Raw genomic sequence first — 106,272 nt, 5'->3', positions numbered from 1 at the left:
TTTTTTAAAGAGTATCCATAACATTTCTCTTATTACTTATTACAATAACTTAAAGGAATTATTATTGACACTCTAAAAATCTCATTTTACACTCCAAACTTTCTATAATTAGAAAGAAAAATACATTTATGAGAAGTATAAAATGAGATTTTTAAAGTGCTAATAACATTTTCTTAACTTAAAAATGTTTAAGTTTCACTCGAAGGCAAATGAGTATAGCGTAAAATCCCAATTTTATTTGTAACACTAAAACAAGATAGCCCATAATTACATGTATTTTACGTTACTTAATTAAAGTTATTAGCATGTTAAGTTTGAAATTTATCACACATAAAAGGTGAGAATGTGAAGTTAAAGTCACACATTATTGAAATAAGAAACGTTGCATGTACATATAATGATTTTGATTACTCATCTTTTGCTGATTAATAGAGTGAAACCTTTAACTCTTTTCAATAGCAATATAAGTTTCCTTTTTGAAAAAAAAGAAATTAATTAAAGCACAAAGCCATTAGGACAACCATTACAAATATAATCCACAAGCAATGCATTCCTTGCACGTTAACGAATAACAAACAACCAAATACAATGAGAATTTTGTGTATTCCCGAAATTGGCTAGAACATCCGCTACAAATTTTGCTTGTCTAAAAACAAGTATGAGCAATGAGTTTTGATCCTCCAAGAAACTCCATTCCTTCCAAGCACACAATGAACCAGTAATTTACGCCTGCCGCCAAAATGTGAGTCAAGCAAAGCTCCATATTTTCTGGCTATCTGTTCGGGAAAGTAATTGCAGTAATTCATTGCCAACCATTTTCATTTCTGTCAATAAGGAGGAATGATGGTGGTTTGATGATGGGTGTGAACATTCTCACTTGTCTTGGCCCTTTTCTTTTCTTTTTAATTTGTCTAGTTGCCCCAACGTTCTAATTTTTTAAGGTCACCCGTGATATCCTCTGAGTCTGAAGAGAGAGAGAGAGAGAGAGAGAGAGAGAGAGAGAGAGAGAGGTTTTTGGCCCTTTTGGTGTTAGTCTCATGGGTGGGAGGTCTTGTGGGACGGTCATGTATTGAGTACCAGTGATGAGTGCGCATGTGAATGCCAAGAAAGGCCAAATTTCAGTCCTATGAAATTAGAGAGCCACTTATACATAAGATTAAGATAGGTTCATTGTTATTGTGACGTTCTGATTCAATAATACATTATTATAGAAAGAAAAACTTGCATATGATAACAAGTACACATGAATCGAAACGTCACTTGACGATAAATTACTTCTACGTAAGTCCTTATTCTTAGAATTGGCTTTACATCTCCTTTGTAACAACCGAAACTTCTTCGTAGTGACACAGTTCCACGCCTCATTTCATAGGGAGTCAGTAATATTGGATCTAATCTGGTCACTAGAAGAGAACCCCTTCTTCCCAGAAGCGTCAAGAAGCGATCTTCTCAATATATTTTGGAAAATATACACAAATAGAACATGATAACACTTCCAACCAAAAATACAATTGAACGATACTAAACCTACAATGAAACATATTCGTAACAAGTTTTATTCTATTTATGATAGTGTCTTTCCCGTTCAAATTTTTATTAAAAATTTGTAACCAGTTCGATTTATGGATATTTCACTTATTATTCCATATATTTATCCATACCCCATATGGTAGGCCAAACTATGATGCTAATGCAATGCATTCATAGTGCACTTTAGGAAGTATGATTTATTTAATAGTCGTTGGGAGGGTTCTTGGTAATATGCTCTATAGTGCTAAAAGGAGCCTGATTCGTACAATCATTTGGATCACTCTTTTCCGAGTCTAATTGATGGCCTCCTCCATGTGACAACATCAAAAGGAAAAGGGAAAGGAAAAAGAGAAAAATAACATATCTACCGTTGGTGCTTGATTGATTCCATCCGTTTGGAACAAAAAAGGTGATCGTGTTTGGAATTTGTTTTCCTTCTATGTATACCGTATACACATTCAGCGAAAAACTTGGCAGAAACAGTTCAAACTTGCATTCCTGCAATAATTTATAGGTTGGTTATTGGAAGGTAGGGTTCAATGTTGGAAGAATAATGCAAGTGGAAGTAGGAAGAATAATGCAAGTGGAAGTAGGGTTCAATGTTAGAAGAATAATGCAACCCTTTGTTTAAGTTTTTGATGGATAAGAGCTCAGCTCAATGCTAGTGTTAGCTGGTTGTTATTCCCTCATCATTGTAAAGCTAATTAGTGGTTTAAGTTAGAGATAGTGGAGGTCACATCGATTGCAAGTCCACCACTGGTTACTGTACCTTTGTTGGTGGAAACTTGGTCACGTGGAAGAGCAAAAAACAAACTGTCATCGCAAGATCAAGTGTCGAAGCTGAATATCGTGCAATGGCCTCAACCGCGTGTGAGCTGATATGACTAAAAGAACTTTTATGTGGCTTAGGTGTGTTCACGGCTCAACCAATGACCTTATTGTGTGACAACCAGGCTGCCATGCACATAGCATCAAACCCTGTCTTTCACTAGAGGACGAAGCATATTGAAGTCGACTACCACTATCTCCGTGAACAAGTACAGTCGCAGGTGATTCAGACGCATTATGTAAAAAGCTCTGATCAACTGGCTAATATATTCACCAAACCTATGGCTTCTCATCAGTTTCAAAGGCTCCTCTCCAAGCTTGGATCCATCAACCTTTTGGATCCAGCTTGAGGGGGAGTATTGGAAGGTAGGGTTCAATGTTGGAAGAATAATGCAAGTGGAAGTAGGAAGAATAATGCAAGTGGAAGTAGGGTTCAATATTGGAAGAATAATGCAACCCTTTGTTTAAGTTTTTGATGGATAGCAACTCAACTCAGTGCTAGTGTTAGCTGGTTGTTATTCCCTCATCATTGTAAAGCTAATTAGTGGTTTAAGTTAGAGATAGTGGAGGTCACAATGATGCTTCCTTAGCTGCCATTATCCTCTACCTTTTGATCTCCACTCTCCTTCCCGTTTCTTATCCTATATATGTTTAATCTTGTAGCTATTTCAATCATAAAATATACATCAAAATTCAATATGGTATCAGAGCAGGAAAAATAACTTGCTGCTGCATTCCTACCATCTCTGATATGGCGGAAGAAAATTCTTCTTCGTCTGAAGCTGAAAATTCCCAGATATTTTCCTCCTCAACCTTGTCTGAGGTGGATGTCAACCCAAATCAAAGATTAAGCTCGGTCGTGTTAAATGAGTTTAATTACTTGCCTTGGTCGAGAGCAGTGAGTCTTGCCTTAGGTGGAAGGTCCAAGCTAGGGTTCAAATATGGAAGCATCGAAGTTCCTAATACGCCCTCACCAACATATGAATCCTGGCTTTGCAAAGATCAGCTAGTTATGTCATGGCTCCTAAATTCCATGGAACGTAAACTAGCTGAAATATTCAGTTATTCTGAATCATCATTCAAGCCATGGGAAACAGTCAAGGAGATGTATAGCAATCAGAACAATGTTGCACGTGTGTTTCAATTGAAGAAGGACATTTCCAACCTACAACAATATGGAAAACCCTTTGTTCAACTTCTAGGCAGCATGAAGAGCATGTGGAATGAGTTGGAAATGTATCGGCCTTATACAACTGAAGCATCCGTACTACTGAAAAGGGCAGAAGAAGATAAGATATTCCAACTCTTGTCAAGCCTCGATTCAGGATACGAAGACCTGTGAAGCCACATACTCATGAACCCCGAACTACCTTCCTTCACCAGTGTATGTACAGCAATCCAACGTGAAGAAGTACGAAGGAAAGTCATGAACATTGGCACAAAGACCAGTGTAACTGAAGCAAGGGCTTACCTAACCAACGAAAGAAAATACAAAGTAAAGAATCCACACTTGAGGTGCCAACACTGCAACTATACTGGTCACGTTAAGGAGACATGCTGGATCTTACATCCAGAATTACCGGAGTTCATGAAGGATAACAATGGCTCACAAAGACAAAATCGTGCACCACACAGAGCCTACAATGCATCTGCCTCAACCTCACATGGGTCTGATGCACTCAAGAGCTTCACAGCAAATCCGACTGCACTTATAAATGATTTTGCAGCATATCTTCAAAGCAAAAAAGAAGGGATTAAGAGTGATCAAACGATTGGTTTTGAAGATGGAAACTCAACAGCTTTGCTAGGCAAGTTCACTGGTTTCTTAACAGACACACAACACTTGCCCCGAGATGACATGCTAGGTATCATGATTGTTTTCAAAACTGCTCTTAATATAAATATGATGCATGATTTTTGGATTGTTGATTCGGGTGCCACAGATCATATGACCAATCATGTTTCTAAGTTTCACAAGTTTGAAAAATTTTCACAACCTTCTCAAGTTTCAACTGCCAATGGTGAGAGTTCTAAGGTTTTGGGCAAGGGAAATATCAACTTAATGTCGGACAAAATTGAGTCAGTAGCCTTATATGTTCCTTCTTTTCCATTTCAACTTCTATCTGTGGGAAAAATCACCAAAACCTTAAATTGTTTAGCCATCTTCTCTCCTCACAATGTCATTTTTCAGGATTGTCTCACCAAGAAGACGATTGGTGAAGGGTTTTACCTAGATGGTCTCTATTACATATCAAAGAGCAGTCCTAGAGGATTTCAAGCCAAGTCCAATCCATCCCAGGATAGTCAATTGTGGCATCAACGTTTAGCTCATCCTTCCCAACCTGTTCTGTCATCTTTGTTTCCAAACTTAGGGAATGATTTAATTCAGTGTGAAACATGTCATCTGTCTAAGGCCACTAGATTGCCTTTTAACTCATCCTTATCTAGGACTAGTAAAGTTTTCGAACTAGTTCACTCAGATGTATGGGGACCAACGTTTGAATCTTTTGATGGTTATAAGTATTATGTAATCTTTGTTGATGATTTCTCTAGAGCCACATGGTTGTACCTTTTAAAGTCTAAGAGTGAAGTGATAGAAGTTTTTAAGGATTTTCACAACCTTGTTAAGAACCATTTTTCCTCTCAAATTCAAACCTTAAGATCTGACAATGGCACCGAATATATGTCCCATATCATGTCACAATATTTGAGCAAGCATGGTATCATGCATCAAACAAGTTGTGTTGGCACACCTCAACAAAATGGTGTAGCCGAAAGAAAAAATCGTGAAATACTGGAAAAAACGAGAGCATTAATGTTACAAATGAATGTACCAAAGAGATTTTGGTCCCAATGAGTCATGGCGGCTGTGTACATCATCAATAGACTTCCTAGCCAAGTCTTGGAGTTTAAATCTCCCCTTGAAGTTATGAAAGGAAGAAAAATCGACCTTTCACATCTTAGAGTCTTTGGTTGTGTCTGTTTTGTTCATGTTCAGCCATACCATCGAGTATCTAAATTGGACCTTAGAGCTCTCAAATGTGTTTTTCTTGGTTATTCATCAACACAAAAAGGATAAAAGTGCTATGATCCTCAACTGAGAAAAATAATTGTATCCCAAGATGTTCGATTCCATGAAGCTAACCCTTTTTTCAACAAATCACATAAAGCCACAAGTCAGGGGGCGTATATCTTAGACCTGCTTCCTTTACCAAGAATCAGCACTCCAGATGTTTTAAATGGTAGAGTTTATAACCATGACAACATCGAAGAATCTCCTACACCTCTCACTAAAGTCAACAATGAAGGCACTCATCCTGATGGTTCTATGCATGATGATGACAGCGGCAATCAAGGAAATCTTCAAATTGTGGCTGATAACTTGAACGAGGATGAGACAACTCCCCCAATACCTCGACGCAATCCTCAGCGTGATAGACAACCTCCCACAAGGTTTCAAGATTTTGTCACATATAAACCGAGGCATCCAATCTCTAATTGCGTGTCGTATCAAAAGGTAACTCCATCTCATGCTGCCTTTCTTAACACCATTTCAAGTCACAGTGAGCCTCAAAACTTTCATGAGGCTAATAAACAAGCTGTGTGGAAAGAAGCAATGCAAGATGAACTCAAAGCACTAGACCAACACAACACCTGGAGCATCACCAAACTTCCAAAAGGAAAAAGGGCAGTGGTCTGCAAATGGATCTATAAGATCAAGTTTAATTCTGATGGTTCAATTGAGAGGCATAAAGCCAGGCTGGTGGCTCGAGGATTCACTCAAACATTTGAGGTGGATTACAATGAAACATTTGCTCCTGTTGCAAAAATGAACTCAGTTAGGGTCCTATTGTCTGTTGCCGTCAATAAGGGTTGGTCCATGTACCAAATGGACGTGAAGAACGCCTTTCTACATGGTGATCTTAAAGAAGAGGTCTATATGAGATTGCCACCAGGACACTCTCAAAGCCAGGAACCTGATTTGGTGTGTAAGTTGCATAAGTCGATTTATGGATTGAAGCAATCGCCTCGTGCTTGGTATGCAAAACTAAGTTCCATTCTTCATAGTGTTGGTTTCAAAAGGAGTAATGTAGATTCATCATTATTTGTTCGCACGGGAGCTGTGAGCAAATTAATTGTGTTGATATACGTGGATGACTTAATAATCACAGGTGATAATGCTGCAGAAATCTCCACACTCAAACAGTCACTTCAACAAAGATTTGCTGTTAAAGATCTCGGGGTGTTGAAGTATTTTCTTGGAATCGAAATGGCATCTTCACACAAGGGACTATTTCTTAATCAACGAAAATACGTCATGGACCTACTCAAGGAAGCTAATATGAGTGAGGCTAAGCTTGCACTTACCCTTCTCGATAACAAGCTCAAACTTGACTTGGGAGGCACGCCACTCTCGGATATCAGCTTCTATTAGAGGCTTGTCGGCAAGCTGATCTACCTAACAATCACCAGACCGGACATCTCATATTCAGTGAGTATCGCCAGTCAGTTCATGCACTCCCCTACCATCGAGCATCTAAACCTTGTCAAAAGAATCTTACGTTACTTAAAAGGGTCCGTTGGTCGTGGCATCCTCATGGCGAAGAATGACAACACTCAAATAATGGGGTACTACGATGCAGATTGGGCAGGAAACGCCATCGATCGCAAGTCCACCACTGGTTACTATACCTTTGTTGGTGGAAACTTGGTCACGTGGAAGAGCAAAAAACAAACTGTCATTGCAAGATCAAGTGCCGAAGCTGAATATCGTGCAATGGCCTCAACCACGTGTGAGCTGATATGGCTAAAAGAACTTTTATCTGACTTAGGTGTGTTCACGGCTCAACCAATGACCTTATTGTGTGACAACCAGGCTGCCATGCACATAGCATCAAACCCCGTCTTTCACGAGAGGACGAAGCATATTGAAGTCGACTGCCACTATCTCCGTGAACAAGTACAGTCGCAGGTGATTCAGACGCATTATGTAAAAAGCTCCGATCAACTGGCTGATATATTCACCAAACCTATGGTTTCTCATCAGTTTCAAAGGCTCCTCTCTAAGCTTGGATCCATCAACCTTCTGGATCCAGCTTGAGGGGGAATATTGGAAGGTAGGGTTCAATGTTGGAAGAATAATGCAAGTGGAAGTAGGAAGAATAATGCAAGTGGAAGTAGGGTTCAATGTTGGAAGAATAATGCAACCTTTTGTTTAAGTTTTTGATGGATAAGAGCTCAGCTCAGTGCTAGTGTTAGCTGGTTGTTATTCCCTCATCATTGTAAAGCTAATTAGTGGTTTAAGTTAGAGATAGTGGAGGTCACAATGATGCTTCCTTAGCTGCCATTATCCTCTACCTTTTGATCTCCACTCTTCTTCCCGTTTCTTATCCTATATATGTTTGATCTTGTAGCTGTTTCAATCATAAAATATACATCAAAATTCAATATTGGTGCACTGTAAAATTTTGAGGGTTTTTGTCGCAAAATATAAAAGAAACTGTGTCCAACTTAAAAGTAGAAAAGTAATTCAAAGGGATTTAAAAAGTCTTGTTCATCGCCCTCAGATAGATGTTCTTACCAGCAACTGGTTCTAGCGTATCCCATTCCGAAAGAAAGGTTCCAATTCACGCATTACATATCACAAAAAGGGTTCCATGTTTAATCCTCTAAATTGGGCAAACTATTTGATAAAATGTCTCAAAACGGTAGATTGAGCTTGGCCTTGGTCCAATGGTCTTTTAGACTGATCTTGGACTCTCATTCATTCATTTGCCCAAAGCCCAACATACCAAATGGGCTCGGTCCCGCATATTTTTCAGTGGTTCAGCCTCAAGATTTAATGGTAGTTTGAGGTTGAAGTCTTGAACAGGTGACATAATCCTAAACTGCTTTAGAATTTAGAGCACCCATTCAAAGTTTGTAACTTTATCCGTTATAGTTGAGACTATCAGCGGAAGTGTGAGAGAGGATGGCATTGGCAGCCATAGCCATAGCTTCATCAAATCCCCTGCATTCTTCTTCTCTAGCTTTCACAACTTCCACAGGAAGAGGAAGAGGAGGCAGCTGCTGCACAAGGACAAGGAGGAGGAGCCATTGCCTAAAGATTACTGGGTCCAATCCAGCTCATGACTCTGCTCTTTTCCAAGCAGCCCACCACACTGTATATCTGTATCTGAATTTGAATTGTTTATGTGGTTATATTTTCTTTGTGAGGAGATTTCTGTTTGCTGAATAAATGCTCAAGAAATTGGACCTTCAAGCTTAATTTAATTTTGGTTGGTTTTCATCATAATTTATTTTGCTGCACTTGGTTTTCTTAGCAACTTGGTGGAGGGCATGATGTTGGAAAAAATTGCTTGGTTGAAAAGAACCATATAAGATGAAGGTTGAAGAAAGGGTGGCTTTTTTCACATATAAGTCATTGATAATGTTACACTTCAAAGAAAAATAATTCGAACTAAATACTTTAGGGAAAACCCCAGTTGACTTTGTAATGAGAGAAGGGCACCAAAATCAATTAGAGCATAGCAAGTGGATAGACGAGGCTCTTGAAGTATTTTGTATAAAGATTATAGTTGTCGGGGTTTTTGCTAATTTGCTGGAAAGAGGGAGTCATTAGGTGAGTGAGCTTATGCTTTATAGAGAAGAATGAAGCTTGCTTTCTTTCTTGCTTTGATAGTTTGTATGATTGTTATATGTAGGAAGGAACTAATGGAAGGAAGATTCATATTTGAGTTTGTAGGTGGATACGTACATTAAAAGTGGTATGGTAATTGGATTGGGGTCTGGCCAAGCTTCTGGTATGGCCATACAGTATATAGGTCTGCAACTTGGCGCAGGTGCTTTGAAAGACATAGTTGGGATACCAACGTAAGTATGCATTCTTTCGCCTGATTTAGAATTCATGCTTCTTTTTCCAGGCTCCTTCTAAAGTTCTTAAGATCACTGAAGTATGGAAATACGTGATGTCTTCGAGTCGTATATTTCTCCTAAACTCCATCAACAGCTGAAACTGAGAGAACTTGGAAAAACCTTTCGTTTTCTTTCCTTTTTAAGAATTCAAAAAGGAATGTTGCTTTGGATTTATGCAGGTCCGTAGCATGCGCAAGCCAGGCAGCAAGGGCAGGAATTCCATTGGGTCACTACGAGTATTGTTCTCAAGTGTGCACAAATTCTAACATAAGAAATTTCCTTTCCATCTGTAACGATATTTCAAGAAACTTTCTTGACCAATGTGCAGTGCACTACTCTTAATGTGCAATCGTTGCAAGATTCTCTGAAAAATAAACCTTAGTAAAATGTATCATTTTAACTTGCTCCTTTGTAGATTGACTTTGCATTTGATGATGCTGATATATTAGAAGAAAGGACACTTATTGCTGTCATTGGACGATCTAGGTTGCAGGCCGAGGAGTCCATAATCCAAGAGAAGGTGAGTCCTGATACCGTTGTCTGTCCTGCGTATATGAATTGTTAGAACTCAAGCAATCCAATGGAAAATCTCTCACCCAGTCTGCAATGATGTCTTTTAGGTTTTCGGAACTATCCAATTTGTATGATGTGGTTTGTTAAAATCATGTTTTGTAATATGAAATGCTTACTGGAAATTTTCCTTTTGTCATTTCCCCTGCAGGCGATAGTAAACGCAGCAGATAAACTTGTGTTCATGACCACAGAAAAACAGTACAAAAGTGGTCCGGATGGTTCTATTCCAGTTTTGGTGAATCCTGTAAGCAACTCTATTCGTTTATCTGTATTAAACGAACCGTGAAGCCATGGTAAGAGAAAAATTGTCTGAACACTCGAACTAAATTTCAGCTCAACTGGTTGCAAGCTGCTGAAGAAATTGATGACCTTTTTTTAGGCGATGCTGAGGTATGGTCTCTCTTCATACCATTCTCTCTTCTGTTTATAGCTAATCTTCATACATTATTATCTTGTTCATCAGAAGAAAGTAAGCATATGTCACTAGTTTCTTTCATTAAACAAGAGTTTGCACCTTTTTTTTTTGTAAGAAGAAACCAAAACTTTAGAATTGAAAATCGTTATGAGACGGAAGGAACTGTTAAATAATTAACTGATATTACTTAAACAGTTGTCTTTCCTAATGATACTTCGCTTCTTCACCTTCTGAAGGTATGGAGAAGACCATCAGTTGGACTGGCAGGTCCTAATGGGGGTGACTTCCCACTAGTCACCAACGAAGGCCATAATGTTCTTGATATCATATTTACGTCTCCAATCCTAAGCCTCGGTAGGTCTTACAGTACGATCTTTTCTTGTTTTAATACATGCTTCCACGCTTGTAGATAAGTTTGCATGTCTTTGTGAACTTCAATTGCAGCTGAAGTATCGAACAGCCTTGATGAAGTTGATGGGGTCGTAGACCATGGAATCATTTCCAAGTTCCCGTTAAGTTTCTGATCTCCCCTGTGAACTGTTACTAGATCAAGTACCAAAGATCTTATACCTACCTTCAAAAAAATCGTTCTCATGGCTTTCCATGAGTTTCATTTCTGAGAATGTTGATTAGGTAACATGCACAACTAATACGTGTTCTCTTACTTGTGGCGAAGTACAGATGCACGGCAGTAATCGCTTCGGAAAGTGGACTGTCTGTTGTTGATAATCTGCCTAAGAATGCTGTGAAGGAACCTTAAGAGCAAGATCCTGCATCACAAACTTACACCGCGGTTCGGTATTGTTTCTGCATATAAGCTTGCATCATATACAAAACACATCATTTTGTGTAATGTGGCGTGCATATCGCTTCGGACGCTTATCACTTTTATCCATTCGACGCGTGTGTGTATATATATATATTGCTTCTGTATATATAATGCAGTGAAAGGGCGGAACTTGGGTTGGACCAACCTTACCAACCCGAATTTTAGACAACCCAATGGTTGATGAGTTGAGCAAATGCAATCAGAGGAATCTCCTGCCTGATAAATCAATGTATGAATATTCAAATATATAGTATATACTCATGTATCTAAATTTTTCCGCTTATATATATCAAGAAAGTTGAGGTTCTACCATAAAATCAATTAGCAATATGGGAAGTACTCCATTCTCTTATAAGCTCTTGTAAAGTTCCTCTTTTCACCAATGTGGACTTTTTTATCTTCACATCCTCACATGCCCTCTCACATGTGTCGAATTTTCAAGCCAAATACATGGACTACAAGAATTGGGTGACGTAGAGCACGCATGGCCGTTGAGCTTCACATGTGGGCCAACCTACTTTGACACCATAAAAAAAGTTAAGGTTTCATCCTAAAACCAATTAGCAATATAGTGAGTAGCTCAACCTCTTATAAGCCTTATAAGGTTTTTCTTTTCATTGATTTAAGACTCTTTTATTTTAACATCCTCACAATATTTGACAAAAAAAAAAATCCGCTTATATAATGGCAATTGTTAGCCACTTAGTACTACGGTCTAGTGGTATTCCTCTTCACTTGTAAGTGAGAGGTATTAGATTCGATTCTTACCAAAAGCGAATTTGAACCACATTATTGCTAGCTCATTTCCAACCCTTGGGCAAAAACCTAAAATTTTTAACTCATAAAATTTAGGTTTTAACCCAGAAACAATTTTTTTTGCTCCAACCCTTTGGATTAAAATTTTAGCCCCAAATCATTAAAGAATGAATTTAGGCTAATTTATTTTCTTAAAGTAACTTTTTTAAAAGAAAAAAATTTATTTAGACTATCCTAATTTAATTTTATGAACATTTTAACCTAAAAATATGTAGATTCCAACAAATATTGAAAAAGCACTAACCAACACCATGAAACTTGAAACACTATAAAAGAATATGAAACTCATAAAAGAAATTTTTTTTAATTACTTTAGCCGTTGGATTTAAATTTGGACCTTTAGATATTTTTTTAACCGTTGGATTTCATCAAATTATATCTTAACCGTTATATTTAATGAATTTATAAATATAAAACTAAAAAAATATATACATATATAATGGACCAACCCTACTAACCTAGGGGGAAATCCTGGTCTAAATTTGGCCCATAAATGAATTTTGAGTTTTAACTCATGTGTGCCCCAGGGTTGGAGCAAATTGGGTTAAGTTTATAACCTAAAATTTAAGTTTTACTCCAATGGTTAAAATAAGTCTTAGTGTAGATAATATCGTTTGTTTAAAAAAAAAATGGCAATTGTTCATTGTGCAATACTTTTTTGCTTGAAAGGTGTTTGTGTAATTATGTATTACTTAAAGGATTTCCATTGCAAATTTTTGTATGGTTTTTCCCAGAAGTTACTTACTGAAAGATGCGAAATTGGATTTTCTAACAACCGAATCTTTACAATCGATATGTGTAATGATATGTGTTTTATTTTTTGGGACCACAAATTAACAAACAATTGATAATTACCAATGCGTTTTGCGTGCGCATAAAAGATTAAAGAGAATGATACTCATTTAGTTAAATCTCAACTATTCTTTCGTAAAAAATATGTGTCGAGGTAAATTTTCATGGACAAGGATTGTCTGCCCTCCCTTTTTTCATGCCCTCCTGTTTGTGTGGTCACGGTTAAATCACGTCAACATTTTATATTACTATTTATTTTTATCTTATTATCTTTATAAAATAATAATATAAAATGTTAACATGACTTAACCGTGACCACACAAAACAGAAAGGCATGAAAGAGCATGAAAAAAAGGAGAACAGACAATCCTTGTCCAATTTTCATTACCTAACCTATCTGTTTTGTAGAATGGTTCCTTGAAACTATACAATGGGAACAAGTGAGTCAGCAAGGTTTGACAATGTCACCCATCAACTTCTCCTCTTTGGGTCAACATCTGTAAGCTTCATACAGTGATGCAATTTCCAGGGCTTTGCTAGTTCCTTCTCTTTCATTTTCTCTGATTTCATTTTTGTCATTATGTAGTGTTGTTTGGTAATCGAAATCAATTATTTTATAGATGTCCCTTTTGGATTTGGTGTTCGTTTTTGTTTCATGCAATCAACGAATTGTAAAATACATAGATAATCCAATGTCAATGCTAAATTACCACAGGGCTTTGCTAGTTCCTTCTCTTTCATTTTCTCTCATTTTGTTTTTGTCATTATGTAGTGTTGTTTGATAATCGAAATCAATTATTTTATAGATGTCCCTTTTGGATTTGACGTTCATTTTTGTTTCATGCAATCAACTAATTGTAAAATACATAGATAATCCAATGTCAATGCTAAATTACCACAATATTTTAATTTATTAGCAAAATGATTTTTAGATTTATTGATTTTTGCAAGGAGGAAGGCACCTTTGTTTTATGTCTCGTTTAATAAATAATTTTGGTCACATAATATATAATGTATAATTACCATAATATATAATTAATCACAATATGCGGTTTATATTATTTTATGCCAGAGGGCACGCCAAGGTTGACAACTGCACACTGCAGAATGTGCAAGCACATTGCATAATGTTGTCTAGTCTCCCTCTGGTGCGCCCAAAATCCTTCAAACCAGACAATCATTTGGCTTTCTTTTTAAATAACTTTAATGAAAAGTTTCTGGTACTGTTCATTTTAATTAAAAATCATATTTTTACACTAAAAAACCAATTTTGATACTATTCACTTTACCCTTTATTTTGTTCTTATCGTTAAAACTTAAAGTTTTCAAGTTATTTTCATTAGTTTTTCTTTCTTTTTATCTGTTTGGTTTTTTATGGAATTTTTATTTATTTATTTATTTTATTATACGATTCAGCTATAAGGCTATGAGTGTTTTAGCTATTAGAATCAATTTTCACAACTATTATATATTTTGTTTTTAATCTTAATCATCCATTATATGCATCATTCAATACTACGTACCATTGCTTTTGTTATGAACGATGCTGAATGGAGTTTGAACTCAAAAAATAGCTAAATTGATTACCTCACGAGTGGCGGCATTTCAATAATCCCAGGTCTACAAAACTTCGGTCATTTAGTTGGTTGTGTGTGACATATGTGATCATGCAATTAGATTATGACCAATTTCTATTTTAAACTTAGTAGATTTAGTCCACAGTACAATATTTGTTCGATTGAAATATTGATGAGTACACGTTTCCAATACCAAATGAATTCTCTATCAATAAATTCTTCAAGTTGTAATTTTTATTTGTTATCACTTCTTATACATATAAGAAACAATTTTTTTGCAAAATAATGTACGATAGACGTTTTCTCCGAATCTTGTTAGCTTAAAATCGTTTTTTTCTTACTTCTTACATATATAATATTTCCTCAGTTATATTAAGTTCATAAATTTCTGCCAATTCGAACTCATGTTTACATTAATAAAATTCAACCAACGGATACGTAATACGTATATAAACTCTAAAATCACATTAATGGTGGTTAACACTTAACAATTATACATAACGTTAACGTTTATGTCAAACACAAAGGAAGAGGAATTCTCAGCATTTGCATGGCGAAAAACCGAGCTATATATGGCCTGGCTAGCTAGATAGGACTTAGGAGAAAAACAGTCATTTGTTCACAGTGATTATAAAGTGTATAAGTATTCCGTGCATAAATTGGAGAAATTTTTAGGTGTTCCCGTCATCCCACATCACTATGGACACTTGGTGTACCCATCCAATCAGGGGATGACACGTTTCCCATTAAAGAATCTTTCTGATTTATTTTTTAAGAAAATCAATTAAACAAACACTTTAATGGGAAACGTGGCATCCCCTAATTGGATGGGTACACCAAGTGTGATGGTGATGTGGGGTGACGGGAACACCTACAAATTTATCCATAAATTGATAACCAAGTGATAAATGTTTAGGTTAGAACATTAGCAAAAAAGATTAAATAAATAAATAAATTCATCATCTAATGATAATTCAAAGTCAAACTATTTATATATAAAGTTTATGATTGGGAACATGAATCTTCGTGATTTTTTATTTTATTTTGAGAAAGTATCTGAAAATATAATATCTGATTAATTACAATGTAAGCAATTCCTAATTAATATTATGTTAAAGGATAAAATTAAACAAACTGAAGCCTGATCTGGGGAAGGCGAATTAAGATTTGATGACATGTTACCAGCAATGCCCGTTCTAATTCTACTTTGACTTTAATTAGCTAAAATTAAATTAATTGCACATGCATTTGATATAATTAGAAAGTCACCATAAAATTAACTGACAATATAGAGAGTAATTCAACTTATTTATAAGTTCATGCGAAGTTTCTCTTTCCAATAATGTGGAACTCATTCTGATGTGCAACGAATTTTCAAGTTTAACATATAGACAATACAAATGGAATAACGTGGGACATGTGTAGCCATTGAGATTTATATGCGAAACAACCTATTCTAATATCATAAAAAAGTTAAAATTTCACCGTAATTGAACTAATAACAATATAGGCAGTAACCTAACTTATTTGTATGTCCATACAAAATCTCTCCTCCCATAATGTAGAATTCCTTCTCAATATAACGTAATATCAGCATCTACCGCATCACAATTGTACAATATGTACAATTTATAAGCTTTCTCTTTAAATTGAAAATATAATTTCAAGCATAAATAAGGCTGGAAAAAAAAAGGACGTTACGTGATCGAAAATGTTGTTTAATTTAGTCAATCATACAAGTTCAGTTCGCACACTAACGTAGCAACATGCACTCAAGTTTGTTGTGTAATGGCCTGTGTTACGAAACCGGAATGGAGGTAGAAGAAAGGGAATTGAATTATTCCCCAACTGATTCCGACGTTTACTAAATTTTGAGAATGAAAATAGGGAATTTTAACGAAAAGCACCCGATACTATTCACTTTAACGAAAAACCACATTTTTACACTAAAAAGTCAATCCTGGTACTATTTACTTTACCCTTTATTTTGTCCTTATCATTAAAACTCAAAGTTTTCAAGCCCTTTTCATTAGTTTTCCTATGAAAATATTTGTGGGCTCCACCCAAAATCAGTAATCAGATTCCTAATATTGCCGGAATCTAATTACCAACTTGGAGGAGGTATTTGAATTTCGGAAGAAAGCCAACTTCCGGTATCAGACTTCTCTGCCGAAATTACCATGCCCCTTTCATCATGATTCAACCACGAAAAGCACACTCATCCCCACCCCTTAATCAACTCACACCGCAGCACCACCTCCTAGACTGCCAAGACCCACCACCAACCGAACCCCAACAGTTCTACCAACAAACTCTTGACGGTCGCAGATCCAATTCCAGTTGTGGAGAGACAGATGCAGAGGAGTATATAGATAAAACCAAACCTTATGATTTGCACACTGAGATATGGAATTGGAAAAATGGGAACTTGACTTACAGTTTGGTTTTTTTTTTAGGAAAACTAATGAAAATGGTTTGAAAAGTTTGAGTTTTAATGATAAGGACAAAATAAAATGTAAAGTGAATAGTACCAGGATTGACTTTTTAGTGTAAAAATGTGGTTTTTCGTTAAAGTGAACAATACCGGATGTTTTTCGTTAAAGTTCCCTTTTTTTTTCCCAATTCGATTGCAGACATTTTTATAGATAGCATTGACGGCTGACAACTCCCGTTAAAGAAGATGATCGCAAAAACTAATTGAGGATGCAGAGGGGGGGTAGAGTAAAGAAGGTTGTGGTGGAAGTGGAACCGTGAAGGTTCCAGAACCTCTGCCAACTCCCGTTAATTTTGTTGTTGGGTTTTTTAACTTTTTTTGTCGATTGAGTTTTTTACTCATTAAAGAGTAAAAAGTGAAGAAAAAAAAAAGTAAAAAAGAATTGAAGTTTTATTAAAAATAACAAAAATGGGAATTGTTAAAATTTTAAATAAAAAAAGTATATAAAATATTATATTTGGGACAAGGGCATTTTAGTAATCATACTGATTTATATTCCGATTTTGCTAAATTAGTAAACAGCTTTATGTAATTAGTGTCATTTCTATTCCGATTCCAGAATATTTAAGTAAACAGCTTCAATAAGAATCCGATTCTGACTCAATCTCATTCTAATTCCTCCTTAATCCAATTTCTCATCAATTCAATTCCTCTCAATTTGATTATGTTTTCATGACTAATGTATGTCACCTAATGCTTTAATTTAATCAATTCAGAAATTAATTTCCGACGACTATGATGTATATGTTTGGCATGTATAAATCAGAATTTCATTAGCTTTAATGCCGAACCTTTCGGTTTGAATGAGATTCTTAGTTTTTTATAAACAACCATTTGATATTTTTATTATCTATAAGTATGTTACTTTCAGCCACTTAATACTACAGTCTAGTGATATTTCTCTTAACTTATAGGTGAGTTTATGTTCAATTCTTAATAAATACGAATTTGAACCACATTATTACTAACATATTATTAAGTTAAATTCACCCTCTCCTCTCCGTTTGTTAAAAAAGAAAAAAAAAAGTATGCTACTTTCTTTCAACTCTTATGCGGTGAAGGTGGAATCTGTAATAATGTTGATATTTTCTGTTGTACCATAATTTCTTTATCTGTTTTACGACAGGTGTTCACTTGTCCACACAAAAATAAGTGGCTCTCTTTTGGGATGCAAAATAAGAACTCTGTGTTGATATTTTTATTGCTTCCAATAGTTGAAGACCACCGTTCACCAAATTAAAATAAGGATAATCTCAATTATGCACTGTTTGACCAACTCCCAACAGATTACAGGTGATTAATTTTTCAATTATTTACTACCTCAGTTCGGGTTTGATGTTAAGATCCCTGTTTTAAGGGTGTTACCTTTAAATAAAGATTAAACCCTTGCATTTCTGCTCGTTAATCATGCGATCAGGGATGGAAATGGCTTTGGAAAGTTTGTAACTTGACTTTAGGTAGGGAATCCGGATCCTCTTTGTGAGGATCCTGAGGATCCGTCAATCATGTCTGTTCATAGTACATCGTGCGGTAAAAAATTATTTTAAATATTTTTATTTAAAATTGAATACAAACAAGATTTGACAAAAACTGAGTTATGCAATTTGCTTCACTTTATCTCATCCATGTTGGATTTATCCAATATAAATCAACATTAAGTGGTCTACTACATATAATAGGAATGTAATATTAGAGAATAATGTTAATTGTGATTTAATCTCTTAAAGATATTAATTCTATATAAGGTGTCTTGTATTGGAAATAGGATTCATGGAATCCTTAATAATATATGATTATGATATTTTACTTGAGAGCCAAGAAATGAGAGTTTTAGTTTTCCCTTATGGACGGAATCTAAGACTTTTTGGCTAGTATATAAACACCGGTCCCTGCTAACCCTAGACACGACAATTAAGGCTTCCCATAGAGCATTGTCATAAAGTTAGGAGTTTACAGAAGAGTTGGTGTTTCTATTTGTCACAGCAAACATAAAGATTGGAGTTTTATCGATCACGTCTTGCTTGCATGGCTGCTGCATCTTTGATAACTACTATTGGAATCAGGTCAGTCACTCCTTCGTTTGTGTTTTAATTGTATAACCTTATAAGACTAACAATCCAACCTTATTTTAACTTTACTCTTTGTACAGCAGGCTGCAAAAACTCAATCTTCTCAGGGATTTGTGTTTGTCCAAATCCTTTTACTTGACAAGAGGAGGGAGAGGGAATCATGCAATATTGAGTCATACTTCTTGCTGATTTGATATATATAATTGGTAATAATAATAGTTTCCAAAAAAAAAATTGGTAATAATAATTAAAACCAACTTTTCTTTGTTAGAAAAATAAAACCCTAAGTTCTTTTGTCCAAATATAAAGAGAGTGTGCAATCCACATACCTACTTTTACGTCACTAGCTTATTTTTACTTCCCACACATTCCTTGTTAATTTCTGTCTTTTAATATCCTTCAATTCATTTAATCTGACGGTCAAAAATTAAAAGGAATGTAAAAAATAAAAAACGATATGTAGATAGCACCACCTTGTAACAAATATCAGAAGTGACACAAGATTGGGTATCAGAAGTGACATTGACTTCTGTGATTCCAAAAAAGAGCCAATTTTTTTCTCTTATCCAGTGCAAACAAACAAACACCGCAAAGTTTCCTTTAGCTAACTTTTTGTTGTTTTCCTTCGTACAAAAAAAATTTGTTGTTTTTCTTTTAGAAAAAGGATGAATAAAAGTAGACTTATAAATTTGTAAGTTTGTAGTACTAATATAAATAAATTTGGTGACTATAATTTTAAGGATTAAATACTTAAAACCCTCAAATATTTTAGTGTCATTCTAAATTAGTCTCAACCTTTCATCCAAAAAAAAAATTGTCTCAACCTTTTTAAACATTTCAAACAAATACCCAACTTATTGAAAATGTCACATCCGCTAAGCCCCAGTTAATTTTTTAAACATAGATTATGTTCAAAACCCACCAACTGGGAATATCATGGTCAACATTAATATTAGTTGCTTCAAAATCTAAATTTCAAACATAAACTATACAATATGGAACCAAATGATTAAACAAGTATTGAATTGAATAAAAAAATGGACCCAAATTTAAATTACATCAGGCGGACAATCTCCTAACAAAGAATTGGGTTAAGAATTTAGATAGGGTTTCAAGAAGCTTGTTTCTCCTAATATGATTTCCTCATTTGCCGATTCTCAGCTCGTAAACCTTCTAGTTCTTGTTTGTGGGCGATGAAGATGGTGGTGGCCACATCATAGCAGTCCATACCATTTCAGCAACCTTCATGACCTTCTTCTCAATGTTGGCAGTTTGAGTTGTAGGGTAGAGTTGGTGGTTTTGCGTTGGGTTTGGAGGTGAAAGCCTGATGAGGGTGGTGGTGACTCATAGTTGGTGGAAACTATGCTTCTTATGACCTTCTATTGATTTTGGAGACAAATTTAGCCTAGTTAATTTAATAGATTTTTAACTGGAGCTTAACGGATGTGACATTTTTAATAGATTGTGACTAATTTAGAATGATACTAAAAGGTTGGGGGTTTTAAGTAGTTAATCCTAATTTTAACCATGGGCTAAGGTTCTTTTTGCAACTTGTGCTTATCAATTAAATAAGAAATTTTATTTAAACCCATCTAACATATTTCTACACCCAGCTTACTTTTTGCACCCATTTGATTTTTAATATCTCTTTAAACCTAAATTTAATACCTAATATACCCCCATAAACCCAATTCAATATGTGGATTTATTTTTACACCAATTTGATTTTTAGAAGCTAAATTTGATGTGTTTAGACCTAAGTTCTTTGCATGGTTTTCTACAACATAAAAGCTAATAATTCAATTGTTACCTGCAGAATATGCATGCATGCTAAAAATCACTGCGAAAAGCGATGTGTATAGTTATGGGGTTGTCCTTTTGGAGATCATAACTGGGAAAAGGCCAAAGAGGGCTACCACCCCAGTGGGGAAAGCTAGTACACACATAAACAAAACCTGGAGAAGGCTACCTGTTGGGAGTGGTGACGGGTTGCGTTCGGGTAAGTGCTTACCTGATTTTCTAACGAAGAAGAGTGCTGCTCTTATAGCGTGGAAGCTACTACCAAGATAACTTCTACCATAATTAATGATTAGACTTGTGGTATTGAGTTTACGTGGTTTGCTTCTAGTGATAAAGGCTTTTAAGTGCTTTAATAGGAATTCAACTGGTGTCTCGTCTAACGGGTTTTAAGTGCACTTAGACTTGTTGAGAATGTGTCAACTCGCACAATTTTCACCTCACTAACATAAGCCCTATAACGTACCAGTGAAAATGCTCAATTAACAATTTCATTCATGCATCAGTAGTGTGCTGGATTCGAGCATATTTTAACATTACAAATGCCATAAGAAACTGAACTTTCAATTAAAACAATCAGTATAAAAGTCGCGAACGAGGAGTCCACTTATGGGCAATTCAACTAGTTACTGGGTCCTTTCACACCAGACATTTTTCATCGTTGGATGCTTTCGTTGTTGTTTTAGCCGGAAGGTAGGATGCTTTCGTTGTATTTGTTGAAAAAAATTACAGCAAAGTAACTTCTACACTAAAAAATTGAAATCAAACGAACAAAAAATTCATAAATTGAGTCATACCTTGGTTGGAGGATTCAAAACTTCAAAATCACCATCCATCAATATAAAAAATACTTATTTTTCTCTATGAGAGCTATTAGGGTTTTAGCCAGAATGAACGTAGAATAAACAAAGAGTGATTGTAGTGTTTAATTACAGTGTTTGGGTTTATTGATAAATTTGAGTTTTATTATTAATTTCATTTTGTACTTAATAGTAATTATGCAATAGGATAAATAGACCATTAACATTTAAAATTTAAGTTGGTGTAAAAATAAGGTTAAATAGGTTTAAATAAAATTTCCCCAATTAAATTTACTTTCTATTTTTGTAAATCGGCTATTCAATGAATTGAAGATGAGCTTCTCCTCAATCTTAAGGAGCCAGGCTTTGCTCTTTATTTAATAAGCATGAGAGAGGAAATCAATTATGAAATCTCTTCTTCTCAAGATTTCCAAATAACGTATATTCAATGTTACAATTTCATAACAGGAACTGTTCAATCTCTTCATTTTCATTTGAGATCATCTTTACAAAAAATCATTTGAATCAACAATCATTTAGTCATCCAACTGTATCTAATAAATAAACGGTTCATCATGAATATGTTATTTAGTACCTACATTGTTGATTTATTTGATACATTTGGATTACTAAACGATCACCGATTCAAATTATTATTATTATTTTTTTTTGTAGGGAAGATTTTCAACTAAATATTAAGATATTAAACGGCTCCAATTATGAAATTTCTATGTTGAAAATATATTATTTGTAAGTGGGAGAATGAGCTTATTCTCGAGAGGGGAATGCAAGTATTATCCTAGTTAGGGAGTGAATATAGTTACAATATAAAGTTTTTAAACTTTGATTAGTTTTAAATGTTTCCCCCTAATAAGAGTCTCATTTGGCAAAACCCTTAATTCGCCACTTTAAAAAGCTAGTGACCTTGGCAGTTGGCACCGTGTATTTGGAGAAAGTCCACTTTTTTCTATGAAATGATGACCGGCGCGAGTGCCATCTTGGTTGGTAAGCAATACGCATACGAGTGGACTAATATGAAGACAAGACTTGGCAAATAGACGACCAAGTAATGGAGAAATTTTTATTGTAACGAGAATACAGATATTACACCACGTGTTTTTATGTAAGTGGTGAAAAATTGTATTTTTTTAAGTTATTAACTTTTTAACACACATATCATACTATTTGTACAGTGACACATAATATGTCACCTTGTATTCCGATTACATTATAAAATTTCTCATAAAGAGCCAGAAAAAATGTACAAAAATTAACAAAACAAAAACTCAGAAAAATTAAATCGCAAGATTACAATTTGCCAAGCCTTGGCATCTATGCACAGAAGAATCTGTGGATAAAAACTTATGTGAAACACATTTTTATGGTTGAACGTTCAACCTTGGCGTGCTAATTAATCATGGTGGTCACATTAAGATTAATAATCCAGTTTATTAGACTTAACACAGTATAAACCCAACTTTCCAAGCTCCCGAAACATCACTACTGCTTTTGCCAAGTGCAACCAAACTCTTCATACAGTTTGAGACTTGGGTTTGAAGATTTGAGCCAAAACCATGGAAACCCTGTACCTTGTTTTATCTTTGGGAGCTGCTTTATTAGCTTTTACCATCTTTGCATTCAAGGGCAAATCAGACGATGGCAAAAACCTTCCACCAGGGAGCATGGGGTGGCCTATTGTGGGTGAATCAATCGAGTTTTTGTTCGGGAAGCCGGAAAATTTTGTGTTCAAGAGGATGAGAAGGTACTCTCCTGAAATCTTCAAGACCTATATTCTTGGAGAGAAAACTGCAGTTATTTGTGGTCCTAGTGGACACAAATTCCTGTTCTCCAATGAACAAAAGTACTTCACAGCTTTTCGACCACATTCGATGCAAAAGATGTTTCGATCATACAAGGCTGCGGCCCCCACTGCTCCTGCTGTGGCACAACCTTCTCGTGATGAAGAAGCGAAAGTAATAAGATCTCCAGGGTTTCTGAAGCCGGAAGCATTGGTGAGGTACTTGGGGAGAATGGACTCTATCACTCAGGAACAGATGAAGGTCTATTGGGAAGGAAAAGATGAGGTCCAGGTCTACCCCTTGGCCAAGACCCTCACTCTAGGTCTTGCTTGCAGATTCTTCCTGGGTATCGACGAACCCGAGCGAATTGCAAGGCTTGTGAGCAATTTTGACGATGTTACCGTTGGGATGCATTCACTTATTATCAACTTCCCAGGAACAACATTCTACAAGGCAACTAAAGCGGCCGATGCGCTGCGAAAGGAGTTGAGGATTGTGATTCAGGAGAAGAAGGCTGCAATGGCCGCAGGAGGTCCCATGCATGATATATTGTCACACATGATTGCGGCTAGTGACCCATCTGGCAAACTCATGCCTGAGGCTGAGGTTGCAGATAAGATCATGGGTTTGCTCACAGCGGGATATAGCACTGTGGCTACTGCCATGACTTTCTTCATGAAATATGTTGGAGAGAGGCCAGACATCTATGCCAAGGTTCTAGCTGGTAAATACTAATCACTTCACCTTAATTTCTATATAATTTTTGTGATTACCAAATTGGATTTGGAGATTTGGGGTTTATTTTTTTATGTTAAAATTAATTGTCTTGTGGAATTACAGAGCAAATGGAGATTGCAAACTCCAAGAAGCCAGGAGACTTTTTGGAATGGGAAGACATCAACAAAATGAAGTACTCATGGAACGTGTTGTATGAAGTGATGAGATTCACTCCACCACTTCAGGGGACATTCAGAGAAGCCTTGACTGATTTCACCTATGCTGGTTACACCATCCCAAAGGGCTGGAAGGTGTGTCACACATTTTTTACTGCCCTGAAAACATGATAATACTTGGATCCTTACATGTAATTATTTACAGCGCTTAAACAAAACATAACTTGACGTACGCCCAAACACTTTTCTTTTTGTAGTTTTTATAAGTAGTCACTTTAGTATACGGGTCAGCAACTAATTTGCAGCCAAGTAGTGTCAAAAAATTATTCAGCTTAATTTGGTGACCTAATAGCTTCTTTGATTGAAATTAAGTTATTATTTATATTATTTTGCAGGTCTATTGGACTGTTAGCACAACAAACATGAACCCAGAGTACTTTCCCAACCCAGAAAAGTTTGACCCATCAAGATACGATGACCTAAATGCATTCCCAGCATTCACATTCGTTCCATTTGGAGGAGGGCCAAGAATGTGCCCAGGCAAAGAGTACGCTCGCCTAGCAATTCTCACTTTCGTTCACAACGTGGTCAAGAGGTTCAAATGGGAAGTGTTATTTCCTAAGGAGAAGATCACCGGTGACATGATGCCAACACCGGAGAAAGGACTTCCAGTTCGCCTTACCCGTCACTAGGCATCTCATATTGTTTTTAATTTTTTTTTTTCTCAGCTTGGAAATACTTGGCTCTTTTTTTTACCTGCATGTAGTGAGAAAGTGCAATACCATGCTATCCATTACCTGTTTTCTATTTGTATATTTGAAGTTGAATTAGAAGAGATAATAAACATATATTTCGAGTCATTTAGTACTATGATCTGGTAACATTCCTCTTCACTTGGAAGTGAAAGGTTTTAGATTCGAATATCGTAGATGACGAATTCGATACCAAATTAAGCTGCCTACTGTATGACTTAGCCGAACTTCTCATCTCTTTACAATAAAAATATCAATGTAGTAAAAAAAAAAATCATATATTTCGAGACTCTTTGGTGTTAATTATATTTGGGGACTTGGGCAGGGCATCACTTTCAGCACAGCCTGGGCATCACTTTCACAGAGGTGGGAAATGAATTGAACAAAGACAAAAATCAATAACATTCTACTATCTTCAAACTAGACAAGTCATGTGATCTTTAAATTAACGAAGTTGTCGACATCGGATCTAGTCAAGTAATTAAAGTATATGCTCTAGCTTCAGCGTTCAAGTTATGTAATTTGATTAAATTTTTAGGATAAGGTATCAGTTGTATCAAATTAAGAAAGTTATTTCTTCTTTCCTCAGTTAAATAGCAATCCATAAAATACCATTTACTTTTTTTTTAGATTGGTATGTCATTCGTCATCTCAAACAGTACATAGATGCTAATTGGGTATAATACTCAAGTGACCAAACAATGATCGGAAAGTGAATTTGCTCAAGTAAGATAACAACAATAAAATTCCTGAACGGGTACCACATGTGTCCATTTACTGACATGCTTGTAGTGGGTTTAATCCCCTGTTGATTGTTGTAGATCATGGGATCCCTTGGCCAACTAAAGTTGACTTTCAATTGAATGTTGACCAAATATAAAATTTCCCTGCTAAAGAATGGGCAATTTTTAACGTATGCGGGCTGGGTAGTCCTCACTGCGTACTTTGATTTCTACTTCTTTTGTTTGGGTCGAAAACTTCTCAATTGCCGGGGGACTGTTTTTCAGGAGGTGCATGTAACACCCAAAGATTCAATTTCGGTAGGCTAAATGTAGAAATTATAGAAAGATATATAAATATTGATGGAAATATTAGTATAAAAATATTAAAAACTAGATATAAAACATATAAATTATGTTTGGAAATGGTAATCTCTTAGACAGATATTGCTTCTAATTTTGCCCGATATTGCACCAAATTATCAAAATATTATCGAAACAGTCAATCAATATTATCAAAATGTCTCTGAAATTTCTGAAAAAAGATCTTAGAAAAATATTGCTTCACATCCTTTCGGGTATGGACAACCTAATTTTATGGATATTTCGATAATGTATGAGATATTTAGTACCTTGGCAATTCAATATTAATATTTATAATTATATAACTGGGTTTCACACATGCACTCTAGAGAAAAATTCCATAACCCATGTGTACTCTTTTAGTAGAAGGGAGTCGAAGAATTTCACACCTAAATCATGAGATGTGGATAAATGATAGTTAATTTCTCCACTGTTTAGTATAAATTATAAATATATCATTGTATCTTTAAAGAGTCCTAAGTTTTGTCGGTGAAAGATTTTAGGTTCGAATATCTTGAATGACAAATTCAAAACTAATTTATTTATTCACCTAGTGCAAACATATCGTTGCATAAAAAATAAAAATAAAACCTATGTTTTATCTTTTTTTGCCAAAACCCTATAAGACTATTTGGAAAAAAAGAAACAAAAACAAAAAAAACAAAAACCTAAAGACTATTACAGTTTAAGTGTTACACCTATGGGTGATTTTCAATCAGACCAGATTAGAAACAAGCATTCCAATGCCAATCCAAAAAAGTTTTAGAATAAGATATTAATTCTAATTTCAGAATTTGGGATTATTGAAATTACAGAATTGATTTTATCTCAGAATTTTCAGAACATAATTTGAATTTCCTACATTTTGCAAGACTTTGAAAATTTTCAAACATTTATATATCCACCATTTTTACTATATTTGTAGGTAGTTACATGTGTATATGACATAAAATCATATTAGACATAATAAATAGTGCGTATGATTATTCTTTTTTTTAATATAAAATAAATATAATTAAATATACAAAATACAAAATAAAGCATAATTTTTTTATGTACTAAGCTTTGAGAAATTTCGAAATTTTAGATCGAATAGGTACATTTCAATTGCCATCTAAATTTTTTGGAAATTTTCGAAATTGGAAATGTTTAGACTCAGAATGGAAATTTTCAATTCGGATTGGAATCTCCAATCAAAACGAGCTTCCAAGCAAACATGAGGTCTTGAAGAAAGATGAGGTTATAGAGAGTAGCCCAATTAAGTATAACTAAGTGCATGTGAGATTGATACTCAACAATCTTAAGCTAACACTTAGATGAATAACGAAGATACAGATGAGTAGATGTGTAATCGAAAGTCCCTGAAGATCTTTTATAAAACCAATTATGGAAGATCTTTTATAAAGCCAATTTAGTAATGCAGTAGTTAAGTAGAGAATTCCAGCAAAAGGTTTCAGCTGTGGCCATAAACCCTTTCATGAACACTTAACTGCTAACATCTGCAAATTCCTTCCCACCACTTTTTCAGCATTTCTTGATGCAGTTATGCATTTTGGGGATGAAGATGTTTGGAACAGGAACCAGGAGTAGTCAGTTTACAATGAGAAAAAGAAAATTGAAGGACCACCTAGCAATAAATTTTGGGAGAGGCCTCTTTAGAAGGGCAATTTACACTTGTGGATTGGAGAACATGATACCTGTTGTTTTTTTATTATTTATCCCCCATCCCCAAAGATTCTAATATGTGTCCCATTTCATATTGGTGGTATTAACTAATCAGTTTATTAGGCAACCAAATTTGGCAATATATGTTTGGACTATTTGGGAGAAACACAAAATTTCGGGTGAAAAGGTGAATGCTCTTAGTCACTTATTGACTTAGTTACTGGTTGATTCCATGTAAGTGGAATAAAAATGCTAGGCATCAATTGTTTGAGCAAGACATGTTTGCTTTAATAAAAAGTAAGTCACTTAGTACTACGGTTTAGTGGTATTCTTCTTCATTTGTAAGTGAGAGGTTTTAAGTTTGATTATCGTCAAAAGGTGAATTTGAACCACATTGTTGCTAGCCCATTATGAGATTAAGCTCACCTCCTTCTTTTTAGTGTAGATAATATCGTTTGTTAAAAAAAAAGTAAAAAAAAAAAGAGTAAAACTCTATTAATTAATTGATTAATTAATTAAACATGTTACACAAAGAAAACCAAACAGACTGCATGTATCAGAATAAATTGCATTTACAATAAACCAAGGGTTGGTATCTATACATTCAATGGAGCAAGTAACTATGCGTTTTTGTATGAATATATACCGCATGTGAAGTTTGAATATTTTATTTATGTCAAACCAAGCCATCCTTTCTGAATAATATTTTAAGCTTGTCACCTTTGGTGTGCTACGGCTAAATCAAAGTGTTGACACCGCCGGATCTTTCCCTATAAAACCCCTAACTTTCCAAGCTTCCTACACACCACTCCTCTTGCTAACTTCAATCAGTCTCTGATAAGAAATTTGAGCCTTGATCAGCACCAAATTCCAGCCATGGAGACCCTTTACCTTATATTTTCTGTGGGTGCTGCTTTCTTAGCCTTTACCATCTTTGCACTCAAGGGCAAATCAGATGATGGAAAAAATCTTCCACCAGGGAGCATGGGGTGGCCTATTGTGGGTGAATCAATCGAGTTCTTGTTCGGGAAGCCGGAAAATTTTGTGTTCAAGAGGATGAGGAAGTACTCTCCTGACATCTTCAAGACCTATATTCTTGGAGAGAAAACTGCAGTGATCTGTGGTCCTAGTGGACACAAATTTCTGTTCTCCAATGAACAAAAGTACTTCACAGCTTTTCGACCACATTCGATGCAAAAGATGTTTCGATCATACAAGGCTGCCGCCCCCACTGCTTCTGCTGCCCCCGCTGTGGCACAACCTTCTCGCGATGAAGAATCGAAAGTTATAAGATCGCCGGGGTTTTTGAAGCCGGAAGCATTGGTGAGGTACTTGGGGAAAATGGACTCTATCACTCAGGAGCAGATGAAGGCCTATTGGGAAGGCAAAGATGAGGTCAAGGTCTACCCTTTGGCCAAGACACTCACTCTAAGTCTTGCCTGCAGATTCTTCTTGGGGATCGACGATTCCGAGCGAATTGCAAGGCTGGTGAGCAATTTTGATGATGTTACTGTTGGGATGCATTCACTTATTATCAACTTCCCAGGAACAACATTCTATAAGGCAACCAAAGCAGCCGACGCGCTGCGAAAGGAGTTGAGGATTGTGATTCAGGAGAAGAAGGCTGCAATGGCCGCAGGAGGTCCCATGCATGATATATTGTCACATATGATCGTGGCTAGTGATCCATCCGGTAAACACATGCCCGAGGCTGAGGTTGCAGACAAGATCATGGGTTTATTGACTGCAGGATATAGCACTGTGGCCACTGCTATGACTTTCTTCATGAAATATGTTGGAGAGAGGCCAGACATTTATGCCAAGGTCCTAGCTGGTAATTACCAACCACTCCAACTTAACATTTCTACTTCATTTCATTAATTTTGGTCTTGCCTATTGAACTTGGGGAATATTGGTCACATTTTTTTGGTGCTAAAATTTGATTTTTCTTGTTGAATTCAGAGCACAAGGAGATTGCAGACTCGAAGAAGCCAGGAGACTTTTTGGAGTGGGAAGACATCAACAAAATGAAGTACTCGTGGAATGTGTTGTATGAAGTGATGAGATTCACACCGCCACTTCAGGGGACATTTAGAGAGGCCTTGACAGATTTTACCTACGCAGGTTACACCATCCCGAAGGGCTGGAAGGTATATTGGACAGTGAGTACAACAAACATGAACCCACAGTACTTCCCCAACCCCGAAAAGTTTGATCCATCAAGATATGAGGACCTAAACGCATTCCCGGCTTTCACACTTGTTCCATTTGGAGGAGGGCCAAGAATGTGCCCCGGGAAAGAGTACGCTCGTCTAGCGATACTCACTTTCGTTCACAACGTGGTGAAGAGGTTCGAATGGGAAGTTCTGTTTCCCAAGGAGAAGATCACAGGTGATATGATGCCAACACCAGAGAAAGGGCTTCCAGTTCGCCTTCGACGTCACTAGACAAGCAATCAAACCGTGAACTGTGTTCTCTGCTTTCAAATATCATATTCCTTTTTTCCCCTTAATGTAATGAGGAATCGCAATATCATGTCTTCATCAATAACCCCTTTTCAATTTTGTAAATTTCATGTTGAAGTAGGAGAGCTAATGTAAAAATTAGCGCTCCTTCCGATTAATATAGAGCTTATTTGGATGTGTTTTTAAAATGACTGAAAAAGTTTTTGGTGAAATATTTTTAAAAACAATCCTTGGTAAGAATACTAGTAAATCCTGAAAAAAAAAGCACTTAAAAGTGCTTCCTGAAAGCACTTAAAGTGCTTTTAAAACCCAAAAAATATTTTCTCTAAAAACGCTTTCAATCATTTAAAAAGCACAACAAAATGAGCTCATACTTAGTTGCCAAGGTTGGCCACCTTAATTAGCCCTCTATTTAGTCTAGCTTAGATAACTAATATCACTCGTAATTAAAAAAAAAAAGAAAAAAGATGGGACTGTTCAAACAAGCCATTTGATGTTAATCGCACGTTAGTTAATGGCTTCCTAGCAATTTCTACCCAAAATTGACATACCACAGTAGTTTGCCATGGTTGGCCTACCAAAGTTTAAATATTGACCACCTGCTACAAATTTTTGTTCAAGTTTTCAGAAAAATAAAATAAAATAGAAAGAAAGCAAATATGGTAACATGATCACAGTGACAACAAATGTTTAGAACAGAGAGAGTGTGAAAGAAAGCAAATATGTTTGGCACCACCGTGTCATGAAAACTAACAACTTCGTTATATGGTAGAAGGCGTCTCCATCCAATCCAAATAGTTGCTGAAACAAATATGTCATCCAGGGAATCCTACTATTATTACAATATATTCTTCTTTTATATGGTTTTGCTTTGTAATTTGATTAAATTTACACGAACAGATGTACTATGATTATGATGATCGGGATCTGCGCACCGCATGCTTAACAGGATCACAAACGTCGCAGAGAGGCCAACCTCTTCTCAAGATCCTCAACGTCAGATGATTCAGAACTGCATACAGTTAAGATAGAATGTTAGATATTATATGGAAACCACATGAAAACGGACCAGAATGGTTTTGATCATGTGAGCATATATTATTCTTCTACTTACGACTCAAACTCAATCAATACTAGTTTATCATGGCAAGTTGGCAACAGTTTGTCGTAGAAATCTAATGATACCTTTGAAGGTATGCATTAGTCATGAAGGAATCCCGTCCAATCCTACTAACTTGTGGAAACTGAAAGAAATAAGTTTTCTTCATGACTCAATATCCTTTCCAGTTGCACATAATTTGAAAGTTGGGATTCATTTCTTACTTCAACATACATTGAATCTAATAAAATATCCAATCCAAACGTGATTTCAAAACAAAACCAAAACGAATGAAAATCAATAATTTCAAAACATGGGCTTTTTGATCAATTTCCTGGCACCAAATCAGCTTTCAAAGCATCTACCCAAATATGAAAGGAAGTCAATAATTTCAAACTTCAGTGATACCATCAGATATGCTTAACCCCCTCAATGGTATCGACTATGTGAGATATGCTTAACCCCCTCAATGGTATCGACTATGTGAGATATGCTTAACCCCCTCAATGGTATCGACTATGTGAACAATCATTCTTCAAGTTACGACTCAAACTCGAGCAATGATAATTAATCATGGAAAGTTGGCAGAAGACTCTCACAGAAATCTGATGATGCCTTTTGTTTATAAAAATCAACCTGTTGTGTCCACCTACTTCATGCTAGCATTTTACTACAACAATCTATCAAAATAAGGAAAAAAGTCAACTGTAGGTAACCTTTCAATATGATACAATGCACCAACTCTATGAAAACCACGCCAAAACGGTCGTGAACTATAGACATGCTTAAGCCCTCTCAAAGGTACTGATGATGTGAGCAATCTTCTGAATTTGACTCAAGCAATACTGGTTTATTAAGGCAAGTTAGCAACAGTTTAGTGTAAATATCTGATGATGCCTTTAATTTAAAAAAAAAGTCAACCTGTTGGCAACAGTTTCGTGTAAAAATATGATGATGCCTTCTATGTAGAAAAGTAATGTCAACCTGTTATGTCCATCTACTTTCTTACGCGCTTATGAATCATTTTCAGTACAGGTGCTTTTCACTTCGAAAAATCAAACAATTCAGTCCACTGCTAAATACAAAATATAAACTTCTGAAATCCTAATCATGACACAAATTACTGAGTTCTAAAGAAGGAAAAATCATTTGGTGTTTCTAATAGTCAATGAACATACCTGTTAACAACATTTGCAGCATTCTTTGGAGCTACATTTTCAGCATTCCTTGAAGCTACATTTTCAGCAGCATTCCTTGAAGCGACATTTTCAGCATTCCTCGGAGCTACATTTACAGTAGTTCTCGATGCAATTCTGCCTTTTGGAGCTGAAGATAACTGTAAGGAACGAGAACAAGAATCAAAAAGCAGTAGTTGGTTTAAAACAAAAAAGAAAAACAAGCAAACTCATGTGAGCTATCAATCTCAAAGCACCAACCTGCGATGCAATATCAACACCAATCTCATCGAGCACCTGAAAAATGAAATATTTGAGTTCTGGATTAATAAGATAATGCTGATATACCTGTACAAGAAAAACAAAACTACTATAAGGATGCCGATACTCCACCTGGTTGGTGAGCTCCTCTGTTTCCTCTTCAGCCTCATCTTTGTCCAAGGTTTCATCAATAGACTCTGACATCATTTCTATCTGCATAGATGACAATAGGATGTCATATTTTACACATATGCGCATAGATGACAATAGGATGTCATATTTTACACATGTGCATTCTCGAACATGACAGTAGAACAATCAGGGAGGAAAATGGCGAGCGTAATTTCCTTCGGACATGGTAGGTTCAAGTTGTGTGTTCATTTGATTAAAACCAACATTGAATTAACCAAGAAATTATTACCAGAAACTATAAGTATTACCGTCATATCCATTTGTGCTGCCTGCTTCTGGAATTCTCTGATCACTTTAACTTGTTTTGCAGGTTCCATTTGCTGAAAAGAGAAATAGATAATGACAACAATACTTGGTTAATTCCAAGAGCTGGTCTAGATGATTCCAAATAAGAAAATCAATTAATAATAATAAAGTTTAAAGGACTATTACATGGTAATAACTAGTAAATCTGCAAATTTTTAATCATCTGAAATTCTCTTGATATCTATACCTTGTTCATTGCCACCATTGCTTTAGTTGCACCTTTCATGCCTGTGGAAATAGAAGTGCTTGCATACAATGCCTGCAAACATATTGCAAGGATACCGACACTCAGACAGTTGCTCGCCTATCATAATCTTTTAACTTAATTCAAAGCATACAATGCTGACCTGTGTATGGGTAGCTACACCTCTTATTTGGGCACGACTTCCTTGCAAGTTAGTAATCTGTTGACGTAGTCTAACGAGTTGACGAGCAAGGATTTTGGTGGCAGCCTGGATAAAACTTGTTGATAATTCAATGTTAAAAATGAATGATTAGGTCCAACAACATGACTGACAGGGTTTTGCCAGCTTACTGCACAAGCTAACCTGCAGAACATTCATCCATCTACATATAGTATGCGGTATGCAGTATCTATTCGTGTAAAGGATCATCCTCTCATAGTTTGTCAAATTCCACAGAGTAACATTGGAAAACAAGTCAGCTCAGTTTGGTAATGTATCGGTAATGGAGCAAATTTATGTAGGTTAGTTTTCTCCTAATATAGTTTTGGATGGCTACTCCGGCATCAATCTACGTGCATGAAATTGTCTTAAAAGTCAAATGGTTGAAATAAAAGAACTAGATTCAAAAGACGTGGTAAGGTAATACTAATCAACACATCCAAATCATATTGTGAAAAATATGTTGAGCTGCATACTTTTGATCTTCAAGGTTGCAAACCTATACGATGAGGCCGATCGCCCCTTGGAAGTGAATACAGCTAATTCCCATATTAACTAGTACGAGGAAAGAGTAACTTAAACGGAATAGTAAACTTGCCTCGTTACCAGTTTTAGCCGTTTTCTTGATCTCCGCCACTAATTTCCTCTCCTGAAATGCAGAAACAATGAGGACGCTGAGGGAAGCATCAGAAAACATAATCAATCAGAAGGTTCAGGGTAATTGTAACATGTACCTCCAACTGAAGAGATGCGATCTCACGTTCAATACCTGTAAGAGAAAATGGGAGCAGGGTAGAAAAACAAGTTAAACCACTAAATGTTGTAGTTTCAATTTGTTGCCTCCAACCAAGAGTAATACATAATTTTAGCTGCAGTACACTGAAAAAGTTTGGAACTTTGTGATTGAAGAAATTGTAGATTCTGAGCTCCTCCGATTCCCGACAAATAACGGAGCAAACCATGAAAAGCATGGAAATTAAAAGGAACAATTGATAGCATGTTTTTTCGTTTTTATACACAAATCCAAGGAAATGACAGGAAACTAAATTTGCAGAGATTCAATAGACAAAATAAAACAAGCATTTCATATCATCAGCAATTTTGAAGCAAATTCAAACAATATAAAGAGAAGAAAACACACCTCTTGTAGCAACACTCATTTCTCTTTTGCTTTCCCTGAGAGCCTCTGTTCAAATACACAACCAATTTAACAAATGCATTCACAAATTTAACCAAACAGACAACCAGCAATAATAAGTCTGCAAAAACTAGAAAACCCCACAAAAACTCTGAGAATCAAAAATAAGAAGAACCCATTTCTTCTTCCACATTTCCTCACCCACCAAACACAGTGGCAATGCAAAAACCCTAATCAGTGAAAAGAACTAATGAAACCCTAGAGAGAGAGGAAACCTTTGGGGGAGGTCTTCTTCTTGAAGATGTTCATGGTGGACTGAGTGAGTGAGAACCCAGCAGAGTTGAGAACTTGGGAACTTTTGGGGAGTTGAGAAAGTTTGGCAACAAAGTCCAAACAAACCAAAACAACAGGGCAAAATCTTCTGAATCTGCTTTATAGGAGAGCGTGCTTTTTGTTCCCGGTTCTCACGTATCCACATCCAACGGCAACTTTTCCAACTAGCCGTTACTATTCGTCCCATTTCTTTCTGACTATATTGCCCTTCCACAATAAATAAGTTTGATGCCCTTTTGAGCTGTCATTGGTAATTTCCAATTTGGTACAACACATATTTTATGTCTACTAAGCTTATCCTCAAACTTTCTTTTTCTTTTAATTTATTTATTTTGTTTTATGAATATTTTCATTACTTTCCATCATAATATTCAAAGCAAGAAAATTAAAAGAAAATAAGTAATAAATCATAATGTTATGATATTTATTACCATTATTTTAATTCTTAATTTTCTCAAACAAGTGATACTATATACACTCAATTTAAGCACCAAATGATGTGACACATTTTACGCTATATAAATTTTTGTTACAATTACTAATCAAAGTCTAACTTAAAGTAAAAAATTGATTGGCAACACATTATTTGATTAAAAAATTGGGTGTGTCTAGCATTATTATTTTTATTATAAACAATATTTCTATACTAAATTACACACTAGAGTTTGAATTTAGAATATAATGAATAAAAAAAAAATTCTAACCACCAGAACAATGCACAACTTTCAACCTATATTTCTATTTGAAAGGCAAAGTCAAAGGACTGTTGTCAATAGTCCTTATGTAATTTTGTCTTTAGTTTCAAATGTTTTGTTCTAATATTCTTACTGTATGGTCACTTAGTATTATGATCTAGGGGTATTCACTTTCACTTGTAAGTAAGAGGTCTTATGTTCGATTCTTGCCAAAGTCAAATTTGAACCACATTATTACTAGCACATTGTGAGACTAAGCCCACCCTCTTCCCTTAGAGTAGATAATATCGTTTGTTCAAAAATTAAAAAAAAAATCACTCAGTATTACGGTCTGGTAGTATTCATCTTCACTTGCAAGTGAGAGATCTTAGGTTCGAATCTCGTGGATGGCAAAATCGATACCAAATTAGGCTGCTCATTGTTAGCTTAACCGAACTCTTACTGTCCTTAATGTAAAAATATAAATGTACTTAAAAAAATAAAAAATAAATAAAAAAATTATTGCTGTGTGTTCTTTTAATAGTTGGCTTTAAACGTCGGGCCTCATCGCTTGATCCTTCTTGTTGCCATGTGAGCCTTTTTTGTTGGCCTTGACCTTTATTAGTTCATATGATGATATCCTAAACTTTAAACTTCTTCCATATAACTTAATGAAAATTAGCCTCACGATGTACGATGAATAGACACGGTTGATTTATTCTCCGGATCCTCACAAAGAGGACCTGAAGAGGGAAAATGATCCTTGCCAAATTCTTTTCTTGAGGATCCTAGGGATTCCTTGATCGTAACCGTTCATCGTATATCGTGTGATCAGAAATCATTTCAAAGTTTAAAATTTAAAATTAAATATAAATATTACCTAACGAAAATTGATCCCATGATGTAGGATGAACGTTCATGATCACAGGATCCCTAAGATCTTCAGAAAAAAGATCCGGCTAGGATCCTTTTCCTCCGGAGAGGATCCTTGTCTATTGCCCTCTCATCCACCTAAATTCCTCTTTCCAACCTTATCCTTATGCTATTTTATAATTTATCGATGAAACCTCTTAGATGTGCGCAGTAGAAAATAATAAAAAAAGAAATTTTTTTCTTATCACTAGCTTATGAAATGGCCCACCAACTAAAAAAAGAATTTTCAAAAGACATGCTTGACTAAGGTAAGTGGGGATTATTGCCGGATCCTCTTTGCGAGGATGGGACTAAAGATAACTCTCACAATTAATAATAATGATTAAGAACAAAATTACCAAAGAACACAGGAAAAACCCATACAAATGATGTGGAGACTCGCTACGCGTGCGTGGGGTTACGTATGAAAGCTATACATACCGCACACATGTAATGCAAAATGAAAAGTAAATAATTATTCATCAAAAAGTCTCGACTCCACAGAAGACCAACTAGTAGAAGAACGCAAGAGTTATGAAAACAAAGAGATCATCGAATCCACCAAAGCCAATGTATCATCATCTGCATCTGCCATTCTTCTTCTTCTTCTCGTCTATTTTCTGTCTTATATCATCTGCAAAGGCAATTGCAGAAGCAGAAGCAGAAGCAGCAGTTGGGTATGGATACAAAATTCAATCCGTCCACTATGATTCCTCCGGAAACTCATTGACTGCTGATCTTGGCCTCATCAAGTCCTCCTCCCTCTACGGGCCTGACATCCCAAATCTCAATCTTCACGCCAGGTACCCCTACTCACTAATTTAACTAGATCGATTAATCTTATCTTACTTATATTAGCTGTTGTAGTTGCTTTCCAAGATAACCTTTTTTTTTGTTTTTTTTATGCTCAATTATTTTTTTGGGGTTGACCAGGAGATCAGGATAACAAGACATCTTAACCGTCATCGTAGATGCTAAGATAATATTCCAATGAAATTTTTTATTTAAACTCATTTAATCTATTTTTACACCCAATTTAAATTTTAAATGTTAATTATCTATTTTACCCTATTGCATAATTATTATTATGTACAACATAAAATTAATAATAAAACTCAAATTTATAAATAAACTCAAACACTATAATTAAACCATACGATCACTTTTTGTTTATTTTACATTTATTCTGGCTAAAACCCTAATAGCTCTCATAAAGAAAAATAAGTTTTTTATTTATTGATGGATGATGATTTTAAAGTTTTGAATCATCCAACCAAGGTAAGACTCAATTTGTGAATTTTTTGTTCGTTTGATTTCAAATTTTTAGAGTGTAGAAGTTACTTTACTGTAATTTTTTTCAACAAATACAACGAAAGCATCCTACCTTCCAGCTAAAACAACAACGAAAGCATCCAACGATGAAAAATGTTTGGTGTGGAAGGACCTAGTAACTGGTTGAATTGCCCATAAGTGGACTCCTCGTTCGCTACTTTTATACTGATTGTTTTAATTGAAAGTTCAGTTTCTTATGGCATTTGTAATGTTAAAATATGCTCGAATCCAGCACACTACTGATGCATGAATGAAATCGTTAATTGAGCAAACACAAGAAATCAACAAGCTTTTCTATTTTAGAAGTTTCATTTGTATACAATTTTCACTGGTTGCTATAGGGCTTGTGTTAGTGAGGTGAAAATTGTGCTAGTTGACACATTCTTAATATGTCTAAGTGCACTTAAAACCCATTAGACGAGACACCAGTTGAATTCCTCTTAAAGCACTTAAAGCCTCTGTCACTAGAAGCAAACCAAGTAAACTAACTCAATACCACAAGTCTAACTGTTAATTATGGTAGAAGTTATCTATGTAGTAGCTTCCACGCTATAAGAGCGGTACTCTTCTCCGTTAGAAAATCAGGTAAGCATTTACCCGAACACAACCTGTCACCACTCCCAACAGGTAGCCTTCTCCAGTTTTTGTGTATGTGTGTACTAGCTTTCCCCACTGGGGTGGTAGCCCTCTTTGGCCTTTTCCCAGTTATGATCTCCAAAAGGACAACCCCATAACTATACACATCGCTTTTCACAGTGATTTTTAGCATGCATGCATATTCTACAAGTAATAATTGAATTATCAACTTTTTTGTTGTGGAAAACCATGCAAACTTAGGTCTAAACACATCAAATTTAGCTTCTAAAAATCAAATGGGTGTAAAAATAAATTCACATATTGAATTGGGTTTATGGGGGTATATTAGCTATTAATTTAGGTTTAAAGAGATATTAATAGTTTAGTTAAAAATCAAATGAGTGCAAAGAATAAGCTGGATATAGAAATAAGTTAGATATGTTTAAATAAAATTTCTCTATTCCAATTTAAAGTCACTTGCCCATCAATGCCTTTTTTTTTCCTTTTTTTTTTTTTTGGAAATTACCAATGCCTTTTCATAAGTTTGGCCAAAACCTGCCCTTTTTACATTTTTTTGGGGTAAATTATATAGTAACCCCTCAGGTTTGAGGTCTATTACAACCACATACAACATCTTTAAAACATTTCACTTTCATACCTCACGTACTATTTTATTTCAAAATAATACCTTTGTTAGATTTTCCATCAATTTATCCGTTAAGTGCTGATGTGGTTGCCACATTTGTGCCATGTGGCAAAAAAAATCAAAACATGAAAGAAAACTCACACCCCCTCCCCTTAAACCAGATACCAACCCCCCCCCCCGCGCACGCGCCCCCCCGGAAACCCTCCCTCCCCCATGACCCACCTTACCCAGAAACCCACATCCCTCCCTCCACACCCACCCTCTTCCCTCATCTACACACCGCCCACTCCTTAAATCCATACCTATTCCTCCCACCCCACGAACCCGGCGAAGGTGGCGTAGACGGGATCTGGGTTTTTTTTTTTTTTTTTGGGTTGCAGGTAGGGGGTCGGGGGAAGAAGATGAAGATGGGGGAGAAGAGAGGGGAAGAGGAGGGGGAAAGACGAACTGAAGGATTTTTTTTTTCTGCGTTGTAGGGGGAAGAAGATGAATATGGGGGAGAAGAGAGGAAGAGGGGGGATAAGGCTTGTGGGTTTGGGGGTTGCGGGGAGAAGAGAGGAGGAAGAGGGGGGGGATAAGGTTTCAGCTTTTTTTTTAAATTTTTTTATAAGATTTAGGTTTTTTTTAAAAAAAAATTGCCACGTGGCACAAATGTGGTAGCCATGTCAGCGCTTAACAAATCAATTGATGGAAAATCTAACGGATGTATTATTTTGAAATAAAATAGTATATGAGGTATGAAAGTGAAATGTTTTAAAGATGTTGTATGAGGTTGTAATAAACCTCAAACCTGAGAGGTTACTATGTAATTTACCCCTTTTTTTATGCATACAAGCATGATGCTTTAGTTTAAACAAAATAAGAGTGGTTTAAATTCGGGTGAATAGAGAATAGCACATTGATTTGTACGAATGAGCTTTTAAAATAACTTAAAGTCTTTTTGATGAAAATGTTTTTAGAACAAATCCTTAGTAAAAATGTAAGTAAATTCTGAAAAAATAAACACTTTACTTACTGGAAGAAGCACATAAAATGCTTTAGAAACCCAAAAACATTTTTTTCTAAAAACGGTTCCAACTATTTTAAAATCACATCCAAACGAGCTCCCATTTTTGCAAACTGCTATGAAAGTTAAATAATTCAGATTTTTATAGCGAGAAAACATTTTCACGACATAATCTTAATCATGCATGCAGCTATGAAACCAAAGATCGTCTAAGAATTCGAATAACGGACTCAAAGAAGCAAAGATGGGAAATCCCACAAGACATGATCCCCCGCCAAACCAAACCCCCTACCCCCCACCAGCACTGCATCTCCCACGACCTTGTCTTCACTCTCCGCAACACCACCCCATTCGGCTTCACCGTCACCCGCTGCTCCTCCAACGACGTCATCTTCGACACCTCCCCCCACTCGTCAGACCCCAACACCTTCTTGGTCTTCAAGGACCAATACATCCAACTCTCCTCTTCTCTCCCCCATAACAGATCCTCCATTTTCGGCCTCGGCGAGCACACCAAGTCCTCCTTCAAGATCATTCCCAATCAGACATTGACTCTCTGGAATGCCGACATTGGTAGCGTCAATCCCGACCTCAACCTTTACGGGTCCCACCCCTTCTACCTGGACGTCAGGTCGGCGTCTCAAGATGGCGGCAAGACCGGTGCAGGAACATCTCATGGAGTGCTGCTGCTGAATAGCAATGGCATGGACATAACATACAGCGGTGATAGGATTACTTATAAGGTCATCGGTGGAATTGTGGACTTGTACTTCTTTGCCGGGCCGACACCTGAGTTGGTAGTGGAGCAGTATACAGAACTAATCGGCCGCCCTGCCCCTATGCCCTACTGGTCTTTTGGTAAGTTTGCTGCTTTAAATTGTATATTTAACTTTGTTAGCTATGTATCCTACCAAAGTAGTGCTAGTCTGCTAGAGCAGTAACATTTTCGTGTCTCATATTGGTTGTGCGACATGTACGTAACAGTGAGTCCACTTGTTACGTCAATTATTACGACTAAAAATACTTTTATCTATACCATGTCAACTGACGATGTGGTTTCATTTTGATTGTCCGTCCTACTAAAATAGTATGCTTTTTAGTTTCATATGTACTTACCCTTCGTACTAAGTTGTTTTCATTCCCTGCCGAAGGATTCCACCAGTGTCGATATGGTTATAAGAATGTTTCCGATCTTGAGGGCGTGGTTGCTGGTTATGCAAAAGCCGGTATCCCTCTGGAAGTTATGTGGACGGACATTGATTACATGGATGCTTACAAGGACTTCACTCTCGATCCCGTCAACTTTCCATTGGATAAGATGAAGAAATTTGTAAGCACTCTTCACCAAAATGGTCAGAAATATGTCCTCATCTTGGATCCTGGTACGCGGCCTAAACCCTAAGCACTACTAAGTGCATATTCAAATTATCGAAACAGAATAGCAGGAAATGATCATATCCTTTCTTTGACAGGTATCAGTAATAAAGACAACTATGAAACCTACATCAGAGGGAAGGAAGCAGATATTTTCATCAAACGCGACGGAATTCCTTACCTGGGAAATGTATGGCCCGGCGATGTGTACTACCCAGACTTTGCACATCCAGAAAGTGAAAAATATTGGGCTAATGAGATACAAATATTTCAAGATGCTCTACCTTTTGACGGTCTTTGGCTCGATATGAATGAGCTGTCCAATTTCATAACCTCTCCTCCCACTCCATCTTCTACATTTGATGACCCTCCTTACAAGGTTAACAATTCTGGAGTCCTGCGTCCGATCAATGAGAAGACTGTTCCGGCATCAGCGCTGCACTTTGGTAACATTACAGAATATAATGCACATAACTTGTACGGACTCTTGGAAGCCAAGGCAACAAGCAACGCCTTAATCAATGTAACTGGTAAAAGACCGTTTATACTTTCTAGATCGACTTTTGTAAGCTCCGGTAAGTACACAGCACACTGGACTGGAGACAATTCTGCACAATGGAGTGATCTGGCATATACAATTCCAGGCATTTTAAATTTTGGACTTTTCGGAGTTCCAATGGTTGGAGCTGATATATGTGGATTCTCTGGAAATACCACCGAAGAACTCTGCCGGCGATGGATTCAGGTAACTAATGAACCTAGAAAATTCCCATACATATTAGACTACGTTATATATCTTGATTTGTATTCGACTTTATTGACATCTAATGTGACTAAATTAGCTATGTCTACATGTAGCTTGGGGCCTTTTACCCCTTTTCAAGAGATCACTCCGAAAAGTTTACAATCCGTCAAGAGCTCTATCTATGGGACTCAGTGGCAGCAACGTCCAGGAAGGTGCTTGGACTGCGCTACCGGTTGCTCCCCTTATTTTACACATCAATGTATGAGGCACACAAAAAGGGAACCCCAATTGCAAGACCCCTTTTCTTCTCATTTCCTCAAGATATCACAACTTACGAGATCAATACGCAGTTTCTAATTGGTCGAGGCGTAATGGTCTCACCTGTGCTGAAACCGGGAGTCAATTCAGTTGATGCATATTTTCCTGCTGGAAACTGGTTTGATCTCTTCAACTACTCAAAATCTGTGAGTGTAAGTTCAGGACAGCACGTTAGGTTGGATGCGCCGCCTGATCATATCAATGTGCATGTTTGTGAAGGAAATATTTTGGCATTGCAAGGAGAGGCCTTGACAACACAAGCAGCCCGAAAGAATGCTTTCGAGCTTTTGGTGGTCGTTAGCAGTAACAGACAAAGTACAGGAGAAGTTTTCTTGGACGACGGAGAGGAAATTGAAATGGGAGGAGAGGGAGGCAAGTGGAGTTTAGTGAGATTTTATAGTGGAACTGAAAATGGAACTGTATTTGTAAGCTCAGAGGTTGTAAATGGAGGATTCGCTTTAAGTGAAAAATGGATCATTGATAAAGTTACCTTCATTGGGTTGGAAAAGGTTGGTCATGGATTGGAAGGGTATGCATTCAACGTTACTAAGGGAGCAAATTTGAACGCAAACTCGGATATCAGAGCCAGCTTTGACAGCAGTAAGCAGTTTGTCACAGTAGTGATTTCCGACATATCGATTCTTATAGGATCAGAGTTTAAGTTGGAGCTGAAGCCGAAGCACGCTACCGAAAGCACTTTGTAGAGAAGAAACTGAACACAAGCAATTGAAAAAACAGTTTCTGTTGTAATAAATCAGAAAATACACTAATATACACATTTATATTCTGCAATTATTTGTGTATTACATTGTCGTTTATCCAGCCTTGACAGTAGCCAGCGGTTTGTTATGGTACAGAGTTCCGGAGTAGAAGCATGGAAATGCTGTGAACAGCTCTGGAAACAAGAGAGTTTACAGTAAAATTTGAATATCCAGTATTCGTTTGACCATTAGCCTTTCAAAGTCCCACCAAATTCTTCTAAAAGGCGCTCAATGGTCTTTCTTGATGTGACCTTGTCAATCTCAAATACTTGCATCACCTCTCCGAGAACTGCAAGAGCACCATGGGGAAGTTTAATACCGTCATCAAACGATAATGCAATTTAACCATCTTTTGAATCCCCGCATGATGTGTAGCAATTAAAAGAAATAGATACGCAGCTTATTAGCAAGAACAATAAAGGAACCAAATATTTCAGGTAGGAGTAATTCCCAATTTTTTCGACCACTCAAACTGAAGTGAATGGCTTGTATTAGCTTGAAGTGATTCTTTACCTGGCTGATGGATTGCTTTGAGAGGCAGTTGGGAAGCATCTGAATTGAAGAAAAACAGCAGATTCTTCAAGAGCTCCACTGACTCTGCTGACACTAGGATCTCTCTCTGTATTACACCAAATGTATGGGCAATGTCAAAGCCTCTACCATAAGATAGTAAAACGCTAGCGCTACACAACCCTTTTTCTAGATTACATATTCAGTTTGTTCTGAAAAAAAACCAGAGACTGTAAGTGCAGCAAAATATGTATGGATACTTGAGAGTCGGTGGATTACTTTTTAATTGAGCGCATACTTTGGCTCAATTTGTTTACAGTACTCCCCGTCCCATGACCAAAGAAATGCCAAAATGCCCTTAGATGAGCACTTGGCAGTCCAAAACTAGGATACAAAATATTTCAATCACATTAAACACAGAAGTTTGAGTTGTTCGAACATGGAAGTTACAATTGTCTCTCAAACTTTAACCCACTCGAAGCTTTGGCTTTATTAATCATGACTCACAAAGGAAAGATTCAAACCCTCTTTGAAATAGGTTCATTTTAAATTAATCCCCAGGGCCTACCAGATCATTAACGGGTAGAACACGCATTAACAATAAGAGAAAATGTCGAAGATGACTTATATAAGCATGTCTCTAACCTTGAAGTTCTTTTTCGAATCATAATACCCAGAAACAACCACGAGAAGCTGAAGTTTCTCCATCTCTGAAATTCACGATAAAAAACAATGAAATTCATCAATTTAGTTTGGAACAGGGAAAACAAGATTAAAAGACGTGTAAGTGAGTGGCAATAAAAAACTATATATAATATCTTCAGCATTATAGTATGTTACTAACATTATTAGCGGCATAAAAAGAACATAAATAACTGAAGTGAGCTTGGATTAAAGGTCGACCTATACTATCTCAAATCAGTAAACAAACTGACTAGTAAAGGCTTCAAGACTTCTGTTTCTAGCGATATGATAGATGTTTATGGATCAACTTCCTAACGAGAATTTAATGAAAGAAAATTATATACTTACGTTGGAAATTTTTAATTTCACGCACTGAGGTGTTCTCATGTTCAAGAAGCTGTGCAATTGGCATTCCGGTGGAACTCATCCCGATTTGTGATGTTCTAGCACCAAGACCCTCCAGTTTACCTGTTTCAACAACTATTAAGTTAGTGGAAGGATATTCCATTATGTTGAAGGGCAAAAACAAATCCCATGACAAGCTTAAAAGGACTGAGGTTAGTTCAAGTCCAGACCTACTCTTGTCCACTTTTTGAAATCCTTGCGCAATATATCACTAATCTTGAGATTAGATACATCGTACATTTTGTATCTCACTGAAATAAAACAATTATATTTAGAGGAAGAAGTTTTGAGGAAATAAAGTAAATTAAAAAGATGGACAGGCACGTAGTGGACGTTACATACATAACTGGTAAAGGCCATTGCATCCAAAGCGACCAGCACCATGGATTAACAGTGCAGACATGTACTTATCCTTGGTTGAACAATGAGAACTACACAAGTTTGTGGAGTCTAAAAGGATGGCAGCTAACTGCAAGAAAAAGGAATTCCAGAGGAAAAGTAATGTAATAAGGCAATGGAGGGAAAAGTAAAAGTCCAAACTTAAGAGCAATTCATGGCAAACCATGCTTCCAACTACTGATCCTCCCACCCAGGAACTCAAAGGGCTAGCTACTATAAGTGGTAAGGATCTGACTACCTATCTTATGCTACGAGTCGAACCTAAGGAAAGAAACGGGGAATAGGTACGTACCATCATGATACACATCTGCTGAAAGGAAAGATGAAAGAAATAAAAAGGATAAGGAGTAAAAGAAAATCAAAAGGCCAAGAAAAATTTCTTAAAATCATGGGAATGGTTTATATCGTTGCTGCACAAGTACATGGCCTATACATATAGGCCCATGAGAGCAAGAGATATGTCTTTTAAATTTCGAAATAAGTTGTTCACATTTTAGAGCATGGAACAGGAAAAAGGAAGCTACCAAAAGTCTACTGAATCCTTGTCCAGCCAAAATCTCAGGTGAAATCAGAGAAAACTTCTCAGCAACAACTGTACAGCATGAGCTATCCTGTTTATAACACAATAATCAGCACATTCATTCATGTTATGAACAATTGGGACAAAATAATGAAGCTGCCAAGGTTATAATGAATAAGTTTCAATCATACCTCTGCCACAGTAACACTCTTAACCCAGGGATATACAGATTCTCCCTGTTAAACAAAACAAAACCTTAACCATATTGAACGTCTCAACAAGTAGCAGGGTAAGCTTAAACATATCCACATTGAGTTCATCAAAGCACCTGTTTGCAATTGAAATTTTCCACTACAGCCTCTTTCAATGCCTGTTATAGGAAGACAAGAGTATGAATCATTTACCATGGTTAAAAATTCAAGTGCATCGAAATTTTCAAATCTGACTTACCTCTTGCTTGGCTGGGAGCTTGTGGCCATTTAATAGAACTACTTTAAGACTCCCAAATAGATCATAATATGACAGATCAATCTGCTCCAAATTTCACATGAAAGATAAACTCATAAGTTGAACAGACATGTCGTAATTGAAAAGTTATGAGTCAGGCCCCAGCTAGTCACAGACTCACAGGTAAAGGCGTTTAAAATGAGAGAGAAAAGAATCCGGATTAGTCAACTGTAAAACCGAATGATTCACATATGATTCAACGATATGGTTGTTCCACATAGGGGAGAGGCAGGGAGCGGTGAATGATTGGGGGTAGTAAGGGAGCCAACATGGGGGACAGTAAACTGAGGATTAAGGCTGTGTTCTAGAGCGCTTGAATGGATAATGTAAATCTTGTATTTAGTTTCACCAAGAAAATCACGACAGGGATTAAAACTTTTACTGAATGATAAAATAAAAGGAGTTGGACTATCTTTGGTCATCAGCACTGACCTATCTAAGTGGAAGCTAATAGAAGAACACCATAAAACATTAAAAATTCCAGTAGTCAATGGAACGTACCTATCTTTGGTCATCAGCACTGACCTAACTAAAGTGAAAGCTAATAGAAGAACAACATAAAACATTATAAATTCCAGCAGTCAATGGAACGTACCTCATCCACGAATATTAAGGATGACTGATCAATTTGACAAGAATCAAGTAACCATTTGAGTTCAGCTTTAGAATTTATGTCCGACCTCTTCATGTTGATGACAGGCACTGTGCAGAACTGGTCAGATTTTTGTGTTTCATTCAGGTAGAAGGCATAACTGACGGTTGAAGCAACAGATCCAACATCTGCAAATTGTCAAAGAGAGGCAAAAATGTATACTGACATAAATTCACAAATTTGGCTGAAAGATAGAGAAATCTCAACGACCATTCTGAAACACATTATGAGCATCAAAATACAGGTGTTTCTTATATTTATTTTTCAATTCGTATTGATAAAATTTATGGACATATTAAGTTTACTTTTTTAATTCGTATTGATAAAGTTTATGGACATATTGAGTTCAGCAAAACATCTATATAGTATTAGACAGGATAACAACTCAAATGTTTTTTATCTTTTCAGGGTATACAGGCATATTAAGTTTGTTTTGAAACTCATACTGTAGCACAATGAGGTTACTTACATATAGATGTAAATTTAAAAAAAAAATACGATACAGAAATCACAAAAGTACAAGTAAAGAAATGTTGGAAAGGAGAATTAAAGGCAGGCATTACCAGCAACATCTTGAGCCATTACAACATGTAAGAATTTTCCCGGGACACCGGCCTTAACTTCATCCTTTGTGGCTTTAAGAAACAAATTAAGCTTGTAAATGCTTGGACACGATGCAACAATTTCAAATTGCGGCGAGTCCCCATTATAAAACGATGCAGCAGACTGAGGAAGTGAAACTGTGGACAGGTTTTCTTTCCTTCTATTCACCCTGAATGATTTCCCACTTGTGACACTTGCTAGACCATTTACTCTACCATGCTTATGATCATTTGCTTCAATGGCGGGCTCATTTAATTTCCCCAAATCAAAGCTAGAAACTGGCTGAACATTAGCGAATGCTAATGAAGCAGTTTTACCAAGTTTCGCCCTTTCAAAGGGCTCAAGAACACTATCATCAGAGAATGGAAGCTGCCCTTTTCTTGTGAGAGTGTTACCAATATCCGACATGGTACGAGAAATGTTCCGCCTTCCGGGGATTGCCGGAAAATCAACAGTAGGAGGGCTAGGATTCTGATCATCAAGCCTCAACAGGCCATCGAAAAACGGGTCCTTTCTGGAACGGTTGTATGGCTCCTTCACCTACAAAACAACATCAATAGGCACAATTTCAGTACAATTTCAACGAAAAGAGGCTTCCTCTTTTACTCGCTGCGTCCCGAATTCAAACCCTGCTTCTCTTAGTCTAGCTTAGAGGAGTAATATCGGTCGTAACACAAAAAATAGCAAAACGAAAAGGTTAAGAATCAAATGAGCTTCAGACTGACCTGATTGAGTTGCCCAACTGCTTCGGGACTGGAACTCCTGGACCTCATGATTCTGAATAGCAATATAAGAAAGCGCCGGGAGAATGCTGTGGCAGTTTAGAATGCGTGAGAGGACGTCAAAAACCGTGACTAAAACAAGAGCACAAGACGCCATGGGAAGCCTTGTGAAATCCGCCATAATCTTAGCAGAGCTCAATAGCTAAGGAAACAAACTTTCAATCTTTCCATCTTCCCTTTCCCTATAATTTCACTGCGTGTTGTAAATTAACAGATACGTTAAACAATATTTAAAAAGTTAACCCAATAAAAACGGCCTTTGACGAGAAAACTTTTTCTCAGTTGGCAATCACATCTCATCCCAGCCAGCTGCCAGCCTACCGCTTCTATCGAACCCATCGAGCGGGAACCCAGTTCGTGTCTGAGCTTCAGTTCCACCGCCCCGACTCCTTGACCGTCATCGTCGAGAGGACCGGCTCCAAGCGGCGCGAAAAGAACCGACCTTTAAGTCATCGATTCTCGAAAGGGTACTCATATTTTTCAAACTATTTTCCAATTTTCTAATCTGGTTTGGCTTATTCTCCAATTTTATAATCTTGGTGTGGCTTGTTTGCCAGCGCTTTGACCTTGGGTTTTCTTGTTTTGTTGTATCCTTGTGAGTGGTTTTTTATTATCTGTTTGGCTGCTAGGAAAACGTACGAAAATGGAGGGAAATGGGTTTTTCATAATCGTCGAAAATTTCTGATGTCAGCTCTTTCTGTGAATTCTATGAAAAGCAACAATTTTTTAATCCGGGAATCAGTTAATGTCATTACAAATTTTGTGATAGGACTAGGGGTCATTACAAAGGAAAAGCTGCTATTTTTTCCAAGTTAGGGTCATTACAAAGCTGCTATTTTCAGCTTCTGATTTTCAGCTTTGACTGACCCCTAACTTTGAAAAAAAGCAGGTTTGGCTTTGTTTTCCAAAGACATAAAACACCCCAGCTTTTTTCCACACCTGCTTTTGAAAAAATTTAAGCAATGCCAAACCAGTACCAATTTGGTTCTTTTACTTTTTTCAGCTGCGATGGACATCCCTCTGCCTGTTCATAAATTAGCTCTGCATTTGGTTAATCACGATGACAAGTAAGTTCACTTTATCAGTTTTATTTATTGATGTTTTTGCTTGTATTTGTATCGTTTGAGATACCGAACATGTCTGGCTTTCGAAGATTGAATTTTGCTTCAACTTTAGCAGGATGATAGAAGGAACTGGAAGGAATACATAAACGTATAGCTTAAAGACATTAGATTTTAGCTTGCAGTAGAAATTGCATTACCTTTTAGTTTTCGGAGAATTGCATTTGTTTGTTAAATTTCCAGCATGGATGTTATTATGTTAATGTTGACAAAGTTCGTACCATAAGGTGTAATGTTTTTGTAAATACGTTAGCTCACTCTTTCTCTCTCTAAACTAGGGACAAGAAGTACGTAGTTCTAGTAGCAACTGGAAGTTTCAATCCTCCTACCTATATGCATTTACGAATGTTGGGTAAGTTGCAGCACAAACTAAGGGCTTGTTTGGAAGTTCTTTTAAAATGACTGAAAGCACTTTTAGCGAAAATGTTTTTGGGTTCTAAAGTGCTTTTTCAGGATTCAATTGCATTTTTACGAAGGATGTTCCACAAACATTTTCACCAGAAGCGCTTTCAACTGCTTTAAAAGCACTTTCAAACAAGTTCTAAATTTATTTCTCATTTGACAGCTAAATTAGGAATTTACATATATGCAAAATGCACTCTCTTTTTTGGACCGGGTCATTGCCTCGTGGGTTTCATTTTCTAATTGTGACTTTGGATCTTTTACTTAGTTTTCAGTGGAAATTACAGTTTATAATTTATATTTCGACCAATTTTGTTCTTGTCAACAGAGCTGGCAAGAGATGCACTAAATTCAGAAGGCTTTTGTGTAATTGGAGCTTATATTTCGCCTGTTAATGATGCATACAACAAGAAGGTTTGTAACCTTAATAGCATCTCTGTAGGCATCGTAGTAGAAAAAGCTTTTATATGCTCAATGTTAAGTGCACAATATGCACAGCGGTACCGACCAAAGTTCTGAGATGAGGCTACATTTCTGAGATGAGGCTACATTAGGAAGTTGGTCATATACCTCAAGTTCTTCCATGACCCTTTTAACCGGCGTTGTAGAAGCAACACGATTAAAGTTATAACAAAAGTTACTTTAATGAGTTTGTCTCAGTTATGAGGTTTTTTTTGTTAGTTTATAAGTGTATTTGCTGAAATATAATAAGAAGTCAGTTTTAAATATCAGCCCTTGGATCATAGTCCAAGTGTGCAGCTAAGATGTAATCTTAGATTAATTAATATTTCCTCTTGCTACATGTGCTAAGTGTGTGTGAATGAATGAAACAGTGTGCAGAGTTTGTTTCTTCTTCCCAAGCAGAATTCTCTCACTCTCTCTCTAGATTTCTTACTCTCTTCCTTTCTTCAATATATATAAATTGATTGAAACACTCATACAAGATCATAGTCTGTATGCTAACATGGCCTCAGAGCTGTGTTCGATCAATTGATACTGGGCGTTTGGATCTGTGAAGAGAGCTACCCAGCAACTCAAAGCTGCGATCGAGTTGATTGCGATCTGAGTCTAACATGGCAGGATCGGGTAGTGGTGAGGTGAGAGCACCAATTTTCAATGGTGAAAATTATGAGTTCTGGAGTATTAAGATGAAGACCATTTTCAAGTCCTACGGATTGTGGAATTTGGTTGAAAAGGGTTTCGATGAATCAGATATGAAGAAGATTGATGAATCTGAGGCGAAGAAGAAAGACAAAGAAGAGTCTAGTGGTGCTGGGAGGATGACGCTTGTTGAGGTGCTCATGAAGGATGCTAAAGCTCTGGGTCTGATTCAGGGCGCTGTTTCAGATGAGATATTTCCCAGAATCTCTCATGAAGAAACTTCAAAAGGCGCATGGGACATTCTGCAGCAAGAATACCACGGTGATAAACAGGTTAGAAGTGTTAAATTGCAAGGTCTTCGTAGGGAATTTGAATATACCCGAATGCGAGATGATGAATCACTTTCTGTTTATCTTACAAAACTATTTGATCTGATAAATCAAATGCAGAGCTATGGAGAGGAATTATCTCGAGAGAGAGTTGTTCAGAAATTATTAATCAGTTTGCCATCAGCTTATGACTCTATCTGTTCTGTTATTGAGCATTCGAAAGATTTGGATGTGATTGAGGTACAAGAAGTGGTTGCTTCCTTGAAGAGTTTTGAGCTACGTCTAGATAGACATTCTGAGCACAAAACTGAGAAAGCATTTGCTAGTCTCAATGTAAATCCCAAACCAGCTAAATTCACAGGAAATCAAAGTGCAAGGTATCATAAGAATTGGAAAGAAAAAGGGAAGAGGTGGGATAACAAACCCACTGATGGTGCTAGAAATCCTTGTAAACATTGTGATAAGCTACATTTTGGTGAATGCCGATTCAAGGGTAAACCAAAATGTTATAACTGTGATAAGTTTGGTCATATTGCAAGGGATTGTAATAGCAAGAAACCAGTGCAACAGCTCAATTATGCAAACAAGGTAGAATCTACACCCACCATGTTTTATGCTAGTAATCAAACTTTTACTAGTGTAAAGGACTGTGATGATGTATGGTATGTAGATAGTGGGTGTAGCAATCATATGACTGGAAGGGAGGATTTACTTGTGGATATTGATAGGAATGTAACTGCAAAAGTTGAAATGGGTACTGGACAGCTTGTTGATGTAACTGGTAAAGGGAGTCTTGTAGTTGAAACTAAACTAGGCAAGAGATATATCAAGGAGGTTATGCTTGTGCCTGGACTGAAGGAAAATTTGCTCAGTGTGGGTCAAATGATGGAGCACGGTTATTATTTAGTGTTTGGAGGTCACAAGGTGGAAATCTATGATGACAGTTCATATTCCAACATGGTTGCTAAAGTTCCAATGAAGGGAAATCGAAGTTTTCCAATGAAATTACAGACTGGAATACATATTGCTTTCAAGGCAAATGTATGTGCTTCTACTACTATGTGGCATAAAAGGTTGGGACACCTAAACCTGAGCAGTTTGAAATTGATGCAGGAACAAGAAATGGTAGTAGGATTACCAGAAATCAAAGTAGCTAAAGGAGTATGTGAAGGTTGTGTTCTCGGCAAACAATGTAGAGAAGCATTTCCAAAGGAAGCTAATACTAGAGCTGCAATTCCTCTAGAGCTTGTGCATAGTGACATTTGTGGTCCAATGCAGAAAACTACAAAAGCTGGAAATAGATATTTTCTTACTTTCATAGATGATTGTACCCGAATGTGTTGGGTGTATTTTTTAAGGCATAAATCTGAAGTTCTCAGTGTGTTTAAAAAGTTCAAAGTCACTGTGGAATTACAGAGTGGTTATAATCTGAAAAAGCTTAGGAGTGATCGAGGAGGTGAATACACTTCAATGGAGTTTAACAAGTTTGTTGAAGATGTAGGCATGGAAAGACAACTTACCACTCCATACACACCACAGCAAAACGGTGTGGCAGAGCGAAAGAACAGAACCATCGTGGAAATGGCTAAGTGTCTTATGTTGGAGAAGAAGGTTCCACTTGAATTCTGGGCTGAGGCAGTCAATACCTCTGTGTACATTCTGAATCGATGCCCAACCAAAGCCTTACATAAGAAGACACCTTTTGAAGCTTACAGTGGGAGAAAACCAGGAATTAAGCATCTAAAAGTGTTTGGTTCTTTGTGTTATGCTCATGTACCAAGTCAACAGAGACAAAAACTCGATTTGGCAAGCAAGAGGTGTGTTTTCTTGGGATATGGTAGTTGTGAAAAGGGATATAGACTGTATAACATTGAATCTGGAAAGGTGACTATTTCCAGAGATGTTGTGTTTAATGAAGAAGCATGTTGGGATTGGAATGCACAGAAGGAAAGAAGGGAGAGTATCCAGATCTTTGAAATGTCTGCAGGAGAACAAAACTGTGAAGGAAGTGCTTGTGATTCTGAAACACAATGTGAAGTCAGTGAAGAGAATGTTGGGTCAGATTTAGTTACTGAGCTATCTGATCAAGAAAGAGTGACAGGTCCACAGGATTTTGATCACACTCCTCTCAAGTATAGAAACATTGCAGAAATATATGAAAAGTGTAATCTGTGCATAATAGAACCCGAATGTTTTGAAGAGGCTGCCAAGGATGAATCATGGCAGAAGGCTATGGAAGATGAAATCCCTATGATTGAGAAGAATCATACTTGGGATCTTGTTGATAGACCATTTGATAAACCAATCATTGGAGTCAAATGGGTTTATAAAACAAAACTAAATCTGGATGGTTCAGTGCAGAAAAACAAAGCACGGTTGGTTGCAAAGGGGTACTCTCAGAAGCCTGGAATCGATTTCAATGAAACTTTTGCACCTGTGGCAAGACTTGATACTGTGAGAACCTTGGTGGCCCTTGCTGCACAGAAAGGATGGAAATTATTTCAGTTAGATGTAAAGTCTGCATTTCTAAATGGAGTGTTGAATGAAGAGGTGTATGTGGATCAACCATCTGGTTTTGTTATACAGGGCAAGGAAGACAAAGTGTACAGGCTCAGGAAAGCTTTATATGGTTTGAAACAAGCTCCAAGAGCTTGGTATGAAGAAATAAATTCCTATTTTGCAAAGGCTGGATTCCACAGAAGTCCGAGTGAAGCTACTCTTTATATCAAGACATCTTACAGTGGCATTCTTATTGTGTCACTGTATGTAGATGATATTATTTACACAGGGAGTTCAAAAGAGATGATAGCTGAGTTTAAAGGTGAGATGATGAGACAATATGAAATGACTGATCTAGGATTACTTCATCATTTCCTTGGTCTTGGGGTATTGCAAACAGATAATTACATCTTCTTGCATCAAAAGAAATATGCAAAGACTTTGCTTGAGAAATTTGGACTTAGGGATTGTAAGCCGGTTGCAACACCATTAGCTATGAATGAAAAACTTACAAAAATAGATGGAAGTGATCTGGCAGATGAGACTTTATATAGACAAATGGTGGGAAGTTTGCTATATTTGACAGCAACAAGGCCAGATATTATGTTTGCAGCAGGCTTATTGGCTAGGTTTATGCACAATCCTACCAAGAAGCATATGGGGACAGCTAAGAGAGTTCTGAGATACATACAAGGCACTGTGAACTATGGAGTGGTCTATGAAAAGGGAAAAGGAGCAGTGTTGGTTGGTTATTGTGATAGTGATTGGAGTGGAAGTGAAGATGATATGAGGAGTACATCTGGCTATGCATTCAATCTTGGTTCTGGTGTGTTTTCTTGGGCCTCAATCAAACAAAGCAGTGTTGCTCTTTCAACTGCAGAGGCAGAATACATCAGTGCAGCAGAAGCTACTGCACAGGCCATTTGGCTAAGATTTGTACTCTCTGATTTTGGGGAAGAACAAGCAGAACCAACTAAGTTGCTGTGTGATAATACTTCAGCAATTGCCATATCAAAGAATCCAGTCCATCATCACAAAACCAGGCACATTAATCGGAAATTTCATTTCATCCGAGATGCACTTCAAGATGGTGAGATTGATCTGGTATACTGCAAGACTGAGGAGCAGGTTGCAGATATATTCACTAAAACTTTGGCAAGGGATCGATTTGAAGTACTGAGGACAGCTTTGGGAGTGATTTCAGCACATCACTTAGAAGGGAGTGTTAGTTTATAAGTGTATTTGCTGAAATATAATAAGAAGTCAGTTTTAAATATCAGCCCTTGGATCATAGTCCAAGTGTGCAGCTAAGATGTAATCTTAGATTAATTAATATTTCCTCTTGCTACATGTGCTAAGTGTGTGTGAATGAATGAAACAGTGTGTAGAGTTTGTTTCTTCTTCCCAAGCAGAATTCTCTCACTCTCTCTCTAGATTTCTTACTCTCTTCCTTTCTTCAATATATATAAATTGATTGAAACACTCATACAAGATCATAGTCTGTATGCTAACATTTTTACCACTTTATGCTAGTGAAGTGCTATAACTAAATTACATAATCAGGTATCACATCCCTCTGTTGCCACATACTGAGATGGTCACTTGGTTGGCTATGTAGGGACTTATATCTGCTGAACATCGTGTACAGATGTGTCATCTAGCTTGCAAGAGTTCAGAATTTATAATGGTTGATCCGTGGGAGGTATGTCCCTCCTTCTCCACCACAAAAATTCTTTAGAATCTTAGATGATGATTCTGTATGTGGTTCTGTGTCTTATTTATTTACTACCGCTAGGGTTCTGTGTACTTATGCATAGAAGTTATAAATTGATTTTACAGGCAAGACAAAGTAGCTTCCAGCGCACCTTAACTGTTCTATCTAGAGTCAAGGGTTTCTTGTCTGAGGCTGGTATGATACCAAGTGGTAAGATTTGCAAACTGTTATCCCTTATTTTCCGTTTGAGCAATTAAGCTGCACCGGCAGCTTTTTTTTTTTTAGTAAGTTATATGTATGCATGGAGAAGGTATAGATGCAAAGCACACATGCACTGTGCACATGTTCTTTCCCAAAACTGTATGGCTGTAACATCATAGGAAGTTTGTCAGGAAGGCTTTGTCATATTGGTGTTTGAGGCTCTTAGTCCATCGAATCCATCCATAAGCAGCAGTGCTGACACTCAACACAAATTTCGTTTTACGGACTTTGTGTAATCAATTTGATGCATGATAATTCTGGAGCTGGTTTCAGTTCTACATCATCATTGTTAATTTTGGATGGCAATACGATTGACTTTTGTGTCTTGCTCGTGATAGAATCCCTCAAGTGCATGCTTGTATGTGGTTCTGATCTACTCCAGTCTTTTGTCATTCCTGGATTTTGGATTCCTGAGCAGGTCTGTCTATAATTCAATATTACGGTGGTCATATATAGTCGATTCATGCAAGATAATCATCTCATTGTCCAGATTCTTGCTCTTATTTATCAGGTGAGAAGCATACGTGGAGATTATGGTGTGGTTTCCATTCGCAGGGATGGACAAGATGTTGACAAAATTATCTCAAATGATGAAATTTTGAAAGAGAACAAAGTAAGTTGATTTACCATTGCTTTCGGGCTCGTGAATTGTAATGATCAATCAAATCTCATTCAGCGTTATAACACTGGGTTTTTTAGCTATACCTATATTAGACTGGTTAGTTTAACTAGCGTCCACAATGGTGTTATTCTCATGTAGTTTTCAAATCTGAATATAAGTTAACCAAATTATTCGGATTGTGCTGTAAAAGGGTAGAATTTGGTCTAAATTGAAAAGCAAAAAATTTCGTAGTGATTCGAAGTTTGCAAAGTGTAAAACCTTTTGTTGCCTGAATAGTTTTGGTTTGAAACTTCTTACAGTCCACTGCTTGTGGCCTCATTGATGCTATTAAACCTTTTTCTTCTTTTGTAGGGTAACATAAAAGTTGTGGATGAACTTGTACCGAACCAAATAAGTTCAACGAGAGTAAGGTAAAGACAATCTGATTCATTGACAGAAATGTTTAGGGAATGTTGAATTGATAATTTACATTGTTTTTCAGGGATTGCATTTCAAGAGGATTGTCAATAAAATATCTGACTGCAGATGAAGTAATTGATTACGTTAGAGATCATCGTCTGTACTTGAACACAAATGACAAATGATGATATTGTCTTCATCAAGGGATGTACATGGTTATGAGATCGTTCTGCAGAAAGCAGAAACCAATAATTAACTAATCGATTGATACCGCACATTATGTTTGGCAAGGGAGTAGACAGCATTCTGGATTTTCTTCATTGTTTTATTTTTCAAATTGTGTTGAAGTTCAGTCTGCAGAAAGCTTAACTTGTTCTCCGATGCATAATTTGGTATATAATGGCCCCATCCCCACCGATGATCCACGTAGTTTGTATATGTTATATGCCTACGTCAAGTGCTAGTCTATAACATCTGCCATAGACGAAATGCAGGAACGATCTGACTAGAAAGTTATTCAGCACTTGATGAAGAAAACGATCTGAGTATAGAGTTGATTATATGAAGTTCTAGATTGAAATGCTTGTTGGAAGTGATGTGCTACATGTTTTACAGTACGTGCAAAGAAGCACTTGAAGTACTAAACAAAGTAGGTATCAGTTTGGTATGAATCATACCGTATGATAGGAGCCAAAAACTTGAAATCAGCAAGAATCTCTTGTTTTGGTAGTACGAACAAGGACAAAAGAGAAAGTTGGGTGCCGGCGGTTAACTCGACGGGTAGAGTGTTTGTTCTTTACTAAGGTTTTCCGAGTTGTTAAAAGGAGGCAGAATGGCTGAAGATGTTAACAAAGGTAGATATTAGTCGACTATATGAGTTTGACACCCAAATGAAGGTGATAGTTGAAGGCAAAGCTCCAAATGACATGGGATTTCTACCGTTTGTGCACTGTGCTTTTACTCCAAGACCAAGAGAGACCAATAGGCTGGCTAGCTCAATCTTTGACTCACTTCACTTAGGATAGTCTTACCAACGAAATTCCTAAAGTGCATCAATGTATTGTTGAATAAAGCAAAAAGTCTTGCGTCGGCATTTCACAAAACAAATCACAACTTATATTAGATGATTCAATTTATAATTGCATCTAGGTTTTTTGCATAGAAACTACACACTTATTGATTGCATGGATGATTAAGTGAGTGCACTATTGATGTTGTAAGTGGTAAACCACAGCCTAACGGAGGACATGACACAAAACCAAGCACAATGGTATTCTAGGATTCATATAGCCGACCTCATTTAGTGAAAAAAAGCTTTATTGTTGTTGTATGACATTCAACCCTAAATTTAATGGGTTGGTGTTCTTTGAAGGACTCACTCAAAGAGTTCCGACATGTTTTATCAAAAGGAAGCAAAGAAAATCCAAAAGCCGATATTTTACGAAAGAGTTGTTTGCTTAGTATTTTGCTGTTCAAGAAGCAGATGACATTTGGGCTGCAAGCCTAGTTGGAAAGGTGTTTCTGATTCCGAAAGAAATTTATGAATCCGAATATTTTTTGGAAAATTGGAATGCATTTGGGACTCCGATAATTCTGAATTTCAGATTTAAATTTTTTCGTAGTGTTCCGAATTTATTCTGACAAAAAAAATTCTAAATTATTTCGATTTTCTAGTTAATTATTTACTCAAATCATGCATTTTATGATCTATTTTTATGTTTTATTGTTAGTTTTGGATACCTTTTGTTTTTTTTTTTTCAAAATTTATGAGATTATCATGATTCCAAATATTTCAAAAAATTCTAATTTGAAAATTGTGATCCGATATGATCAAATTTCAAAATTTTAGAACGAAAATTAGAAACGTTGTTTCTGATCCGATCCCGTCCGAAAATCTCCCTTAGATAATAATATTGAATAAAGTATTGAGATAAGGAGTAAAAACAAATGATGGTGTTACGGAACTTTAACTTAATGCCAATATATAATGGGATGTGCTATTCACACACCCCTTTTTACTTCTCACATGTCCTTTGTTAATTTTTGCCCTTTGATCTTCTTTAATTCAGTTGATTCAATGGCCGTAAATTAAGAGGGTGTGTGTGAAGTAAAAATGAATGTGTAGATAGCACACCCCTATATAATTAGTTAAAGAAAAGTGCCAATCTTTTGACCAACGTGATGCATGCAGTGCACTAGTGAGCATTTTCACAATGATATTGACATTTTTCTGTGTGAATTATGAGTTGATCAGTTCTCTCTCGGTCTTCATGCTTTATGTCCAAGAAAATGAGAATGATGCTGCTGGTGACTTACCAAAAGAAAAGGAAATACTGTTGCTGAAAGGATTGGCGATTTGGAGAAGATAGAGAGATCATAATAATCCCAATTAAAATGTAGACAAAAGTTGAAACAATATGTATGCCAACATTGGAAGGTAGGAAGGTTAAATTAGACAAGGTGGGATAGTGTGGTCGTCCTAACGTTGATTAGAGATGGTTTTCCAGATGGTGCATGGATGCATGCGCAGTTCTACACAAATCATTTATATCAAAACTTTATAACTTCGTTTATCATTTTTTATTATTGGCTGTAAGAATTAATGTATTAGCTGTTATACTAGGGACGAATTTGTGACACTACTTTTATTACATAGCTTTTGACACATATTATTAGGGGCTCGCTCTGTAATGTATTTCAACTATCCGAACCATCTATCTTTCAAGTCTTCCTTCAAAGATTATATCTCCCAAAAGGCACTCAAATCTAAAACTATTGACCGTTGAATTAAGGGTTTAGGTTTTATTTTTTATTTTTTTTAGAACCGTATTCTATTTATCCTTTTTTCTTCACTACAAATGAATGTCTTAATGGTTTTAAATTTGTCTAATTTTGGCAGTGGTGATCTATAAATGATGTCCTAAAAGATAGACAGTTTGTTTGGATCGTTAAATTTGTCTAAACCTTTTCTTTTTATAGCCCCGTAGCATTTCGTTCACATCCAAATCAAGGGGGTGTAATGTATATGGAGTTTGATGGACTTTGCTTGATTTTGAAATCCAGTTCATTATAGACTTTTAATGAGTCAATAAAAGTCACATTGTATTAAATAAAGAAAATTAATAACTTCCAAAAAGTCTATGAAAATTTTGTGGTTTTCAATTATGACTTTTTGCAAGTCTACAAAAATCTGGGTGTATTCAAAATTTCATTGATTTTAAAGATTTGAAATAGTCATGGACTTTGAGTGCTTTTATGGTAAGTTTATTGTCATATCAAATCCAATGTCTACCCCTAAGATTTTGAAGGATTTCACTTTTTCCACGCCACCACCAACTTACCATGACCATCCATCCACCCCATCGCCACCATGATCATAATCGCCGTCACCAACTTCACTGCCATGAGCATCATCATCATCGCCACCCTCACCCCTACCTCTAAACCACCTCGACTACTACCACCTTACCATGACCATCACCGCGGTCTCATCATCACCATCGTCTTGTCATGATCATCACCACCATACCACAAACTCCTGCGACCACCTTTTTATTGTCGTCATCACCACCACCATGACCACCTTTATCATGGCCGTCACTTTACCACCATCATCACCACCCCCATCACAAATGCTCCACCACCCAACACTACGCTATAGACACTATTTTCCATCCCTACTATTATCTTCGCCACCAAAAAAACCACATGTACTACCACCAAATTGCCAAAAATACCACATGACACTCCCACCACCGCATATGATCAGGGTGTAGTCAAATGAGGATTTTAAAGGATTTTAAAAGACTTTAGAATCATGTTGTAGTCAACTGAGATTTTAAAGGATTTTTATAGAGTCCATGCAAATCTATAGGTATTCAAAAATTCATGGATTTTGAAGGATTTCTTTCAATAAGAGATTTTGTAGGATTTGAAAAGGGATTATAAGCATGACAAAATCCTACCTCCACCCCTAGGATTTCTTTTCAACCCCCTCACTCTTTCTCTCTCTCTCCATTCTACAACTTGATCTTTCTTTCTCACTTTCCATTTCTTTCAGACATAGCAACCTGATTTCCTTTCACGTTCATCTGTAACCTTCCCAATTGCAAACTTGAATTTTTTGAATTGTACAATATTTTTTGAATTTTTTATTTCCTTTATTTTGGACTATGTAATAGTATTTCTTGTAATGCTTTGATGGGAAGTGTTAATAACTACTAACAGTTCTTGTAATGATTATGCGTTCTATCTGAATGTATTAATTTTTTACCATGTTAATTGAACTCTTGGAAATTACTACTAAGAATCTTATTGCCAATTCAAGCTTTCTGTTCTTTTTCGTGTAATCATGTTAGTGTAAGGGTACAAGCATCTTCCAAAACCTATTTATATTTGTAACTGTGTTTAGATTGAATAACACATTATGAACTAATCAATTGTTGAGGAAAAAGGGTTAATTTTGAGACATTTGATTTAAGAAGCACTTCTTGTTTTGATTAGTTAAAATTTTTTTTCGTAAACAAATCACAATCCAAATGAGAAAGGGAAAGAAAAGACATATTTGATTGGTTTATATTTCCATATCAATATACATATACTTATGTCTTTTTTCTAATTGTGCAATGAGAAAAGAATTTATGTTGTAGGAGTCAAAAAAGAAATCCTAAGAAATCCATACAAATCCACAAAAATCTATAATAGAAATCCATAATAATCTATCAAAATTCATATGGAATTGTAGAATCTATTAAAATCCTTTGAAATCTGTCACTTAAAGTCCATTACAATCCTCTAAAATCCAAATTGACTACATATGGTCCTAATCACCATTTATAATAATGACAAATTTAAAAATAATAATACTTTATTAATAAATTGATCATTAAAAAGTCAATGACAATTCACATAATTCTATTAAAATCCATGATAAAAATCTCATTAAGTTGAAATCCATATGGATTCTAAGGAAGTCACATTAACTCCTTGGAAATCTATGTATTCATAATTCTATGAAAATTATCAAATGCTATATACAATATACACCCCCCAAATTCAAGGTGAGGCTCCAACCGCTGTATTTTTAATTTTGTTGAAAAGCCATTGTTTATTTTAGTGACCTAAACTATGGAGAGGGAAGTTGAAACTCGGACGCATAAGATGGAGCACATTACTCTTGACTAAACTATATATTCAAGTAATAAGTTTTGCACGGCAAATGTGTGGAATCGTACAATTAATATAATGTTCTTGTGGTATTAATTTAGTGAGTGAAAAGAGAAGGAGATCGGCCAGAGAGAAGAGATGGGAGAGAAGAGTTTGATGAATTTTGTGTGTCATATTCCTCATGCATTGTATTTTTATTTATACTAATAAATGAAAGAGAATATTTGCTCTCCAAGTAATACAATTACAACTAAAAAACTGTTTAAAAGATATTATAAAATAGTACATATAATCTACTAGAATTTATATAATCACACTCCTAATAAATTTAAAATTGCAACAAAGGTGACTATTTTCTAAAGCAGAAAGGCAACAAGCACTACTCTCTGCTGGTCCACCCTTTAAAGCAGATAAATTGAAAGATCTTCGAGGGAGATCTAAAAAAGCATACCTAAAAAAAAAAAAATTGAATGGGGTCGATCATCGATCATGAGAAAAGTAAAAGCATGTTCCAATTTCCATTTTCAATTTTTCCATACAATCGGCGTAAATGGAGCTTATTTATGTTTAGATGGACCGACCACTAAACTAATGGGTCCTACTGTGTGCTACATTTGTAAAGATTTTAGATTGTTCGCTTAGTGGCTGTCCATTTGGTCCATGTTACAACTGTGGAAAATGAATATGTGGGTATTTGGGGGATTGAGGAACTACAATCATCATCCTGTTAGCGTTAGCTAGGTTGATCGATATCTTTCACCTAGAAAGTTTGACAATTTGTTTATGCACGCTTCAAATTACAAGGAAGAGGAAGAGGATGCATGTTTTTGTCTCGTGCATGCATGAAGTTTCCCTGTCTGTACAATGCAGATACAAACACATCTGGGTTGGACTTTTCTACAGTACCGTCTGCCACCGACTCTGTAGTTATAACTTATATCCACTCACACGTTTGGTACATCTTATTGTGTCATAGAAGCATTAGGTCCAGTCTTATACTACTAGACCTTATCAATTAAGATTGAACCGTGGGTGATTATAATTCTTTAGACCATGAGATCTAGAAAAACTTACTCATAGTATGTAATTGTGTGAACAAGTAAAATTGCCTTGGAAATGTGTGTGTAAGTTCTTCACGTGCATGCTATATTCAGTGTTCTCGATCTCTGTTGCGTGAAGATGACACAACAACAAAAAATACTAGAATCCAATTATGATGGCGGAGCCAAGATCTTACATCACGGGGGATCTTTCACAAATATCAAACTTTATTTTTTAATGCCTAAAATACGAGATAGATTGGTTGTATTTCGATTTATTTATCTCAACTCAGAAAAATATCATACCGCATCAACCATTAGGTTAATATGCAAGATAGAGGTAGATTATACTCATACTGCATCAACCATATAGTCACATAATCCAACTAATATTTAAGAGCAGATGGACTAGAAGTTCAAGCCAACAAAGAAAAATATCAGCCAACATTCTTTAGAGTAAGGGATAAATCCTGACAATTAGATTCAATTACCGCAGTAAAAAACTTCGACCTAAATTAATCTCCTCCGCCCAAAGATGAACGTGAAGTAATTAACAAGTTGAAGAAGCTACATCATTATAACTAAAATAAGAGAATCACAAATCCATGGATTTCAAGATTGCAACTAAACTTACCAAAAATAAAAGGAAGTTATGCTATATCTTATACATAGAAAAGGGAAAAAAAATTGCAAGATAGGCCCATAATTACTCTTGTCCTTTAGTGGCTCCGCCACTGTCCAGTAATGGTGAAGGAAAGGCCAACATGAGTACTGCTGCACTTGGCTATATACTGGAGGTTATTATTAGATCAACCTTGCTTCGGCCCTCATTTTCCATAGCATAATTCATGTGCAACAAGATATTAAAAACGCTCCCCCCCCCCCCACCCCAAAAAAAAAAAAAAAAAACAACAACATAACTTATTCACAATAAATAGGCCAATTAGTTGGATTTGACATTTGACATTTTTTTTTTCCCAATTGATTAGTTATACAGAAGGTATTGATAAAAATGAACATGTGAATAACACCATCCTTTGTTAAAATGAAAATACACAAAGTTGATATTGAGATTACGGCAAATATCCTTAAATAAAAGTGATAGTTGGATTTGGTAGAAGTTTTAGTATCTCCTTAGGTCGAAAGTCTAATAATCTCATCCAATTTACGTTCTCCCTTAATAGTTGCACATTTTCATTGTCAAAACTCCAGCGTAACTCATTTCTCAACCTTCATAACTTATATTTGGGTGGTGTATGCGGTCACCAACCGGTGTTACCCCAGAACTTTTTTACGTTTTTTTGTCACAAAAATTCAGTAAAATAAATCTCGTCCATCCGAGCCAAAAATCTTGTTGATCTATTTTTAATATCTACAAATATTTTGAAGATTTTTCTTTTATAATCAAGTATAAAAGACCTTTATTTTATTTTTCAGCAAAAAACAAAAAGAAAAATACAATAAGGGATTAGAAGTGCAATGCAAGGCGATTGGGGTGGCGGTGATGATGGCAATTACACCTACGGATTCTAATATAATTTCCAAATCTCCACTGTGATATAGTTTTTAAATGAGGATCCCTCTCAAAAGCAAATTGCATTCAAAATACATGTACTGTACATGGAAAGAAAATCTCTCCACTCATACATAGGCCGATGGCACTATATATATGGAGAGTTCACACATCACTTCTGTCTTCATATACCTCTGCCCCCACCTCTACCCACCTCCACTCTCTCCTGAGTTTTTCTTTGAAAGTACGTTTCTATGGCGATCAATGAGGAAGCTTGCCTTGGGCGTGGAGGCTGCAGCAAAAGGTGACTTGGGTTATGCCTGGCTCCCTGTATGCCACAAGCAGAAGTTCAATTTCTTGATTGGCTATTGTGGGTGGCGTACAAGGAGCCAAGCATACTATCTCTCTTTCTTTTAGTCGTCTTGCATTCTGCTTTTGCTTGCACATATAAGATTTAAGTTCTTTGGTGCCCATATTTGAATCACCTTCACCCACTTGCTGGTGCACGCATATGCTTTTCATAGACAATACTTGAGTGAATTAAACTGGTCGTATCATCTCAATTGACCTCATAATATCGTGTGATCTCTCTAACGAAGTGAGGCACATCTACGCACTTGGTAAGTTGAGACAGTGTAGAATGTTGAATATGAAGTAAACGTGCTTGATGCAATACCGTTGCATTCAGTGTTTGAGTGACTGGTAATTCCGATAAAATTAAGCGAATTTGAAATTTTCACATCTTATGTTATCAAGCATGGCTGAGAACGGGTTTTTTTAACAGGTCGTTGTACCCTGAAAGCCCCCTTCCCCCCAAGCCGCTCCCGAAGACCTATTTTACCCTTCAACTGTCGAAGCTTTCCTTCAATTTTTCCTTTCATCAATGAGTTGAAAATCTTGAGTACCCAACAAAAATTCCCAAGCATTTTTTTTTTTGAAAGGAAGTAATTAGGTTAAGATTAATATAATCTTTAGTAAAGCCAGCGTAGTTAGCTTAGTCGTAGGATGATGGGATAAACCCTCTAATGTAACCAAAAAAATTACAAATCTTTTGTAATTAGGGATAAATCAAGAACCAATTTTGACTTGACTGGTTGTCTCATTTTCTCTTCTAAAATTGACATTTTAAACTTATTTTTGTGTCATTTCACTCCATTCCGTTAAAAAACCTTAAGTTCAAGAATATTTTTAGATATTTCACTTTTTACACTCTTTTATTCAGGACTTTTCCAATAACTATTATATAAGATGGGGTGAATTCAATTAGGATTTTAGGGATTTTAATTATTTTAATGAATTTAAGGGTATTCAATCAGGATTTTAAGATAGTTTATTAAAATCCTTAGAAATTCGAATGTATTCAATTATGATTTTAAAGAAGTTTATAACATTGGTCTATTCAATTAGAAATTAATTTTAAAGAATTTGAGAAAGTTGAGGAATTAGAAGGAAATTGAGAGATTTCGTAGTGTATTTTAAGCATCCACAAATCTCACATCTCCCCATAAGATTGTGAAGGAATTAAATCAAAATTTTATATAGAATCTCTACATATTAATTAAACTCTATAAAAATTAATAGGTTTATAAATCCATTAAAATCTCTCAAATTATAATACATTCCAAAAAAACTTAAGGGAATCTATTTTTATATATTTGCGATTGAAATAAATGCAAATTAATCAAATTGTTCAGAATAAAAAAAAGATTAAGTTTTATGATGTAAAGTGAATTTGATCTTTTGAAGTCTCAAAGCCACTTTTATCATTTTATGCTGTAAAGTACGCACAACGAAATGACAAACCCTGCTCACTTTTTATCTCCAAACGGATTTAATATGGTTTTTTTTGGGAGTCCAATTACATTAGATATACTGTTGGAAGGACTAGCTCCAATAAGAGGAGACACGGAGTACAGATTAAGGCCTAATTTTATCTGCAGATTGACAATGACAGCTTTATTGGCCATCAAAACTCAAAAGAGGACTATTGACTGAGATGTTCACTTTTCCTTTTCCATCATGCTCAATCCATCCATCCTTCACCTCCACCACCACCACCACCATCATCAGCAGCAGCAGCTTTAATAAGCATCTGATTCGCATTCGTTATGTGCCAAAGTTTAATGTGATTGCTGCTATAGAACCCTAGCTAGCCTCCTGTCTCTGACCTGAAAAAAAGATGCTTTGAGAGATGATCATAGACCGTGATTGATACAGATCGTAACCTTTATTCCCAGACAGCATCTTTATCTGTATTATTTCTCCTGTCTATGATTTAAATTTATTCTCCGAATCATGGAGAAAAAGTCCCTACGGATCACCAAGAATTTTGTTATTACAAGTGTTGTGAAATGTCTGCTGCGGATATCCCAGCTTTACTAAGAATTTTGTTACCCTTGCCAACAATTCACTTCTGCCATACAAATAATTTATCGCTTTACGATTTGCACAAAATAATCCAATTTACGTATGATTAGGTATGATTAGGTATGATAATGAGTAGGCTAATGCGAATTAGGGTTATTTTTCAATGTTTCTCCACCATTTCACGAACTTGTTTGCTCAACAGATGCTCCAATAACAGCATAACAACATAGACCAGATTCCAGAACATTGATGGTAGAACACGGGTTGGTTTGGTATTACTATGCTTTGAAAAAAAAAAAAAAAACTGCTTCTACTGTGAAAATAAACTCATTTTTGCGCTTCACATTTTCAGCTATTTTTTCACTCAAAACTGTGAATAAGTTGGTTTTAAGTGTTTACCAAACACATTTTTTAGCTCTAACTTTTTTTTTATACCCACTTTTTAAAAACATCTTATTTTCACAGTTTTTTTGTGAAAAAAACTGAAAACATGAAGCAACAAAAATGAATTTATTCTCATAACAGATACAGTTTTTTTTTTCAAAATAGAACAATACCAAATCAATCCTAAATATGATGAAAGGACCACAAAATAGAGCCTTATCAAAATTTCTTGACGTGGCACCAACAAAGGGTTAAAGCAAAAGTAACAAGGCCCAAATTAAAGAATTTCCCCGTGTAACTAATTAAACCCTTCAATTTATCTGAATAGTTGTAAAAATGATGTAAAACAAATGATTGAAAGGATCGAAAAAATAGTTAGACAAGACAAAAAGTCAGCAACTAGGTTCATGCATTGCATATTTGGGCTATGGTCTCCAAGTTGGACCCCTAACTTGTGTTTCGAATAGAAACCAAACACTTCACTTTGTCTTTGTGTAGGGGCATTTTTTCTCAATACGAGATTTTTAGATTTTAGGACTTTTTTTAGTATTTTGTTATTTGTTTAATTCGTTTTCTTTTTGTATTTTTTTTAGTACATTAATATTTTTACATTAGAGGGAGTGGGAGTTTGGTTAAATTACATAATGGACAATCTAATTTTGTATCGAATTTGTCATCCACGAAATTTGAACTTAAGATCTCTTACTTCCAAATGAAGAAGAATTTTTTTTTTTTTGTATTGATGTAGGGTTAAAAGGTACTATATAAGCAACCTCTAGGGTGCTAGGGTTGTAATTTTTCGTATAATCCAATAATAAACTTTGGAACTTTTCTCAGTTATTGGTGAATTTAGTTTGCTAGTAAATTCTAACTTAGGCTATTTCGTTCTCCATGTTCATTATATCACGATGCGTCAAGATAACTACGGACTAACTGCTCAATATCCTCCCATTGAACACACATCAGAAAAACCGTTGCCAACTCCCTCTAACCGCATGGATGGAACAATCTGAAACTGTGTACTCCACCGGGAAGCCATTGCCGCCAGAACCACCAACGTCGATAAAAAAAAAAAAAGCATATCAGAAAGAGCAAGAAGGCAAGAGCCGTCAACTACACAAACTGTAATGCTTCATCTTACCACACCAATAAATGGCTGGCGTTGCATGGAACAAGCATAATTGACAGTCCCCCAAATTACCAGAGAAAATTTCAGCGATTAACTCATGGGTGAAAATTACCTAACAACCACCCAAACACAAAAAGTAGTCTCTATTCTCCGGTAAGGAGCTCTTGTGAGACTGTATACAAAATGAACTTAAGGAAACGATAGCTATACAATCCCTTATATAGTCATATAATCCAATTACAATAATACCCTTCTAACTATATTTCTGTTATATCAGTTATTAGGTTCAGCAAAAACAGTTTTGAAAAAGAAAAGAAAAAAAGGAAAACTAATGAAAAGGGTTTGAAAACTTTGAGTTTTAATGATAAGGACAAAATAAAGAGTAAAGTGAATAGTACCAGGATTGACTTTTTAGTGTAAAAATGTGGTTTTTCGTTAAAGTGAACAGTACCGGATGCTTTTCGTTAAAATTCCCAAGAAAAAATGGTTTGAGGGGTTCTGCAAGCCTTCTTTGTTTTGTTGCAAAACGGTGTGTGGACTTCGATGTTTTTTTTTTACTTAAACCCGATTAATCCACTCTTAATCCAATCGGGCTTTGACCATAAAATGCTATCTGAAAACCACGATAAGGAATAAAAATTGTAGGTCACAAGACAATTAATAGTGAATTTGGTAAGAGTTTCTCATACATCTTTGTTAATTTTGACGATTGTTTTTATTTAATTTATTTAGTCTGATGATCAAAAATCAATTGAGATGTGTGAAAGTTAAAAAGAGTTAAAAAAATAAAAATAAAAAAGTGAAAAGCACCTCCATTTGATTCTTTTCTCAAAAAGGCTATGGGAAACCCCCATATATTACACATCAATGATCAATACATCCAATTGGTCTAAGGCTTCCAAAGTTTTTTTTTGTTTTTTTGGTCGGAAAGGCTTCCAAAGTTAGATGGTTTATAGCACCCGTTTGGTAAGCAGTAAATCTTGAGTTCAAATCTGAATGGAAGACCCGATCAAGGAAATTTTCAATGGTAGAATATGGTTTTATGGGCCTGGATTGAAGAAAAAAAATATAATAAAATATATTTTTATCCCAACTTCAAATAAAACTTATCTTTTCTGTTATAACTTTAATAAAACTTACTTTTATTAAGAAATTAGTTTGGCTTCTGATTTAAGAGCTCAAACAAGGTTCAGATCTCTTTCTTTAAGTTTTGTTTTCTGAAAAAAGAAAGAAGTTCAAATCTAATTTCTCTTCAAATCAAACTTGTAAATTCATTTCTAAGTTTCATATTTCATATCAACCCAACAAATCATGATAATTGTTTACACCAAACTACTGACAACTATCAAAACCTATTACTTTCAATCTTAGTCTAACCAACCTGAAATACATAACCAATCATATCCGGTATACTAAACGAGCCCTTAATTTTCACTAATTCTCCAACCGGTGGGTTAAGGAGTGGGTTGCTAGTTTGAAACAGGTGTATAGGGCAGTTATCTGCATCAAGTATCATAGAACAAGTCCAGGGCAGTTATCTGCATCAAGTATCATAGAACAAAGTTTGCTCCAATCCAAATCACGAAACGAATCCTTAACTTTAAGTTAATTAGCCAAACAGCTTTCAAAACAACTATCAAATAATATGTAGGGAAGGGAATTATCATGACTCAAGGCTATGACAGATGCTATATTATATATAACCATGTACTAAAACTAGAAACCTCCACAAACAAACAAGCATTCATTTTTAAGTATACTCTTAAGCATTGCGTATCTCAAATTCTCAACTGTTTAGAGTCTCTAATCATATTTATATAAGCTTCTAACACAATTCTTAACTCCTTTTATTCCTAAATGAAACTCTCAACGTAATCCTCCTTAAAGAATAAGACTTGGCTACTCAAAGATGAGTAGGAACTCCTACTTAAAATTTCTCAAAATTGTTCGTTATCAATTTATAGAACTTCATGTTTATAATCAAACCGTTCATATTATAAATCATCATATAAATATCGCATCTGTAAAAAATCAATTAAAACTAAAGTCGTTCAGTCATCAAACTATTTAAAAACAAATGAACGGTATTTGTAAAAGCATTTTGAACCGTCTATGTATTTGCTACAATAGATTGATTAAACGATTTTAGTTTTAATTTATTTTTTGCAGAGATGATCTTTATAATGTGATTCATAGTATGACCGGTTATAATCATAAGCACAAAACTCTGTGATTAAAACACTAAGAATTTTGAGTAGAAATTCCTACTCATCTTTAAGTAGCCAAATATTGTTCCTCCTTAAAACATCATCATTTATGGTACATATATTATATATATTGCATGATTCAGCATACTGTCGGCTAGGAATCCCATACCATACTTATGTCCCAGCAGTGGACCTCCATATATAAAGTAACCATCCATGTATGGCATGCAGCCATTGGTAATTTGGTAGAGCCCAAACCCTACACCTTCGGTTACAAACAGGATCCGAATTCTCTCTTCTTCTTTTGTAATTCTTTTCTTTTAAAATAATAAATATGATTTCTTTGCAGTATTTCCCTTTCATATACGTGTCAAATTCTTGGATTACCTCTTCTAATAGAAATATACAAATATTAGTAGCTTGTGACATTTTTTGGACCTCTCCAAAGGTCCAAAATCAACCTCAGACACATTTTACATTATTGTACTAATTAATATTTAAACCCAACTTTATGTAACCTCTGCTTCAAGATTATCATGCCATATGGCATATAATAGTACAAAAATTAAACAAATTAAAATATGTCACCTCTGCTTCAAGATTATTCCACTCTATCCACACCATCAGACAAGTTTGACTATTTAAAATCATAAAACCCATATTGAAATCAAGCAGCGTTATTTAACTAACCCAAAATGATTAAAGATGTAATTAAACACATGATTATGACACCAGCAATCCCTTGTCTGGTGGAAATAAAAAAGTTGGTCTTAAACAAATGATTAAGATTGTAATTAGAGAAAAATATTGAACTAGTAAAGGGGACAAGAACAAGAATACGTGGTGAACAACGTTCATCACGACGTTGTTTTTTACTGATCGAGTTCTGGGCCGAAATCTACTTCTACCAACCGATTCATTTGGCGGTGTCCCCACTTGGCTCGGCACAAAATATCAGCTGCAGATTTCGTTCGTGTATCTTTTGCAGTTTCTGTTGGGACAACTCATGGAAACTTAGGACGTTTATTATGTTTTATGCTGAATTCGATTTTTGAGCGTCGGTGGTGAGTACTGTAGTGTTGGTTGAGGAAGCCGTCACGAAATTGCAGTATGTCAATAGATATGAAGGGAAATAAATATGGCCCTCATGGAATTGCAAACCATGAATGCACCCTTTCAAAAAATTTGGAATGCATGAGCATATAATATAAAGGGACAATGAACTTGGAAGGCTTAAACATAAAAAAGGAAAAAGAACGTGGAAGACTTGACAAAACCGGAATTGTTCTCTTACCATAGAGTCCATATATTGGTTCTGTTGTCTGAGTATAAATCAGAATTGTAAATTAATGTACTTGTAGGTGTGTTTTGAAAAGCTTTTATTTGTCTAGCTATATTTATGGGATGGCCTGATAAAAAGGTTTGTAAAATTTAGTATCGGCACACATGTTTTTCTTGTAAAAGATGGCATTTCATAAAATGAAAGCTTGAGCAACGAAAACCTTATAAACTTTTTTTAGTAAAGGATATAAACTATATTGTAGGATTTGAGAAGTTAAGAGAAAATGAAGAAGAAAGAAGGAATTTTAGAGAAAAAAAATGATGTAATAGTTGTTGTGTATTGTAAATACTAACAAATTGTTTAATCAATTCTAACATGTCTAACAACTCAATGCATAAGATGATTCTGCCTGTCACTAAATTGAACACATTAGATGTCACTTAGTAAAGAATATTTCCCTTACTAGTCAAGTGTAACACTATTTGATGAAGAAAACAGACTTCATAAAGTAGTCCAAGTGGGTTAGTTGATTAGAGTAAGGGGTTGAAAATCTCATGTAAGTGATTCAATACACTTCTCCAATTAACACATGACTAAGAGAATACCTAAATACCATTCACTTAGATAAAAGAAAACGTTCAAGAACATCACTGTCAAATTGAATATTTTCTTAAGATAGAAACAAGTGCCTTTCATCACCAACTAATGTTGATAATGTACCGATGATGAAAGTTACTTAATGAAAAAGATAGACAGAAAAATATCATAAAACCATCTCGTGGGAGTTTAATTTTCTTATTTTTCTGTATTCCTTCCCTTGAAGGAAAGGGTTGGAATGAGTAGGTATCTTCATTTCTTTTTGTAAAATGTGAGTTAGTAAAGGTAGATATACACAATAATACAATGCTATATAAATTAATAAAAAGGGGAACATCACTCATATTAAAATGGAGAAAAGAAAAGTTTCCATCACATATAAAACGTTGGGACCTATATTTTGCGGGAGCTCGTGCACAATTATAATAACAAGGGAAAAAAGAACAGTGTGCCGGTAGTTTGAATGAAAGAAGAGGGATTAGACTCTGAGAAGCATCTTGGGAGGAGCCAACCACGTACATAGTGCTGAACAAAATATATAGAAACTTTAAGTAGGTCAAAAGAAAGCTGGTTCTAACCAACTGGTGGGATCATCACTTAATTAGCTCTTTCATATTATCATCACTTACTTATTTTTTATGGTTGGAGGTCCTTCCTCTCTATTTTGTTGACAACTTGACATGACATACAGGTAGAGCCAAATGTGTCAACACCAAAAATTATTGGGGGTTTGCAGCAGCTGCAGACCAGAGACTTTGAAACATTTGACAATTGATTGTACAACGTCAATGAGGTAAAAGTTCGTGTGACACCGTGATTGATAATTTTATATATATTATATATATATATATATATAGAGAGAGAGAGAGAGAGGATTAATCATGGGAGATATCGATGAGGAGGAGGGTGCTACTTGTTGCCCATTGACAAGTCTCAATAAATTTCCGTACACAACTCAGCTGCAGGTTTGGGTACGGGACCCGGCAGGACAACTGTAATTGACAAGATGAATGCCATACTAGCCACTATCTCTTGACGATTGAATGTATCAAAAATCTAAAGAGATATTCTTACATATTGAGACAACTGCTCATGGATAGCTCAAATTAATGTTGTAGGGGTATGTTCATAATGCATTGAGAAGTAGTTTTCACTCTTCAATCAACACATTGTTCAAAGGCGGATTTGGAAATTTGTTTCCGTGGGATCATACTTTAGTGCGTAATTTGTTAAATGATCTTTATATTTGATCCTGTTGCGAGTAGAGAATATTCATAGAATGAGATTTTTTTAACTTTAATCATTTAAGAAGATTGAAATTTAAAATAAACCTAGTGTTAGATTACATATTGATTATAGTCCATTGATATGTCCTTAATTCAAAATAATTAATGTGCATTTTATTTAATGCCTCCCATTAAATATTTAAATTTATTAATATACAAATTTTAATTTATTAAAAAAGTTTTTTTTTAATTTATTAATTTTATTTAACATTTTTCAAACTTGAAAGACTCAATTAATGTACCTAAATATTAGTACCGAAATGTATTATATTGAACTAATGTATTTAAGTGTTAGAACTGAAATGTATGTACTGAAATATATGCACCGAAATGTATTATATTAAATTAATGTACCTAAATGTGTGTACCGAAATGTATTATATTGAATTAATGTACCTAAATGTTTGTATCGAAATGTATGTACCGAAATGTGTGTACCTAAATGTATGCACCGAAATGTATTATAATGAATTTAATGTACCTAAATGAAGAAGACAAAATACATCGAAATATATTGTATAACAAAAATTAGTTTATCTAAATGTTTACAACAAAATATATCACAACAAATGAAATGATATAATTTATAATGAACAGGAGCAAAATTTCTTTGAGAGTTCATCAAACGGCCCCTGTTACTATTTTTAGTATGTGGATCTGCCGTCATTTGTAATGAGGTAATAAAGTCACATTTACTAAATTTTCAAAATAAGTATTACAGCGTAAATTAGAATGTTTATTCATGATAAGCGAAACGGTATGTAAATTCAAACTTAGTATGACAAAATAGCATTAACATATATATATCATGCATGCATCTTAAAACAAAGGTTGTAGTAAAGATGCATGAGAGATATGCGAGATATCTGGCGGAAAATGTCGGTTCCTCCGTACATGGAGATCGAAGCCGGTGAAGAAATAAAAAGAAATTAAAGACTCATACGAACATCCACATGTTATTATTCGGACCTACAAGGATTTTCAGTTAACATGGCTTATCAACCATCACAAGACTGAAGAGCCAGATAGCACTACTCTACTCTAGTGAGAGAGAGAGAGAGAGAGAGAGAGAGAGAGAGAGAGAGAGAGAGAGAGAGTCATGTACGTAGTACTTGATTAGTCGCTCTCTTCAGAGGAGGGGCTCAACTCGATATGGCTGTCTATCTATATATGACAATTGGGCAGTTTAGATCCTATAGGAGACGATCACATTCACATATTAAAAGTTCACTTTGGATAGACCTGTCTCCAGCCGAAAACAAATATATTTTCATTTGCATTCAGCAGTATTATGTAATCTATTCGAAGGAAAATGCTTTAGGGACTCATGAATTTGAAGTTTGTTTACTACATACGAAGTATGATCATTAAATTCAAATAGGAACGTTTCATAATCTAAAGTATAAACAGTCTTTTTTACGTGCTTATTTACATAACAACGATTATGATCCCTACATCAGAGATACATAAAACATCCAAATGTGAAACTCCATTGAATGTACCTATACACGGAGTGAAAAGAAACCCTAAACACTAAACTTGAAACCCTAAAAGGTATATTTGAAACTTTGAACATGATGACAGTTGAAGATTGAAATTTGAAAGAAACATGGCGCTTAGAAGTAGTACTGGCTAGTACTTCCATAAGTAAAGGAGACAGTGAGAAAGAAAGGAGATGAAGTTGAAGTTCCAATAAAGCATTAATTTCTTATTTGGATGTAGCTGAGTTTGTATCCCTCAAGTACGCCCATCGATCCTTCCAATTCCATGTTCTATCTGCCAGAGAGGTAAGATAGCAAGGTACCACGGACATTTTGGTACAAGGCATCACGATAAGATTATTTATTGGATCAATAATTTATCTTCTACCCCCCACTCCTCAATATTAATATTCAAACTTTTAAATTGCAGCCAAATCAATTAAACTCTGCGGCTGGAATGCTATATAAACTATACAATGAAGTAAAACTAAAGATTTTACCGCAAATAACACTTTCTATTTCATAACTAACACCAATGATCAGCCAAGGATCAACCCATTAGCTAGGAATTTATATAGGAGCGGGCTAATTTATTTTTCCTGTACTATGGAGCGAGATTTAGGTGTTTGCGGTAAGCTAAACTTCTTTTTTATGCATCTATCTTGGCATATAATCTCTTCTTTAAAGTCAATCTGTACCGGTCTTCCTTTAAGTCAATATTGAGAATAGTTACCATTCAAAAACGCCAAAACCACCCCCCCTAAAAAAAAATTATTTTCTCCCCTCCTAATGATCAATACAAATTTTTTAGAGATCATGCGGCGGTTCCATAGCACACTCCTCCAACATTCTACAGCTGCATTTATTTTTTATAAATTAAAAAAAGCTCACTTGGTCGTATGGTACGCAGCTATGTACCTAAGAATGTTCCAAGAAGGTCACAAATAACATTCGACCCAAAATTAAAAATATCACTCCCACACATCCACAAACTTCCCGCACGTACCTCTTCAAATCCCACCACCTATATAAACCCTCCTACTCCCTACCCATCTTCATCATCATCCACAACACAACAAGTCAATATCTTCTAAAAGCACTTCTAGCCAGTACTTAGCTAAGAATCTATAGGCTAAAATCCTTACCTACAAAAAATGGCGGCTCCCATGCTCAACATTGACACAAACTTGCTCGACGTCGACAAGCTCTCCTACGAAATCTTCTCGATTCTCGAGAACAACTTCCTCTTCGGAAACCCACCAAGCACAAAACCTCACAATGTCTCCGACCCCAACTCCGCCGATCTATCGACTCCTCTCCACCACATGCATTCTAGCAAACAATTCACCGGAAAGGTCCGAATCCTCGCCATCGACGCCGCCGGAGCCACCGATGGCATCCTCGCCGCCAACGCTCTCGCGCACCTCGAGTCCTCTCTCCGCCGCAAGTCCGGCGATCCTAACGCTGCCATCTCCGACTTCTTCGACGTCGTTTCAGGGTCGGGTGCCGGAGGCATTCTCGCCGCCCTCCTCTTCACCCGGGGATTGAAAGACGGGTCGACCCGACCCATGTTCACCGCCAAAGAAGCCCTCGACTTCCTCCTCCAGAACCGCCGCAAGATCTTCAAGTCGTCGCCTGGGGGGATTTTCCAGCGGGTTTTCCGGCCGGCGAAGGCGGAGAAGGAGAGGGAGAAGCTCTTTCGGAAGACTTTCGGGAAGCAGTTGACTCTCAGGGACACGCTGAAGTCGGTGTTGATCCCTTGCTACGACATGTCGTCCCGCGCGCCCTTCTTGTTTTCGCGGGCGGACGCGGTGGAGGTGGACAGCTACGATTTTAAGATGATGGACGTGTGCGCTGCCACGTCGTCTCAACCCGCTGTTGAGGTGAGGTCGGTGGATTGTAGAACGAAGATCATGGCCGTTGATGGTGGGATCGCCATGAACAATCCGACGGCTGCTGCTATTACGCACGTGCTGAATAATAAGCAGGAGTTTCCTTTCTGTAACGATGTTGAAGATCTGTTAGTGGTGTCGCTTGGAAACGGAGAGTCCGAGTTTGGAAATTTGTCGCCTTCTGGCTGTTTGAGGATCGCCGGTGAAGGAGCTTCAGATTTGGTAAGAGTTATGATCCTTTTTACTTATTGTTTTTTATCTGCATTGTTAAAATTTATGTGAAAGTAATTAAAAGTAATTTTCAACTTCTTACATCTTTTTATTTTGGTTTTCTAATGTGAACGGTGAATACATCATCGTAGCGAAACACTTCATGTCATCATGTCATCGTACAATTACAAGACACTTGAAGGAAAAAAAAATTTCTCAATTATATAATAACATGTAATGTTTTATCTGTGTACTGAGTACACTACCATAATAAAAGCGCCACTTAATTATTAATAACTTTTTTTATTAGCTAAAATAAACAAAGAGGCTCTCTTGGCTCTTTGTGCAATATTTTTAATTTGGTGGTTAAAAATTAAAATATTTTGTACAAAATAAATCTTAAAGCATATTTGGTGCTCAATTAATTTAATTTTCTTTATGATTAGGTAACCCAATTAATCATTTTGTTTTTTTTTCTAAATTAAAGGTTGATCAAGCCGTTTCAATGGCATTTGGACAATCCCGAGCAACCAATTATGCTCGCGTGCAAGCCAACGGAATCATATCGAAAATGTATGGAGGCCCCCAAAACCCCAACGGCAAAAATAAGAACAAAATAGACATGCTGGCCTTGACAGATGAAATGTTGTCACAAAAAAATGTGGAGTCCGTACTATTCCAAGGTAAAAAAATGGTGCAGAGCACAAATGTGGAGAAGCTAGAAATGTTTTCCGGGGAGCTGATTAAGGAACAAGAGAGGAGAAAAACTTGCATTCTGCCAACTGTGATGTTGAAGCAGACTTCTTCATCATCGCCGAGCAGAACATCATCTGCCACAACCCTATCTATGTCATCTTCGTGATAATTAGTGTTCGAGTTATGTACGTAATATATGTTAAGCATTTGCAGCCGCTCTTGATGTATGAGATTAAGTGTCCGAGTCTGAGCTGAGCTGCTGATGAGTTGATTTTGATTTTTGTTGTATGTTTATTTGCTAGTTAATTAGTGTAATTAAATTTTATGAGAAGGGTGTTTGCAATGTGTATATTAGTTTGGTATGAAGGCAAGAAAGTCGGATTTTTCTGTAGTTCGTATGTTTTGATTCTATGGAGTCAATTTGTATAATACATATTTAATTAATTACTTGTAATTTTACGCTTTTTTTTTTGGTAAAATTTGTAATTGTACTTTAGCTTGATCCAACGATTACAAATGTGGAGCCTCTCTAAAAGTTATAATAATTGTAGCCGTTGGATTAAAATCCAACGGCCCATGTTAGTGGGTCAGGATGATCCTGATCTCCTGAATTGGATCATCTCCTGAGCAGGAGATCATGATCCTCCTAACTTAATAACACGGGCCGTTAGATTTTGATCCAGTGATTACAAATATGGGGTCTCTCTAAAAGTTATAACAATTGTAACCGTTAGATTAAAATCCAACGGCCCATGTTAGTGGGTCAGGATGATCTTGATCTCCTACTCAGGAGAGGATCTAATTCCTTTTGGTAGTGGCAGGGGAATAGCATGTCAGATCTGAATTCCCTCAACACAGTCTTAATTTAATTTTCAGAAATTTAAATTTAAGGCCTTTTTTGGTCAGTAATTGAGCAGTGTAAACAAAATAATGAAGTAAAAGCAAATTTTTTATTTGCTACCTTAATTTTTATCCAAATTTCAATTTTTTTACCTTAAGAACAAAAGCAAAAACAAACTCGAAATTATAAGTACATTTTTTATAGTGTTATGGTCCTTTGACGATTCAGGTGTAATTTCCATAATACTTACTCCTTTTGAATTCAAATATGAGCTTTCCTCCTTAAAATTAGGCAACAATTGAAATGATTTGGAGGACCCCCTAAGTTTTTTAGGCAACAATTGAAATGATTTGGAGGACCCTAAGTTTTTAGGAAGGGGAAGCTCATGTTTAGAGGCAAAAGGAGAAAAATTTCGTCTATGTCAATCTTGATCGTGAAAGGACTGAAACAACCTTATATGAGAGGCATGTAGTGAAGATTTTGATTGAATTGACGGTGAGGGCAAACTAAAATAAATTACAATCATTATTTTGAGTTTGATATTGTTTTTCAGGTAACAAATTTAAAGTTGGATAATAGTAAAAGGTAGCAAATAAAAAATTTGCCTCATTTTTCTCTTTAAACTAAGTTACTCTACCCTTGTGGAGAAGGTCTTTCTCATCAACACACTGCGTCCCGAGTTTGAACCCTCCCATCTCCTTAGTCTTTAGATGAATACATTACGTGAGAATGGTAGTTTGCCTAATTATTTTGGGCCTCCTACTTGTAGTGGCCCTTTAGACTTTGGGCTTTTAATGTGTGATTACCTTTTTCATCAAAAATAAAAATTAAGAAAAATGAAACTTGAATCTTTGCTTTGAAAAAACAAAGAAAACTAATGAAAATGGTTTGAAAACTTTGAATTTTAACGATAAAGATAAAATAAAGGGTAAAGTGAATAGTACCAAGTTTAACTTTTTAATGTAAAAATATGATTTTTAGTTAAAATAAACAGTACCGCAGACTTTTTGTTAAAACTTGAAAAAAAACATGGGGTCGAGCATTCCATCCCCAATGGGATCCTCTCCAGGTCTTTTGGTGAGGATCTTAAGAATTTATGAATTGTATTTATTCATCGTATATCGTAAGTTAGTTTTTGTCAAATACTATTTATGTTTAATTTTAAATAATTTACGATCGCATAATGTGCGATAAACTGATACAATTCATGAATTTCCAAGATCCTCGTAAAGAGAATCCGGCGATCAGTATTCATTCCATCCAATTCTAACAAGGAAGCCGAACTAGGTGGGTTCGTTCGGAGACTCAAACAAGTTTATGTTTGGTCGCCGACATTAATAGTTCCACGAAAACAGGAAAACCCAAGACCTAAATTTACATAAAGTTCAAAAGAACCGATCGAGAGCTTGCAGAAGAAGGCGGCAAGCGGCGATGTCAACTGCGGATGGCCATGTCTCAGAAAGCCTCTCTGATATCGACGACTCCGAGGTATGCAGACAATGCATGCATTGCTTTGATGCTTTCTTATTCTTCTTTTCAAATTTCTGAATTGTTTTCGATGAATTGTGTCTGCCCGTGTTCCATAATCTGATGAATTTAAGGTAGGTGTTCAAAATTTTCGATGATAAATAATAATTTAGTTTGCGTGTCGATGTTGTTGCAATTGTCTTTCGTTGTTATTGTGAAAAGATTCGTTCTTGGTTCATGACAATCGACCACATTTTTCATGTCTGATAATTAAGGGGAAAAATCTAATGAAAGACAAATGCAGAGATCCTGAAAGTTATACCCACTTGCCCATCAGAGAACACTTCCATCGTACCCTACTCGGTAGTCGGTATAGCGATTTAGGTTCGTATGTGATTGTTGCCTCTGTTTTGCGTTTGTGAATTTCGATATGGAAGAACTCATGCTTCTGTTTTTTAGGTTGCTGGGTACCTTAACAGTAAGGAGGCGGCGCGGTTTAAAAGAATCATTTGGGAGGTACTTAACAAGGACTACGATCAGGTAATGCATTTGCAAGTTTGTAAGTTTTGACACATTTGTTTTCACAAGGATTTGGTGCAATGTTAGGGGATTTCATAGTTTCTGTTTTTCGATGGTTTTATTCTTCTTTTTCGTCTATGTTTTTGTTGGTCACGACTGTTCAGAGTGAACGATCCATGAGATTTTGCATATGATCATGACCGTATTAGTATACATTTTCTTTGTAGGGGTTTCTGGTTTTCTCCCTTCCACTCTTTGCCTCTTCATTCTTCCTTTACTCTTTAGCTCAGTGATTTTTGGGAAGTTCTTAACTCAATTCTCTCTCTTTGTACTTCTATAGTCTCTCTTTTCATGCTTGATTCAAAAACCCTAATCTTTGATCTCTCTTTTCTTTCTGGTTTCTCTAACTTTTAGCCCCCAAACTCGAAAGGCATGCTGATAACTAAAATATGCAACAATCCTTTGTCTTCCGGACAATTAACCTGTTTTTTAGTCCTAATCTTTGAAACTATGGCTAATCTACAAACTATACTTCTTTTAAGACCCTAAACACATAAAACAGCCAGTTCTGAATCTGAAAAGCCCACCAAATGCCAATTTCAGGTTTCGTAATCTGTTGTGTTAGAATGATAGTGTACATGTCTTAGGACTGGTGTCTTGCTTGCACTTTTTTTTATGCATTTCTTTGCAGTAACGTTATTCCTTTTAAAGTAGGACGTTCTAACTAAACCTTGGATTGATTCATTAAATCACGTCATGTGGCTAGCTGTGTGGTTCATCCAAATCTTCACTCCCCTTGAGTTTATCTTTGTATATTCTAGACTGTCATTTGTGCATTGTACTCTAAAGATTATGCTTTGGAAGATTCATTCAGCTTATTCGCCATTTTTTGTTGTTCTTGCCTAAATTATCAACTGTTATTGGAGTCACACCTGCTTCCAAAGTAGTATTTGGATACTGGTTAAATGTTTTAAACTTTTTTTTAATCTTATTTGCATTTGATTTATTTTTTAGTTTTGTTCTTTTGTTATCTGTCTTTGTTTTACTGCCAGCATTGAGTCTTAATCATTGATTTCTAATTTTCTACATACAACGGTAAAATTTGGTAGGGAAAGAGTAGAAAACGAGCCAGAAAAGCCAAGAAAGCAGCACCTCTAGAAAAAGCCGCCAAAGTTTCTACTGGGATGAATAATAAGGAGGTAAGTGAATTAGCCGGTGGATACACTGGATAGGCTTTTTTTAAGTCATATACTTGTATTATTCAACAATTACTAACGTGGCATTTTTTTTTTGTTGCAGAGGCTGAGTTCAAAAATCGACTTCGATGCTTTGAAGAAATTAAATGAAGACCTTGTAAGTATCTTTTTCGCTGGCTTATTTTAGAATCATTCTTGCCTTACTCATGGCTGTGCAATTCCTTGTATTATGCTTATATCAAACATTTAAGGTCTAGTTTTTTTGAAGGGTCAAATATTTAAGGTCTAGTTGCTCGTTAATTCGTTAATTTTTTGAAAGGTCAAATATTAGTATGTTTATGTGGTCGGTGGGCAGACACCAAAATTTCTGTTTAGTGGGTAAAGGTCCATCAGAGTTGTGCAAACTATGGCAGGATAAAACTTAATGCGTAAAACCGTGATCTTTAGAAGATGGTGATTAAGGATTGATTAAGGCTTGACAATGGTATCTGAAAATCAGTCTGGTGTTTTACTAGAATGATCAATTATACAGGCCGTTCGTTAATCGGGCAGCTAATGGAAGACTTCAGGAAATAGGAAATTTTTTATCTCGTTTTCTGGTTAATAGTTTCTTGGCCATCTCTTCTCAAAAAAAAAAAAAATAGTTTCTTGGCCATCTATACTGATTTTGCAATGTAGTTCCATCCTAGTAGGTTTTAGAACTTTTCAATGTATCCCGAATTTGCTGAATCTGACCTTTTTCTCCGTCTGTTTTTCAGGGACCTGGATTTGAAGGAGGCACGGAGTCTAATTGTCCTGGATTTGAAGGAGGCACGGAGTCTAATTGTGGCAGTCGTGGTGATGAGCGGCTGTCGAATCAGAGAAGGAATAGTTTTGAAGGCAGTCATGATGAGGAGCTCGAACGTGAAAATACATACAGTGAAGAGGTTGAAGCCGGAAAAAGCTATGAAGATGATACATATGTTGCAAACGACGAATATAGCAGGTACAATTATGATGAAGAATGCAATTACAACGAGGGATACAATAACGATGATGGATACGATTTTGACGAACTATGACTCAAATAGTAAAAGCTGGTTTCTTGCATTTGGTTAACTTGTTCGTGATTCTGTTTTATCGTGTTATGATCGAAGGGTTAACCGATAATCTGTTCTGTTTTTGAGAATTTTTTGAGAAGCATCGACTGGTTTTTAACAATTGTATCAGTCTGAGGAATACAATTTCGAGCAATACACTTTGAAGATTGGGAGCAATACACTTGGTGCGATGGCAAGTGCCTTCGCCCATAAGCGGTAGGTCTCGGGTTCGAGACTTGGGAGCAGCCTCTCCATAAATGGGGGTAAGGTTAGCCGACATTCACCTCTCCCAGACCCTGCTTGAAGCGGGAGCCTTGTGCACTGGGTACGACCTTTTCTACACTTTGAAGATTGGATCTTTTTACGATCTAACAAATTATTGTTAACTATTTGTATCAATCTGAGAGATTCAATTGATCATTGCTTGCATTACAATTCACTGCAGAGAAAATTATTCGACGTCGAGAAATCTTTTACGTAATACTGACCGAGTAATGTCTCGTTCAAATTCCAAGCTGTTCACAGTTTGCTAGAAACAGCGAGGTACTTGGTATGACGGCCCTGCGCGATAATCTTCCCAGTCTTCTTCTTCCTGAACTCAACACTCACAACACCAACACTTTTTCCAACACGTAACGTCCTGGACTCGATCTCAACATCCTCGCCGGGATAAGCCGAATCCAAGTACGACACATTGATCTCCACCGAAACTCCAACGTTGAGAGCTCCGGAGGAGAGGAGTGCAGCTGATCCTACCAAATCCACAAGGGTTGCTGTGGCTCCGCCGTGCATGAAATTGCCCCCGTTCAGCAGACGCGGGGGCACCTTGAAGGAGCAAACAATGCGTCCGGGTTCAAGGAGGTCGATTTTGACGCCCTTCATGATAAAGGGCTCGAAGAACTTGTCCGGCAGAGTATCCATGGCGACTGCCATTTCACCTTTTTTCTCCAAAAACAACTTCACCATCTCCATGCTTGTTTCCTCGGTTCCTTCTTTCTTCATTTCAACGATTGCCTATTTGCCTTCAGTTCGAACTTCTGTTGCTGATTTGAGGCCTATGAGTGTTTTTTCTTTCGCAATTTTAATCTGCAAAACGATTTCTTCGGGCTCAATCCCAACAAAAATTACCATCCATGATCCATGGAGAAAAAAAAAAAGAAAAAAAAAGAGATCTTGCATACCAACAGATCAAACCCAGAATCCAAAACCCAATAACAAAATTTCCCAAATATTTTTCTGAGAACAAGAACACCCAAATTCAAGAGCAATTTATTCAAAATCCCAGATTTATTCACGAATTATTAAATAAAAACAAAACCCAATTCATGGTTGGGAAATGAATAAGCTTTTCAGAAAAAGACGCATAATTTAAATCAGGGATGTTCTGATAGAAAGCTAAATCAAAGAAAGACAGAGAAACAAACAGGTCTTAATTAATAAGAGAAAGAGATGTGAACCTTGAGGAGGGCTGTCAGCTGCGTCCTTTCTCCGAGTCAGTGTCGTCGCAGACAGTAATGTGAGTGAGAAGATACACGTGACATGTGGGAGAGGAGGGTTTTGGAAGGATAAAAGAAAATGAAAGGAGAGGTTCGAAATTGAAATTTGGGAATTTGGCTGGGATCTGACTTATCTCTTATCTCATTTTTCATACACTCTCATTCTTTTTTATTTGTACAATTACGATTAAGTTACGTTAATATTTTATATTACTATTATTTTTTTTCTTATTACCTTTATAAAAAAAATCAATATCAAAGAAGATGAGAGTGTATAAGAAATTAAGAGTAGAGAAGCCGGGGGTCCATTTGGCTGATGAACTGTAATAATAGTCACAATGGAAAATTGCATGGCACATCCCCAACTTATGAATATTTAAATTACGTCCCTTCAATTTAATAGTCCACACCCACGTATTCGAAGTGGATCCATCATTCAACTCAACTAAACTTTTTCATCATAGCAAACGTCATGAGTTTGAAATATTGGTACAATGACGTCCTTATTAAATGCCACATCGAATTCACTAACTTGAAATTAATTTTTGGTTCATTCACTACAATGAGAAAAGTCTCTCTTTTTTATTTTCATTTTCAAAAGAATTAGCTGGTAGATTTGTCACGATAGTCTACATTCACAGTCAATTTAGTATTCACTTGATAGGAATTGAACTCAGAACGTGCTGTGTGAAATACGAATTTGGAATTCGTCCTCAATCACTAAGTCATCCCGTGATGGTTAGAAAAGTCTCTCTCTTCATAATTACAGTAATTTGTCAACTGAGCAAGAGTGTTAATCCATTAGTCAATCCCTTGGTATAGTCGTCACTTAGTATTATGGTCTAGTGGTATTCTTCTTCATTTCTAAGTGAGAGGTCTCATGTTTGATTTTCACTAAAGGAGAATTTGAACCACAATATTGCTAGTCTATTGTGAGGCTCAACCCACCTCCTCCCTCTTAGACCATCTCTAACCCAATTTTTATCTCCTACCCTTCTGGGTTAAATTTTTAGGCCGTGAGTATTAAAGAATTAATTTAGGATAATTCTTTTCTTAGAGTAACTTTAAAAAAATGTAGACTATCATAATTTAATTTTATGAACATTTTAATCTAAAAATATTTAGATTCTGATCAATATTAAAAAATCTCTAAACCAACACCATGAGACTCGTGAAACATTATGAAAAAAATATGAAACACATAAAATAATTTTTTTTAATTACTTTAACCGTTAAATTTAAATTTGGATTGTTGGATTTTTTTTTACCATTGAATTTGATCATATTAGATCTTAGTCATTGACTTCAATGAAATTATAAATATGAAACTAAAAAAAGTACACATATATAATGAGTCAGCTCTACTAATCTATGGGAAATCCTGGGCTAAATTTGCCCCTAAATAAGTTTTGAGTTAAAACTCATATTTGCCTCAAGGGTTGGAGTAAGTTGGAATAAGTTTAGAACCTAAAATTTGAGTTTTACTATAAAAAAAAAGTATTAGTATAAATAATATCGTTTATTTATAACAAAATTCCTTGATATTTAATAAAAAAATATTTCATAAAACGGATTAATACATATTGCATAATATTCAAATAATATATATGGGATGTTATGTTACTCATCAAAGACTTATCTAATCATGACTTGATGCAAGATTAAAAAAAAAGAAAAGTAACTGATCATGACTAAACAAAAAAAAAGGCAAACATATCTAATCATGACCGGTACTGATGCAAGATAAATTTTGAAATCACAATGGCAAAATCACATGTTCAACAAATCAATACACGCTTAGTACAATACTAGAAATAGTGCCCACGCGTTGCTGCGGGATTAGAAAATGTATGAGAAAATATGTTTCAAAAGGATAAAATAATATAGATATTTATAGAATGATCAAGTTTGAATGAAAGGTGCAGAACCATTTGTATAGAAAATGAGAACAAAGGGATTAAATTCAAATAGAGGAAGAGGTATTATGATGTTAGTAAACAGAAAATTGACCTATGTTTTAAAGAAAATTTTTGAGAGTCTAATATAAGTTCCTATATTTCCGTTGTTTTCCTTGTTCATTCACAAACCCAAAAAAAATCTTCTGTTTACTTTATCCAACCATTTAACTTTTATAGAGTCAATAAAGAACACTAACCTCAATTGGGAGCAAAAGAGTGCTCCACCATCACATGATTGAGTTTTATAAGGTCTTCCATGTTTACAAAACATTCATAACTAAATTTATTAAAGGCTCAACTTTGTACATGGAATAGAATGCTACACAGCAAATTAGAAACAACAGAAAAACAAAAACAAAAATGAGAAAAGGATACGGTTATGCACCCTTGGAAGAATGCAAATCGAGAACTGTAATTTTCTTTGGAGCCAAAAACAATTAAATGGTCAAAAAGCCATGAAAAAAGTTGAAAACCCACAAAAAACCAAAATCTTATATGATTTTCCTTGTACTAATCACACAACGAAAACTACAAATAACAAAACAGGAAAAAAATGAAAACGATATGGCAATGCATTGTTGGTAGGATCCATATTGATAATTGTAATTTTACTGTGGGGCGAAAATGATGAAATGGTCAATGGAAACATGATAGACAGATTGAAAAAGAAAAATTGAAGCCAAGGAAAATCTTGAAAATTCACAAAAATCCAAAATCCTATAGGAGTGTGTAAATGGCAAAATTCAAACAGGTTGAATAAAAGCAACACTTGAAATAATTTAAACAATGACATTGTTAATCAAGAGTTAATTCATTAGTATTTTATCTGTAAAAGTGAAGTGAAACATGTAAAAAGATGGATCAGATATAGCTAGTTAGATGCCTCTTTGTAATATAGAGACAAAGTATGCTGAGTTATTTCAGCCTTCATCATTTGGAGAAATAATCATCACTTCCATCTTTTCTCTTCAGAGGAATTGGTTGCTACCAATTTATACACAAAAACTTTCTCCTTTTGACGTATTGTGAACACATGGCTAATTGGTTGGTTGTCTAATGAGAGGTTTGAGTTGGACATACAAAAGTATAGATGAAGATGTTCTCATTGAAGATATACTTTGTACATATGTCCCCCTTAACTCATCAATGGTCAAGCAAGGAATAAGCTATGTATTCAGATTAGGTAAAAAGAAGATCGTTTGTATATACATACATTGGTAGCAACGAATTCCTCTAAAGAGAAAGGTTAGTAAATATTGAATTTAAACGGGAATCAGCAAAGAAAAGAAAGTTAAGAAAAACATACCATTAAGTCATTCCATTGTAGTTGAGGATTTAGGCCATACCTAATAATCTTTGCTTTTATACCGTGCTTAAACATATTTGTTGTAGCTGCAACTTGGTTGTTGAATTTGTCATGTGTCTTCTTTTCATTGAATCTGCGGAGGAAGAGGTTAACATCTCACTATACATTGAAAAAGAAATTGTAAAAACTTTGCTTATTAGAACATGTTTAATCTCTTTGAAAATGTTTGAATTCTTTTTTTAATTTAGGTAGAAAATTGGAAATGGATATATACTATATGTTTAAGGAAATATTAAAAAATAGGATAGGCAGATGGAATAGTTTTGAGGCTTTACCATAATTAAAATAAATGTGCAATTGCAGCATTTATTTCCTATGTAAGCAAACTAAAAACAGTAGTTCCAATGAAGGTAACCTGCATTTGGTTGAACAAAAGTGGGTAAGAATATTAATGTAGCAGTAAGAAAGTATTTAACAAAAGAAGGTGATCAAATGATAACTATATAAATTGCTCAATATGTATTCATGATTATAAACAAATTATTGTAAATTTTGTAACACGTCTTTAAATACTATATTTTTTGTATAATTGTTTAAATTGTTTTCTCCATTTCCTATCAATATTTTTAAACCTTTTCTTGATGTAACTCTAGATAATGCAACATATAATTGACCATGAGTAAAAACAGGTTCAGGAAGATATAATCCAACTTGTTTCAAAGATTGTCCTTGGCTTTTATTAATGGTCATTGCATAACATGGTCTAACTGGAAATTGGCGTCTTTTGAAAATAAAAGGCCATTTGCTTTCAGTTGCTGCAAGAGTGATTCTTGGTATGAAAACTTTGTGACCAATATTAGTTCCAGCAAGAATTTTAGCCTCAATAATTCTATCAAATAATTGTGTCACAATCAATCTAGTTCCATTGCATAAACCCAAAGATTGGTTTAAATTTCGTAATAACATAATTGGCATTCCCACTTTTAAAATGAGATTGTGTGTAGGCAAACCGTTGAAATCAAGTTTGTTTAAAAATTCTGTAGGATACATTGTTTCAAGATTTTCAAAATTTCCATTTGAAGAACACAAAGAATCATAACTTAAAAATGTATGATGTTCTCTAGGTAATAAATTAGTTATATAATCATTTACATCCGACACAGTTGTGTTTCGAGGTGTAATAATAGCTCGTTCTCTTAGATATACAAAATCGTCAAAAGAATTTTCAAAATTGGGAAAAGTTGCACAAAAGATTGCAGCAATTGGGTTTGTGGAAGAATGGATTATTAAATCTTTAGGTATTTCAATCACAGATGTATCAATGTCATTTGAATCATTTAGTGCATCTATGTTATCAATTTCTCCATCACCTACTTTTAAAATCCAATTTGCAAAATCTTTGATTTTTTGTTTTTCATCAATGCTTATATCATTTCTTAACAACCTCATATTTTCTTTTAAACGAAAAATTTTAAAATGTGGCCACAAATAAGAATTGTTTAAAGAAGCATTTATTATATCTTCTTTGTTTGCTCCAGGAATAACAGGTAATATTTGTCGAAAATCACCTCCTAATAAAAGGGGTTTACCACCAAATGGAACAATGTTATTCGGAGCATGTAAATGTGATAGAATATCAGAAAGTGATTTATCCAATGCTTCAAAACAATATTTATGATTCATAGGTGCCTCATCCCATATAATCAAATCAGTTTTTTCAATTAATGTGGCAAGATGAGTTTTTTTCTTTATTGGACAAATTGATGTATCAGTAATAACCAACGGAATTTTAAACCTAGAGTGAGCTGTTCTACCATTTGGTAATAATAATGATGCTATTCCTGATGATGCCACAGCTAAAACAATTTTGCCTTCAGATCTAAGCTTACTTATAATTGTATCCCATAAAAATGTTTTTCCAGTACCTCCATGGCCATAGACAAAAAATAATCCTTGTTTTCTTGTATTTACAGTATCTATAACAGTATCATATACATATTTTTGTTCTTCATTAAGTTGTGATTTCAATATTTCATGTTTTCTATATAATTCTTGACAATCATAATTTAATTCTTCTGTTAAAAGTTTATTTTTTATTTCTAGCATCTTTTTTTCATCAGGCATTGGCAAACAATGTTTTTGCAAAGAGCTAGATGCATTGTTAAAAAGTAATTCTAGCTCAAATAAGACAGAATTTTTTAGTTCATCTTCCGGAACAATCATATTAGGAATTGCAAAAGTTTTTTGCAGCTTGTATAAAATATCGTCATACATATTTTTCCAATGAGTGTCAAAAAGAATTTCAGGATTTGCAACATTGCAAAACAAAACTATTGTAACAAATAATTGTCTTAACTGAGGAGATGATGCAACATGTGTAGCAGTTGATAAAGCATCTAACCATTCTTTATCATCACCTAATAATCCTAATGATTTACATGCAGCTTGATATGAAGAATGGAGAACACCATTAACAGTTTTGATATCATCAAAATTCAATGCACCTTTTTTCAAATTTAAAAGCATTCTTAAATAATATAACTCACCAGATGCAGGGTGCACATATGCTATCCTACCAATTGATCCTTTGCGTTTCCTTGGCTTCCAAAACTTCTGTCGTCCATCATATAAAAACTTGGATGGCATCTGAGCATAAGTTAGCAAGCGTGATTCATTATAAATTTTATTTGCTTCAAACCAAGCTGTTAACATAGTATGTTCAGAAGCTCTTCGATTAATAATTGATTCCAATGATTGATTACCACTGAAAACAATGTTTTGTTCTAATGGTAAATGGACAGGTAATCGCTCAACAGAAGGTTCTCTATAATGTATTGAATATTGGAACAATCTCCAAACAGCCTCATATGGTGATATGTATCTACAATTGAGATATGCTAATATTTCATCATTTGAATCTTCTTGAAGAAGTAACCGTGCTCTATCTGAACCTTTATTAATGTATTTGAACAAATACTTTATAAGCATAGATTGACAACATGATTCAACATTTATATGAGCATTGTATCTCAAAAGTAGTTCTGCATTATAAGGAACAACAAAGCTATTATCAATTTTGATGCCATTTTTTATGAAAAATTTTGTATCATCGTCGCAACGCTTATAAATTGGAAAACCATTAGGCTCAAATAGTGTTTCATTTTTATATGGTTTTGGAAAATTTTTTGAACACTTATTTTCTCGCATGCAAGGAGACTTTGAATTAATGTGACCACATGGACCATGAATCATAAATTGATTAACAATTTCATAAAGCTTTGGATTAACAATTTTATCCGGTATTTCAGCTGAAATAATAGAATCTATATCACATGAGGAATGACACTTGAAGTTTGATTTTAACCATATTAATATATGAGAATGAGGCAAACCTCTTTTTTGAAATTCAATCGTGCAAACATCTGTTTATAAGAAAAATAAAAGAAAACAAACAAACAGAGAAAACAAATTATGTTAGGTCAGAAAAAAATAAATAAACATTAATAAAGGAAAAGAAGGACTCTTAGAGACTTACTTGCTTCAACTTCTCCAAAAGGTTTTCCAGATTTTATAAAGTGAAGCATATCATCGAGTTTCATTTTAAATACTCTGGAAATTATATCAGGCCTATCTTCAGGTTTGAATCCTGGTTTTTTCTGAAATTCTCTTATGATTTCTGGCCACTTTATATTGCATGTGAATGTTATGAATAAATCAGGATGTCCATATTCTCTGCAAATAGCCATTGCATCTTGATAATTATTAATCATATATCTAGGACTCCCTGTGTATGAAGCAGGCAATACAATTTTTTGTCCCAAATTGTTTGCATCATTATCACCCCTTGACATCGCATCATAAATTCCTTTGTAAACTTCACTTCTTAAATTTTTTTGGTTTTGCCTAATGTAATCTAACCTATCTTCTTCAAGTGTTGCATAAGAATCAACCAAATATTGTTGAAAAAGTCTCCCCCCTTTTAACAATGTTGTTAAGCATGGTTCTCGTTCTTGAATTTGATACGCTATAAAAGCTCTCATGGGTATCCTTTGTCTTTTAGTCTCTGAACCCTTATAATTTTTGTTCCATTTTAAATCAGGTCTATAACCATCTTCACCGTATGGGAAAAGAAGAGGATATTGCAAAGACATAAATTTTGGATTTAATTTTGTAACACGCTTTAATCCTTCACTTTTAGACTCAATAATAATATCTCTATTAGAATCAGCAAGTCCTATATCACCAACTATCAGACCACTTATTTCATCACTTGTTGGTTGGTCATATTGTTTACCATCTGTTGTTTCTCTTGCTGATAATCTCATTTTCAAAGAAGTGAGTCTATTAGTTTCAAACTTATCTCTTGCTGTTCGAAAAAGCTTAACTAACTCATTTGACATATCAAACATCTTAATCAAACCTTCAACAATTTTTGGATCAAGCTTTCTATTATTTCCATCAGATTCAAAAGCCTTCAATCGATTTTGCACTTCATTGTATGTATCATAGACATATAATTGTGCAAATTTTGGACACTCATTGTCAGCAGGCAACAGAGATCCCATCAAATGGCAAACTTGACCACTAATTTTGAAAATATAAGGACCTGAACCATCATTAATTGAGTGATCAATTTTGGCTCCCATCGAAGTAAATGAAAACATAGAATTGTAAGCTCTAATATTTTCTCGAAATGATAAACTTTTTGGACCACCATTTGGATCAAGCAAAGATTCTAAAAAAGACGGTGTTGGTTTTGGATTTGGAAAAACAATTTTTCCTTGTTGACAACAAAGAGTGAAAATAGGTTCATCTTTTTTACATACTTGCTTAAGAGACTCTTTCAACCAAAAATAGGCACCGCAGTGACTACATTTATAATTCTTATCCCCAAAATCCACATAATCTTTTAAAACCCCTGCAAAAAAAATACACAGGAAAGAAAAGAAAGAAAACGGGACTTAGGAAAGATATGCAATAAACTAAATATAAATTTACACGATAACAGAAATATATTTTTATATAAATTAAAAAACATACCAGTTCTGCTTTTCTGGAAGAATGCTTGGCCCTTGTTCATAAGATTGTAATTTTGAGGATCAATCGTTGTTTCAGCCATGTTATCAGAATTATCCAACAAATTAATAGGTTTTTTACCTTTTCGATCAGAAGGCTGAACAATTTTTTCAACAGATGCAGTATGCTGCACTTTATCATAATTAGCATTTTTCAAATCGCATTGTACAACAGCTGATCCACTACTACTACACTGATGTTTAAAATATGGAGTTCGAAGAAATGTATCAATCTGAGATAAAACAGCGTTTTCATGATTTTCAAGATAACTGGTTCTACACACTTTTCTTGGCTGATGGTCACACTGAACCAAGACATTATATTCATTATCACTATTTGTTTGTTTTTTGTTGTTATCATCATTGACCAACGCATTTATAGATCTTTTAGACATGTTGAAAACAAATTGTTATGAGGAAAAGCGAAGAGCTGCAAAAAAGATTGGAAAAAAAAAGAAAAAAAAAGTGAAAAAAAAATTAACACATAAATCACACAGCAAAAAAACATAAAAAACATTAATTATGAACAAACCATCAAAATTAGGATTTCAATTTAAACACAATTAAAGTTAAAGGAAATACCAAGTTTATTCATACTTTATAAAACAAAATCGAAACAAATACTTAAAATTTGATCTTAACAATTCCAAAATTTTAGCTCACTCACCTTTAGTACAGAAATCTTTCAAACACAAAGACAAAGACGCCAAAGCGTGAAAGCACAGTATTTTGAAACCCTCCTTTTTTTTCCAACTTGCAGAGTTGAAATTTTTCAAGCACCTGTATTTGTCAAGAGAAATCATCACATTATATCAATAAAAAAAATCATCGGTAACAAAATCGACACACATGAAAAAACAAACAGTGTACAAATAACATTCAGGATGAAAATGTGCTTGGTGAACAGAAAGACAAAGAATGGTTCACGTGGCCACCCCAAAACAGGTTGAAAATTAAGCTTCACTATGAATGGAAAGATTAATAGATGATAATTAAGAAGGCCTGATACCCAAGCCAAAATCGGAGATATCCTTTGTAAACAAAAAGATTGAGCATTTCCACTAATTTTTTTTTTGGGGGGGGGGGGGGTGTTTGGGAAAGCTCATAAAAAGACATCAAATTTTATACTTATTGCATGCAAGGTATGCAACAGCTTCCCACCGCTTAAAATCACATAAATAAAAGGAATAGAATCAAGAAAAAAAGTTAATTACACAATAATTACACCTTCACTAAGATTAATAAATTAACCAAGGAAATAAATTATAAAAATGAAGACCATGAGAATAATTGGCTCACCTTTGTACTGTGATTTGCTGCCAAAAACAAAAATAATGTCATATACATTAAGCCTGCCTAATTACTAAAAACAAAACATTTTGCGAGAAGTAAGAACATACCCAAACTTGTTTGCAAATAGATGAGAAAATTTTATACCTGAAACAAATGGGAAATTTATTAGGAAAGATAGATCAGCCCATATGTGTGTAATCTATATGCAAAAAACTACTTTCTTCATCAGCCAAATCGTTTCACAAATAAATAAAAAAACAGAATCATATCTTGAACAATGCCAATTAATGATTTCCCATTTCCTTAAGCCCAACATGAAAGCCAATGAACTAATGAAAGAGCGAAAAACAGAAACAAAAAACCTCAATTAAGCAATCAACTGGAATCAAATGGAGAACTATTTAACAGACCTGGAAAACTACTATAAAAGGTTTGAAAATTACCCAGTAAGATTAAAAAAAAAAAGATGAGATGGAGCGAGAATCACATACCAGCAACACGTTTAAATATGTAGGCTCCTCTGAGAGAGTATCAAGACTGACTGATGAGAGTGCAGAGAAACGAATGATTAAGAAATTAAAGCTCTAAGCTCAAATTTGGGGCTTCCACTTTCCAACTGGGCAAGAAATAACAGAGAAAACACAGAGAGAGTCAATCCACCAAAAATATTAATCAAATGGGTTTCTTCTAATTCAAATTTTGGACCACCCAAATTCCGATGAAGCAATAACCCAAAATTCCAACAGATTGAAGCTCTCACAGATTACAAATCATCAATAACCAGCAATAAAAAATTTGAAAACAGTAATAATGAAGCAAAAAGAAATTAAGCCATTCTCTAAATCTCAGGCAGCAATCCAAATCACCAGTAATTTGCACATAATGATAAGAATCTAGTAGTACTCCAATTGTTTAAAACCCAAGTTCCAGAAATCATGAAAAATGTTACAACAGCAGATAACAAAGGGTCAAAAAAAAAAAAAAAACAGCCACACCTTCTGAAATAAAAAACAAAACCAAAGAACACATTCACACCATCGGTCCAAACGATATCTAGAAAAGAAAAAAAAATTGACAGACAAAACGCATGTAAACATATCAAAAAATAAATAAATAAAAAAAAAAACTGTAGACAGAAGGAAATCACAAAACTCACGAAAAAGGAATTGAAGACAGCAAAGCCAACTTTTTATACCAAGCAGTGACAACGACGGCACAGAGATGAATTTTTACAAACGAACCGTTCGGAGCGAGCAGAGAGAGATGAGAACATAAAGGTAGAAAAATTAGGGTTCGAGACCGTGCCTCACCACAGCAAAGCTAACTTTTTATACGAAGCAGCGACAGCGACCGGACAGAGGAAATTTTTATAAACCGATTGACCGGCGCGAGCGGATAGAGATGAGATTCAAAAGGGAGAAAAATTAGGGTTTGAGAGATAAAGAAAGCTAATCCCAAAATGGCTAAGAACGGCGACAACAATTTAGAAAAAAGGAAAGAGCATCCAAAGAAATCGAAACAGGAAAGGATCAACCCGTGGCCTTCGAGGGCAAGGCAGTCTTTTCACTGTGGAAAAGTTGGCAAAAATTTGGCTTAACAAACAAATCGAGGGGTATTTTAGTCCGCGCACTGTCCGTGAACAGTAACGCGGTTTTGGGGTTTTAGTATAGGTATAATTTGTAGAATTTTTAATCTTTTTGTATGGACAGAACAAATGAGGGGTGTTTCCAGAAGAATTTATGGCTATGTGATATCTCACATTTTTGTATGGATTTTTTTTCCAACTCCCTTCTCTGTTTTTGGCTCATCAAAATTATCAGAGGTACGAATTTCAGGAAGTCTAATTCTTTATCCTCGTCATAATAGTCTTCCTCACTTGAATAGGGTTTGAGAGATGAGAATCGAGAAGGAGATTGCCTCTGATTAAGACTACGCTAACGTATTTCATTGTACATAGTTAAGAAGTGTCGAAAAATTAACAAAGTGACACAATGGAGACACAAAAAATGGGACAACAAACCTGTGGCCCCAACCTACACCTGATTTCACAAGCCGGTCCGAGTCCCCACCACATCGTGGACTCGACTCTACCATAGTACGATATAATCCGCTTTGGACCCCTACCACACCCTCACAGTTTTGTTTCTAGGAACTCATATGAGAACTTCCCAGTGGGTCACCCATAATGAGATTACTCTCGCGCGAACTCGTTTAACTTTGGAGTTCCGATGGAACCCGAAGCCCGTGAGCTCTTAAAAAGTCTCGTGCAAGGTGGAGATGAAAATATACATATAAAGCTTACGGGATCCACTCCCCTGGGCAATGTGGGATGTTACAATCCATCCCCCTTAGAGGCTCGACGTCATCGTCGGCACACTTCCACCCATGGATTGGCTCTGATACCAAATTGTCACATCCCGGCCTGAGCCTCCACCACATACCAGACTTGACTCCATCATAGCACGATATTGTCCGCTTTGGGCCCCTACCACGCCCTCATAGTTTTTTTTTTGGGAACTCACACTAGAACTTTCCAGTGGGTCACCCATTATGGGATTGCTCTCGTGCGAACTCACTTAACTTCGGAGTTCCGATGGAACCCGAAGCCAGTGAGCTCCCAAAAGGCATCGTGCTAAATGGAGGTGGGAATATACATATAAGGCTTACAGGATCCACTCCTTTATGCGATGTGTGATGTTACAATTCACCCCTCTTAGTCGGCACACTTCCGCCCAGGGATTGACTCTAATACCAAATTGTCACATCTCGGCCCGGGCCCCCACCACATCCCGGGCTCGACTCCACCGTAGTTTTGTTTATGGGAACTCACACAAGAACTTCCCAGTGGGTCACCCATCATGGGATTGCTCTCGCGCGAACTCGCATAACTTTGGAGTTTCGATGGAACCCGAAGTCAGTGAGCTCCCAAAAGACCTCGTGCTAGGTAGAGATGGGAATATACATATAAGGCTTACATGATCCACTCCTCTAGACGATGTGGGATGTTACACCCGATAACAAGCCACCCCGCTCCACTGGCGTGTCACCTCGCTCTGGCGGCTGCTCGTCTCTTTTACTCTCTCTCTCCAACACACATCAAAATAATCTCTACTAAGGGGGAGTGAGTGAGTTTAACCTCACAATGAGCTAGTAATAACGTGGCCTAAGACATCTCACTTACAAGTAAAAAGGAATACCAGTAAACCGTAATACTAAGTGGTAATTTTATCCATGTTGATTATACATCATACAAACTTTCTTCCCAATTTTTACATCAAACCTAAAACACATCGAAGTAACCAACACAACTTTCTCAAATGTTGAAAATTTATTCAATAAAGAAGTTAAGTGTGATTAGGAGATGAGACACATAATAAACAAATAGGTGTATAATAAGCGTCCACCAACGATAATGCTCCTTTTTTTTCTTCATCTTTTGGAAGCATATTGGTAGTTGAACCCCGCCAGATCACTTGAGGCAATAAATTGAGGTGAAATTTTTTATTGTGATGCGAAGACAAGTGGTACATTACATATTTTTATATAAGTGGTGAATTTTTTTAGTAATTAAGGTATTAACTTTTTAACACACATATCTCACAACTTATATAATGACATATGATGTACCATCCCGTGTTTCGATCACACTAAAAAATCTCTCCAAATTCAGGCCCCGCGTTCTATTCGTTTCTATTGTCCCCAAAAAAAGTGACCGTTAGAAATTCGAACGTTACAACCCTACCGTTTTCCAGTCCCACATTTTTAATTCCTGTCACTTACGTTGCTCTTCTGGACAGAATCAGAAACCTCCAGATCATCATACTTCACTCCACAAACTACTAATTATATATACTCCCTCTCAGTCCCATCAGAATTCAGAACTCAAACGAAGGAGGAAAGCTTTGGAGAAGTGAAAGAAGCAGCAGCAACTAGAACAAGAAAGGGAGACATGGGCATGGTGGTGGTGATCTCTCTGCCTTTTATTTTGTTCACCATACTGCTTGGTTTCGGGTGCTACTTCTTCGGGAGAGCGAGAGGGCGAAAGGACGCGATCGCCACGGCTCAGGTTTACGGGATGCCTGCTCCTCCGCCAGGAGCTACTAACTCTCTCCCTTCCTCTCCTCCACCACATCCTTTCAAGCATGACAACTCTGCCAATGTTTAAACTCAACAAATAGTCTGTACTTTGTTGCTTTTATTATTTCATATTTATTTTGGTGAGAATTCTGAGCCGTGTATATTTGTTGTAAGCTTGAATTTTACTGAATGGTGGAAAATACATTATTTGTTGTAAACTTGAATTTTACTAAGCATACTGTATGATGAATTTATTAGCAGGATTGAATAGCGAGATGGATTTTCAAGAGTTTGTAGAGCCTTCTCTTTATTTAGTTCAAACTCTTTTAGATGACCTCTGGAGTCGCTAGAGCCAGATTAGTTCTTCTTCTATGTTACCGGAAAAAAAAAACAACTAATAGCAGTATTGAATCGAAAAGTTGAAGAAAAAATGAAAATTGATATATAATACTAGAGCACAACAGAAAAATCAGTCCACAAGGAAAATTATAAGTACACTTGTTCGGAATCTGGATGTTCCAAAATCTAATCAACTTATTCAGAAACCAAAGTAATTAACACCATGACTCAAAAATGTATGATTAAATAGATAATTACGGCCAGAGTTTGATAATTTTTTGTCAGAGATGGCTGCTTCCATGATCTGTTGTGGACCGATTTCCCCGTAATTGTCCAAGAAGGACTTGCCCACGTAGTCGGAGAAGCCACGGAAAACCGTCACGGCTTGCTCTGCGCTAGACGCCGGCGGCTGATACAGGGCTGGCCCATGGGCTGTGCGAGGTGTGCGACCCCGGGCAGAAAATAGGAACTTTGACGAAAAGTTACTGTTTATTTCAACGAAAAACTACATTTTTACACTAAAAAGTTACTATTCATTTTATCCTTTATTTTATTCTTATCATTAAAACTCAAAGTTTTCAAGGCATTTTCATTAGTTTTCCTCATAAAATAAGGGCCATGGAAAGATTATGTGAGCCCACGTAATTTGTGATGAAATAAAAAAAGATAAATTACATTTTATCTCTTTTAATTCAATTGCAATCTCATACTTTATTTTTAACATATTGCACTGTCAAACAATACTATATAATTTCATTACAATATCATATTTTCATTTTATCACTTTAGGTTTACACCTACGTAGCAGTCGTGGGGCTCACTCCACCACCCAACTTCATAAAGAAAATTTTCATTATACTCAAAATACTAGTGCATCACATATGATTATATAAGTGAGATAAGTTTATTTTTTTATATTTTTAATTTTTTAACACGAATATCTAATCATTCATATAATAATATGATGTACCACTTAATATTCTATGCAACATTGAAAAATATCTCTGGCAGCATGCAAGAGCCATGTCATAAGTGATTGACTAATGTGCTGATGAGGGTGTGCCTCTCTCTGCCCCACATGAACGCATGTGCTGGTCAAATAAAGTCAAAGGTTTAATACAATTGTGTGAAAAGACAGAGATGCCCGGTGCAGTCGTTTAAAATAAATATTATCGGTTGAGGAATGCACGATTAGTTGCTAATTGTCATGCATATTGTAATTAAAATATGTACAAAAATAAATCCCATTGGACCCATACTAATATAAAATAGAATTAGCACTCAGAATTTCCGTTTTTCATCCTTCACAATTCTTTGATGCATGTGTTAGTATAAGCACATGGAGTGATTCCTCCCATTCATCACCATGAGAGGGAAAAACCACAAGAACATGTGAAACGATTCCTTCTCAATCAAAATACCAAATAACAAAACAAAAATCTAACACCAAGATTAATAATAATTAATGTGTTAATAGTAATCTTAACGTCTGGCCAACAAATTATTTTTTAGTATCTTGAGTCTTGACATGATATGAGGTTAATTATAATATTAATATTTCATTCGTATTTTACGTGTAACATATAATTTGAGTAAAATTTGTCAAATTTAAACTTCTGTAGTTCGAAGCAAATGCGACATGAAAGATAACATGTATAATTTCTATGAATTTGTTGTTTTTGCTTAGATTTTTGACGATTATTATCTGAAATAATTAGCAATAAAAAAACCATCTATATATAACCCTACCTCCTTTGGAGATGCTCATGTCTTGATCTACATAAGCACCCAACACACACACACACTCTCTCTCTCTCTCTCTCTCATAGAAAAATGAAATTATTTTCAGGTGGTCTGTTAGGAACGTACCTCCTCATTTCCACACTGTTTTGGCCCGCCATCTCTTTCCAAGCCTCATGAACTACAGTCCTCCACTCCCTACAACACCGTTCAACAATTTTTGATCCCTCACAACACTCAGAGATCAAGGCTCGGTCTCCGCCCTCTCAAATGGAACCGAAAACTGGAGAAATACGCTTCGCGGTGGGCACACCAGAGGCAAGAAGACTGCTCCTTGATTCATTCGGACAGCAAATTTGGCGAGAACCTCTTCTGGGGCAGCGGTCGAGATTGGAAGCCGGGTGACGCAGTTGCAGCATGGGCGCAAGAGAGAAGTTACTATAATTATTGGACGAATTCCTGTGCTCAGAACAAAGATTGCTGGCATTATACTCAGATGGTTTGGAGGCGGAGCTTGAAGATTGGTTGCTCCAAAGTTACATGTAGGGGTGGAGATACATTCATGGTTTGTGTCTATGACCCCCCGGGTAACTTTATAGGCCAAAAACCATATTGACTAATGAGTATACGATAATTAAGATTAATGAGCTTCCCAATACATAATATGATGTATTATATAGTACCACAAGATTTTCTTCGGGATGTTCTTTTAGATGTTTGTGACGTTAAGATTTTAATGTACTATAAACTCGATTAGAAAATGTAAAATAGTACTCAATGTTATGAATAAATAAATGAGAGAGAAACTTTCCTAGAAATTGAAACACGGGTTTCTATGTGTCCCATGGTACGCGAGTTAGAGCGCAAGCTAGTGATGCTTTCGGCTACTGAACTCTCGCCATCTAGGGTACGGCAGTCCGCCGCTTCGCCTAGCAGCACGACACTTTGAAACGAGAGTGATGTATCTCTCTTTTGATTTCTTATACTGGTATATATGTCGGTGAAATAGTGTAAAAAGAAGGGACAGTATTGTAGCTTTTGCTTTCTTCTGGTGTGTCAAAAATGGTGGCAGAAAAACCATTTATATAGAGGGCTACAAAGTTCTCTACACAGCAAGTTGGCAGAACAAAAGGAAATGCATATAGGTAAAAAACCCAAAACGCTTTAAAACTACATGCATAGGTCGATAATAAAGAAAAGAAAGCCTCCTGCAACAGGAATTCCAAATACTAACGTGGGTCATCCGTTCATCTTCCTTCTATAGAGAAATTTTTCATTGTAACGGAAACACGGGTGGTACATCACGTGTTTTTAGGTAAGTGGTGAGAAATTTTATTTTTTAAGTTATTAACTTTTTAATACACATATCCCACCATTTGTATAATAACACGTGGTATATCACCTTGTGTGCCGATCACATTGAAATTTTTTTCGTATAAACACAATATATATTGGGCTTTGTCATATGCATGCCTTATGTATGACCCTTTTGCCACATCAGCTTGATAATCCAGCTAGGATTGTTTAGTCTATAGGACTCAAATTTTTGACCGGGACGTGATCATGTATACGGTTAATTAATTTAAAACCAATTAAGAACATAACATAACTCTCTGGTTCAGCAAAAGTCGTGTATATGTGTATGATTAATAATACTTCTATCATTGTTCCTTTCTCTCGTTGGCGAAGGGTGAACAATTAGAATTGATAAAAAAAAACAAAAATAATTTGCTTACTTAGTGTTTGCGCTTAAAAAAGCGTAAATACAAAGAAAATTTCTTAAACTGATTATAACATATGCGTATACTATAGTTGAGAACTGTCCATTTTTCATTCTCTAAAATCAGTGCATTTTCACATATAATCTCTATAAATCAGTTAAACTCTATAAAAATCCATTAAAATCTCTCAAATTTCCAATTAAATACACCCCCCTAAATTGACAACTCATCAATTCTTTTATCTTTTTCTCTAATTTAGCAAGTCCTCTTCTTTTTTCATACATAACAAGTGCCCTTTCGCAATTTCCCTTTTGAATTTTTAGTTCTTCTCGAGAAAAAAAAAAACCAAAACCTAATTTTTTAAGATTTTTTTTGAGCAAAAAAACAAAAAAACAAAAAAACTTTTGGACAAAAAATGATAATGAATTTCACATTTCTGTTTTCATCTTCTGCCTACATTCATTCGTTTCTGTCTCATAATTTATTGTTAAGAGATTATTATAAACATGAAATCAACATTTCGAAAACTTTACATGAGGTAAGGTTTCATATTTTCATTGTTTTAGTGATTTCAATCGCTAAAATATTGGCAGTGATATCACAGTATTGATTCTTTTGCAATCATTCAGTTTAATTGCAATGAGACTAATGAGACACTCCATTGATGATATGGGCAATACTTCTATTGATGTCCAAGTCAATTCTAATACACTTATATTCATGGAAAGCTCCGAAAACTCGTCAAGAGATGAGCAGTAATCTAGACTAAAATAACTCGGAGACCTTCAGCTTACAACTGTTGTTTGGAAGTTTCTTAAGGTCTTTGCAGTCTCCAATATCCAAAGAAGAAATTTTTTGGTGAGACCAAACTTGTAATATCTTGAAAATTTAAATATATGAATTATATATTCATAATTATGAATATGTGGGAAAAATCGAAAATAAATCGATTTATGGTTATGAAAAATTTAATCGAGAACTTTTAAAGTTTTGTTTCCATAAATTATTAAAATTTGAGGGTTTGTATTATTGAGATTTTATGTTATTTTTGGAGAAATTATATTAATTCATTTGAGTTTTAAATTAAACTGGTTATGAAGTTTGAAGTTTGAGAATTAATTGTTTAAAATTCGTAGACCTTTTGAAGTCACAATTTATATTCTTGAATAGAGCTCGGTCTCATGAACGCGTAAGCGCAAACCGTTCGTAAAACGGAGTTATAATGAAGAAGTAATTAACATTTAAAGTCGAAGACAAAATGGTCAATTTATTTTTGAAAAGGCTCCAGATTTCTTTGAGCCAAATCTGGGGAAAGCCCCATATGTGGCTAAGATTTAGGGAAGAAAAGAAGGGATGGTTGTGATGAGAAGGGGAGAAGGAAGGAGAGAAAGGAGGGAAAGGATGAAAAGAGAGGACCAATGAGAAAGAAGAGAAAGGAGGGGAAAAGACAGAAAGAAAGGAAAGGGAACGGATCCCCCTTGAGGAACTGTGACCCGACCTTGTTCTATCTCCCAACTCCGGCCACCATGGACGGCGAGGTTGGTGTCAAAATGATCCTTACCTCGAGGCCAATCGATCCCTCTATCAATTCCACCCTAAAAATTAGAAAATGAAAATTCATGGAAAATGTAATTGTATGTTGATAAGAGAATAATGGTTATTAATCATATGTGGAATGAAGGAATTTATATAAAGAATAGTGATTAATGTTAGTGAATTCAATTGGTAATGTAATTGTATGTTCTGACATTACAAAATATGGATAGTTTTGTAAGAAAATGAATTATTGAAGTAAAGAAATGTGATTAATGGTAGTAAATTAACCACGATTTAAAATTGGGCCGATCAACGGAATTATTTCTGAAAATAAATAATTCGGGGGCGGAGTGTTACAAAACTGATGGAGGCAACTCCTTTATACCACTGCCATGTAAACTTAAGAATTCAATATTGCCTATCATTTTCGGAAGATACTTGAAACTCTTGCACCCTCCAAATTTAAGAAAAGTAAGCTTGTGAAGAGATTGAAAATACGAATAAACTTCAACCAAACTTTTACAGTAAAAAAGATTTATATGCCCAAGTTTTTTACTCCGAGAAAAATTTGGAACTTCAGTTGGATTTTGGGAGGAACGCACATTGAACGCTTTTAATTTCATAAAGATTCTGTAAAAAATTTAAAAGAAACAGCAAGAATCAATACCTTAAGCATAATTAATTTTCTCCTGATTTCCTTTGAATCAATACTTCAGTTAGGTTTCAATACAATAAGCCTAAAAAACACCAATTGAGGTAATACGTGCCCATTGCTCCGCCCAAAAACCAAAAAATCAAATCTTTCCCATTTTTGCTAATTCGTCGCTTGATTTCCTTTGACCCACTCCCCCCCCCTCTCTCTCTCTCTCTCTCTCTCTCTCTCTCTCTCTCTACAAAGTACACACCTTTCTCTCTCCTCATATAAAATACGATCAGTACACTACACACCCACCCCTTCCACCACCCACCATGCCATAACTCACCCTCAGCTTTTCTGTTTCGCTTCGTTTTTCTCACCATCTCTCTCTCTCTCTCTCTCTCTCTCTCTTGGTGAAGATTCCTCTCATTAACTACAACAATGGCCGCTGCTACGTGGCGGAAGCTGAAGAAGTCGCTGATGCACAAGCTCTCATTCCACTCCTCCGATTCGTCGTCCACCTCGTCGGCGCCGGCGTCTCGGCCGCCTCGTCCTCCTCCTCTCGCCTTAACCTCCTCCGCCACCGTCCGCCCCTCTCCGTCGTCTCGCACCTCCTCCTCCTCCTCCTCCATCTCCTCCAAGCTCTCCCGCAGCTTCAGCTCTCGCATCTCCAAGGTCAGTAATTACTACTCTCATTTACACGCTATCAGTTCCTTCAATTCAATTTTCTTATCGATTTAATTTTCCGATGTAATTATTTAATTAATTAGTTAGTTAATTATCCCCAAGGCGCCACTCTGCGCCCTGTTTGGTTCCCGAGAAAATCTGCTCGGGATCTCAGTCGTCTGTTAATATCTCGTGTCTCGGTTGTTTTGTCGCCGGCAAGATTTTGACCGCGAGCTTTCCGGCGACGGATTGACTGAGTTGAGTGTTAATTTGCCGCGAAAACTCGGAGCAGGATGCCAGCTGTTATTTTTCCCAAACAAACCGGCCATCGTTTTCTGACTAATTAAGTTGGTTCGCCAATTGACCAATATGCCCCTACTGCTTTTGTTTTTTTTTTTACGGGCGGTGGGTTTTTGCTTTGTCGGTTTCTTCGGTGGCAGTTTGGGGATTTAGAGTTAGGCACTTGATCACGTTTCTTTCTGTTTAATTTTTTGGAGTAATTAGAAAATTACGTTTCTCTGTTTTGGTGTGTATGTTAAACGTTGCTCATTAAGTCTCTATCCGGTGGTTTTCAATTAATTAAATATGTATTTATTTAATTCAGCTGCCCATAAATTTACAGAAACTGACAGTTTTGTTTTGGTTTGTATTAATTTATTTTATTTTGACTAATCTAGTAAATAAAAAGAAATGCTGAGAGGACTCTTAAAATGTTGTGGCGAGAAGTCCCGTTTAACTGTGAGGCGGCAGAAAGTCCATGAATAATCCTTTTGTGAGAGTTCCCGTAGCGTTTCTCATAAATAAAAGTAGAATGTGAATTGTTCTTTTGAGCTAACTAGTTTTTAGTTTGGCCGTATTTTTTGACAAAGATGAAATCTGATTTTTTACATGTTTCGCACATTTTAAGTTTCCCTAATAGTTCCCAACATAGTTTTGAAGGATCTTGGTGGAACTCTTCAATGATTTTCTTGTTAAAAGTCAATGACTTTGAGGTCAAGAAAGCCGAAAGTCAAAGCTTTATCTTGCACGCCCTAGCAATTATTATGTCATATCATCTTTCGGTAGTCAAAGAGATGACAGCATATCTCATTTTGTGGATAATTTTACAAGAATTTTGATTATGAAATTCTAGTTTCCGAATTCGTATAGTTGCGAAGATTTGTTTGTACTGTGTTTATTGTGACTCTTGGTCTTGAATGACTCGAGTTGTGCGGCTTGCTTGA

At 35.7% G+C, this 106,272-nt stretch overlaps 12 protein-coding genes, 2 non-coding genes and 1 pseudogene across 16 annotated transcripts in view; 10 read left to right on the top strand and 5 right to left on the bottom strand.

Annotated features, from left to right (window-relative positions):
* The first annotated feature begins 3,109 nt into the window (after window positions 1–3,109).
* Window positions 3,110–3,700, top strand: LOC139188695 (uncharacterized). The gene has a single exon (XM_070806374.1). It carries the CDS (start codon window positions 3,110–3,112, stop codon window positions 3,698–3,700), a length of 591 nt encoding a protein of 196 aa, XP_070662475.1.
* A 3,931-nt stretch (window positions 3,701–7,631) lies between these two features.
* LOC103446073 (probable ribose-5-phosphate isomerase 4, chloroplastic) lies at window positions 7,632–11,407 on the top strand. Its single transcript, XM_008385129.4, has 9 exons — window positions 7,632–8,521; window positions 9,104–9,231; window positions 9,453–9,522; window positions 9,689–9,793; window positions 9,995–10,090; window positions 10,180–10,236; window positions 10,498–10,615; window positions 10,706–10,772; window positions 10,943–11,407. The coding sequence occupies exons 1-9, from the start codon at window positions 8,330–8,332 to the stop codon at window positions 11,019–11,021; spliced, it is 912 nt and encodes a 303-aa protein (XP_008383351.1). The 5' UTR covers window positions 7,632–8,329; the 3' UTR covers window positions 11,022–11,407.
* Window positions 11,408–22,811: 11,404 nt separating this feature from the next.
* Window positions 22,812–24,987, top strand: LOC103422316 (beta-amyrin 28-monooxygenase-like). The gene is made up of 3 exons (XM_008360369.4): window positions 22,812–23,958; window positions 24,075–24,262; window positions 24,523–24,987. The coding sequence occupies exons 1-3, from the start codon at window positions 23,010–23,012 to the stop codon at window positions 24,817–24,819; spliced, it is 1,434 nt and encodes a 477-aa protein (XP_008358591.1). The 5' UTR covers window positions 22,812–23,009; the 3' UTR covers window positions 24,820–24,987.
* Window positions 24,988–28,417: 3,430 nt separating this feature from the next.
* LOC139187528 (beta-amyrin 28-monooxygenase-like) lies at window positions 28,418–30,279 on the top strand. The gene is made up of 2 exons (XM_070805997.1): window positions 28,418–29,460; window positions 29,589–30,279. The coding sequence occupies exons 1-2, from the start codon at window positions 28,503–28,505 to the stop codon at window positions 30,071–30,073; spliced, it is 1,443 nt and encodes a 480-aa protein (XP_070662098.1). The 5' UTR covers window positions 28,418–28,502; the 3' UTR covers window positions 30,074–30,279.
* A 552-nt stretch (window positions 30,280–30,831) lies between these two features.
* On the bottom strand, window positions 30,832–35,132 carry LOC103422315 (vacuolar protein sorting-associated protein 2 homolog 2). Its single transcript, XM_008360366.4, has 11 exons — window positions 34,942–35,132; window positions 34,670–34,714; window positions 34,263–34,297; window positions 34,127–34,177; window positions 33,472–33,576; window positions 33,312–33,383; window positions 33,067–33,138; window positions 32,759–32,839; window positions 32,627–32,662; window positions 32,369–32,526; window positions 30,832–31,103 (listed from the first exon to the last, which is right to left on the bottom strand). The coding sequence occupies exons 1-11, from the start codon at window positions 34,973–34,975 to the stop codon at window positions 31,043–31,045; spliced, it is 750 nt and encodes a 249-aa protein (XP_008358588.1). The 5' UTR covers window positions 34,976–35,132; the 3' UTR covers window positions 30,832–31,042.
* A 1,741-nt stretch (window positions 35,133–36,873) lies between these two features.
* On the top strand, window positions 36,874–43,374 carry LOC103412329 (alpha-glucosidase-like). The gene is made up of 5 exons (XM_029110206.2): window positions 36,874–37,388; window positions 40,336–41,003; window positions 41,297–41,527; window positions 41,618–42,264; window positions 42,378–43,374. Exons 1-5 carry the CDS (start codon window positions 37,120–37,122, stop codon window positions 43,284–43,286), a joined length of 2,724 nt encoding a protein of 907 aa, XP_028966039.1. The 5' UTR covers window positions 36,874–37,119; the 3' UTR covers window positions 43,287–43,374.
* Window positions 43,309–48,488, bottom strand: LOC103412331 (uncharacterized). 2 transcript variants are annotated; one of them, XM_008350913.4, is made up of 13 exons: window positions 48,349–48,488; window positions 47,584–48,163; window positions 46,964–47,148; window positions 46,312–46,392; window positions 46,190–46,231; window positions 46,053–46,097; window positions 45,866–45,952; window positions 45,285–45,411; window positions 45,113–45,193; window positions 44,886–45,005; window positions 44,499–44,563; window positions 43,857–43,962; window positions 43,309–43,632 (listed from the first exon to the last, which is right to left on the bottom strand). In XM_008350913.4, exons 1-13 carry the CDS (start codon window positions 48,394–48,396, stop codon window positions 43,532–43,534), a joined length of 1,668 nt encoding a protein of 555 aa, XP_008349135.1. In that variant the 5' UTR covers window positions 48,397–48,488; the 3' UTR covers window positions 43,309–43,531. The 2 variants fall into 2 exon arrangements, with proteins under 2 accessions (XP_008349135.1, XP_028966040.1); XM_029110207.2 differs by lacking the exon at window positions 46,053–46,097.
* A 241-nt stretch (window positions 48,489–48,729) lies between these two features.
* Window positions 48,730–57,143, top strand: LOC103422314 (nicotinamide/nicotinic acid mononucleotide adenylyltransferase-like). The gene is made up of 10 exons (XM_029110208.2): window positions 48,730–48,872; window positions 49,409–49,472; window positions 49,805–49,878; window positions 50,257–50,342; window positions 55,476–55,559; window positions 55,697–55,781; window positions 56,171–56,250; window positions 56,344–56,445; window positions 56,806–56,864; window positions 56,936–57,143. Exons 2-10 carry the CDS (start codon window positions 49,414–49,416, stop codon window positions 57,036–57,038), a joined length of 732 nt encoding a protein of 243 aa, XP_028966041.1. The 5' UTR covers window positions 48,730–48,872; window positions 49,409–49,413; the 3' UTR covers window positions 57,039–57,143.
* A 7,744-nt stretch (window positions 57,144–64,887) lies between these two features.
* Window positions 64,888–64,970, top strand: MIR160A (microRNA MIR160a). Its single transcript, NR_120870.1, has one exon. It is a non-coding gene; the product is annotated as a microRNA MIR160a (primary transcript).
* Window positions 64,971–76,241: 11,271 nt separating this feature from the next.
* On the top strand, window positions 76,242–78,562 carry LOC139188472 (patatin-like protein 6). Its single transcript, XM_070805996.1, has 2 exons — window positions 76,242–77,419; window positions 77,895–78,562. The coding sequence occupies exons 1-2, from the start codon at window positions 76,460–76,462 to the stop codon at window positions 78,267–78,269; spliced, it is 1,335 nt and encodes a 444-aa protein (XP_070662097.1). The 5' UTR covers window positions 76,242–76,459; the 3' UTR covers window positions 78,270–78,562.
* A 1,596-nt stretch (window positions 78,563–80,158) lies between these two features.
* On the top strand, window positions 80,159–83,370 carry LOC103446071 (uncharacterized). The gene is made up of 5 exons (XM_008385126.4): window positions 80,159–80,432; window positions 80,871–80,951; window positions 82,040–82,129; window positions 82,230–82,283; window positions 82,885–83,370. Exons 1-5 carry the CDS (start codon window positions 80,376–80,378, stop codon window positions 83,185–83,187), a joined length of 585 nt encoding a protein of 194 aa, XP_008383348.1. The 5' UTR covers window positions 80,159–80,375; the 3' UTR covers window positions 83,188–83,370.
* A 224-nt stretch (window positions 83,371–83,594) lies between these two features.
* LOC103446069 (uncharacterized) lies at window positions 83,595–87,274 on the bottom strand (annotated as a pseudogene).
* A 241-nt stretch (window positions 87,275–87,515) lies between these two features.
* On the bottom strand, window positions 87,516–87,618 carry LOC114819358 (small nucleolar RNA Z103). The gene has a single exon (XR_003766415.2). It is a non-coding gene; the product is annotated as a small nucleolar RNA Z103 (small nucleolar RNA).
* Window positions 87,619–87,926: 308 nt separating this feature from the next.
* Window positions 87,927–94,842, bottom strand: LOC103434243 (uncharacterized). The gene is made up of 8 exons (XM_070805995.1): window positions 94,825–94,842; window positions 94,441–94,477; window positions 93,708–93,820; window positions 91,501–92,883; window positions 91,358–91,387; window positions 90,512–90,611; window positions 88,301–88,380; window positions 87,927–88,098 (listed from the first exon to the last, which is right to left on the bottom strand). The coding sequence occupies exons 4-6, from the start codon at window positions 92,627–92,629 to the stop codon at window positions 90,589–90,591; spliced, it is 1,182 nt and encodes a 393-aa protein (XP_070662096.1). The 5' UTR covers window positions 92,630–92,883; window positions 93,708–93,820; window positions 94,441–94,477; window positions 94,825–94,842; the 3' UTR covers window positions 87,927–88,098; window positions 88,301–88,380; window positions 90,512–90,588.
* Window positions 94,843–104,618: 9,776 nt separating this feature from the next.
* Window positions 104,619–106,272, top strand: part of LOC103446067 (E3 ubiquitin-protein ligase WAV3-like) — a 4,003-nt gene continuing 2,349 nt past the window's right edge. The window contains exon 1 of one of the 2 annotated variants that reach the window (XM_008385124.4): window positions 104,619–105,058. In XM_008385124.4, the coding sequence (XP_008383346.1) occupies window positions 104,825–105,058 (234 nt within the window). In that variant the 5' untranslated portion in view covers window positions 104,619–104,824. Of the gene's footprint in view, window positions 105,059–106,131 lie in introns of those variants that run through there. The other variant, XM_029110186.2, reaches the window with a different exon arrangement.

The sequence above is a fragment of the Malus domestica genome, chromosome 10, assembly GCF_042453785.1.
Source record: "Malus domestica chromosome 10, GDT2T_hap1".
Taxonomy (NCBI): domain Eukaryota; kingdom Viridiplantae; phylum Streptophyta; class Magnoliopsida; order Rosales; family Rosaceae; genus Malus; species Malus domestica.
This window is presented reverse-complemented; position numbering and strand designations above follow the sequence as displayed.

Bases quoted from the DNA above. Each gene is read 5' to 3' on its own strand.
- LOC139188695 (XM_070806374.1), top strand. From the start codon at position 3,110: ATGGCGGAAGAAAATTCTTCTTCGTCTGAAGCTGAAAATTCCCAGATA.
- LOC103434243 (XM_070805995.1), bottom strand. From the start codon at position 92,629: ATGTTTTCATTTACTTCGATGGGAGCCAAAATTGATCACTCAATTAAT. The intron at 91,388-91,500 runs GTAAGTCTCTAA...TCTTATAAACAG, and splicing joins TTTTGGAGAAGTTGAAGCAA to ATGTTTGCACGATTGAATTT. The intron at 90,612-91,357 runs GTTTGCCTCATT...ACTTATGCTCAG, and splicing joins GATTGAATTTCAAAAAAGAG to ATGCCATCCAAGTTTTTATA.
- LOC103422316 (XM_008360369.4), top strand. From the start codon at position 23,010: ATGGAAACCCTGTACCTTGTTTTATCTTTGGGAGCTGCTTTATTAGCT. The intron at 23,959-24,074 runs GTAAATACTAAT...GTGGAATTACAG, and splicing joins CTATGCCAAGGTTCTAGCTG to AGCAAATGGAGATTGCAAAC. The intron at 24,263-24,522 runs GTGTGTCACACA...ATTATTTTGCAG, and splicing joins CCATCCCAAAGGGCTGGAAG to GTCTATTGGACTGTTAGCAC.
- LOC139188472 (XM_070805996.1), top strand. From the start codon at position 76,460: ATGGCGGCTCCCATGCTCAACATTGACACAAACTTGCTCGACGTCGAC. The intron at 77,420-77,894 runs GTAAGAGTTATG...TCTAAATTAAAG, and splicing joins GTGAAGGAGCTTCAGATTTG to GTTGATCAAGCCGTTTCAAT.
- LOC103446071 (XM_008385126.4), top strand. From the start codon at position 80,376: ATGTCAACTGCGGATGGCCATGTCTCAGAAAGCCTCTCTGATATCGAC. The intron at 80,433-80,870 runs GTATGCAGACAA...TCTGTTTTTTAG, and splicing joins CTGATATCGACGACTCCGAG to GTTGCTGGGTACCTTAACAG. The intron at 82,130-82,229 runs GTAAGTGAATTA...TTTTTGTTGCAG, and splicing joins CTGGGATGAATAATAAGGAG to AGGCTGAGTTCAAAAATCGA.
- LOC103412329 (XM_029110206.2), top strand. From the start codon at position 37,120: ATGAAAACAAAGAGATCATCGAATCCACCAAAGCCAATGTATCATCAT. The intron at 37,389-40,335 runs GTACCCCTACTC...TCATGCATGCAG, and splicing joins AATCTCAATCTTCACGCCAG to CTATGAAACCAAAGATCGTC. The intron at 41,004-41,296 runs GTAAGTTTGCTG...TCCCTGCCGAAG, and splicing joins TATGCCCTACTGGTCTTTTG to GATTCCACCAGTGTCGATAT.
- LOC103412331 (XM_008350913.4), bottom strand. From the start codon at position 48,396: ATGAGGTCCAGGAGTTCCAGTCCCGAAGCAGTTGGGCAACTCAATCAG. The intron at 48,164-48,348 runs GTCAGTCTGAAG...GTTGTTTTGTAG, and splicing joins CAGTTGGGCAACTCAATCAG to GTGAAGGAGCCATACAACCG. The intron at 46,232-46,311 runs GTAAGTCAGATT...TTCCTATAACAG, and splicing joins AGCTCCCAGCCAAGCAAGAG to GCATTGAAAGAGGCTGTAGT.
- LOC139187528 (XM_070805997.1), top strand. From the start codon at position 28,503: ATGGAGACCCTTTACCTTATATTTTCTGTGGGTGCTGCTTTCTTAGCC. The intron at 29,461-29,588 runs GTAATTACCAAC...TGTTGAATTCAG, and splicing joins TTATGCCAAGGTCCTAGCTG to AGCACAAGGAGATTGCAGAC.
- LOC103422315 (XM_008360366.4), bottom strand. From the start codon at position 34,975: ATGAACATCTTCAAGAAGAAGACCTCCCCCAAAG. The intron at 34,298-34,669 runs GTGTGTTTTCTT...TTTCTCTTACAG, and splicing joins AATGAGTGTTGCTACAAGAG to GTATTGAACGTGAGATCGCA. The intron at 33,139-33,311 runs GTATAGATATCA...TTCTCTTTTCAG, and splicing joins CAATGGTGGCAATGAACAAG to CAAATGGAACCTGCAAAACA.
- LOC103422314 (XM_029110208.2), top strand. From the start codon at position 49,414: ATGGACATCCCTCTGCCTGTTCATAAATTAGCTCTGCATTTGGTTAAT. The intron at 55,560-55,696 runs GTATGTCCCTCC...TTGATTTTACAG, and splicing joins TAATGGTTGATCCGTGGGAG to GCAAGACAAAGTAGCTTCCA. The intron at 56,865-56,935 runs GTAAAGACAATC...ATTGTTTTTCAG, and splicing joins ATAAGTTCAACGAGAGTAAG to GGATTGCATTTCAAGAGGAT.
- LOC103446073 (XM_008385129.4), top strand. From the start codon at position 8,330: ATGGCATTGGCAGCCATAGCCATAGCTTCATCAAATCCCCTGCATTCT. The intron at 8,522-9,103 runs GTATATCTGTAT...TTGAGTTTGTAG, and splicing joins TCCAAGCAGCCCACCACACT to GTGGATACGTACATTAAAAG. The intron at 10,616-10,705 runs GTAGGTCTTACA...CTTCAATTGCAG, and splicing joins GTCTCCAATCCTAAGCCTCG to CTGAAGTATCGAACAGCCTT.